The sequence below is a fragment of the Tamandua tetradactyla genome, chromosome 9 (assembly GCF_023851605.1).
Source record: "Tamandua tetradactyla isolate mTamTet1 chromosome 9, mTamTet1.pri, whole genome shotgun sequence".
Taxonomy (NCBI): Eukaryota; Metazoa; Chordata; class Mammalia; order Pilosa; family Myrmecophagidae; genus Tamandua; species Tamandua tetradactyla.
Window position 1 is genome coordinate 49,592,932 of NC_135335.1, and position 142,938 is coordinate 49,735,869.

The 142,938-nt window shown below is 51.5% G+C and overlaps 1 protein-coding gene across 2 annotated transcripts; it reads right to left on the reverse strand.

Annotated features, from left to right (window-relative positions):
• Nucleotides 1–11,955: 11,955 nt before the first annotated feature.
• Nucleotides 11,956–61,539, reverse strand: LPCAT1 (lysophosphatidylcholine acyltransferase 1). 2 transcript variants are annotated; one of them, XM_077116806.1, is made up of 14 exons: nucleotides 61,378–61,539; nucleotides 41,850–41,992; nucleotides 37,753–37,967; nucleotides 34,139–34,251; nucleotides 32,699–32,759; nucleotides 28,645–28,703; nucleotides 27,880–27,914; nucleotides 26,839–26,893; nucleotides 26,187–26,269; nucleotides 24,874–24,999; nucleotides 23,471–23,624; nucleotides 19,014–19,112; nucleotides 15,462–15,603; nucleotides 11,956–14,104 (listed from the first exon to the last, which is right to left on the reverse strand). In XM_077116806.1, the coding sequence occupies exons 1-14, from the start codon at nucleotides 61,522–61,524 to the stop codon at nucleotides 13,920–13,922; spliced, it is 1,617 nt and encodes a 538-aa protein (XP_076972921.1). In that variant the 5' UTR covers nucleotides 61,525–61,539; the 3' UTR covers nucleotides 11,956–13,919. The 2 variants fall into 2 exon arrangements, with proteins under 2 accessions (XP_076972921.1, XP_076972922.1); XM_077116807.1 differs by lacking the exons at nucleotides 11,956–14,104; nucleotides 15,462–15,603 and adding an exon at nucleotides 18,166–18,392.
• Nucleotides 61,540–142,938: the final 81,399 nt, after the last annotated feature.

Consider the following 142,938-nt stretch of genomic DNA (forward strand, 5'->3'; position numbering starts at 1 on the left):
GAGTGGGGAATTGAAGTCTCCAACTATTAAGGTAGATGTGTCTATTTCTCTTTTTAGTGTTCTCAGTGTTTGTCTCGATGTATTTTGGAGCACTCTGGCTTGGTGCATAAATATTTATGATTGTTATGCCTTCTTGTTGAATTGTTCCTTTTATTAATACATAGTGTCCTTCTTTGTCTCTTTTAATTGGCTTACGTTTGAAGTCTAATTTGTTGGATATTAGTATAGCTACTCCTGCTCTTTTCTGATTGTTGTTTGCATGAAATACCTTTTCCCAACCTTTCATTTTCAACCTATGTTTGTCCTTGGGTCTAAAATGTGTCTCCTGTAGACAGCATATAGATGGGTCCTGTTTTTAAATCCATTCTGCCAGTCTATTTTTTTTTTTTTTTTACATGGCCAGGCACTGGGAATTGAACCCGGGTCCTTGGGCTTGGCAGGCAAGCATTCTTACCTGCTGAGCCACCGTAGCCCGCCCCTGCCAGTCTATTTTTTTTTTTTTTTTTTTTTTTTTGCCTTGGCAGGCACCGGGAATCAAACCCAGTTCTTTGGCATGGCAGGCAAGAGCTCTGCCTGTTGAGCCACGGTGGTCTGCCCAGTCTATGTCTTTTGATTGAGGAGTTTAATCCCTAACATTTAGTGTTATTATTGTAAGGGCAGTACCTCTTATACCATTTTACCTTTTGGATTTTATATGTCATATCTAATTTTTCTTCTTTTTGCCTTTACTGATAGTCTTCATTTCTACACTCTTCTCCACACCTCTCTCTGCTGTCTTTTCTTACCTGTCTCTAGTGCTCCTTTTAGTATTTCTTGCAGAACCTGTTTCTTGGTCACAAATTCTCTCAGTGATTTTTTTGTCTGAAAGTGTTTTAATTTCCCCCTCATTTTTGAAGTACAATTTTGCTGGATATAGAATTCTTGGTTGGCAGTTTTCTCTTTTAGTATCTTAAACATATCGTATCACTATCTTCTCGCCTGCATGGTTTCTGCTGATAAATCTTGGCATTGTCTTATTGGGCTTCCCTTATATGTACTGGATTGCTTTCCTCTGGCTGATTTCAAAATGCTTTCTTTCTCTTTGACCTCTGACATTCTGATTGGTAAGTGTCTTGGAGTACATCTATTTGTATCTATTTTCTTTGGGGTACACTGCACTTCTTGAATCTGCAATTTTAAGTCTTTCATAAGAGTTGGAAAATTTTCAGTGATAATTTCCTCCATTAATTTCTATTCTCCTTTTTCCTTCTATTCTCCTTCTGGGACATCCACAACATGTTTATTCATGTGCTTCATGTTGTCATTCAATGTCCCTGCTCATATTTTTCCATTCTTTTCCCTATATTTTCTTTTGCTTGTTGGATTTCAGATGTTTTGTCCTCCAGTTCACTAATCCTATCTTCTGTCTCTTGAAATCTGACATTGTAGGTTTCCATTGTTTTTTTCATCTCTTCTACTGTGCCTTTCATTACCATAAGTTCTGTGATGTGTTTTTTCCGACTTTCAGTTTCTTCTCTTTGATCATCCCTTGCCTTCTTTATATCCTCCTTTTTTTTGATTTTTGATTTGATTTTTGATGAGATTTTCCATGTCTGTTCAAACATCCTGAATTAATTGTTTCAACTCCTGTATCTCATTTGAATTGTTGGTTTGTTCCTTTGACTGGGTCATTTATTCAATTTTCCTAGTATGATTCATTATGGCTAGCATGTAGACATTTAATTTCCTTAATTAGTTTATTCTGGAGATTGTTTTTACTTTTTTACCTTAGATTTTCTTGCTGGATGACTTTGTTGTCCATCTTTGACATTCACTTCAGTTTATTCTAGACCTCTAGCTTCAGTTTTGTATAACAGATCAGAATTTTTTCAGTCCTTGTTTTCTTGTTTCTTGTCCTGCCTGTATGGTGTTCCCCCCACCCCACCCAACTTAGGAGGGTCTACTTAGGTATTATAGACCCCAATCAGATTTTCCCAGAGCAAACTGGCCTCCTGACAGGAGGAAAGAGTCACCTGCATTGGTTTTCCCTGAGGGTGGAACACAGCAGATTGACAGACTTTCCTATGAAGCCTCTGGACTCTGCGTTTTTCCTATCCTGCCCAATATGTGGTGCTTTTCTGCCTACAGGTCCCACCAGTGTAAGATAATGGGGTGCCTTTAACTTCAGCAGACTTCCCCTGCTGGGGCCTGGTTGAGACAGTGGAGAGGTTTTACACTGGCTTTAATCCTTCAGTTTTCCAGTCCCTGAGGTCTAAATTCCTTGAGGGAGGGATTCCACCTGAACTGGGCCCCACCCCTCTCCTGGGGAAGGCACAGCCTCCAGGGAATTACCTCCTTTCACCTGACCAGCCTCTTCATCTCTCAGAGAAGCTTAATTCCGCCCTTGCCTGGGGCAGTTGGAGACTGAGAAGTCTTGCAGTTGTATCCAAAGAACAGTCAAGCCACAAAAAAGAAAATTAAAAAAAAAATCATTTTCAGAGCAGGACCCCCATTCCTCAGGTTTTCTAATCAAGAGCTTAAGTTGGTACATTGCTCTATATATATCCAGGTCCAATGTGCCCCCTCTTTTCTTACAGGGCCCAGACCTCTTCAAGTATTTTGTGCTGTCTGATCCAAAAAAAAAAAAAACCTCTGTTTTTTTCCCGTCAGCTCTTTCCCCTCTGTACTGGGGCAAAACCCAGCAACGTCAACTTTTCCTCAAGGTTCAGCTGAGCTGGGGTTCTATCTTTAGTAGTCAGAATTTGTTCATTAATTACACAATTGAGGCTTGGTTGAGCTCAGCCCCTTGCTGTTAGTAAAGTCTCTTTTCTGTCCCCTCTGGGAACCAACTGTGGGGGAGGGATGCTGGCCTCCAGGCTTGGGGGACTCACAGTTCTGGGTGGGATTGCAGCTGGTCCAGCTTGTCCAGACTGGGGTACACTGTGTGTCCGGTCACTGACATTGCCCCAGAAGTTGTTCTGTACTGTTTCTGGCTATTCTGTTCTGGAGGACTAACTAAATTCCACACCTAAGCTGCCATCTTGCACCTCTCTCCTTAGGCCTAATTTTAAGCAGGCTTAGCCTATCTTCTATAAGAATACCATATTATCATTTTAGTATCTGTTGACTCAATAAGATACAGTCTCTCTCAATCCTGATATTGGTAATTTGTCTTCTCTGTTTTTTCCCTTGATAATTTTGGTCAGCAGTGTATAAATTTTATTTATCTGCTTTCTATAAGAGCTAGTTTGTTTTTCTCTTTTTCTATTCCATCATGATTTTATTATTTCATTTATTCTGTTTGTTTTTCATATTTCTTCAGATAGAAGCTGAAGTCTTTTATTTGCATCCTTTCTTCTTTTTTAATATAGCCATGTGCTGGTTTGAAATTGTTATGTACCTCAGAAAAGCCATGTTTTAATCCTGATCCAATTTTTAAAATTTATTTATTTATTAATTAACAGAAAAAAGAAATTAACCCAACATTTAGAAATCATACCATTCTACATATGCAATCAGTAATTCTTAACATCATCACATAGATGCATGATCATCGTTTCTTAGTACATTTGCATCGGTTTAAAAGAACTAGCAACACAACAGAAAAAGATATAGAATGTTAATATAGAGAAAAAAAATAAAAGTAATAATAATAGTAAAAAAAAAAAAACCTATAGCTCAGATGCAGCTTCATTCAGTGTTTTAACATGATTACTTTACAATTAGGTATTATTGTGCTGTCCATTTTTGAGTTTTTGTATCTAGTCCTGTTGCACAGTCTGTATCCCTTCAGCTCCAATCACCCATTATCTTACCCTGTTTCTAACTCCTGCTGGACTCTGTTACCAATGACATATTCAAGTTTATTCTTGAATGTCGGTTCACATCAGTGGGACCATACAGTATTTGTCCTTTAGTTTTTGGCTAGACTCACTCAGCATAATGTTCTCCAGGTCCATCCATGTTTTTACATGCTTCATAAGTTTATCCTGTCTTAAAGCTGCATAATATTCCATCGTATGTGTATACCACAGTTTGTTTAGCCACTCTTCTGTTGATGGACATTTTGGCTGTTTCCATCTCTTTGCAATTGTAAATAACGCTGCTATAAACATTGGTGTGCAAATGTCCGTTTGTGTCTTTGCACTTAAGTTCTTTGAGTAGATACCCAGCAGTGGTATTGCTGGGTCGTGTGGCAATTCTATATTCAGCTTTTTGAGGAACCGCCAAACTGCCTTCCACAGTGGTTGCACCATTTGACATTCCCACCAACAGTGGATAAGTGTGCCTCTTTCTCCGCATCCTCTCCAGCACTTGTCATTTTCTGTTTTGTTGATAATGGCCATTCTGGTGGGTGTGAGATGATATCTCATTGTGGTTTTGATTTGCATTTCTCGAATGGCCAGGGACATTGAGCATCTCTTCATGTGCCTTTTGGCCATTTGTATTTCCTCTTCTGGTAGGTGTCTGTTCAAGTCTTTTTCCCATTTTGTAATTGGGTTGGCTGTCTTTTTGTTGTTGAGTTGAACAATCTCCTTATAAATTCTGGATACTAGACCTTTATCTGATATGTCATTTCCAAATATTATCTCCCATTGTGTAGGCTGTCTTTCTACTTTCTTGATGAAGTTCTTTGATGCACAAAAGTGTTTAATTTTGAGGAGCTCCCATTTATTTATTTCCTTCTTCAGTGCTCTTGCTTTAGGTTTAAGGTCCATAAAACCGCCTCCAATTGTAAGTTTCATAAGATATCTCCCTACATTTTCCTCTAACTGTTTTATGGTCTTAGACCTAATGTTTAGATCTTTGATCCATTTTGAGTTAACTTTTGTATAGGGTGTGAGATATGGGTCTTCTTTCATTCTTTTGCATATGGATATCCAGTTCTCTAGGCACCATTTATTGAAGAGACTGTTCTGTCCCAGGTGAGTTGGCTTGACTGCCTTATCAAAGATCAAATGTCCATAGATGAGAGGGTCTATATCTGAGCACTCTATTTGATTCCATTGGTCGATATATCTATCTTTATGCCAATACCATGCTGTTTTGACCACTGTGGCTTCATAATATGCCTTAAAGTCAGGCAGCGCGAGACCTCCAGCTTCGTTTTTTTTCCTCAAGATGTTTTTAGCAATTCGGGGCACCCTGCCCTTCCAGATAAATTTGCTTATTGGTTTTTCTATTTCTGAAAAATAAGTTGTTGGGATTTTGATTGGTATTGCATTGAATCTGTAAATCAATTTAGGTAGGATTGACATCTTAACTATATTTAGTCTTCCAATCCATGAACACGGTATGCCCTTCCATCTATTTAGGTGTTCTGTGATTTCTTTTAACAGTTTTTTGTAGTTTTCTTTATATAGGTTTTTTGTCTCTTTAGTTAAATTTATTCCTAGGTATTTTATTCTTTTAGATGCAATTGTAAATGGGATTCGTTTCTTGATTTCCCCCTCAGCTTGTTCATTACTAGTGTATAGAAATGCTACAGATTTTTGAATGTTGATCTTGTAACCTGCTACTTTGCTGTACTCATTTATTAGCTCTAGTAGTTTTGTTGTGGATTTTTCCGGGTTTTCGACGTATAGTATCATATCGTCTGCAAACAGTGATAGTTTTACTTCTTCCTTTCTAATTTTGATGCCTTGTATTTCTTTTTCTTGTATAATTGCTCTGGCTAGAACCTCCAACACAATGTTGAATAATAGTGGTGATAGTGGACATCCTTGTCTTGTTCCTGATCTTAGGAGGAAAGTTTTCAATTTTTCCCCATTGAGGATGATATTAGCTTCCTGATCCAATTTTGTAGGGCTAGACTTATTGTTTAGGGTGGGAAACTTTGATTGGATTGTTTCCATAGAGATGTAACACCCAATTGTGAGTGTGACCTTTTGATTAGACGGAGATGTGACTCTTGATTAGTTTAGTGGAGTCCTTTAAAAGAGGAAACATTTTGGAGAAACTTCAATGCAGATGCTTGGAGAATAGTTGCTTCAGAGCTGACAGAAACACGGATGTTTGGAGATGCTTGGAGAGCCGACAGAGCCAACACAAGACCTGTGTGTTTGGAAATGCAGAGTCTAGCAGATGTCGCCATGTGCCTTTCCAGGCAATGCTAAGCAAGGCAGAACCTGGAGAGAGCCAAGGGAAGCCAGGAGATGAATCCCAGCCCCAGAGAAGCCAAGTGAGGAGCCCCCACAGGAAACAGAGGCTGAAAGCAACGGGGCCCAGGAGCAAGGGACCAGCAGATGCCAGCCACGTGCTACAACTTACTTCTGCAACATCAAATCCACCTTTAATCCTCACCAATACATTTTTCATCTCCGACATTGTAGTTTTCATCTCTAGAAGTTAGATTTGTGTCTTTTAAAAACATCTTTCATGTTTTTATAAAATGTTCAATCTTGCCTTTGGGTAGTTTCTTGACAAATATACTACAGTCCTCATCTACTAATTTTTTAATGTCCTCATTTACTAATTCCATCCTCTGGATCTTTTTTCTTTAATCCCTTGTGTCTTTTGGGGGGGTCTATTTCAATTGACCAGGGACCATATTTTCCTTTTTTTTTTTTTGTATCCTGGTAATTGCTGATTGGTGTTGGACATTGAAATTTACCCTGTTGGGTGCTGGATAATTTAGTATTCCTGTAAATATTCTAGACGTTTGTTTTGGACTGCAGCTAAGGTCCTTCCCAAGAATTCAGCTGTTCTTTCTGGTCTTGCTCTTAAGACTTGTCTGGCCAGACCAGAACAGTATTTTGTGTAGAGTAAATGTGGCCCACCCCTGCTCTGTGTTTCAGAAGGGAGGGCAAATGCAGCCTCCACTGCTCCATCGTGGTACAAGAAAAAAGCATGGACCCATTCATGTTTATTTTTTAAGCTTGGAAGTATTCATCAGTATCTAACCAGCTCTTGGCAATACTGTATGCCAGAGACTGCCCCTGCTTGTTGGATGTCGTCCATTCTCACAAAGGGTGTCTCCTGACCTCTCATCACCAGCTCGGCCACACAGCTCAGTTCCGCCCACGGAGTACGGGCAGAAACCTGTTACTTGGATTTGATGAAGGAATACACCCTATGATTTAAGTATTTTGATATTTATTGGGATTTGCTTTATAGCCAAGCTTAAAGTCTACTTACAGTTGCCTCATGTACACTCAAAATGTCAGTTTGGTAAATAGGGTTTGAATATTTTACATAATCACATGTCCCTCCCCACCCTAATGGCTGTCTTAATTTCTGAGAGCAGCGTGTTAGAAGCTCTAATTAGCTTTGTCAATTCCTTTATTTTCCCTTTAAATTCTGTCTGTGTTTGCATCATACATTTTAAGCTATAGTATCAGGTACACACACCCTTAGGAATATCATGTCTTCCTATAAATTGACCCCTTCATCATGAAATGGGCTTTTGAACTCTGGCAATTCTCCTTGCCTCAGTGTATATACTCAGTGTAATATAAATCTTCCCATGTCAACTTTCTTATTGTTAGGTTTGCATATTTTTACTTATTTTAATTTTAAAATATATGTTTAAATAGTATATCATTGCATTTTTTTATTTTTAATTCGGCCTAACCTGTCATTGAGGTAGTGTTCTAGTTTGCCAGCTGCTGGGATGCAACATACCAGAAACAGAATGGCTTTTACAAAGGGGAGTTTAGTAAGTTGTTAGTTCACAGTTCTAAGGCTGAGAAAATGTCCCAATTAAAGCATGTCTATAGAAATGTCCAATCTAAGGCATCCAGGGAAAGATACCTTGGTTAAGAGGCCAGTGACATTCGGAGTTTCTCTCTCAAGTGAGAGGCACATGGCGAATGCAGTCAGGGTTCCTCTCTCATCTGGAAAGGCACATGGTGAACACAGCATCATCTTCTAGCTTCTTCTCCTGGCTTCCTGTTTCATGAAGCTCCCCGGGAGGCATTTTCCTTCTTTATCTCCAAAGGTCTCTGGCTCGTGGACTCTGCTTCTCGTGGCTATGTCATTCTGCTCTACTCTCTCTGAATCTCTCACTCTCCAAAATGTTTCCTCTTTTATAGGACTTCAGAAACTTATCAAGACCCATCCAAATGGGTGGAGATACACCTTTACCTAATCCAGCTCAACAACCACTCGATTAAATCACATCTCCAGGAGATGATCTAATTACAGTTTCAAACATACAATACTGAATAGGGATTAGAAGATATGGCTGCTTTTACAAACTGGGATTAAAACATGGCTTTTCTAGGGTACATAAATCATTTCAAAGCAGCACAAGTGGGTTTTTGTTGTTGTTATTGTTTGTTTTTAATGTAATTGCTGCTATAACTAAGTTTAAGTTGACCACTTTACCATTTCTTTTTCTATTTGTGTTATCTGTCTTTTGTTCTTTTATTAGTACTTTCTTGCTTATTTGGGATTAAATTAATATTTTACAAATATCCCCTCTTATTCCCACTTTGGCTTATTAGTTATACCTCTTGCTTATGTGGTTTCATCTTATCTTACAAAATGAGAACTTACAACATACATATTCAATTTATCCAAGTTCACCTTCAAATAGCATTAATCCCTGTGTAGACCCAAATGCCCATACGCTTACTTTTCTTCCTGTCTGAAGGACTTTTTTTAAACCCTTACTTTGTAATGCTGGTGATGAATTTGGTTAATTTCGAAAGGTCTGTATTTCATCTTGATTTTTTTAAGTTTTTTTTTTTTCTAGTGTCGACTTCTAGATAGTTTTAGTGTTATATGTCCTGACAGATGTACCACAGTCCTCGAGTTGCATAATTTCTGCTAAGGAGTCTGCTGTCATTCTTATCTTCGTGCCTTGCTCTTTTTCTCTGGTGGCCCTTAACATCTTGTCTTTATCAGTGTTTTTCAGCATTTTACGGTAATATGCCTTGCTCTTGTCTTTGTGATATTTATTCTGCTTGGAGCTTATTGAGCTCTTGGATGTCTGGGCTTCTAGTTTTTATGATATTTGGAAAAATTCTGGCCATTTTTTTTTTTCAGATAAGTTTTCTGTACCAAATCCTTTTTCATAGGTTCCAATGACATGTTAGATACTTGATTCTGTCCCACAGGTCACTGGAAACTTCTTTGAGTCTGTTCACTCCCTGTGCTGCAGTGGGGTCATACTTAGTGCTCACTAATGTTCTCTTCTCCAGGTCTGACCTGCTGTGAGTCCCACCTAGCACCTGGCACACTTGGTGGATGCCAGCCTGCCCTTCCCCAGTGCTTACCTCATAGACACATGCAAAGTGGTTTGGAGGAGACTAAGCATGGCGAGCAGCCAAGAGTGACCAGGGCTGATGAGGTCACCTGAGTTCTCCCTGTGTCAGCAGCAGCATGCAGTGCTTGGGCTGGATCTGGCCGCACTCCTCTGGAGGCAGGTCGGTCACACTGGACCCTCCTCCATCGAGGAAGACCGATTTGTTCTCACTTTGAGTCACACATTCTGGATATAGGTTTGCTTTCTCTGCCCTCAGAATCTCTGCTAGCATCTGTGGACCCAACAGTTTGCTCACAATCGCCATCTTTTATGACATCACTGAGGAATTTATTTCACTGCAAAGGAAGCAGGCAACAGGCATATACATGGAATCCCCTGCTCCTACCACGTTCCCCAGTGCACAGAGGACTGACAGAACATAGGAAGCTCTTTTGGAAGCTCAGTTATGATGCCAGCTGGGAGATGGCACTCAACCTCCAGGCCGTAATGGATGAGTAAAACACACACTTGTGGTCCAGGGGGTGGGGATGGACCTGCTCATGTTATTCCTAAACATCGCTATAGGGAAGATGGTGTTATTGTTCAAACCATTGACTGTCCCCTCGGGGTGCCCTTCTAGCAGAACTATGTATTCCTACTGTTGAATTCAACTGTGACCATGCGGTTCACTTCGGCCAGTGAAGCATGAGTGAAAACGAGAAGTTTCCTGATTTCGTGTCTGGCCTGACACCTCTCTTCCCTGTGCCATTTGCTGGTGAAGTCCAGTGGAGGGGCTGCTCAGGCAGGTGGGACACAGAGGGACAGGCACCTCGAGCAGGCCTGCAACTGACCCCTCCCCTAAAATAACACAAGTACAAAATAAATCTCTTTTGTCGACCCCTAAATCTTAGTCACTTTTGTTATGTGGGAAACATTAGCCCAAGCTAATAAACCTGTTCACTTAAGTAGCTTCTCTCTGAAACATGCTCTTTTGTCTTTAGGGACTTAGCTCCCCAGGATGGATTGCTTCTACCTGGGGACACCACTGGCCTGTTGAATGGCAAGTTCAGATGGCCATCTGGCTTTTGTGGCTACTCAGCCAGAGGGCTGAGAAGGGTGTCACGGTCCCAGACAGCACGGCTGGCCCTGGTGAGAGGGGAAGGGACTGCAGTTACATTTGTACTAGCAGACAACCTGGGCTCCTCTTGGGTCTCCTATCGCTGTCATGGTGACTCAGGAGGGCAGGGCCTTAAGAATTCAGGAACTTGGGAAGGAAATGGGAGAGAACCCAGACCAGGCACCACGGGGCCAGAGCATCAGAAGCGGTGCGCTGGGACCGACAGCCACATCATGGAGACCAGCTTCGGGAATGAAGGCAGCAGCTTCTCTTCCTTGCTGTGTGTCAGAGTGTGTGCACAGGTGTGAACGCCAGGGTGTGTCTGAGTATGCATGAGCATCCGCATGGGTGCACCTGTGTGCACGTGCCAGTGTGCCTGTGCACAGGTGTGTGAGCACACGAGCACATCAGCCTGTTACCCGCCTCCCGCCTGGGCATCCCCCCCCTTACTGAAGGGGTGTCGGTGCTGGAGGACGGCGAACCTGTTAACCTGGATTTCCAGGCCCCCGACCACCAGGCCCAGAAGGATGACCGGCTTTCAGAGGCAGGTCTCCGTGTTGGGAAGAGTGGCCACTGCTGGTGCTGGGAGAGGGCAAGGTGGGGCACCATGTGGCCATCCAACTCAGCCTGTTACGGTCGGATGTGCTTCCCAGAAAGGCATGTTTAAGGCCTGACCCCTGGCCCGAGTGGCACCGTGTCTCGACAGAGGCTCCCTGCAGTGTGACTGGGTAGGACGAGGTCAGGTTTGGCATGACTCCTACAACTGGTGACTTCGTAAGAGGGAAATTCAGAGACAGACACAGACACAGAGGGCAAACGGAGGCAGCACTGCAGTGCTGGGGCCACCACAGGTAGAAAGAGGTGGGGGGGGCCTGCCCCTGTCCACGCCCTGATTTGGGATGAGTGGCCAGACCACGAGACTGTCCATCTGCCGTTTCAGCTGCTTGGCCATGGTGGTCCCAGGAACCCACCTGCGATCTACTCCCAAACCCAGGGCTGGAGGTCTGGTGTGTCAGCGCCCCCGGCTCAGCTCAGCACGCGCAAGCCCAGGGCTTGGTGTGCTTTTACCCTCTTCTTTATTAAAGAATACATATAACTAACCAGTTTAAAACACGAAACCCACCCACTGTATTACAAATGACAGAGGCATGAGGCATACAGGCACGAAGAGGCTGAAAGGAATCCCTGTAGCCTGGCCGCCTGCTGTCCTCCGGGTGCCCTGCACGAGGCAGCTGCTCTTCCCGCTCACCTTCGCAGGCACATCGCCCTGTGCAACTGATGTCATCGCCTGCAGAGCCCGCTGCCACCTAACCTTGCTTTCCTCACGTAAGACTTTTGGGGGGGGGGGCAGAGCATAATAGTGCATTTCTTTTCTATTTATAAATCCTTTACGGATTTAACAGGAGGGCCACATGCACATCAAACCACGCTGTGCCTAACACAGAGACATGGATGTGCAGCAAGTGCCACACGAGTGTGAGTCCTGAGATGCACCCACCTCTGTCCGCAGAAAAAAACTGCAGACGCTCCTCTCCCCTGTGAGCTCCCGCTGCAGAATTCTGTTCTGGAACAGGCAGGAAGCGCGGTGTTGCCGCCTCTCATCCCCTAAGAGGCGTGAGCTCTGGTCTTCATGATAAAAAATGAGTCACAAAGTATACCCTCTTGAGTGTATACAAGTTTACATTTTATTGACTCTACTGAAAACCCCCAGCCCTCGCAGCCCGGGCAGGCCAGGGAGGAGCCAAACCCTAGGGGCATAAACATTCCCAGGTCCCCGCTGCCCTCAGGCCACATGGGGCGGGTGGTCAGAACACACAAACATCCGTCCGGGGTCTGCTCCTCAGGCCCCGTCCTCCACACGTGCCTGGGGCACGCCGGGCAGACAGCCTTCACCCGCAGACCCGGGGGCACGCGGCCGCGGCCAGCCCCCTCCCCAGGACATCCCAGTTTGTGACCCCTGCGACCACCCAGGATCTCCTCCCTAAAGGTGAGCTGCTGCGAACTCTAGCCTGATCCCTGTCAGCCAGGCGGGCTGCATCCTTGCTGCTTCTCGCCCAGCGAGCCAAGGGCCCCGAGCTGCACCCGGTCACTCCACCTGCTGGGAGGTGGATCGAGTCCGGCCGGCCAGGTACACGGGGACCATGCTGGCAGGACTGGCGCGCCCTCCTCTCTGCCAGCATCTCCTGCAAGAGGGACGCACATGGAGAGGCTCTCCGAAGGGTCAGCGAATGGCTGATCCCTGCATTTAGAGGCGCTCGCCGATCGTTTCTATACAGACTCCCCAGATGATACAAAAGCCAATTCATCTTAGAAATTCAAATGACTTTTTCCAAATGGACCCAAGTCTACGGGTGCCACTGTGCTTCAAGGACACATTTCTAATCACCTCACAAAGAAACGGGGAAACAAAGTGCCATCACCTCAGACAAAGGCAACGCCCAGGGCCCCGCGGTGCAGGCAGGAAGCTCCACCCTGGCCATTACCCGACATGAAGTCAGGGTGGTCCCCGTGGCCGCACACAGTGGGTCCCCACGCAGAGTCAGGTGCCTTTGGGGGCTGGACTGGAGCGAGTGCATCTGCTCACTGCCGGGACTCCTCCCGAGACAAGGCCCCTCCGCCCGGACCACAGAGACTAGAGCAGAGGGGAGGGGCGGCCACCTTCCCACCGGGACGCAGCCCTGGGGAACAGGAACTGCCGGAGCCGCACAGCCCACGCCAGGCCGCCGCTGACTGCTCTTGGGGCCGCCCGCCCCACCGAGTCCCCAACACTGCCGCCGGAGCGCAGTGGAGTGGGCTCCGGGATAGCGAACAAAACAACCAAATTGTCAGCATTCGAAAAAATAAAAAGGGGTGGGGTGGGGCTGGGGGAGGACTGAGGAGCACAGAGGAAGCGGCTGGGACCAGGTCCTTGTGCTCCAGCCCCACCCCAGTGGGAGGAATTCCCTGGTGGGGAGCAGCTGAGAGCGCAGGCCAGACTTCACCTGACCTTGGCCATCAGACGGGGCCCACGCACACATGTCCCCTGACCAAAAGGAAAAATGAAGTAGAAAAACAATTTTCTTTTTTAAAAAAATGCTGTATGTTCCTAGAGTATCTAAATGAGGTCTACAAAATACTCATGAGCTCCCACGCAGGTATAGAAACATTTAAAAACCAGCCGCGCCGCCCCGCTGAGGGCTCGAAGGAGGTCGGCAGTTGTGTTGTGCTGGAACCAAAACGCAGCGACATTTCGTTTTCAAGGGCAGGGTTGGGGGGGGGGGGTTGCCGGCTGCCGCGGACCGAGGGGCAGGGGACCAAGGAAGGGCAGGTATGAAAATCACACCAGGTGGCGCCAGTGCCCGCCATGCCTGGCCCCGACCGCGGCCCCACGCGCCCGCCGCACAGGTGCGCAAGTGGCAGGGTGCGTGTGACTTTCCTCCTGGTTCCCCAGTGCAGGCGGCAGCCCCCTCGCTGGGCCCTTCACAGAGAAACTAAGCCAAGCCCCCAGCCTCAAACCTTGGGCTTGGTGATCACAAATGCCAGCAGGTGGGCGAGAAAGAATTTTGAAACCCATGAGTTTGCAAACAGGGTGTCCCAGAGCTGTGGGGGAGGGCACCAGCCAGGGACGGCCTCTTCTCTCCGGAACTTTCTGCCCTAGTCCAGTTTGCTACTGGGCGGCGTCCTCCCCGCACCATGGTTTTCGGGGCTGAAGTCCGTGCAGAACCCATTCGGGGTGGGGGCCGACGGAGTCTGCGCACAGCTCTCAAACCGTGTCTGCTCAGGGTACAGGTACTCTTCTGCGAAATCGGGGTACAGCTGTGCGAACCTATGGAAGTCGGCTGGGGAGACAAGAGCAGCGTGGTCAGGAGCTGGGGTGGCCCCGGGGTCTCCTGGGAGGCTGGGAGGACGTGTGGCTGCATCTGCGTAGGGAGGATCACGGCCACAGAGGTGCGCCACTCCCGCATGAGGGAAAACCCCGAGAAAGCCTACGGGCTTCTGGGCTCTGAGTGCCCACGAGGGGCTATGGTCGGAGCAAGCTGCTGGGACAGACCCGGATGCCTGCAGGACTCTACGGCCGCGGGAGGCTTTCAGCCAGGGGGGGCCTCCACCTCCTCATGGGACTGCTAGCTCCGCTGAGGCCCAAGGGGGGCCGGGCACCCAACCACAGCAGGCCTGGGAGCCCTATGGGTGGCCAGTGCTGAAACGCATACCCACGGCACACACACGTACAAGCCCACACACACCAGCACACACGCACCTGTGCTCACACCCACGTGCACACATGCACTACACATGTGCACTCCCATGCATAAACTGTCCCCATGCTTGACAACTGGACAGGGTTTTCCAAATATCTCAGTCAAGTGTGAACACTAGCCACGTGAGAGATTCCCTCAGTCAGAAGGAGCACAGTGTCCTTGGCGTTTGGTGGTTGCACACTTCTGTGGCACGCATATGGGTGGACATACCGAACGGGGCTACCCTGCTCCCAGTCCTATGGCCTCACTTTCTGGGGCACACCTGCTCAAGAGGCACCAGCGAAGGGGCTCCCCCAGTGAAGGGGCTCTGTCCTTGGCTTTTGAAATCTGGGGACTAATCCCTGGCACCGCCTCCGCCATCCCTGGGGCTCCCAGGGCTGAGGGCAGCCTGGTGCCTTCATAGGTGTTTGCTCGTTTACTGTGGACAGTCCCTCGAGGTCAGGGTTGGTGGCCATTTTTCGAGGCAAGGAAACTGAAGTCCGAGAAGCCCACCCAGCTCGTGCTGTCGGGTTCTGTCTCCGCTCTTGGCGGCTCATGCTCTGGACGCAGCATGCTGCACCCCAGCCAGGCGGCCACGCTCACGGCCAGGAGTGCCCTGCCATCATCCCACTTGAGCCGTGGCACTTCAGTGAGGGCAGGGGGGCCCTCCGAGGCACAGATGCCTGCCAGGGCGTCAGGACTTGGACCCGCACTGCTGGGCTTGCCTGACCTGATGCATCCTGCGGTGGGGACGTGCTTAGAGCTTCAGCTGAGCAGGGGTATGCTCTAATCGATCACTGAAGAACCCAGTTCCGAGGCCCACCCGCCGAGGTTTCGGGAAGAGGCTTCCTCCCGAGAAAAGCAGTTTCCAAGTACAAGGCAAGGGGTAGCCCTGCCCCCCACAACCAGCCCAGGGCCACCCCGGCACCTGCGGGACCCCACGCCCCCCCACACTCACCGAACGTGATCGTCCCCTTTTCCTCCTGGTCAATGGCTCGGAACAGACCGGCCACGCTGAGCTCCGCCACGCCCAGCGCGGTCCTGAGGATGCAGGACAGGTCATCCTCCCCAATGCCGCTGCCCGCCTGCCGCTCGTACATCTGAGGGTAAGGGCGCACGTTACCCCGCAGCCGGCCTGCCCCCTTCGCAGCAGCCACGAGGCGCTCAGCGGCCGTGGCAGGGTGGGGGTCACACAGCCGCTCAGCACTGGTGGACCCACCCCTCAGGGTCCACCGCCAGGGGCCCGAGCCACCACCGACTCACCTGCATGGGCGCCTGGCACCACCGTTTGGGATTTAAGTTGTGGGCAAGTGAAAGTAACACACAGGCCTCTGCTTACAGGTAAATGGCATGTTTCCCGTACACTACATAGGTCTGTGTGTGTGCAGGTGTGTGTGTGCGTGTGCGCGTGTGTGTGCACGTGTGTGCGCACAGATCTGTGTGTGCATGTCTGTGTGCGCGTGTGAAGGCGTGTGCATGTGTGCAGGTGTGTGTGCTTGTTTCTATTTCCAGAACAGCCCTCGGAGCCAGGCATGGACAGCGGGGAAGTGGCCCAGATGACCCAGCAGGCACACACCTGGCCTTCGTTTTCCAGCTCTGTGAGCATTTTTATCCTGACCCTATCACCTAAGGCTTCTATAATAATAAGAAACAAAACAAAGGATCCCAAAAAGTGGACTAGAGCATCTGGGCACTCTCAGGGTGTGGAGGGCAGCCACATGATTCTGCGCAGGGGGGCTGTGACCTGAGGCCAGGAGGCCCCCCCCACCCCATTCTGCACGGGGCCACATGCGGACACGGCCACACCTGTGTTTCCTGCTGTGAGGACACAGAGGAGCTGCCTCCACCTTGGGCTGCACGCAGGCTGGCCACTCCCTACTGGGCTCCATGGCGCTCAGGGCAGTGTCCTGGGCACCAGAGGGACCGGGCGATGGCCCTGGACTGCTGACCCCATGGGAGTACAGGCTGCAGGGGACACAGAAGGCAAACGTCCTGCAGAGATGGGGGCAAGGCCAAGACCCCAGCTGTCAGGGCTTGAGCTGCAAACAGAACGGCTTCCAGGCTGGTGACGTGGGGCTGACATCACTGCTGGCATGTGGCTGCAGGGGTAGCCCCAGGGGACATACTGCTGGGGACATGACCCTCATAGGGACATAGCACCCATAGGACACCCCCCCACAGGGATACACCCCCATGGGCACCTGCCCCATGAACCCCCAACATGGGGACATAGTTCTACAGGGACTGACTGTGGCCAGGTGACTGTGCCCAGTTGTCTTGTGAACCAAGCACTAGCCTGATGGTTACTGTGAAGATGATTTGTAGGCTTAGACCATCAGTGAGTTGACTGCATCTACAGCTAACTGCATCTACCATCAGCTGAGGAGAGTGCCTTCAGCAATAAGAGACGTCTCATCCAATCAGCTGAAGTCTAAAAGTGAGGATTTCAGCTGTCAGAAGAGAGAATTTCCTTCCCGGCTTCAGCCAGCCAGTTCCTCCTGGGGGATCCATCGAAAACCTTTATTGGAGACCCTGGCTTGCAGCCTGCCCTGCGTGATTCCTTGCCCATCCCTAGTTGTATGAGCTTCCATGAGAAATCCTGTGACGTTTATATAACACATATGCACACATACATCTATCTGTCTGTCTGTCTCAGTTATTTCCTGCAGTTCTGTTCCCCCAGAGAATGCTAATTCAGCCCCCACGGGGACACCCCCCATAATATACAGGGTGTACCCACTTTGGCACAGCTGCCTAGGGTGCCGTGACCTGCATGACGGGCCAGCTCCAGCCCTATGCTAGGACTGCGTTTGGAGACCAGGGGTGGGGTACAGATGGACCCCAGTGGGAAAGGGGAGGGGGATGTGGAGGAGGGGAGGCTATGTGAAGACGGGGGCTGTGGCCACAGGCTGGGCATGCTGGGGGCCTGCAGGAACCAGAGGAGAAGCCCCTTCCTGCTAGGGGTCCGCGGTCTTGGCGCCCAGAGGGGATCGCCTGGTTTGGGGCCTTGGCTGCGGTGGCCCCGGGAGGCTGGGACAGGGAGGGAGTGATTGCAGCCCATACCCGGGAGGAAAGCTCCGAGGGCCCTCTGCACCTGAACTGCACATCTGCCTGGCCTGAGAAGGGGACCTGCGCATCACACAGGCTGCCCGGCCCTGCCTGGCCGCTGGTGCCCTGGGCACTGTCCTGCTGGCAAGGACCACAGGAGGGCACAGGGCACTGGCTCCCAGCCCACAGGCCAATCCTTCCACAGCCCAGCCACACCTGCCCCTGCAGGTGAGCCCCTGTACCCCAGCCAGGGGACAGCCAAGCCCCAGCTTCTGCTGCTTATATAAAGTCGCATGCCCACGGGGTGACCAAGCCTGTGGGGCAGTCCCCATCGGAAGAGGCATGGGGAGGCCACAGGGAGCTGAGGTGAGGAGTCCACCAGCTGGTCTGGGTGGGGCCACCTGTGCGGGACCACCTGCGTGGGACCACCTGCATGGGGATACCCGCCTGACCCACAGAGCCTCCACTGGGAGGGATGAGCCAGTCTTTGCTGGACGGTGCCATTGAGTGGCTGCAGTGCCTGCCCCTCCCCGTTCTGTGATCCCCATGAAACACCTCTGAACGAGGGTGGACTTTCCAGAGAGGCCACAGAGAGGATATACTGATCTCAGAAGTGAAAGAAGAAAAAAATTTTTTTTAATTATAAAAAGAAAAGCAGGGCGGGCCGCGGTGGCTCAGCGGGCAAAGTGCTTGCCTGCTATGCCGGAGGACCTCGGTTCGATTCCCGGCCCCAGCCCATGTAACAAAAACGGAGAAACAGAATACAATAAAAACAAGAAAATGTTTAAAAATGTTTCCCTTTCTTCCTTCCTTCCTTCCTTCTATCCTTCCTTCCTTCTCTCTGTCAAAAAAAAAAAAAAAAAAGAAAAGCAATTAAAAATTTGAGAAAGCGGGGCTACTGAGCAGTGAAAACAAGTGGCATATTTCATACATTGGATTCTCATGAGTCAGGCTAATGTGAGTCACAGCTGCGAGAAGCACCCCCCAGATGCCATCGATAGTGGGCAAAGCCAGAGCTGGCTCCAGACTAGGTCAGAGCATCCTGTTGACACACCCCAAAAGCTACCAGCTGACTGGGATCCCACCGCAGTACCACCCAGAGTCCCAAATCCCTGCACCCCAGTGTCCAGTGGTGAAAGGGTCAACTCTAGGTTGTCCCACATCAACCTGGTCTGGGCCCCAGGGGCTCTCAGCTCTCCAAGCCCTACTGGGGCTGTGAGGGGAGCCCCACATGCTGGGCGTGTTGCCCCCCAACCCCTGCCCGGGTCCCCTGGCCTCAGGAGACCCTCCCCCAACCACCGCAGGACGTGATCTGCGGTCCAGGGCGACAGGTCCAGGCAGATTTCTGGCCCTGCTGAGCTGGAGCGAGGAGGTGGCAAATGTAAACGTATGAGGCACTGGCCCGGGCCATGTGCGCCCCTCCAGCGCACCCACCCGCGAGGCCAGGGTGGCTGGCACTTGCCTTGAACGCCAGCCGGACGGTGTCCAGGGTCTTGGAGGGTCTGCAGACGACAGACAGAGCGAGCACGTACTGCCGCAGGTCCATCCGGCCGTCGCCGCTCTGTGGAGGGATGCCCAGGTCACAGACCGGTGGGGGTGTGAACGCGTGAGTCCAGAACCAGCCCAGCAGGGACAGTGGATCTGCGCCGGCCCCCAGGAAAGCACCTTCCGGAAAAGCACCCACGACCCCACGGCTCGCCACCCACCCGTGCCCATCCTTCCGGGGTTTGCAGGGAAAGCTCAGAGCCCACCAGAACCACCACGCGGAGCTTCTCTACAAAGGACAGAGGCGTGGCCCCCGTTCTCGGGCTCCTGGGGGACGAGCCAGCACAGAGCACACCCGCCACAGAGTGCTGTGCTGCGTGGACACGACGTGGGAGAGTGCAGCTGCTGTGGGGCTGCAGGAATGTGGACACCACATGCCTGTCAGCACAGGACCCCACTGGACAGGTGCCTCCCCGCAGCCCGAGGGCACTGCCACGTCATGTGGCCCGCAGCTGCCCCAGAGCCACACTTCCGTGGGAACAAGGAGAAATACCAGGAAGAAAGGGGCCTTCAGACCACCCAGGCCAGCTGTCCCTAAGGGGGCACCCAGTGACACTGTGGGCTCCAGTGCCTCTCACAGTGGGCAGGCACCTGCAGGCACCCGGGAGAGCACCAGGGTGTGGGCACTGGACAGAGGGCAGTAGCGGCCAGGCAAGAGCCTGCAGCCCTCCAGTGCCTGGAAAGCAAACAGACTTGGCGGGCTGCCCCGAGGCGTGACAGTCCACTTCATGGTCAGTGTCCCGCTCAGCAGCGCCAATTTAAGAGCACGGCAGCAGATGCGCCTCCTTCACGGTTTCACTACTGGCCACATCCCCACTGTCCTTGCCCCGTAGGACAGGGAATGCCAAGGAGCATTTAGGCATGGAAGTGCAGAAGGGGGGTCCGGGCCAGAGAGGGGAGGCTGAGGAGGGCGGGGGACACGGGGACATCCCACTTCCTTCGGTCTGGGTGAAGAGTGGGAAAGAAGCCCAGAGGCTGCAGGGGGAGGCCGGGGCTGAGGGAGGGCGGGCCAGCAGCGTGGTCGCCAGCTGCCCCCAAGGAGACACGGAGGCTGCAGAGGGAGGCCGGGGCTGAGGGAGGGCGGGCCAGCAGCGTGGTTGCCAGCTGCCCCCAAGGAGACAGCCGTGTCCTAGCTGCAGCTCCGCTTCTGACAACAGGGTCTGCCCCCAGGCAGCCCAGGCCAGCTGCCTTTCAGCAGAGGGGCTGGCTGCCTGGAAAAGAATCTGGTTTCAAGTGGAAGCCATGGAATTACACTCTGCGACAGGAGTCACAAGCAGAAGAAAAGGTCACAGGGGGTCACACGAACCGCTCACACATGAGTGATCTTGGTGTGTCTGAGCCACTCGATGCTTCCCCTTGGTTCTACCCTCGGCCACATCACGGCCACACTGTTGCCATAGAAGGTTCCAGAGCATCCAGAGACTGCCCCATGGTGCTCACATAGGTCCCACAACCTTCAAACAGAATGCCAAGAGGGTCCGCACAAAATCACAGCACCCACTTACACCACTGCGTCCTTCACCCAGGACGCTCCACATTCACCCAGAACATCCCACGTCCTTCACAGACTGTCCCATGTCCTTCACAGACTGTCTCACGTCCTTCACACTGAGTGTCCCACATCCCTCACCCAGAACATCCCACGTCCTTCACCCAGAACATCCCACGTCCTTCACCGAGATCATCCCACGTCCTTCACAGACTGTCCCATGTCCCTCACCCAGAACATCCCACGTCCTTCACCGAGAACATCCCACGTCCTTCACCGAGATCATCCCACGTCCTTCACATAGACTGTCCCACGTCCCTCATACAGAACATCCCACGTCCTTCACCGAGAACATCCCACGTCCTTCACCGAGATCATCCCACGTCCTTCACATAGACTGTCCCACGTCCCTCATACAGAACATCCCACGTCCTTCACCGAGAACATCCCACGTCCTTCACCGAGATCATCCCACGTCCTTCACATAGACTGTCCCACGTCCCTCATACAGAACATCCCACGTCCTTCACAGACTGTCTCACGTCCTTCACACTGAGTGTCCCATGTCCCTCACCCAGAACATCCCACATCCTTCACCCAGAACATCCCACGTCCTTCACCGAGAACATCCCACGTCCTTCACCGAGAACATCCCACGTCCTTCACAGACTGTCCCACGTCCCTCATACAGAACATCCCATGTCCTTCACAGACTGTCTCACGTCCTTCACACTGAGTGTTCCACATCCCTCACCCAGAACATCCCACGTCCTTCACCGAGAACATCCCACGTCCTTCACCGAGATCATCCCACGTCCTTCACAGACTGTCCCATGTCCCTCACCCAGAACATCCCACGTCCTTCACCGAGAACATCCCACGTCCTTCACCGAGATCATCCCACGTCCTTCACATAGACTGTCCCACGTCCCTCATACAGAACATCCCATGTCCTTCACAGATTGTCTCACGTCCTTCACACTGAGTGTCCCACATCCCTCACCCAGAACATCCCACGTCCTTCACCCAGAACATCCCACGTCCTTCACCGAGAACATCCCACGTCCTTCACATAGACTGTCCCACGTCCCTCATACAGAACATCCCATGTCCTTCACTCAGAACGTCCCACGTCCTTCACAGACTGTCCCACGTCCTTCATACAGAACGTCCCATGTCCTTCACAGATTGTGCCACATCCCTCATACAGAATATCCCACGTCCTTCACCCAGAATGTCCACGTTGTTCACATAGATTATCCCACGCTCTTTGCACAGAACATCCCACATCTTCACACAGAAGCACCGTCCTTCCCACAGAAAGTCCCACATCCTTTACCCAGAACGTCCCTCATCCTTCCATGGACATCCCATGTGTTTCACGCACAACGTCCCTCATCCTTCCATGGACATCCCATGTCTTTTACAGAGCGTCCTACGTCTTCACACAGCACGTCCTACGTCCATCACAGCGCGTCCTACGTCCTTCTTAAAGCGTGTCCTACGTCCATCACACAGCGCGTCCTACGTCCATCACACAGCGCATCCTACGTCCATCACACAGCGTGTCCTACGTCCATCACACAGCGCGTCCTACGTCCATCACACAGCGCGTCCTACGTCCATCACAGCGCGTCCTACGTCCATCACAGCGTGTCCTACGTCCATCACAGCGTGTCCTACGTCCATCACAGCACGTCCTACGTCCATCACAGCGTGTCCTACGTCCATCACAGCACGTCCTACGTCCATCACAGCGTGTCCTACGTCCATCACAGCACGTCCTACGTCCATCACAGCGTGTCCTACGTCCATCACACAGCGCATCCTACGTCCATCACACAGCGTGTCCTACGTCCATCACACAGCGCGTCCTACGTCCATCACACAGCGCGTCCTACGTCCATCACAGCGCGTCCTACGTCCACCACACAGCGCGTCCTACGTCCATCACACAGCGCGTCCTACGTCCATCACAGCGTGTCCTATGTCCATCACACAGCGCGTCCTACGTCCATCACAGCGTGTCCTACGTCCATCACACAGCGCGTCCTACGTCCTTCACACAGCGCGTCCTACATCCTACACAAGGCTGTGCTGTGTCCTTACACAGCACTCACGGCACCCACACTGAAGACTCCACAGCCTTTACGCAGACTGCCCCATGGTATTTAAGCTCCACCACAGTGAAGGAGCCCTGGCCGCACACCTGCAGGGTGGCAGGCTCCCACGAGCTCCCAGAACAAGTTTCAGCGTTGTGATACAATTGTCCAGAAAAGGCCAGGCTTGGCAGAGTTTCAACACACTTCTGGCCTACCCTGGGCACTCCATCCCACCATCCCAAGCCCACAAGACTGATTCCAAGAACAGAGGGAATGGTGAGGTGGGAACACAGCACATTCTAGAAAGCTAGACAGCAAGGGCGGCAGCGTGGAGGGGCAGGTGAGGGACAAAGCATTCCACAACTAGGTGGAGTCGGTAGGAAAACGGGGGCTAGGGATGCAGGAAATGACCAGCCTTTAAAAAGAACACCTTACTGTCGCCGAACAAGACACAAGCCAGGGCGGAGCCGGTCTGCCTCTCCAGTGCAGTGGGACAGAGCCACGGTGTGCGGCCACCATGCTGCGAGGTGGGGGTGCCTCGACAGGGCGAGTCTGGGAGGAGCAGGGCGCTGGGGGAGGGGCGCTGACGGGGGCAGGGCCGCGGACAGGGCGCGCGGACAGTGACGGCTCCTGTACAACCCCCTCCTCCACACGCACGCCAAGGGGCCATGAGGGGCCCCTCTACCATCAGATCCCCTAACACTGGCTCATGCGGTGACGAAACACTCCCTGTTCTGTAGGGTTGGAGGCTCCCCCCCGAAGCCCGCCCCCGTCCCCACCCACCTCATCAAACAGGGAGAACATGTCCTCCAGCGTGTCGGAGACGGGGACCTGCAAGTACGCAGCGAATTCTGAAAGACCCATCCGGTGTCCCTCCATCAGCCGGGCGCTCTCAGAGTATTTATCCAGATCTTTCTCAAGCTTCTCTGGCTTTAGTCTAAACGAAAAGAAGTTTTTTTCTCCAGTAAAATTAAGGAATGCTAAAAACGGGAAATTTCACATTATATTTAAAGCTCAACACCCTGTTAAATTTATTTATGTAACAGGTAACAACTCAGTTAAGCACGAAATGTCATCCTAATAATTCCTATGCAACCACCAGGGGTCTCTGCCCAGACGCAGGCAGGCTGTCCACCGACAGGGAGCGCCCGCAGCAGGCAAAGGCGGCAGGGGCTGCAGGGGGCGGAGCTGACATTTGCACAAAGCCTAGGACATACTAGGAGCGCATTTCCTGAACACACGCCCTGCACCTCGGGGCCCGCCCGGCGGGGACGGGCACATGGCACCTGTCAGGGCCCCCAGATAGCTGTCACCATGAGGCTGTCAGACGTGCCTGCTCGGGTTTGATGGAGCTTTCCCAACTACGGAGGGGCACTGAACTCTCTGCACCTTTACAAAATGCCTTCAGGCATCTCAGTTTCTCTGTCTGCCATGTTCTGCCTCACTGTTGAGTGCACCCTAAACCTGCCCTGTTACGTCTCTTCAACCCCTAAACCTGCCCCATTACACCTTCCTCAATCCCTAAGACCTGCACCCTGTTATGCTTCCTCAACTCCTAAGGCCTGCACCCTGTTATGCTTCCTTACCCTCTAGTACCCCGTTATGCTTCCTTATTCCCTAGCACCCTGTTATGCTGTAGACAGCGGCCCACGTTCCTAATGATTTTAGGGACAGTGTAGTGGACACCCACCCTGTACCTGCATGAGGCAGCCCACCCCCGTGGCATGGAGCTCTCTTGTCACAGCCCCTCATACCTGCTGTGCCCTGTCACCTGTGGCCCCCCTGGAAGTAGAGGGCCACAGCAAAGCAGGGTGAGGTCCTGGGCTCTGCCTCCCTACCCAGCAGCTCTGCAGTGGATGCTGACTGAGATGGCTGTGACTGGGCCTCCACCATGAGCCACGAGGCCAGTTTGGGCCCCAGGCCGACCATGTGGAGGCTGTGCAAGCAGAGACCTTGGGGTCTTTACAAAAGTCCAGGTCACTGGGCTTGAGGCCTGGACAGGGTCCAGTGGGCCTGGCCCAGGCAGCTGCATTTCCTGCATGTTCCCAAGACATCCCGTCTCCAGGGTCCCCAACCTAACGCTCTGCCCATGCAGGGAAATGAAGTGCCAGCACGTCGATGCCATCCAGGTGCCTGGGGGGGGATGTCCGTCATGACACTAAGAGAAGGGCAGACAGGGGGCTCACCCGAGGCCTCTCACCAGCCGGGCAAACTCTAAGAGGCAGGTGTCCGCGGGAAGGCGGAGTTGTCCTTCCGCCAGGGCCAGCTGGCAGTCCTCAAATGTGTAGTCGGTGACGGGGATGCCCAGGGCCCTGCAAGGGGGTGGCACCGCATCAGCACCCACCTGTCCCGCCCCGCAGGCCGTGGGGGCCTCAGGGACTGTGCACAGCCAGGTGGCGGCAGGCGCAAAGGCGGCATCCCTGGTGCAGTCTGTGGGGTGTGCTCTGGGCGCCCCACTGGACGTGAGGTGAGGACGCGGTGGAAGAGGGGAGCCAGGTGGGGGCGTGCTGGGGCCTGCAGCACAGTCTCCAGGGACCTGTGCGTCCCTCCCGATCCGGGGGCAGGGGCAGATGCATGCTGGGGGCGCCTGGGGAAGCTCTGCCGGGCAGCAGGGCCTTTTTCCAAGGCGTCCCCTCTGCCTGTGCACCCTGGAGCTCTGCCCGTGTGGTGACCAGGCTCCGGTGCAACGACTGGCAGCCAGACTCCGGAACTCGGGTGTGCAGGGTTACAGCCCACCTGTGAATGCCACACCCGCTTTTTTCCCTCGTGTTGGCATGAAAAAGATTTCCAGCAACGTTAACCCAAAGAGCCGCAGGCTCCGCTAGAAGTCTGTGCCACAGGACCGTTTCCTACATTCCCCGAGTTGGGGGGCAGGGGCCGAGCAGACAGCTGGCGAGGGGCCCTGCAGGAAGGAGAGGAGCCCAGAAAGGGGGAGGCAGCCTCGCTCCAGTCACGCTTTCTGGCATCTTGGGGAAATGCGGCTTTCTTCTCGGCCCATGGCAGGGCCCCACCCCGCGATGCACAGATGCAGCATTTACAGGCTATTGAGGGGACACCCTGAACCCCGAGAGCAAAGACCAGTGATTAGTTTATCTCAGCATTAAACAGGTGGGCCCAAATCCTAGCTCACCGACCTGGGCCTCCCTGGGGCTGCGGCTGGACTTGTCGCTATGACTGTTTCCGTCCGACCGAGGCACACACCTGCCTGGACAGACATGGCCTTGGCGCCACTTTCCCAGGCTGCAATGGGCCCCCACGGGCCCCCACAGGCCCCCAGACCCGACGGCGGCTCAGGCAGCTCTAAGGGAACTACAGGCCCCAAAAAGGCACCTGAGGGCAAAGCTATACCCCGACAGGTGATGGAGGGGGTCCCCAAAAAGGCGCCTGAGGGAAAAGCTGCACCCCAGCGGGTGGCAGAGGGCAGGAGTGAGGGCACGGCACAGCCGTCGGGATGCTGGGCACACGAGCAGACTCGCCACGGCAGGGGTACGCCACTCACTGGGCCATGACGTGCCGCACGTTGCTGGCGTACAAAGCTGGGCTCCTCCTCTCCGCCTCCGAGGGACTGTACACAGGAAGGAACTGGGCACAGAGGAGGCAGTGTCACCCCACGGGTGCCGGCACCCACCGAAGACCCCCATGCGCATCAAACAAACCTGGGGCCTGTCATGCACCTTCAACCAGACCATCTGCAGAGCGTGACACGGGTGCACACGCACGTGCACAAAGATACATCTGCACAAGACACATGCACACCTCCACATATCCGCACCTACATGCACCACATCCATGTGCACGCACACAGCCACTGCATACACGCATGCACACATGGCACACACTGCATACATCCACACATGCACATCCCAACATCCAAACACTACACATGTGCTACATAGATGTGGACAGTGCATACATGTGCATACACCACACGTGTGCACACACTGCACACATCTGAACATATGCACACCCCCATATCCACCACATATGTGCACATGCACACATTCATACACATGCACACACTGCATACATGCACATACACACTGCATACACCCGTACACATGCACACACACCCCGACACATGTGCACACTGCATACATATGCACACCCCCACATCCACTACACATGTGCACACACGCTGTATCAAAACACACCTCAATTTCCACTTGGTTGTGGAACTGGCACAAGGTGAGCCACAGGATTTCCAGCCTGGAAAGGACATGTGGATAGTGTCAGGGTGTCGGCAGAGGGAAAGACTCTTAACCCTGGGGCTGGAGCACATCACATCCTGAAGTAAAATTTCTCGACCCACATCTCTCCTGCCTCCCTCCGAGGGCAATGCTGGGCTGGGGAGGGACACCCTTGACCTCTCGCCAGGTGACCACCGTGGCAGAGATGCATCCAGACCGGCAGGAGGCAAGGGGATGCCGAGACCCCCGGCCCTAGCTCTTCTCATGCCACAAGTCCACCCAGGTGGTCCCACTGTCCCACAGTCACCTCCCAGGCTTCCCATTAGCCCAGGGCATGGTGCCTGCCTGTGCCTCCACGGTACCCCGACCCACCTGGCCATTTCTCAGTCATGCCACCTTCCCCCACGCCCCGCTCCATGGCCTCTGGGCTCAGTGACTGGCCCCACTGTCCTGTTTGCAGAAACCCCTCCTCAGGCCCACCCACCCCGCCTCTGCCTCATCCCTGTCAGGCCAAGCCTGGCCCCTAGAACCCCTCCCAGCCCTGCTCCACCTTGCTTCCTCTTGCCCACAGAAGGCCACCAGCAGCAGCTCTTGGCTCACTGAGTGCCACCGCCCAGGGGCCCACGCCCCAGCCCCCCACACACCTGCGGGCACCCTGACACCGTGGCCCACCTGTACTGTGCCAATCCAGGCCCGCCCTAGGGAGGGTGTGCCCACGCCCGCAGGCCTGGAAGTTCTCGCCCTCAGCTGCGTGGGGGCCGCCTGGCACTTCCTCCCTGATGCTCATTTGGGTCAGGGGCTGCCAGGTGGTCAGTGGGCTGACCGGCGCTAACCAGTGTGGACAATGCAGAGCTGCCCTGTGAGTACCCCAGAGGGCTGGGCCCAACCAGGGTCAGCACAGCTGGATGTCCCCGTGTGGGCACGACTAGCGCCTGGGGGTCCCTGCATGGCCTCTGTGGCCTTTACCCTGTGACGCGGATGGGGGTGGCACGGTGTCCAACTTACGCTCCAGGTCCTTGCCATGTCCATGTGATTGTGTCCTGGGGGTAAAAGGACAGAAGTGGCTAAGATGAAGGCTGGCCAGCCCCCACCATCTCGGTGGGCAAGCCCAACCATCCCGGCTCCCAGCCCTGTCCCAGCCCCCAACGCCTGGGACCCTTCTGCCAAGCCAACTGGGCAAGGAGGGGGTGCACACCACCTCGGGGTACCAGAGCGCCCCAGGAAGGACAGGCTGAGAGCCCCAGCCGAAGTGGAGCATCCAGCAGAGCTCCTGGGAAGGGCCCAGCGACTCCTGCTTTCCAGATGCAGATGCAGAGGCCGGGGTGGGGCTGGAGCCTGCTGGCCCCACAAGCTTGAGGCCCCCGCATCCTCCTGGGAGCTCTGGCCCGGCCGCCCGTTTCCTCGTCTTAGAACAAAGCCTCTGCTCATAATTAGGGCACGGCAAGGCAAAATCCCGAAGCCCAAGTTCTCGCCCCTGCCTCCAGCCCTCTGGAAACCGAAATGCCCTTGAGGTTACAATCGCCTGAGGGCGGGATGGAGGGGCTACTTTCGAGGCCCCGAAGGAGGGGCATTGTGTGTGAAGGCCAGGAATACCCTGGAATGCTGGTGCCTTAGAGCGGCCCCACACTGGAGAACCTGCCCCACCCTCCAGGAACAGGCCCGCGCTGCCCACCCTGGGGTTTTCTGGCTCGGCCCATCCGCGGAAAGGCAGAAGGTACGGGGACATGGCCCGGCCCGGCCTCCAGGGTGGCGGTGGAGAGGGAAACTCACCAGCTTGTTTGGGTACCGCAACACCACGGGCTGGACGGGGACTCCGGGGATGAAGGCACCTGCAGGTGAAAGCAAAGTGCTTGCCATCCGCAGTGGCCGTGGCCGTTCCTCCTGCCGAGGGGCTTCCTGCCGAGGGGCTGCCTGCCCCCAGCTGCCCCTGCCCAAGGACACCTCTGCCAGGGAACTAACTCACACTCACACAGCGCAGCAGCGCACGACGGGACCAGAGAGCACACAGGGCGTCCGGCGCAGGATGAACAGAGCGCGAGTGAGGGCGGTGAGTGCCCCGGGACCCCTGCCCGGCCCGTGCCCACCCTGACCCCAGCCTGCGGCTCACAGAGGTATCACGCGAGCTCGGCTTAGGGCAATGCACTGTGGGCAGACCCAGGACTGGGGTTTAAACCAGTCAGGCCCAACGACAACGTTCTGTGGCCAGCAGAGCGTGGTACACCCACGGGGGCCAGGGACCTGCTTGGGACGCACACTGGCTTGGGGGCTGTGCCCTGCACCCCTCTGGCCACCCTCCCAAGGCAGGCAGCCTAGGAGGAGGCCGTGTCCCACCACCCTGCAGGCCAGGCCAGCTCGCTGCCTCAGTTTTCTTTTCATCCTCAAGTGCCCAGACCCCCGGCACAGGCTTGCCCTGAGTGACAGGCCCTGCTGTCACCCAGTGTGCTCCTTGCCAAGCGGCTGAAGGCCTGGGCACCCCGGCTGGGCACGCTGGCCTGGAACTCAGGCTGGGGTGGCTTTCTGAGTCAATTTGGGTTCCAGGGGCTGTCGGTGGCCGACCCACTATGGGGGGTCTGGGCAGGTGTGCTGGTTGGAAAGCGTTGCGTACCGCACAAAAACCACGTCCTTTAATCCTGACTCAATACCGCAGCTTGGAAACCTTTGATCAGACTACAGGATGTGCCACGCCCAGCTGCAGGTGTGGCCTTTGGGTTGATTACTTCCATGGAGACGTGACTCCACCATTCAAGGTGGGACTTGATTAGTTTACTACAGTCCATTAAAACGGGAAACATTTCCAAGAAACTTCAGAAATGACAAAAACGAGAGAAACGACAAAAGCTTCAGAGCCAACAGAAACTTCAGAGCAGAGCTGACACACATGTGGACATTTGGACAAGAGACACAGATGCCTGGAGACGCCTGGAGCCCAGCAGACATCGCCATGAGATGCTAAGCAAGGCAGAACCTGGAGAGAGCCAAGGGAAGCCAAGAGATGAAAGCCAGCCCTGGAGAAGTAAAGTGAGGGACCCCCATGGGGAACAGAGGCTGAAAGCAACAGAGTTCAGCAGCAAGGACCAGCAGATGCTGGCCACAGGACCACCCAGCTGACAGAGGGGCTCCAGACCCATCGGCCTTCCTTAACCAATAACCTCTTGTTGATGCCTTAACTGGAACATTTTCACTTCCTCAGAATGGTAAACTTGCAACTTAATAAATTCCCCTTTTAAAAGCCATTCTGGGATATTGCATTCCAGCAACTTTAGCAAACCCAAACAGTGAGTCTTCACATCCACACCCAGCGCGTCCCTGCCATGTCCTGCAGAGCCTTCCAACAGGCCAAAGCCTGGGCCTCCTGAGATGAATGACCAGCACTGGCCATGGCCTCCAGGGCTGTGAAAAAGGGGACAAAGGAATATCTCTGAGCCCGAAGGCAGGGGCTCCTGCAAAGGCTAGACCGCAGCTCCTGGCTGAGAGGCTCAGGTGGCAGCTCAGTAGCACTGGACCCCTGAAGGCAGACGCCAAGATGTATCACGTATGGGGTCACCTTACACAGCAACTTCCAGCAAACAACCAAAGACAAGAGCAGCAGGGCTGCCAGTCAGCCATGAGTGCACGGCTCCTGGGGGGGCCTTCGGGGGGGTGCCCTCCTGGAGGCTTCTGGGGTCTCTTGGTGCAGGACACCCCACCTCCCAGCCTGCTGCTGACACTCTGCAAAGGGTTCGCTGAGAGGTACCCGGGGGGCCTCATGCCATTCACTGAAGTCCTGGGCAGTCAAAACAAACCACCTGTGCAGGTTTCACACTGGTATGGACCCCTGCAACGTCATATCTTTTAATCCTAATCCCGTTTTGCAGGGGCAGCCCTAATGTTTCGGTGGGGCCTTGTGATGGGCTGCTACCATGGAGACGTGACCCACTCATTCACAGTGGGTCTTAATCCACACACCGCAGCAGGAGGCACTTTGGAGGAAGCACGGAGGCTTGGAGAGCCAACCCAGGGAGCCGAGGCAAAACTTGGCACAGACTCAGCTAAGATGCTAAACTAAGAGATGGAACCAGTCTGCCCTGAGGGAAGCTCAGTGAGGACCTCAGGCTCCACGAGAGGGGAAGCCGCTGGAAAAGGAGACGAGGGCGCCATGTGAAGCCCACCGCGAGGGAACAGCAGCCGCCGCCATGCGCCTCCCCATGAGACAGGGGAACCGGATGCTGCTTTTCCTCCCATCGGTGCCTTAACCAGGATGTTTTCACAGCTTTAGAACTTAACTCTTAACTTAGTAAATCCCCTTTACAACAGCTGTTCTGTTTCTGGTATACTGCATTCCAGCAGTTTCAGCAAATGGAAGGCAGCCAAAGGTACAGCCCCGAGGCACCCCACAGGGGAAGGACGCTCCAAGCTCATGGCCCCCCGTGGAGGGAGGACGACCCAACCTCACAGCCTCCCACAGAGGGAGGACACCCCAACCTTATGGCCCCCCATGGGGAAGTACACCCCAATCTTGCGGCCCCTTATGTGGAGGGAGGACAGCCCAACTTCACGGCTGGAAGCTGTGGCATGCGGCTGCACTGGTGCCCTGAATCCCTCGCCCAGCACCAGCAGGCGTGGGTGCTGATGGCTGCCCGGGACTCTGGCCACTCAGCACCAGTGTTCAGTTCCAGGTGGGGGGGGGGGGCGCCGGAGGGAGCACCCCACCACCAGCACAAGATCGGAGGGAGCACCCCACCACCAGCACAGGGAGGCTGGAGGGGCTGAAAGCCCAGCAGGGAGGGGCGCTCAGGAGCAATACCCTATAGGGGGGAGCCTCGGGATGTGAACACAGTTGGGGGAGAGAGGCTTTGAGGGTGAGACCCCAGAGAAGAGGCTTGAGAGAGGGCAAGACCCTAGATGGGGGAGAGGCTCAGAGGGCGAGACCTCAGTGGAGGGGAAAGGCTTGGGGGAGTGAGACCCCAGAGGGGGTGAGGGTCATTGGGTCAAGGGCTGAGACTCCAGCAGGGGTGCCTGTGGCTGGGAGGTGGGGTGAGACCTGGGGGGGAGCTGCAACAGGCTGGTCCAGAGCAAGACGCCACACCCTATGCCCTGCCTCCCTGGAAGGTTCCAGGCTCTCCAGGTCACACGTGGCTCACCAGGCCGGCAGGCTTGCAAGGAAACACTGAGCTGTCCAAAGAACACCCAGGGCCACGGCAGGATCAAGCGTGGACACTGCAACCAATGTCCAACGCTGATGCACCATGCCCATGTCCAGCCAGCCAGGGGTCCGGCTTCCTGGCCAGAGACGCTGGCACCCCTGGGAGAGGGGAGCGGGGCTGAATCGGGGTCCCACGGAGCAGTGGGAAAGAGACCCCAGCATGTCGGGTCTGTGAGATGCCAGTGGTTGTATTCTTGAGGCCCCAAGGCTGTGGGACGGTCAGCTGGGGACAGAGAGGGCCTCACCTAACACAACTGGAACTTGCTAGAAGACCCTGCCCTCATCACACAGAACACACCGAACCGGGGGACACCCCACCGAGCGCACCTCCAAAACCAGGGGACACCCCACCGAGCGCACCTCCAAAACCAGGGGACACCCCACCAAGTGCACCTCCAAAACTGGGGGACACCCCTCGGAACGCACCTCCAAACCAAGGCAGACCCACCTCCTCATCTCCTGCAAACCGGCCATCCAGGTCAGGTCTAAAATCTACTGTGTGGGCTGCGTGTGAATACTTCTCAGAACCCCAGCATAACAGAGAGAGGTAAACTGAATACTCACACATGATATTACTTTTACATGTCATTTTAAACCTTCCCTTTCTTGGGGAAAAAATAAATAACTGAGAAAATGACGTACCTGGCTTGAAGGTAATTAGGCAGGTCCTGTTGGTGCAAGTTCCTTCGGGAAAAATCATTATCTTGGAGAGAAAAAAAAGGAGTGGGCTTTGGAGGCTGCAGGGCGGGGTGGCATGCACACTGCGGCACCCTCCCCACTGCGGAAACAACCCCACACCCTTGCCTTCAGCCAGAGAAGCTGAACCACAGGCCCCGGTTTCCACTCCGTCCCAGGGGTCATGATGCCTCGGGCCAGAGCAGACTGCAGTGGACACATGTGTGTGTGAAACTCGCGCACCGTGAGGCCCCCTCCTCGGGCCCCGCCAAGGGTCTTCGGGGCCAGCAAAGTGACAAGGGGGGCTGCTCCAAGCCGGAGCTCAGGGCCCGACCCCAACAGGCCCACCCAGGACCCCTGCCTTGGCCTCAGGACCACCGCGCCGGCCTGTGCCAGAGGGGAGCCGCGTCCACGGTGACCACGCGGACGGCAGGGCCACTGCAGGGAGGGGGGCGGCAGGGAGGGGCGGTGGCAGAGGGATGGGGGCTGCAGCCCAGGCCCAAAAGTTTGTCACCTGAGGGGCTGCGTGGCCCTGACTTTGGGTGGCTATGTAGAAAACCACAAACCACTGCAGAAGGCAGTTTTGGGGGAGTTCCCAGAGGCAGGCAGCCCTTCCCGAAAGCTTTGGGCCTTTTTAGGGGGTAGCACAGTAATCATCTGGGGTGAAGGGCCCATGTCCTTGTCTTCCATACACAGGTTTGGATGTGCCAAGGGCCTGCAACTGCTTGAAAACGGTATGTTGTTTTGAACAGAGATCTTAAATGTTTAGAACACAGGCAAAAGGACGCTACATCAGGAGCCGTGCAGACGCCATGTGTTCGTGCCAGGGCAGGCTTCACGTGGGTACCTGGACAAGCAGCACGGGTGGTGCTTTGCACACTGCATGCAGCCCAGGAGCTCCCTGCAAGGGCAGAGAAGCCAAGCGCCGCCCCCGAATGTCCCCCCCCCCCCCCGCCCATCTCTGGCCTGGTGCAGTGAAGGGAAACGGCCTGCAGCGGGCACTGATGTCCAGGGGGGCCTGTGGGTGGGGTGTGAGGCCAAGCCGGCCACCTGGGGCAGCTGCTGGCTGGGGCAGTGGGGGTGATGGGGCTCTAAGGGGCTACCCACCCAGGTGTCAGGAAGACGTGGGTGTGCCCTGTCAGTGCACTGACTCACACCTGGGGCTTCTCCGAGTTCACGCTTACAAAGAGACCCAGTCTGTACAAAGCCGATCAGGGGCCAGGGGAGCACGTCAGGGTTTTCCCTACTCTCTCACAATCCGAAACCAACGCACCCAGCATTTCACAGCCTTGAGTCTGCAGGGGTGCCAAGAGCCGCAGTGAAAGGGAAGCAGGAAGGCCCACCCGCTGCATCCCCATACAGCTCAGCTGCTTGCATGAGACCCCATAAGGCAAAAGCGCACGCTACCTGTGGCCACTTCCCGCACAGTTGTGCCCGTCTCTTTATCTCCTCCACCGTCTTCCTGCGAGAGTCCTGGTCCGAGCGGGACACGAACACTGGCCGGATGTACTTTATCAGAGCTGGGGACAGAGGGGTGTAGACAGGTCAGCAGTGGGGCATGCTGCCTGGCACAGGGTGCAAGGCGAGGGTCTCATGAGATCTGGGGTGTGCTGGGGGCAGGTGGCCTTGTTTCCCATGTGCCCTGGCTCGGCCCAGCCCGACTCCAACCTCGTGGCCCCAGCACGTGTGGGTCGGGGGGTGTGGGAAGCCTTTCTCCCCTGGGGGGCTGAAAGTGGAGGTTCCTCCCAGGAGACCCCATTGCGTGCCAGGACAACCAGGAAGCAGCAGGAGGGGCTCTGCCGCGTTTCACTGAGGATGCGGCAGCTCGCGTCCGTGTTTTTTGACATTCGTCGCCAAAACGCACTGGATGAGGTGGGTACAGGACACGTGCCAGGGTGTGTCAGTAAATAAAGGCCTCCGGAAGGAGACAGATGATGTCAAAGAGAAAAGCTCGTCAGACTGATCATTCTCGCTGGTTCTTATAAACCTAAAAACAGTATTTGTGTAATTATGGTGCAAATAGACTGTCTTCCCAGCGAAATCATGAGCCATCAAGTGGTGCAGACGCGTCTTTATGAAGCAGGCGAAGTGGCGGCAGCAAGACGGGCTGAGCTCTGGAAACCTGCCCGGGGGCCGGACTTTGGGGTGCACCCAAGATGATGAGTATTAGCTGCGTCCTGAGAAGTTAAAACCAGAAGTAGTGGAACATTCTTCAGTACAGAAAGGAAGACAGTCCCGATGTGGGAGCACGGACAGATGGCGGGGACAACACATCGAGTAAAATCAGCCAGGCACAAGGGGACAGACATTGCCCCCCGACGTGAAACAGCGTGAGTAAGCGAAGTCACAGGCTCCGGGCACGGTGTGGGGCACGCGGAGTCGGGGCTTTAAGCATTCGGCCTCTAAGGCATGACGGAATGTTTCGGAAAAGGACAGCGGAGATGGCTGCAACCTCGTGAGCGCAATTCCCGGCACGGAGATGCACACCTGAACGTAACTGAGGGGGAGTGTTGGGCTGCATATTCGGTAACAGAAGAATAAAAAAATCCACGGGACTGCACTGCCCAGGGAGCCCTAGGTTAGGCCGTGGACCTCAAGTAACAGAATCATAAAAGCGTGCCTGGTTGACCGGGCGGACACCCCACTCCAAGCCCAGGGTTGGCGGTGGGGGGGGCTGCATCTGGTGCACGATGATCCTGTACCCCCACAACCTCCCTAACAGAGGGGGCGGCTGGGGACACGAACCAAAGGCAATACGTGACCCTGCGCTGGAGCAGATGACGGAGAATATGCCCAAAAGGACCAAAAACAAAACAAAAAATTACCAAAAATCAAAACTGGGGGTGCGCTGTATTTAAATCTTCATAAAACTTCCAACAGCTGTTAGCCACTATTCCTTTCCTTTTCTGTAAATTATTCAAAGAGTAGCTTAGAAACACATGAATACACATGAAGGGCAATCTGAACACAGACTGTTCTCCAGGGTGCTGCGGGCAGAGGTCAGGTCAGGGCACGGGCAGGTTCCTGGCACGGTCGGGCACAGCACCCCCGCCCCAGGACAGTAGTGGTGGGTGGGCTGTGATGGCGCAGCCCCCGAGGGCCTGGCCGAACTTCCAGGTGGATGCAGGGAGCCAGCATCACCCAGTCCAGGGCTTCTCCTGAAAAGCCGGGAAGAAACACCAGAAGAGGCACCTTCCCTAAACCCAGGCTGTCCACGGCTCCGACCAGGCGCGGGCTCCTACTCAGGGGTTTGGAATGACCTGTCAGGGTCATAAAAGGCAGTGGTCAATTTTCTGGTTATTGCAGTCAATGCCCCACTTTCAGAAGTGTCTTAGGACTTCCCCAGACTTGCCGAGCACTTGGGATATAATTCTTTATCGGGAAAAACAGGCTCAACTGCTGGCCCAAAGCTCTAGGAGGGACGTGCCCTGGGCACCTGCGCGTCTGCGGGAGACCTTTTGCATGCTCTGTCCACTGAAAGCCGCCCTGGGTGAGAGTGGACATGCACAGTCTGCCTGACCCACGCGGCACCAGGGCTCCCCGCCATGCTGGCCTCTCCACTCGGTCCCTGGCTGACCAGGCCGCAAGTGACTCTTGCATTTCCGCCCCTGACAAGCCCAAGGTCGTCAGCTCAACCTCTCATGGCCGAGGAGGTGGACTCGGAGCACTGAGGGGACGCAAGAAGCAGACGGCACCTGTGTCCGATCCACCCCTGGCCCCAAGAGCCCTGCTCCTCACACTGAGCTAAGGGCTTCCCCGGTCGCCGGCCGTGGAGGGACGTAGATGTCCTGTGTCGAGCAGGCGTGGAGAGGGACGCCAACACTCTAGAGACTACACCTGTGGGTACCGGTGACAGGCAGAAGCATCCGGAAGCCACTGGTTGGCCTTGGCGTGCCATGGAGGGGACAGAACCTTGCGACCCGAGGCTGAGTTCAAATGCCCACTTGGTCTGCGCGCTGTTGTGGTGGCGTGGCCACTGTGGCCCTGAAAGCAGAGGGGTCAGAGGACCTGCTGCCCAGGCTAGGCCAGGGCCCAGGAGGAGGGGGCGAGTCCATGGAGCTGCGGGGCAGGGCCAGTGCTCAGGGTCACTGTGGCGTCCCCACATCATGACAGCTCACTTCCATGGGCCTGGCTGAGGGTCAGCCATGAGCGAGGTCACACAACCACAGAGCAGGGTCAGCGCTCAGGGTCACTGTGGCATCCCCCCGTCACGACAGCTTGTCTCTACGGGCCTGGCCGAGGGTCAGCCATGACGTGTCCATGGCGACTCCAGGCAGGTCAGATGCCACCACCCCCTGTCCTGGAGTCCTGGGACTGCATGCCACAGCACTGCCCACTGGACATCACCTCCCAGGCCTGGAGGCCAAACGTCCAAGCTCAAGTGTTGGAGATGGCTCCTCCTGAAGCTCTGAGAGATTGTCGTGCCTCTCCAGGGCAGCACCTGTGTCCAGGTCCGGGCACCCATCACAGGTGTGGGAGGGTCCTCGGCTCACACTGCACCGGCCCAGGCCGCACCCTCCTCCTGCGCCTGCATTTGCCTCCTCTCTTCTCATGACCTCATGGGCTCATCTCAAGATGCCCCCTGAAGACATCTGCAGAGACCTTGTTTCCAACTCAGGTCACCTTCTGAAGTTCTGGACAGACACAAACTTTGCAGGTGCACTGTCCAACCCAGGACACCCCAAGATTTTGTGTACCTGTCCCTGCCAGCGTCCCTCCTGGCAGTGATGACATGACAGAGGTCCAAGAGCCAGATGGCAGCAGACAGCGCTGCTCATACCCCCAAGCCTCAGCCCCACTTCGCCAGCACGTCTCCCTGAGATGTCGAGAGCTTTTCCACAATGCGCTGGGTGCACAGCGGCCTGGGTACCCGCATGGAGGGGGGGCCTTGCCTGGGGGTCCGGATGGAGGGGGGGCCTTGCCTGAGGATCCGGATGGAGGGGGGGCCTTGCCTGGGGATGCTGGACTGGGCGGGGGCCAGGATGGGAGCGGGCCGCATTCTGGGCGGGGGTCCCACTTACTCCCCCATATCGGGATGTCCCTGCTCTCTGCCTTCATCACGATGGACGACATCGTCATGGTGACGGGGATGGCATCGAAGTAGGAGGAGTGAGGCGCCAGGGTGAGGATGGCGGCCTCGGAGGGCAGGGCGCGCCGCCCCTTCACGGCTACGCGGTGGAAGCCGCCGGCAAACCACATGGTCCGCATGATGGCTTTCAGCAGGACGTCCACGACCCTGCAAGAGAAGGGGCGGCCGTCAGCGCCAGCCCAGTGCCCAGCCTCGTGCCAGCCCATCTGTGGCGTCCACATCGGGTGATGCTGGCCGCCTGGGAGGGCGACGTCAGAACCACAGCCGGGCCTCTGCACTCCAGGGGTCCGGCCGGTGGAGGCAGGGGCCATGGGCGTCCCTGCCTGCCCTCGCGTGTCACCCCAACGCCTGTGTCCCTCCTTTATCCAGGAAAACGTGTGCCCGTCCCTGGCCAATGGGACACCGGGCCCGACCCACAGGAGGCTCCGAGGCCAAAATCGGGGACACAGACACCCTAAGCCTCAGAAACTCGACCAGCAACGGATGCGTTCAAAACCCAAAACGAGAAAGACGTGAAAAGACAGGACATGCATGTTAAAACACGGAGTGGAGCCAGAGCTGAGGGAGGGCGCAGGGAGCTGCATGTGGAACTCGCCGATCTGTCTCCCCTGACCCTGACACCGGACGCCACGTTGTTACAACAAGCTCTTTCAGGATGAAATGAGATGGACAGCAAGGTTAGGGAAAAAGCAAAAATCATTCCAGATTTACTGAGTTTGCTTCCCTGTTTTGATATGTGAGAATTTTGACTTTTCAACCTGTGTTACCGCTTTCATAGTAATCTCTTGGACAAGCTACAAGATCCCTGGAAACACATTCGAGCAAACACAGTGGTGCAAGGGGCGTGGACTGCAGGGAGCTCGATCCAGAGGGATGGCTCCAACTCTTCAGTGAGCCAAGCCAGGGCCTGGGCTGGGTGGCCAGCTCGCCACACGGAAACGGATGACCCTGGACATGGCAGGCATGTTTCGAGAGAATGCTGAAGGGGACCCAACAGAGCTGGGCAGGGACACTCAGTGCAGGAGCCCAGAGTCCCCGCAGGGAGCACCTAAAAAGGACGATCATGCATCTGGGTGAAAAAAGACCACTGCCTATTACACCAGGGACACGGGAACCAAACTCGGCCGTCACAATTAACTGGGATTTTAAAGCTAACCCAGCAGAGGTAATGGAGCGTCAGTGGAAGCAAGCAATGGGATTTGGGGGGAAATTACGTAAAAAACAGAAAAGGGCTTCTGGTTTAAGAGAGCTGCTGGGCCCCATTTGCCTCATCCAGGAGCTCCAAAATCGAGTGTTTGTGTGCCCAGCGGGAGAAACAAGCAGGCTGGGTGGGGGAGGGGGAGCTCACCACTTAAACTTATCTTCAGGAAGACAGAAAGCAGATGACAGTGGGCTCCTGGAAGGGGCTCCCAAGATGTGGCCCCACTGCTAGACCTGCTGTGACTAATAAGGGGGGCATTTGTGAATGATGTAACTGTACATTTTTAAATGCACTTTTCTATATGCAAGTTTCACAGTTAAAAAATGTGCTGAAATAATGCTCAGTGGTCACCAATACATAAGGAAGGAGTGAGGCCAGTTCCAGGAGGGCAGGTTCAGAGGCAGGAGGGAGAGGGGGAGCTGCAGAAAAGTGGGGTTTATGCTCAGGCTGTCCTTCAAGAGGCAACATATTGTTCAAAGGTAAACAGGAGGTGGCCGCGGTTTCCTGGGGTGGGGGAAGAGAAGGGGGACATGAACCTGACATGCCCCAGGCCCTGCGACAGTTCCACTGGGGAAGAGCTAGCACGGCTGGCGAGGGTGCTAGCTTCCAGGGGGGCCCCAGTCTCCGTGCAATGTTGGGGAGCCCAGCCCACCACCCTCACGTATTGGTTTAGAGAGTGAAAGAAAACAGGACACTCTGGAAAGGCACAGAAAACAAGAACACGCTCTTGGGAAGTCCCACTTCTATCTTTATGCAAGGATGACTCACTAGAAGAGGCCAGCAGGTGTGGAGGTAACAGCTGTCGTGTTTGCAGATCACCTGGAAGCACTGAGGGGGGCAGGAGGAGCTCTGTGATGGGGGGGAGGAGTTCTGTGATGGGAGGGGGGAGAAGAGCTCTGTGATGGGAGGGGGGAGAGGAGCTCTGTGATGGGAGGGGGGGAGAGGAGTTCTGTGATAGGAGGGGGGAGAGGAGCTCTGTGATGGGAGGGGGGAGAGGAGCTCTGTGATGGGAGGGGGGAGAGGAGCTCTGTGATGGGAGGAGAGGAGCCTTGTGATAGGAGGAGGGAGAGGAGCTCTGTGATGGGGGAGAGGAGCTCTGTGATGGAAGGGGAGAGAGGAGCTCTGTGATGGGAGAGGGAGAGGAGCTCTGTGATGGGAGGAGAGGAGCTCTGTGATGGGAGGAGGCAGGAGAGGAGCTCTGTGAGGAGGTAGAGAGAGGAGCTCTGATGACGGGGACGGGTAGCCTGTCCCTCCCTAGGGGTGGCTGCCTTGCTTTTCTTGGGTACTGCCAAGCGGGAGCAAGGGTGGGGGGGTGCGGGTCCTAGGAGAGACGAGGCTGGCTTCAACTCCCGCGTGGGGCTGCGACCTCCAGGGCCTGTGTCCAGAGCTGGCTATGTGGAGGGACCCTCTATCTGGAAAGGGTGCCCTGTACAAACACGAGGGACATGGCTGGGTCTCTGAGGGAAGCTTGGGAGGGCGGGGAGCAGCTGGCTGCGGTGGCCGTCATCGCCACTGCCACGGGCCAGGCCCAGGAGTCGGACCAAGGGCCAGGCCGGGCCTCACAAAAGGAGGCTGTGCGTTCACAACCTGTATTCTGAATGTGACTTAGATTTGGTATCTTTTGCCAAATTGCATCCTCGCTCCCCTCATTAAGAGTTTTAGTTTAGGAAGAGGTATGAATGACAATGAACTGCGTTCAGCAGAAGCCCTCTGAAACCCAGCCCGCCACCCAGAACTGTGCCTACTGGAGACCACCATGGCTCCCCAGACTGCATAATCATTCCTCAGCAAAAGCACCGTACACCCTGCAACCAGCCCTTTCAAAACTGCTTCTCCCTGATCCCACGGGTCCCACACTGAGGAGCTTTATGGCGGTGTTTGTACTGGAGAAGTTCCCAGCCGAGGGCAGCCTGTTCCACTCCCCCAGCCCCCAGCCCAGGGCAGGGCGCCAGGTTTCCAGGATTTTCAGTAAAGACTGCTGTGGGGAAAAACACACACACACACACACACACACACACACACACACACAGGGCCCTGCTGGGGCTGGGAGGAGGAGCACGTGTGCAGTTCATGCAGACTGCGCACACGTGCAGATGTGACCCTCCACGCACCCAGGCGTCCATGTGGCGGCGGATCGCAGCGTGGCACCGTCGGACCCGCTTCACCGCGGCCTGTGACTTCCCGTCCGGAATCGCTAAGGCAAGGCCGTGTATCCTCTGCCAAGGCCAAGTAAATTATTCACACACAAGCAAAACCACACAGGGTTAGCAGAGCAAAATGGAAAGTAGCCTGAAGCCATCTATTTTAAAAAGATAGAAATCGTGGTTGTGTAAGGATTCCTGTGGGACGAGGGCAGATGGGGGTGGAGGAGAGCTCAGCGCACGAAGGGATGAAGAAACGGGGAGCTGGACAAAAACGCACTGGGAGAGGCGCGTCCTGCCCTCGTTACCCAAAAGCAAACCTGAGGCTCCACTTCCAGCACTGCCCAGCCCTGTGCGCCACAACTCGGCCATAGGGTCTCAGCCCTGCAAAATGGGCGCAGCCCAACGTGGCCGGCACTGTCCGCTCGACTAGACACGCCCGACCACCTTCACGCTGGAGGGCTCGAGCCACACGAGAAAAGGATCCCAAGGTAAAGCCTCCATGGAGCCTGGCCTCCCCACCCGGAAGGGAGGCCCTGGGGGAGGGGGTGGGACCCGCCAGGGCGTGGGATATGGAGGGGGGAGAGGAAAGCAAGAGGCCAGAGGACCTGACTCCAGCGGGGGCCATTCACGGACCGGAAGGGCAGCCAACCCCAGCCCCGCCCACGCCCGCCCACCCCCACTCACTTCCGCCACAGGGCCAGTGGCTGCTCCGGCTCCTTGTCGGCACATCCCAGTGAGGCGACGAAGGCCAGCGGCCAGGCCAGCAGCATCAGGCAGGCAGCCAGTAGCAGGCGCAGCGGGAACAGTGTCAGCGTCATGACAGCAATCTGCAGAGAGGGGACGCTCTGCAGGGGCCGCGCTCACCTCACGCCCCCCGCCCGCTCCTGACTGGGGGACCTGGGAGGCGGGCCCAGGGTCACACCCACCGGCACTTCCCCTGAGGCCCCACGGTGCCCCACCCCCCACAACACCCCACAGGTCCTGCCCCCATGGCAACGCCCTGCCCCCACCGTGTGTGCCCTGACCCCCACCGGCCCCCACCCCCCCACAGCTGCCTAACAGGACTGCAGCCCCAGGTACATCTCCTCTGACCCCACCCTGGGGTCCTGCACAAGAAAAACGACACCCTCACTTTTCAGCTTTCCTTCCGAAATTACTACTGCAGGTGGGAGCTTGCACTATAAATAGCAAAACAAAATGGAGAACTTGATGGGGAACATACAAGATCCGGAAAGAACCAAAGGTGCAACTCTCCAGTCCAGGATAGACACAGGAGGATGAGCTGGAGAACAGCCCCGTGCCCGGGAAGAGATGGAAGAGGCAGCTCCAAAAGAGCAGAGGCTCAGGGGCCAGGGGGGCTGGGTCACAGGCCAAGAGGAGCCAAGAGGTTGGCAGGTACCTGGGCAGGGGCAGCAGAGGGGTGCCAGGTGCTGGAGGGGGCGTGGAGGTACAGGCGGGGTCCTGGGTGGGGGGAGCAGATGGGAGCCAAGTGCTGGAGGGTGAGTGGAGGGACAGGCGGGGTCCTGGGGGGGCAGCAGAGAGGAGCCAGGCACTGGAAGGGGAGTGGAGGGACAGGCAGGGTCCTGGGGGCGGGGGTAGAATGGCTCCAGGACAGCTTGGTGCCAGGACGCATGGGCAGCCTTGGGTCTATGACCCAGAGGACAGAAGAGACGCAAGATGGACAGGTGGGGCTCATGAAGACTTGGGGAACATGAGGAGATCAGGGTGAACAGGTGACGTGACTGTTGTAAAATAAACAGTTGTAAAGCTCCACGTTCACAATTTAAAGTGCAAGTACTTTTTTACACACAAACCACATTATTGAAATGCAAACCCTACACATCAGGTGCGCATTTTTGTGGCAATCACAGGCTGCCTCTCCCAACCCGAGTTGTGGACTGGGCCACCCCGGACCCACCTGCCCCCTGAAGGCCTGTGGTCACCACCTGCGTCACAGAGCGCACTCTTCTGACACGGTGCCCCTGGGCCAGGGCCAGACGGGCCCCCAGAGCCCCTGGTGTGCCCACCCAGCCCCACGCTCCTTACCCATAGGGAAACGCCAGGCACCGGCCTGCCCCTTTGGCTAACAGACGGGGTCACATGCCACCCATCCCTTTATCACCCTCATGAGAAAAACCAGTTCTGTGCCAGTGGTGTGAGCAGCCTCCCACCTGGGACCCCCGGCCTAGTGCTCTCTGCCAGCGACATGCCTGGCAATGCTGTCTGGAGGGGGGGATGGCTGTGTCTGGCATGCAGACCCACCCTGCGGGCGGAATGGATGGAGCAGGCAGCCTGCCGGGCTGGAGCATAGGGGCGTCCAGCTGAGGTGGTTCAGGCTGCAGGTCTTCCCAGGGGCCAGACTACCTGACACCCTGCCAGCATGTGGGGTCCTGGGTTCCCAATCCTTGCCAACAATGGGCTTCAGCAGCCCTTGGAGTTTTAGCTGTCCTGGTGGGGAGAAGTGTCTGCAGTGACAGAAGAGGCTGGGCCTCTCCAAAATACTTCTGGGATGTGTCTAGTTAAGTCTCTTGATCATTTTCTATTTTTTTAAAACTGATTCATAAGAGCTGCTTATATAAACGAAACGAGGCCTGTCATTACTTACGCTGCGATTCTCCCACTCTTCGGTTTGAATTTTCAGGCTCCTAATGATGAACAGAAGTTCTTACTTACAATGTACTTCAGGTTGCTAATCCTTCCCTTCATGGTGTGTGTGTGTGCATGTGTGCACATGTGTGTGTGTGAGTGTGTGTACTGCTTAGGGAATTTCGCTCATGACCCAGAGGGCACTTTCCTACGTTAACATGTAGAGACTCTGCTGGGCTTACTTCGTACCTTCGGACCTGGGCTGGCACCTGGGTGGCGGGAAGGAACCAGGCTCGTTCGTTCTCAACCTAATACTTAGGGGGCCCAGCAGCGGTCACGGGGGGACCACACACTGACCCTCCAACCAGCGACGGTATTATGCAGGGGACTGTGCTAAGCCTCTACTGACCTTTACACCGTGCTCACACTGCCTAAAACACCGTAGCATTTATATCCACGTGCAAATACCAGAGCACGTCAACTACCATCCTTTTGGTTATTATGACCTTTTAAAAATCTATTCTTGGCCCTTTCCATCTCCATAAACATTTTAAGTCAATTTGTCAATTTCTACAAATCCTGCTGGGTGCTTTGTTTCTCATCGACAAATCTTTACACACATTCACTCCATGCATGGCGTGCAATTAATAGCTCACAATATTGTTACATAGTTGTGTATTCATCACCATGATCATTTTTAGAACATCTGCATGCTCTAAAAAATTCATACACCCCATACCACTTACCCCTCTCTTTTGACCACTGGTATTTCAATCTGTCCAATTTACTTTACCTCTTATCCCCCCTATTTATTTTTATCCTTATTTTTTTTACTCATCTGTCCACACCGTGGACAAAAGGAGCATCAGATGCAAGGTTTTCACAATCACACAGTCACATTGCAAAAGCTGTATCACTATATAATTGTCTTCTAGAATCAAGGCTATTAAACACAATTCAACATTTTGAGGTACTTCCCTCCAGCCACTCCCATACACCATAAACTAAAAAGGAATGTCTATATAAAGCAGAAGAATAACCTCCTGTGACTGAAATCTCTCAGCCACTGAAACTTTGTCTCATTTCTCTCTTCTCCATTTTGGTCAAGAAGGTGTTCTCATTCCCACAAGGCCGGGTCCCAGCCCATCCCTGGGAATCAGGTCCCATGCGGGAGACAGGCAATGTGTTCACCTGCCGTGTTCACTTAGAGAGAGAGCCCACATCTGCGCAACAAAAGAAGTTCTGTGAGGATTACTCTTAGGTATAATTATTAAGTAGGCTTAGCCTATCCTTTGCAGAATTAAATTTCATAGGGTTGAACCCCAAGATTGAAGGCTCAGCCTATTGATTTGGTTGTCCTCACTGCTCGATGAGAAGACACTGTGCAGAAAGCTGCTCGTGCTGCATCCACGGGGAACACAGCTGATTGGCTGAAGACAGGAGGGGAGATGGCAGAACCTCAGCTGGTTGGCCGAGGACAAGAGGGGCGATGGTGGAAGGCCCAGGTGTGCAGGGTCTCAGCTCTGCCTGTGCATCCTGCTGGGTTCTGTTACCTGCAGCTATGAGTACTCCGACGTCACTCACATGGCTTTTCTGTAGGTTCTTCTGGGTTATCCATGGAGACTAGCACCAGCCAACAGAAATACAATGTGAGCTACGTATGCAATTTTTAACTTCCTATTAGTCACAACAAAAGAATAAAAAGGACGTGAAATTAATTTTAGTTTTGAGAACCCAATATATGTGAAACACCCCCTCTCAATTTATGTACTCAGTGTAAGAATGTCTGATGAGGTAGTTTACATCTTTTATTTGTCTTGGAGATCTGTGTGCTTTTCCCACTGGTGTCAGGTCTTCGGTCCAACTGGCCACACCTCCAGGGCCTGGTGGCCGCATGTGGCTAGTGGCTGCCTAGAGGCCACATGGTCGGCACCGCAGGGGGTGTGCAAGTGACACCTTTAAAGCCAGGCTCTTTCCTAGGGGGCCGGGAGCCAGGATTTCGGTGTGAAACGGGGCAGAGCAGCGACGCCCCCGCTGGCTTCCTGCTGACATGGCGAGGATGCGTCCCTGTGGGTGGGGCGCTCACTTCAGGTCGCCAGTAAGTGTTCTTCACTGGCGGCAGTGTCCCCCGAGATGCTGAGGACGGGAGTTTCCGAGAGTTTTCTTTTAACTCACGAGTTAAATTCAGGGGCTGCATCTTATCCAGCCTCTCGGCCACCTAGCGAGGTAACGGGCTTGTCCTCGCTGCCCCTGTGAGGTGATGCGTGGTGTCAACAGTTCTTCCAGTAGTGAAAGGCTGCCCCAGGCACCGGAAGCGCCTGCTACGACGGGGGTTAAAGGAATCGCTGACTTTGGTTGCTAGCGTGCTTGAGACTGACTCATCACCTACGCTCATGAGGAAAAGAGACGCATCACTTCCTCTGTGGTGTCATCGTAACAATGTTACAACACCGCAGCCTCTCCCTCCCAAGAGTGTCTGCCTAGACTTCTGACAACTGTTTCAATGCATCTGAGCCCATCCATTCATCTGGAATTTCTATTTCTCTTGAGTCAACTTCAGTGCCCATCTCCTACCAACCAAAGGTTCTATTTCACCCACTTTCAGGTTCGCTGGCGTGAAGTTGCCCATTACACTCCTCCATGAATTTAAATCAGCACTGATTTCTAATTTCATTGCTAGTGTCATTTGGGCTCTTAAACGTTTTGTAACCCATATTGCCAGATATTTGCCTATTTTATTAATCTTTCCAAAGAACCAGTTTTGGGTTTGTTTATTCTACTGTGACCTATTCAATCATAATTATTTAGGCTTCTATGGGATTTTCTTCCTTCTACTTTCTTGTTTGATGTTCTTTTTCTTTGATGTTCTTTTTCCTTCTTGAGCTCACTGCTCTAGGAAATGCCTTGTTTTTCAATAACTGCACTTAAGGACAAATTCCTCTAAGGAACACTTTATCTTAATCCCACAAATTTTAACCTGTAACTTCCTCTTTATTTTTAAAATTTAATTTTAACTATGTTGTTCTTTTTTGCATCTAGTTATAATCTTACAGTTTTGTTGCAGAGTGAAAAGAGAAGAGCCTGCATGGGGTGACTCCTGGCTCCTGCAGCCTGGGCCCCTTTGCAATTGCCTTCCAGCTCTCCTCAGGGCCCCTCCCCCACCCTCAGGGCTGTCTTTTATTTTCCAGGGCTCAGAGGCAGCAGCTTGGGCTTGGCTTGGCAGAGAATGCTCTAGGAGCTCTGCTATTTGTTTGTTTTCACTCCCATAAACTTATGTGAAATGGTGGTGCCTGCCAGTGTTTCCCCGCAGGGCACACAGAATGATAGCAGCTGCACTGCCAGGAAGTCCCAGACTGCTTCGATGACGCGCTGGCATGCCAACCTGCTTCTGCAGTGCGCATCCATTGCAGTCGTTCTCCTCTACTGGAATTATTTCTACTACAAATAATGGAATGCAATCACAGCAGTTCAGCTTTCCTGCAAAAGTACTGCAACTTCCAGGACCCGCGGTGCAGCTGCCCCCACCCCCAATCTGAACCAACAGGGAGGGGCTGACAGCCCAGCTCAGACTCCAGCGCCCACCTTCCTGGGGGGGCCTTAATCAGCCACCCCAGCAACACCTTGGGGTGCCCCCACCATTCCTGTGGGGCATGGCCTGCAAGCCGACCCGAGCCCCTGAAGCTCCTGCCTGCGTTATGAAGAACGCGGTTTTGGTTTCTGAGTCTCATGCAGGTGGGGAGAGGGACGCAGGGGGCTGTCCCGCACCGCCATGCACACGTGCACTGAGACGGTGAGGGCAGAACGCAGATCCAAGGCCCCAGTAGCCTCCACCACCTGCCCATGCTGGGGGCACTGTAACAGGGAGGGGACACCCCTCCACCCTCGGGAACTTCCAGAGCTATTGGGAAGGCAGGGAGAAGGCGAACTCAGTCCCTTTAGTATTTTTTGTTTTTTGAGTGTTGTTTAAATTGCTTGGAAAGGCAGGTGCCTTTGGGAGCCCAGAGCGGTGAGGCAGGACCTGCCCGCCCTGGCTGAGCCCCAGTGGGCTCTCAGCTGTACCCCTGTGCTGCACAGCCGCTTGGCCACAGCACTCGAGGCTGGGCCCAGCCCTGACCCCAAGGAACTGGACAGCTTCCCCAGAAGGGGCAGGGCTTGGGGTGGGAAGCTTGCTCCCTGACTGGCTGGAATCTTTTTTAGAGTCTTCTGTGGGCTCTGGGCACTTATCCTGAGCTCTGGGCTGCCCCCCACAACAAACTCCTGTCCCTTCCTACACCTCCATGCAGCTCTCCGCTGCATGCCAAACTCAGGCCCAGTGCCTTGCCCCGGCCTCCTCGGTGTCTGCCCCGAGTCACCTCAGAGGGGGAGGACAGAAGCCAAGCGGCTGCAGGAGCCCCAAGGTGCAGGAAGCCCCGGGACCCGGCCGTGTGGAGCCTCTCAGCAGGCGGAACCTGAGAAAGGCGGGGTAGCTCCCAGGAAACGCCATGGAGCGGACACTGTTAGAATCCCTGGTTCCCTGTCCAGGAACTGTGGACTGGTGCCTCGGAGCACGGACACCAGACCCAGTGGCCTGGCGGCCCGTTCATGGGGGGTCCTGGCCACGTAGGGGGTCCTGGGGGTTACAGGGGTCATGGGCCCGCCTCTGCCCTGCACATCCGGAACTGGATGCAGCGCTGCTGGAAGCCTGGCTTGGGGAGGCAGCGGCAGGAGTGTCCACCCAGCAGGAATACACCCAGCGCAGGCGGCAGGTGTGGACGAGGAGAATGGGGGCGGGAGGGCAGCCTGGATGGCTGGGGAGACATGGGGGAGCCAAGCTTTGGTTGACAGGGTGCTGGCTGCAGGCCCAGGTCAGCGTGGGAAAGTGGGGGTCTCCCAGGAAACGAGCACAGGCAGCCGCTGGGGGGGGGGGGGGGAGGCCACAAGCCAACAATGGAACAATGAGCGCAAAGCAACACAAAGCAACACATCAGACGTCTATAAAGCCGCAGCCCGAGGACACAGCCAGCCTGGCAGGTCCCTCTGGGGGACCCTGAGAAGCAGGTCGCTGTCAGCGCAAACCTGGCTCATAGAGCGGGGACAGATCAAAGCAGCTGTGCAGCCTTGCCTGCGGGAACACTCCTTGGAGGGGATGAAGGGCACACCATGAGTCGCCCTGAGATGGCTCCAAGGGACCACGCCACTCCCCTCATCCTTCATCCACATGGAGGTGGATCAGGCATGGGGGACCCCACCACTCCCCTCGTCCACGTGGAGGTGGCAGGGCATCTGTTACCAGCTGTGACCGGCCACAGTGAAGAGCACAGCCATGGCATGGCTGAGACGGAACGAGACCCCAATCCAATGGAACGGAGCCTCCAAGCCCCAGAGGTAAAGCTGGAGGAATGGGGGGCTGCCATCAGCAATAGCTGGTCAGCAGGCTGCAGGACCAGCGCCCCATTTCTTCAACAAATACGTGGCGTGAAAAGTCGGCAGAGACAGAAGGGGAGCTGCGGGTTAACGGGCGGCCCGCCCCGCACGTCTGAGCCGACAGCCGTGGCCCTGGATGCCCGGGTGGGTGGTGACCGCCGTTTTCTGTGGACGCCGCCCTCCTTGAGATGCACTCGGCATTGATGGGCTACGCGCAGAAGGCTGGGGTTTGCTTCTGAGTCACCTGGGGGCGGGGAGGCACTCAGTGGGGGGATTGGGGAGTGCAACAAGCCTGGCCACATATTCCTCATTGCTGAGGCTGGGGGGCAGGGGACACTTTCTGCACTTCTGCATAGTTTTTAAACGTCCATGATGAGAAACCAAGAAAGCGATAATTCTCTTTTTCCATGTGGAAACCTGCAGGTGAAGGCTGCGCAGTTACGACTTCAGGCGTCTGAGGCTGCACAGTTACAACCTCTCTGCACAAACGGCCCACGCATCACCCTGTGATGCGACCAGGGCTTTGGTGGGTCACCAGGACCCTCGGCGTCTCCTGCATGAAGACTGCCCATCAGGCCTCGCCTCTGGGCACGCGTCCCGCAGCTGTGCTGGGGAGAAGCAGGGAGCTCCAGGGAGCACGGGGCTTTACCCAGCCTCAGCTTGGCTGACTCTGGGGCTCTGCCCAGCTTAGCAGGAGCGGCTGACACGGGCCATGGCCCAGGGGCAGGCCTGGGGGATTGGGGCGTTGGCAGCCATGCCCCCCCAAGCACATGGGCTGAAGTGATGCCCCCTGGGGGGTGGGGGCCTAACACAACAGCTGCCTCAAGAGGAGCCTGGAGGGCACCAGGTACAAGGGCTCGGGGGGGTCCAGAGCTGCACCCCAGAAAAACACACTTTACCCCACCCTGTGGGGGGTCCTCCTGCCACGACTATGTCGGTTAAGGGATGGCCCACCTCGGGCAGGAGGGGCCTTCATACTTCCACGGAGTCCTTTACAAGACACCCAGAGAGAGCGAGCCACAGATGAAAGAAGCTGAAAAGGGACCTGGAGGAGAGGGCAGGGGCCAGGGGGCCACCAGGGGCCTCGTTATGTGCAGAGGGGCCCAGACCAAGGGCTGCCGGCCGCAGCCCCAAAGCCCCATCATTGAGAAGAAAGCGTCACCTTGACGCCACCTTCACCTGGATTTTCTCTCAGCCTCAAAGCCGTGAGCCGTTAATTCCCATCGTCTGAGCCGCTGCACAGCACATGCCTGAGCAGCCCAGGGACCCAGAACAGTACCGGTGCTGGGCATTTCTTTATACTTTTGTTAATCTGATGGGTGTTAAAAGATATGTGATTGTCCTAATCTGCTTGCTGGGAACTGAATCACACCCCCACAAGAGATGCGCACGCCGCACCCCTTATCCTGGGGGAGTGAACTCACTCACAATGTGAACTCACATCACCTGATGTGCCTGGAGTCCTTATAAGCAAAGGGAGCTGGGACCTGGAACCAGAAGCCCCAGGAGGCTGCAGGGGACAGATACGGGGTGGCGGGCAGAGGCTGCCCGCCGGGGCCCCCCCAGGGGGTTTGACTTCGGAGAAGGCACAGCCTGCCGACCCCCGCAGGTGGACCTGGGGGTCACTAACTTCCTGTCCTGTGAGGCTCCTGGCCCGAGGGACTGGCCAGCATACCTGAAGTGGCCAGGGGTTCACGGTCACTGGTCCTCCGGACTCCTTTTCTGGGTGTTGCCCCTTTGGATAAAGCACCTGCTCACATTTACACCGGGCCTCTTTGCCTCTTTCTTGCTGACGCATGAATGCTGAGAGTATTTTTGCCTGAGGCCCCCCCACATCGCCCACCCATGAGCCTACTGGGTGGGCCCCGACCTGGGAACGGGTTCCTTTCTGAGCCTGTGCTCACGGCTATACACAAGCCCTCCCTTCTTAGCGCCCCCACTGCAATCTAAAATTAAATACAGATTTTCTAAAACGGAGCTTACTTTTTCTTTCAAAAGCTTCAACCAGCCCCAATTTTCCAGCCACTGCCATCTACCCAAGCACACGCAAACGAGATCCTCGCGTTTGTTACCCAATCCTGACGCTTCCTGCCCCACACATGAGCATCTTTTAGAGATTTGCCCCAAATGTTCAGTGCTCCCCGAAGTCCAAGAGTGCAGCCAGCTCCACACCTCCGTCCCGGTGCTGGCTCGAGCCAGACTCGTTGATGGGGCCTTACAGGGTGCAGTGAGCACACAGGGACCTCAGCACAGCCCTCTCCTACACCCAAACCCCTCTGGTCCACGGCATCCCTAAATTCTGGCACCCTGAAACTATGGGGGCCCTGAAAGGAAAGCCACCCACCGTGAGCCAGTCTCTCCTGCTGCCCCTTCTAGCCTGAAGGTCCGAGCGGGCAGACGCAGGAGGCCTTCATATCAGCACACACTCAGAGTTCTCACCGCCACTGCGTGGGGGCTTCTCTAACTCCTTTTCCTCGGGGAACCCCGCGGTGAGTTCTTGGGGGCCCTGGGGAGGGGGCCATGGGCCTCTAGCATGGACTTTCAGGAACAGTCCTGCAGCTGTCAGGTTCCCATGCCTGGGCCTTCACAGGAGCCCCCATGGATGCTGTTGACTCGCTGGGACCCCAACAAAAACACTGAGGGGACACTCCCAAGAACCAGGTACCAGCAGCACCTGGAACTTCCAGCTGGTAAAAGAGCTGTGAAGCCAACGTCACGGGAATGTGATCGGATGTGGGGAGTCACGGGAGGCCCCAAGGATGGCCAGGTTGAGGCTCTCAGTCCCAGCTAGGGGTGCAGGACACTTCTAAGCAGAGCTGTGCCTTGGGGAGAGCAGTGGTAGCATATGCCATGAAGGGGGTGTCTGAGGACATGGGGAGCCGGCTGCCAGAAAGGAAGTGGGCACGGGCAGGTGGAAGCATGAAGGGGGCCCCCAGGGACATGGGGGGCTGGCTGCCGGGGGCAAAGGGGGCACCCGGGGAAATGGCGGGGGCTGTCTCCCGGTGGCGGAGGGAACATGGGCAGGTGGAAGCACGGAGGGGGCACCTGAGGACGCAGGGGGCTGGCTCCCGGAGACGGACAAGCGCCTCTAGAGCAGTCCTCACCTTGCGGTGGGGTGCTGACAGAGGCCTAGGACTCCTGGACAACTCGGGGGATGCAAGAACTGGCCAGGAGGCTGCACCATGGGAGAGGGAGGCTGAGGGCCGTGCGCCATGGCCTCCCTACAGCCCCCATGAAGCCTGACATGACCTGGAAAGGGGCAGCCGTGCCAAGGAGGGCAGCTCCTAGAAAGCCGCAGGCCCTCAGAGGTGCTGGGTGCCCCCCTGGACTGAGAGGCCTCTGCAGCTGAGCTGTGGGCTCTGTGGGACAGTCCTGTGGTCAGGGGCTCGGGCACAGGGCTCCACGGTGGGGTCCACACCCGCTCGGCTGGGCTCCCGCCACGGGGGTCGCCCAGGGAGCAGCTGCAGCGCGCATGGCCTGGCAGGTGGACCCATCCCCCACACTCCGGGCTGGCCTTGTGTCCCCTAGCCCCCTCCGCCTGCCCCGACTGAGCGCCAAGCCCGGGCTTGCACCTGTGTCCTGCACAGGGGGGCATGATGTGGTGCCCAGGATGCAGGCAGGCACCACCATGCCAGTCCCAGCTTCCCAGGAGAGCAACCTGGGAGCAGTCACCTGCTGCATGGACATGAAAGTGCAGGAGGACCCCCGGGACACCATGAGAACGCATCCCCCAGCGGGGCAGAGGGTGGGGGCTGTGGACGACTCACACGCTGAGGGCTCATGCGCTGGGCGCTGCATAAGATACAGAATAAAAGTGCTGCAGGGTTGGGAGGTGGCGAGCAGGGTCAGACACAGCTCCCCTCCCACGCGGAGCTGCTCTGGGGTCAGCACCCCAGCTGCCCTCCCAAGACCTGGCTTCCCATGGAGTCAGAGGCCTCCAGGAGTCCCACTGTATCGTGGTAGGTGGGTGGGAACACATGTCACTCTAGACAGAGCTGAGACATGGTGTGGTGGTCCCCCCCACCCCCCCCAGCTCGGACGGCACAGGCTGTAACTTCTTGTCTGTTCCCAGGGGGCTGACACCCCTCCCCAAGTATCGGTCAGCACAGACTGGTCAGGCTGCAGTAACAAACAGCCCCAAAGCCTCCAGGCCTTAGGCGTGGCGTGGCATTTCCTGCCCTCCCTGCGTGCTCTGCTCAGGTCACGGTGGCCACGTGACGTGCTCTGTGACCTGCTCTGACTCGAGATGGTCTCTGCCACTACCCTCTTCCTGCACAGTCAAGGGACATGACTGGACACTGAGCCCACATGGCATGGCCCTCTACCCACAATGCAGACCCCACTGCCCATTCTAGGGTGTGACTGCCACCCATGCGGAACTGGGAGGGCCTGCTCCTCCCGACACCGGCCTCCCCACCGGCTTGCAGGCTTCCTGGACACGGGGCGCCCTCTTCATTCCTGTAACTTGGCTCAGGACAGAGCTGGCCGAGGGCCAGTGTGGACCCAGGGGCAGTTTTTAACCGAGTAAAAGGGTATGTAGCTGGAAACAACCACAGTCGTCTGCAAACATCTCCTGAGCAGCGAGGACGCGCCCAAGTGTGCTCCAGGTGTGGGGACGTGGCCGTGGGACAGACCAACGGAGACTGCACACGCCACTGCTCAGGTCTGCGGGGTGGATGGGCAGGGGGCAGTGTCCAGGCAAGGTGGGTACAAGGAGAACAGGCAGGGAAGGGAGGACGGGCGTGCAGGGAGGGGCGCGGGTACGGCACAGGCACCTCTTTTGCAGGGAGTGGAGAAAGGCTGCTGCCGGGACTGGTGCACGCAGGGCTGAGCCGGCTGAAACCTGGGGCCTCCCCACGGGACACTGAGTGCAAAGGCCCTGACGCCGGTGGGTGAGTGGTCGGGGAGAGGAGCGCCGGCAGAGAAGATGGGTGGAGGCAGGGCACAGGGCTGAGCCGCATCTGGCGCTACCCGGGATGGTGGACGTGGACCTCCACAGCAGACCAAACATGGGCCGGGCATCTGCCCCGGACAGCAGCTGACCACCACGGCCAGGCTCCCAGCTGCACTGGCGGAACACCGCTGCCTCCCACTGCCAGGAGTGCAGCCACACTTGGCCTAGTTCCGCACATCTCCCCTGGGAGCACGCAGCTGTAATTATAATTCTGGGTGGAAGGTGAGCCTCCGAGGCCCTAAGCTTTGCCTGCAGGGACGCACAGGGAGGGGAGGCACGGATAGGGGTCCTGGGAGTGAGTGACAACCACAGGCGCGCAGGGTTAGGGGGCAGGCGGCACAGGGTGGGGTGCCTGTGTTTGCAGGGTGCTGCCCGTCTTCCCGGGAAGCGCCGGCGGGCAGGAGGGTGATTAGTGTGTCTGCTCTCCCACTTGCTGCACCGGGCAGGGGCTCTGGGTCCTAGGGGCACCCATCCCCGGATGTCAGGGGCCATGCTCCAGGCTCTAAGGAGCATGTTTACCAACTCGCTCTCCAAAGCCCTCTTCCTATGAGTCAGGTTTAACAGGCAGCATCTGGTAGTGTCGGCGTAATGTAAACTAAAGATGTGATTCCCTGGTGGTATCTGAGCAAAGACTGAATGTGCAGGGCAGAGGCTGACGCTGCTGAAGCCTGGGGGCATTCCACACAGGATGCCAAGTGCAAAGGCCCTGAGGCCAACTGGGGGCACAGAGCTGAGCCACACCACGCCTTGGGGTGGCTGCTGGCCGCATACATTTGAGGAAGTAGTCACGGCAGGGCGTTGAGGTGGTGACAAAGAAGACTGGGGAAAAGGGGGCAGGGGCAAAGCAGGACAGGGGCGTCCTGACAGGGTGGTCCCAGGACTCCAGGACAACCACAGCTCCACCAAGCCCCACCCCTCGGGCCCACTGCCTCCAGCGGCCCTCACCTCACTCCCCCCAGGCCAGCCTCCTGAGGCTGAAGAGCCCGGCTCTGGCTTTACGGCACAGGCTTCTTATCTAGAAGTAAAAAGAATCCCGAAATTCAAGATCTGTGGCATTTCCAACTGCTTCCGTTTGTTTGTCAAGTACTGGCAAAGGTCAGCAGGGCCTTCCGTTGAGAGGACACCCGGCCCCTCCCCCCTGGGGGAGCCCTGGTCCCCGGGAACATTTGTGGGGTGGAACCTGGGGCAGGGAAGGTGGAGGCGACCCTCCGAGGGGTTCCGTGGGAGGACGATGCAGTTGGAGATGGGGCAGGAGGGGGCTGGGGGCTGGACCCGGGGTCTCCTCCCTACAGGCAGCGCCACAGCCTGGGCCATGAGGGGGAGCCTGGCCAGAGCTGGGTCTGCAGGGACCGTGGGCCTCCGGGAGATGCCGCCATGATGACTCCCAGTTTTGGGGGTAAACTGTGCCCCCTAAAGCACATGTCCAGGCCCTGAGCTCCCCGTCCACGAGTGTGCCCTGATCTGGGAACAGGAGCCCCGGGGATCTGATCAGCCAGGCGGTGGCTAATGCAGGGTGCCCAGTGTCCCCGCAGGGAGGGTGAATCCAGGTGTGGCCAGGCAGGGGAGGCAGCCAGGAGCTGCTGACGGCAGAGCAGAGCCTCAGGGTCACCGCCAGGACCCTCGGGCCTGCAGAGTGGGCATGGCCTTAGGACCCTCGGTTTCGAGCTCCAGCCTCCCAAGCCGTGGAGAGCCAACTCCCTAAGCCACGGGCTGGGGGCACCTAGTACGGCAGCGACAGGAAACGAGGGCCCTGTGGCACAAACGAGACTCCCCATGGAGATCAGAGGCCCGTGGCTCCGAAAGACAGAGTGTGCCGTGCGCTGGGCATGGGGGTCGTCACCCCCCACGGGGCAGTTAGAGAGTCCACGGCCTTCAATCCCTGACCAAAACCAGCCCCAGCCCACCTGGCTGCCCTGGCTGTCTCGGGGCACCCAGCTCACCTCCCAGGGTGGACTGGCAGGGCCCTCGCCTGGGACCTGGGCCACACGGATGTGCAAGAGGCCACCAGGCACAGCAGCCTGCCCATTTAAAGTGGTGCTTAAAAGAAGCTTCTATGTCGCACATGACTCTTGGGGAAGAAAAATCCATTCCGAGGGGTGCAAGGGTATCCAGTGGTAGAATTCTCGCCTCCATGCGGGAGGCCTGGTTCAATTCCCAGTCTATGCACTTCCCCAAAAACAAACAAGGAAGCAAAATAAGCAAAAAATTCAACAAATGGTGACGCAATAATGGGAAACTCAATTGGAAAACTAATGAAACGTGACCCTGCCATACAGCATACGAAAAACAAAACAAAAAAACCCATTCCTCTGGCTTGGAAACAGAAATGATTTTCTGCGCTTGTTAGCAGCCACCTTCCTCCTGTCCCCCAGCCCTCCCCCCACTCAGTAAGACCACAAGTCCCTGGGCCAGGCAGCATCCACCACGGGGTCCCTGTGGGTGGCCAGGCACGGGAGCAGAGGGGACTACACATGAGGGAGGGGCCAACCATACAGTGCACGTAAAGCAGCACTGGGCGCAGGTTACAACTTCTAGAGGGCACGGCAAAGAAGCTGAGGAAGTCTCCACGAGGCCCAGCACTGTGGGCACGCCCTAGGAGGGGATGCTGGCTCCGAACATGTGCCCTGCCCTGGGACCACTTTCAAAGTATTCAGGTGACACAGTTCAACTGGATGGAGAAACCCCATCACTGGCAGTCCTGACTGCACAGCAGGATGCCTGGACGCGCCCAGTGCAGATGTACAGGAGGCTGGTATGGGCACCGCAGTGCCCGTGGGCTGCAGCACAAGGGTGGCACCCATGCCCTGGGCTGTGGGCCAAAGAGGTTCCCTGGAGCTGGACGATGAGGTGGTGAGCACTGGGATGGCTCTTCCTGGGGCCACAGTTTGGGCAGCACTGGTATGTGGCTTTGTGAGTTGTGACTCTGGGCAAGGCTGGCCATGACTCTCCCACCAGGCTCTGCACAGCCTGTGGCCCTCCTCACTGCTGGTGGTGGAAGGGCATGGAGGCCTCCCTACACCGGCTCCCAGGCCCGGTGCCCCTGCAGTCCATGCTCTGACAGGAGAAAAGGCTGAACCTGAAAACTGAGAGCCCCTGGGGCTGACCCCCGGAGAGGAAAGGAAGAGGTCTTCCACTTGAAAGACGCGTGCTCCCTTGGAAGGCCGGGGTGCCCGCACGAAGGGCCTGGGGCAGGGGGTACCATGGCCGACAGGGGCATGGTCCCAGAGGAGGCTGGCGCTGCCTCTCTGCAGAGCTTGTCCTTCGAAGCCAACTTGAGACCAGTGCTGGCAGCCCAGAGGCATGGCTTGCCACCGGCGAACACCTTCGCAAGGATGCTCAGGCCGGTCTCTGGGAATTTCAGTTAGTTAAAGGCGTACTTCGTGCCACAGTTACAGAATTCTGTGTCCTGGGCTCTGTCCAGGACCACAAGATTGAAAAGGCCAGAGAACACACATATTCATGTTAAAAGCCCAACTTCAGGATGGAGGGAATAAAGCGTGAAAAGCAAGCTCTGTCTCCAGCTTCGGCCCCATTCCTGGATGCAGCTCTCAGGCGCGTGCCCAGACCCTGGATGGTGGCAGAATGGCTGCCAGAGAAGAGAGCACCCAGCTCCTGGGGCTGGGCTCCTGAGGTGTGGCCGAGCAGGCACAGCTACCTCTGCAATGGCGGCGCAGGACAGGCCTACCCTCCACCCAGGGCTGCGGCTGAAAGTGACCGGCGCTGAGACCACACAGGGAGATGCACATTGCTCTCCAGGCCACTCCATGTGCAGCCAGGGCCAGCCACCAGGCAGGCCGAGCAGGAGGACACAGCAGCATTTTCCTAGGATCATGGGCCTACCATCCGCCAGGCCTTGGCCTCCCTGCTGCCCTTCCGAGGGACCCTGCACACCCCGCTTCTGGAGCCCACTGCCCCATGCTCCCCTCCCCACTGCAGGGTGGCTATGTGTCCACTACCAACAGTTTCAGGGGACAGGACCCCTCTGCCCTGGGTCCTCCGCATCCCCTGGCAGAGTGCTGGGGTCATGGTAGGGACCTGCTCACTGCCCGGGGGCGCTTCCAGATCCCCATGGGGAAGCCAGTGTGGGCCAGGGCTGAGGGGGACAGTGGGGTGGGGTGGCCAGAGCTAGGATTGGGGAGTAGCGGCAGGGCCCAGGCAGGCCTGAGAAGCTTGTGGAAATCCCCTAACCATGGTGCATGTGCTGGGTGGGGAGGGTGCCTGAGGGCGGTGGAAAGTGGACCAGGACTGAGATGGAGACCCAGCCTGCCTCCGTGCAGCGGGCTGGATGCCCTGCTCAGAGCTGGCCACGCCGGACGCCAGGCCCAGGCTGAGGCCACCCTCCCCGCTGGCCCTTCTCACAACTCAGCCACCTGAACAAGAGCTGGGGAAAGTGTTGCCGCACGTCTGGGGATTAGATGCTAGGGGTGCGAGGCTGGGGAGGGCAGTGTCCCCTCCCAGGGTGAGTGCAAACTCTGCCCCTGGGCCCACCCCACCCCTAATCCTCTCTGTGGGTCAGACCCCGCAGCGGGACGGAGGGTACCCGCAGTGAACGGGAAGCAAGCCCCCCTTCCAGGAAGTCGACTTCCCCTGACATAGGCTGTGTGCCCCCATGGGGGACTTAGAAATGGCGAAAAACACCAGCAATCATCCTCACGAGAATTCATGAAGGCATGAAGGGGGGGCGCTCCCGCCCACAGATTCCAACATGAACCCCAAGATGACCAAAGCAACAAAGTAACCCTGAGCACAAAACACCTCCACTGAGAGCACCAGCTCCCTGATGAGCAGCCCCCAACCCTTGATGAGTCTTCCCCAGGCTTAATAAGTGCCCCCTAGCTTGATGACTGCTCCCAGCCTTGATTGGGGCTCCCCAGACTCAGTGAGTGCTCCCCAGCCTCGGGCTTCCATCTGAGTTCTGTCTCTAGCCCAGGAGTAAGAACAGCATGTTTATATCAGGCTTCGCAAGACCTATTTCAAGGTGTTGTTCTATGTCCAAAGAGACACTAAGCTCCTTCCTAAACCTGCAGCAAGATCCCAGATGGGCCAGCGGGAGGACAGCTGACCCCGCAGAGGGCAGCGTTAATCCACAGACACAGGCTGTTACCCAGAACTGCAGCCCCTCCCGGGAGGAACCCCAAGCAGGGGGGATAGAGGTACCCAAGCTGGTCACTCCGTGGTAGGCAGCCTGAGCTTCTGGAGGCTTCTAGCAGTACTGGGTGCCTCAGGCACTGCAGGATCAGCTTCTTCACTTATATTGGGGGGAGGGGGGGTGTTACAGGTTTTCACTGCTTGACAAGACAGGCTATTTTACAACGCGGAAACCTTATATCCATACAGATGTAAAAACCTTCGCACAGCATTGCTTTGCGACATTCCTGCGGCTCACAAGCTATCCCCTTTGCAGGCTGTGAGCATCTGAGCAGTTGGTGCTTTGCTCCAGGCAGGCAGGGTTACACCAGGCTGAGCCTGTGCAACAAGGGGATACAGAGTATCCTTCTCCTGCAGATGCCAACCATGATGGGGGTGGGAAGGGTGTCACCTGGCTCTGCCTCAGTGAAGTGATGGAGGCCCTGCAGTGGACCATCATCAACTTCCACCTGTTGAGCTTCCCTGAGACCCTCTGCCAGCAAGGAGCAGGAAGAAGACAACCCTGGCTCAAACAGGACGAAGCAGGGCCCAGGCCAGGCTGTGGCTTTGACCACACCCTAGCCCTTAGTTCCTTCATTTATTCACTCGCTGCTCTTGGCTGAGCCCACGTGGTCTCTGCACAGTCAGGGGGCACTTGGAGCAGGGAAGACCTGGCTGGCATATGGGGACTGCAGCTGTGTCAGGCACTCAGGCAGCCCTCCAAGGACCTTGAGGAATGTGCTTTCTTCTGGGGAGGTGAAGTTTTTCCCAGGTGTGAGGGCTGTGGTCCGGGAGCGGGAAGCCAGGGGGATGAGGGTTAAGGGGAACAGCCCTGGGGCAGTCAGAGCTGGGGGGAGGGGCAAGGTAGTGGGTGGGGGACAGGGCCTGGGAGAACACAGGAGGGAGGGACTCCAGCTCAGGGGCACCCCAAGGAGTTCTGTAGCAGTGGAAAGGCTACAGATGGGGCCCAGAGCAATAGCCTGGGCAAGCCGAAGAGGGGCAGTGAGGAATGGAGAGGAAGGGGCAGATTCAGGGACCCCAAGGAAGTGACTGGGCACCCTAACTCTCTCTGGTCCGGGGAGTGGCCTGGCAAGTATAAATGAATACAGCAGAGGGAGAGAGGGGCTGAGGCGCCAGGCCAGGAAGGTGGGGGTAGCAATGCCAGGAGCCAGTCTGAGGACAAATCTTGCTGTCTTGTCCTGCGGTCACCCCTTCTCCCCTCTTTCCCCTCCTCTGCCTTCCTCCCACCATTTTCTTTTCCACACTGACCTCCCCAACCCCAAAGGAGCTGGGAGAAAACCCAGGTGTCTCAGGAGAAAGGCAACTTCACACCCACATCAAGTACTTTTCATTTCAACCTTATTTCCGACCAATTATTTGACACGTGAAAAAGAAGTCTCAATCTCCTTAAAAGAAGTTTTTCCAACAGTTGCAAATGCATTTTCCACAAGCGGGCTGTCACCGAAGTCTAGCTTCCAGGTCTCCTGGTGGAGTCACAAGGTCCCTTGGAGCGACTCACGGACACCAAGCCCCACTCAGACCAGATGTCACGGGAGGGCACCTCAGAGTCACGGGTGGGAAGCCCGCGAAGGAAAGGGCCTGTTGCTGAGTCCCAGCCTCGTCCCAAGCGCGGCGGAGAAAGCACTGCTGAGCCGCCTGCCCCCCGCGGGCTCCCACGTGGAGACCCGGACGGCGGCGCGAAGCCCAGCCAGGGCCAAGCCCAGAGGCGGCCGGGGGAGGATGCACGCCCCGCGCCTCTCTTGTGGGCCCCGGGCCGCCTCCCACCCGCTGTCTCCGGCACTAGCTAAGCGGCCAGCGCAGTCCTCCCCGCACGTAAGCCTCTCCAAGGGCCCACGCGCCGCGCCCAGGCCGAGCCGCGCCTCAGGGGAAACCCGCTCGGGCCGCCCCGCGGGAGGGTGGGTGCGGGGACCCCAGGCGCCGCCGGGGAGAGGCCGCGCCAGCAGGACGCGTGGAGGCGACCGCGCCCGGGGCCGCATCCCTGGCCCCTTCCCGGCTCCTAGCCCCGCATCCCCGGCCCCTCCCGGCCGCCTTCCCGGCTCCGCATCCCTGCCCTCCGCCTCCCGGCTCCCAGCCTCTCTTCCGCGGCCCCCGCCCCGGTCCCGGCCGAGCCCCGGCACCCACCTGGGCCTTCTGCAGGGCGCTGAAGCGCAGCTCGTGCACGAAGGGGTTCCGCCCGGGGGGCGCCAGCGGCCGCGCGTCGTCGGTCCCCGCGCTGGAGGCGACATCGGAGGCTGGGGAGGCCCGCGGGCCGCGTCTCCGCAGCCTCATGGCCTCGAACGGGCGAGCGGAGCGGACGGCTTGGGGCGCGGGACCCGGACGAGGCGCGCGGGCGGGCGGCGGGCGGCGAGCCGAGGATGCGCCGGCGGCGGAGGGGCGGGCGCGGCGCGCAGGCGCGCGAGGGGCGCGGCATGACGTGCCCAGGCGGGGCGGGGGGCACCGGCGCGGGGGCGGGGCGAACGGCAGCCCCGCCTCCCAGGCCGGCGAGAGGCTTCTGCCCGCGCCCGGAGCGGCTGGTGGGGGAGTGGACCTGGCCAGATTCCGGGTGGTCCCCGCGCGGGAGGCGGTGAGGGCGCCGGGCCGAGCCGCGGGGAGGGGACAGCCTCGGGAGCGGGGCGGCCTACTATGGCACCCCCCCTTCGCCGCCCCCACCCGCCGACACGGGGCAGGAGGTGGCCGTCCCGATCACGCCGGACGAGAGTTGGGCGTCCACGCGTGTCGCCACGGCCTTCCTCATCCGGGAGTGCGGACTCGCGGAGGGCCCCCGGGGAACCCGCCTCAGCACCCCGTCCCAGCCAGAGGCCTTCCTTTCCCCTCCTCCTCGCCCAGATTGGGCTCCACAGAAAGCCTGTAGCTGAGGGAAGCGCTGTCAGCCAGGCCACGCGATTTAACTTCCGATGGATTCTGCCAGTGGCCTCCCTGCCCCCCAGCTCTGTCAGCCCTGGCACAGGCGGCACCACTAGGAATGCTGGAGCCAACTCAGATCATGGGGTCCCTTCCCGGCTCCGAAGCCCCCGGCCAGATCATGGGGTCCACTCAGACCCCGGAGTTCTCTCAGCTGGTGGAGCACCCCACCCCTCACCACCCCTACCCCACCCCCACCCCCTGCATTCAGGCCGAAGGTGTCCAGAGTGCGTGGCTGACTGGGAGCAAGTGGTCTGAAGAAGGTGTGAGGTAAATCCAGTGAACCTTCTTGTCCCCTGCTGGGGAATGAATCACGTCCCCACATGACTCCTCGGGACTCCGTGTAAATGGTCTCTTCTAAGTCCCTGCTAAGATGAGGTGGCTGAATCAGGGTGGGTCTTGGTCCAACGTGACCAGAGCCTCGTAAGCAGAGGGGGTTTGGCCCAGAACTGGAGGGCAGAGAAGGCAGCAGGTCACCACATGGCCGAGGCCAAGGCCAGGCCTGTGGACTTGCGTCTCCCAGTTGTGGCCCATAACTTCCTGTTGCTTAAGACACCAGCTGTGTGGAGTTTGCGACAGCAGCCCCCGCAGAGGAGAACATTGGTGCCCAGCACTCCAGAGGGGGAGGGCACGGATCTCAAAGACAAACACCCTGGCTCCAAGGGCAAAAAAAATCAGAACCACACGGCCAGCCCTATGGCACCAGAGCCAGGTTGTTCTGCACCCCTCTCCTTGTGGCACGCAGTGATGGCTGGACACATGGAGGCCGAGAGTGGGTGAGGGAGGATACAGAGACCAGAGGACTCTGCACGCTGTTCTGAGTGGCCCCTCCAAAGTCCTGGGGTGGTGGGGGATGGCGACCCGAGCTGGTGAGGCTAGCAGGGCTCCCTGCCTCCTTGCCAGCTGGCCCTCCAAGAGCCTGCTGGACCCCTGCATGGACCAAGGAAGCAGCACCATGCCTGGGGTCTCCCATCTCCAGGGACCTCAATGGAGAGGAAAATTGGAGGGGACACTGCAGTCTAAAGCCTCCTATAGGGGTCAGCAAAGAAAAGGCCTGGGGTGACCTTGTGCTTGACCTTGGCAGGCGCCGTCCCCTCTGAACCTCCACTATACTATCTCTGATGCTGAGCTTATAACAGTTCCTGCCCCCCTTGCAGGATGTGCCACATGGGTAGGTATCTGGAAGGTGGGGTGCTGCTTGCAGGTTGGCAAACTTCAGTGGGCTCAGGGCTATGAACCCCTGGCCTGGTCATCAGCATCCTGCTGACCTCCTCGGCTCTTAGGTGCCAAATGCATCGATCTCAGGCATGGCCGCTCTGGTCTGTTCATCGACCTCTGGAGTTTAGGCAGCCCTGGGGTTCCCATGCCCTGTGGCTGAGGTGGACTGCCCCTGAATGGTGCCCGAGGGGTCCTAGACACAAGGGAGTTATGACAAGCAGGTGCAGGTGTGTCGGACCATGTGGCTTTATCCGAGGAGTGCCTGGGAGAGAGGAAATGGGAGGGAAGCCAGTGGGCCTCATCGGGGGGGGGGGGGGGGGGGGGGACTGCAGACCCGAGGCAAGTGTGAGCCTGGGGCAAGGGGTGAGGGCAGGAGGGCTGGGAGAGGTCTGGAGAGCCCTCCAGCCAGTGCCTGCCAGGCAGAGCCCCCTTAGCCTCCTGCCAGCCTCTGTGGGGGCTGGGAGAGCGGGTGGACAGGAGTGCGGCGAGCCTGGGGCCTGAACAGGGCCTCCAGTGCTGGGGTACCCTCGGGGGAGGTCTGCCTGGCCCCTGTGCCGCTGTCAGCCTGGAGCTACGTGGGTGGAGACCAGAGGCAGGCACAGTGGAGGGTACAGACTGAACCGGATGGGCCGCCACTCCCTGCTGCAGACCCCTATCCCCGCTGCTGTCTAGCCCTGGTCTCGGGGGCCAGCCCAGCCAACGAGATTTCAGCGGGCATTGCTGGACAGTCGGCGGGGTCCCTGGCTCCCACTTCCCCAGGACGAGACCAATCGCCCTCTCTGGACTTGTGGCCACAAAAGCAAACCCCGAAGCGTCCCCACAGGCCAGCCCTATGGCGCCAGAGCCATAGCTTGGGTTTCTGCTGCAATCCCTTAGAGAGTGAATACAGAAATACTGGGCTGGGGAACTCCAAACCAGCGCCCCCCGGAAGGACGCGTCGGCCCGGGAGAATCACGTGCCTTCGGAGACGTTCAATCCTTCCAGGAGGGTTTTGAAGAGCAACGGAGGCTGGGAGGTGCCGGAGAGAGGAATGAGGCCAGAAGCAGCGGTGGAGCCCGGCGAGGCAGCAGAGGCGCCGGCCCTTCCCGGCCCCGAAGCGCCCGGCCAGGGGCAGCCCCCTGGGGCGCGGGTCTGAGGGGTGCTGGCGGGGGGGGGGGGGGGGCCTGTCCTGGCCCCAGCCGCGCCCCGCCCCGGCGCCTGAGCCCCGGGGTTCCCCCAGCCAGGCGCACCTGCCCGGCTGCTGCGGCTGCTTCTGCGGGACTGCAGAGGGAGGGGCACCGGGAGGCAGCTCTCCCCGTTCAGGGGCCTGTCGCCCCCGTTCCCCGCGCACCCCGAGCTCGCGCCTACGGCGGTGGGGGTGGGAGAGGGAGTGCTCACGGCGCTGGGGCGCGGCGGGGAAGCCCCGGGAGGAGGGCGGTGGGCGTGAAGGGACCGGGACGTCCACGCTGGCGGTGGGTGCCCAGGTCTCCGGAGGGGTCAGAGAGCGTGAGAAGGGGCTTCCTCCAGGGCAGCCCCACGGAGTCGGGAGGGGGGTGGCTGCTTGAGGGGAGCCAAAGGGGAGAATTCTCAGCCCAAAGGAAGGTGACAACTCCGCGGAGAGGGGGCGTGATGGGCCCCCTCAGGCGCCAAGGGTCCAGCCCTCAGGGGAAGGGCCTGGCCGGGACCAGGAAAGGGGATCCATCTACCCCCACACCTGGGAAGGGAAGGGACGTTGCCAGGGTCGGGCTGCCCGTGGGGGAAAAGCGTGGCCAGCTGGGGTCCTGATGTATGGTGGGGGGGGGGGGGGGGGTGGCTGGGCGCAGCCTGGGAAGGCGGCTGGAGAGGTCTCGGCTCACACGGGCTGTGGTTTCCACACTTCATGGCACACTCCCAGGAGACTCGGAGGGCTCGGAAATCTCCATGAGGAGAAGGTGCCTGAGCGAGGGTTAGGAGCAGCTCGCCGGTCCACACGGGGTGGGGGGCTTCATCCTTGGACCTGCTGTTTCTTGGATTTGGGAAAAACCACCAGATGGTGCGGTTACCTGATCACGTGCGCCCCCTCAACCCCTGTGCGCAGTTCTCGGGGAGCTCCCCGGAATGCCGCGCCCCAGGACGCCCCCCCCCCCGCGGTTCCCCAGGACCCCCCCGCGGGCCTCTGGCCCTCGCAGACTGCATGGTGGTCTCCTGGGTGAGCCCTGGCAGTGTCCAGAGGCTTCCTGCTCTTGTTTTGTTTATTTATTTATGTTTTGCTTGGGCAGGTGCGGGTAATCGAACCCATGGCAGGGAAGAATTCTGCCACTGAGCCACCGCTGCACCGCCCTTGCTTTATTTATCTTTTAGAGGGCAGGTTTAGTGAGAAATGCTTCCTGTGTTGCCAGTGCGTTGAGAACATAAGGTAGCTGCTTATTCCTGTGGAGACGGGCAGTTTCGGTTTGTTTATTTTTTGAATGTAAGCATTATTTACAGGAGGGGTAGTCTCCTTTGTTTTCTTCTAATATCCTTTAGTTCTAGCTCTGTGACTGGCTTTTAATCCATCTGTGTTAGTTAGAGTCAGTTGTCAACTTGGCCAGGTGAGCATACCTAGTCTTCTTGCTGTGGACATAAGCCAATGGTACCTGAACCTCATCTGTTCCTAATTACATCTGCAGTAGGCTAGGAGGTGTGTCTGCTGCAATGAGTGACGTTTGACTTAATTGGCTGGTACTTAAATGAGAGCGCAATTTAGCACAGCTAAGCAGCTCGGCATTCCTCATCTCAGCCCTTGCAGCTCAGCCCAGGCCTTTGGAGATGCAGAAAGAAGTCACCCCGGGGAAAGTTGTTGGAACCCAGGAGCCTGGAAAGAAGACCAGCAGAGACCATCCTGTGCCTTCCACATAAGAAAGATCCTCAGTGGAAAGTTAGCTGCCTTTCCTCTGAAGAACCAACAAAATAAATCCCCTTTTATTAAAAGCCAATCCGTCTCTGGTGTGTTGCATTCTGGCAGCTAGCAAACTAGAACACCATCTGAGCTTTTTTCCTCCATATAGTGACTCCATATTCTTGGACACACCATTTATGAATCTTGTCTCCCTGCTGATTTCTGAGTCCACTTCTTTCCTAAACCCAAGTATTTGAAGAGCTATTTCTGGAACTCCCATTTATTCTACTGCTTTATTTGTTCCTGTGCTAGTACCACTCTGTTTCAACTACTGAGTCTTTAGAATAATAAGTCTCAATAGCTAAGGACGAGTTGCTTCCTGTTTGTGCTTCTTTTTGAGAATCGTGTTCACCATTCATAGAATTTTATTTTTCCATCTCAGTTTTGGAATCAGCCCAGTTGCTAAACATTCCAGTAGAATTTTTGTTTGGGATTGCATTAACATACAGAATACTTTAGTAAGATGCATGCTTTGTGACTTTAAGCCTTGTTTTCCACCATCCTGGTTATCCTTCATTTATTTAGGTCTTTTATACCATTTAAAATTTTCTACATAAAGATCAAGGTTTGCATTAAATTAATTCCTGGATCCTTTCTACTTTTGTGGTGGTGAAATTAAGGACTCTTATCTTTTGTTACATTTTTTAAATTGTTAAATTTTTAAATTGTGGCAGCTCTGTTGGTCTTGCAGAGGTCGTGCGAGGAGATGCCTTTTGGATGTCAAGCCCAGCAGACTCCATGGTGGGTACAGCTGAAGCAGGCACAGGCTCCAGGCAACTTGCAGAAGCATGGAAATGATAGACTGTGGTGGTTTTCAGTCACCTAGTGTTTTAGTTGTAAAGCTGCTGGAATGCAATATACCAGAAATGGAACAGTTTTTATAAAGGAAATTTATTAAGTTATAGGTTTTCAGTTATAAAGCCATAAGAATGTCCAAACTAAGGCATCCAGGAAAAGATAACTTGACACAAGAAAGGCTGATCTGAAGGCACGTGACTGGTGCCTGCTGGTCCTTTGGCTTCTGGTTTCACAGCTTCCCCAGGGGCATTTTCTTTCTGCTTCTCCAGATGTCTCTCTGTGTTGGCTCAGAAGCTTTTTCCAAGATGGGTCCCTCTTGAAGGATTCTAGTAAGCAACCCACCTTGAATAAATGGAGACACATCTTGGTGGAAACCACCTAATCATAAGGTCCCACCCATAATTGAGTGGGTCACATCTCCAAGGAAACAACTTAATCAAAAGTTGTTTGAAACAGGATTAAAGAACATGGCTTTTCTGGGATACACAGCAGTTTCAAGCCAGCACACCAAGTGCTGGGATGGTTTGTTAAAGCAGTGATTGCATCTTTTAAAGAGGGAAGTTCTGAATTTTGATGAAGTCCATGTTATCAACATTTTCCTTTCATAGATCATGCTTTTGGAGTCCTGTGTTAGAAATCTTTACATACAACAAATTCATTAAAATCCCCGTCTTACAGGAGTTGTATAGCTTTAGCTTTAACATCTGGGACAATGCTTAGTGTCTGATTGATTTTGTGTGTGTTGTGTAGTGAAGGTAGAGGCTTTTACTCTTTCTCCTTGGAGACCCCACTGCTCCCACGTCATTTGTGGAAGAGAATAACCTTTCCCCATTGCCTTACCACCTGAATAAAGACAGATTTATTTCTTCCTTCCCCAGCTTTAATGCCTTCTGTGGCTTTTGTTTTCTCTTCTTCCACTGATGATGACATCATACCCATGCTGACCAGCAGTGATGAGAGCGGGCATCTTTGTTTTAATAATCTTAGGGGAAAAGCATTTGGTCCTATGTAAGCTGGAGGTTTTTCATAGATGCTGTATTAGTTTGCTAAAGCTACCAGAATGCAATATACCAGAAATGGAGCAGCTTTTATAAAGGAAATTTATTACAAGTTTATCGTTCTAAGGCCATGAAAATGTCCAAACTAAATCATCCAAGGAAAGATACCTCGACTCAAGAAAGGTTGATGTGTCCAGGACACCTGTGTCAGCTGAGAGGGCACAGGGTTGGCATCTGATGGCCCTTTGGCTTCTGCTTTCAAACAGTTTCCCCAAGGGCATTTTCTTTCTGCATCTCCAAACATCTGGCTCATCTTGGCTCTGAAGCAACTGTGTTTTCTCCAAAATATCTCCCCTTTTAAAAGACTCCAGTAAACTAATCAAAACCCACTTTGGGCAGAATCATATCATCATTTAATCAAAAGCCACACTCACAATTGGGTGTGTCACATCTCCATGGAACTGATCTAATTAAAAGGTTGTACCCCAAACAATAGGTCTGGCCCTGCACGATTGAATTAGGAAAAGGGCATGACTTTTCCAGGGTATGTAATAGCTTCAAACTGGAGCAAAGGGTCATGCAGTTTTTCTATTTCTTCTTGAGTCAGTTTTGGCAACTTAGATATTTCCAGGAATTTTTCCATTTCATCTAAGTTGTTGAATTTATTGCCATAAAACTATTCATCTTAATCCCATTTTACCTTTGATATCTGTAGCATCTGGAGTGAAGGCCCTGCTTACATTCCTGATATTGGTAATTTGTGTTTTCTCTCTTTTCCTTGATTACTCTGGCTAGGGGTTCATTAGTGTTATGGATCTTCTCAAAGGAATTCCTTTTGGATTCATTTATTTACTCTATTATTTTTCTTTTTTAATATTATTGATTTTTGTTCACATGTTTATTTTTTCCTTTCTTCTCCTTGCTTAGAACTTAACTTGCTCTTCTTTTCCTACTTTCTTAGAGTGAAAGCATAGATCATTGATTTTAGAGCTTTCCTCTTTTCAAATTTAAGCATTTCATGTTATAAATTTCCCTCTAAGTACTGCTTTATCAGCATTCCACAATGTTAATATGCTGATTTATGAACTTCATTCAGTTCAAGTTACTTTCTAATTTTCCTCTGTGGGTTCTTCTTTAACTCTAACATCTATTTTTAGTTGTGTATTCATTTAGAAATATTTGGAGAATTTCCTAACATATATATGTTGTTAATTTTTTTGTGTACCAAATAAACATTTTTTGCTTTAGTCTCACTGTGCTGGTTTGAAAGGAAGTGTGCCCCCTCAGAAAAGCCATGTTTTAATATAAGTCCCATTTCATAAGGTAGAATAATCCCTATTCAATACTGTAGATTTGAAACTATAATGAGATCATCTCCCTAGGTGATGTGATTTAGTCAAGAATGGTTGTTTAACTGGATTAGGGGATGACATGTCTCCACCCATTTGAGTGGGTCTTGATTGGTTTATTGGAGTCCTATAAAAGAGAAAATATTTTGGAGATTCAGAGAGATTCAGAGAGAGCAACACTACAAAGCAGAGAGTCCACCAGCCAGCGACCTTTGGAGATAAAGAAGGAAGACACCTCCCGGGGAGCTTCATGAAACCGAAAGCCAGGAGAGAAAGCTAGCAGATGATGCTGTGTTCACCATGTGCCCTTCCAGCTGAGAGAGAAACCCTGAACTTCATCAGCCTTCTTGAACCAAGGTATTTTTCCCTGGATGCCTTTGGACATTTCTATAGACTTGTTTTAATTGGGACATTTTCTTGGCCTTAGAACTGTAAACTGGCAACTCATTAAATTCCCCTTGTTAAAAGCCATTCCATTTCTGGTATATTGCATTCCAGCAGCTAGCAAACTAGAACACTCACACATAAGTTGAAATTTTAAAATATAATTACCATCTATTTTCAGCACCCTGCAGTAATGACATTCCTTTGTTCTTCCTCATGCAAAAACATTTTTTAAATTTGTACATTTAGTCACTGTCATTATACACTTTAAGCAATCCTAGATTATACCATCTCAATCTTTATCATTTATCTTTCTTTGTGATTTCATTTGTGCCCCCAGCCCTCCTCCCTCTATCATTCTCAATATTCAGCTTCATTCAGTGTTTTAACATAATTGTATTACAGTTAGGTAGTATTGTGCTGTCCATTTCTGAGTTTTTACATTCAGTCCTGTTGCACAATCTGTATCCCTTCAGCTCCAGTTACCCAATATCTTACCTTATTTCTATCTCCTGATGGTCTCTGTTACCAACGAAATTCTCCGAGTTTATTCACTAATGTCAGTTCATATCAGTGAGACCATACAGTATTTGTCCTTTTTTTCTGGCTAATTTCACTCAGCATAATGTCCTTAAGGTCCATCCATGTTGTTACATACTTCATAACTTTATTCTGTCTTACAGCTGCATAATATTCCATCGTATATATATACCACAGTTTGTTTAGTCACCCGTCTGTTGATGGACATTTTGGCTGTTTCCATCTCTTGGTAGTTGTAAATAATGCTGCTATAACCATTGGCGTGCAAATGGTCCGTTTGTGTCTTTGCCTTCATGTCCTTTGAGTAGAGACAGCATATAGATGGGTCCCGTTCCCTAATCTGTTCTGCCAGTCCATGTCCCCCAATTGGGAAGCTTAATCCATCAACATCAGTGTTATTACTGCCCGGGCAGTACCCTCCTCTACCATTTTGCCTTTTGGCTTTTATATGTCCTTCTAATTTTCCTTCTTTTTACCTTTATTCATTGTCTTCCTTTCTACACTCTTCTCCACACCTCTCTCTTCTGCCTTTGTATCTATCTCTAGTGCTCCCTTTAGTATTTCTTGCAGAGCTGGTCTCTTCATCACAAATTCTCTCAGTGATTTTTCTGTCTGAAAATGTTTTAATTTCTTCCTCATTTTTGAAGGACAATTTTGCTGGATATAGAATTCTTGGTTGGCAGTTTTTCTCTTTTAGTAATTTAAATATATCCTCCCACTGTCTTCTCGCTTCCATGGTTTCTGTTGAGAAATCTACTCATAGTCTTATTGGGCTTCCCTTGTATGTGATGGATTGCTTTTCTCTTGCTGCTTTCAAGATTCTCTCTTTTTCTTTGACTTCCAACATTCTGATTAGTAAATGTCTTGGAGTATGTCTATTTGGATCTATTCTCTTTGGGGTATACTGCACTTCTTGGATCTATACTTTTAAGTCTTTCATAAGAGTTGGGAAATTTTCAGTGATAATTTCCTCCATTAGTTTTTCTCCTCCTTTTCCCTTCTCTTCTCCTTCTGGGACACCCACAACACGTATATTCGTGCGCTTCACATTGTCCTTCAATTCCCTGAGTCCCTGCTCATATTTTTCCATTTTCTCCCCTATATTTTCTTTTTCTTGTCAGATTTCAGATGTTCCATCCTCCAGTTCACTAATCCTATGATCTGCCTCTCGAAATCTACCATTATAGGTTTCCATTGTTTTTTCATCTCTTCTACCTTGCCTTTCATTCCCATAAATTCTGTGATTTGTTTTTTCAGACTTTGAATTTCTTCTTTTTGTTCATTCCTTGCCTTCTTTATATCCTCCTTCAATTCATTGATTTGGTTTTTGATGAGGTTTTCCATGTCTGTTCATATATTCTGTATTAATTGTTTCAGCTCCTGTATGTCATTTGAATTGTTGGTTTGTTCCTTTGACTGGGCCATATCTTCAATTTTCCTAGTGTGATTTGTTATTTTTTGCTGGTGTCTAGGCATTTAATTACTTAATTAGTTTATAGTGGAGATTTCTTTCACTTCTTTTACCTAGGGTTTTCTTGTTGGATGACTTTGTTGTCTATCTGTTCTTTGACATTCAATTCAGCTTTTTCTGGACCTCTAGCTTAGGTTTTGTTTAACAGAGGAGAATTTTTCGGTTCTTGTTTTCTTGTTTCTTGCCCTGCTTGTGTGGTGCCTTTCCCCCCCCCCCCACCCTGAGGAGGTTCTACATAGGTATTACAGACCCCAGCCAGATTTTCCTCCTATCAGGAGGAAAGAGTCACCTGTGCCAGTTTTCCCTGAGGGTGAGACCCAGCAGGTTGAAAGACTTTCCTGTGAAGTCTATGGACTCTGTTTTGCTTATCCTGCCCAGTATGTGGCGCTTGTCTGACTGCAGGTCTCACCAGCATAAGGTGATGTGGTACCTTTAACTTTGGTAGACTCTCCCTGCTGGGGGCATGGTGGAGACAGAGGAGAGGTTGTAGGCTGATTTTAATGGCTTCAAATTACCAAGCCCTGGTGTGTGAATTCCTTGATGGAGGGATTCCACCTGGGTGGGGCTTCACCCCTCCCCTGGGGGAGGCACAAGCTCCAGATAAGCCCCCAAAAGAGCTCACTTCTGCCTATGCCTGGGGCAGTTGCAGCCTGAAAAGTCCTGCCGCTGTATCCAGAGGCAGTCAAGCCTTTGTAGATACACAGCCACAAAAACCTCTGTTTTCTTTTTTTTTCTTTTTCTGTCAGCCCTTCCCCCTTGGCGCTGGGGCAAAAATGAACGACCTCCGCTTTGACCAGGTTCACCTGAGCTGGGGGTCTATTTTCAGTAGTCAGAATTAGTTAATTAATTCTGCAATTGGCATTTGGTTGGGCTCAGCCCCTGCTGCTGGTAAAGTCTCTTTCCTTTCCCCTCTGAGAAGCAGTCTGTAGGGGAGGGGTGCTGGCCGCGGCGGCTTGGGAAACTCATGGGTCTGGGGATGCTTGCAGCCAGTCCAGTTGGTCCAGACTGGGGTACGCTGTGTGTCCGGTCACTGACGTGGCCCCAGGAGCTGTTCTGTGTTGTTTCTGGTTATTTAGTAGTTGTTCTGGAGGACGAACTAAAATGCACACATTGCTAAGCCGCCACCTTGGCCCAGAAGTCATGTTGTTAATTTTTAATACAACTCCTTTGTGGTCAGAGAACATACTCTATGATTTTAATCCCTTTATGGTCTATAGTTATGAGTGTCTGTGTATATAAGATAAGAACTTGTCTCTCCTATTGTTGCGTAGTGTTCTATAAATGACAATTGGACCTATTTGGTTGATAGTTTTGGTCAAGCCTTCTATATCCATACTGCTCTTTTGTCAATTCACTTTATTAATAACTGAGAAAGAAGTGTTGATATCTCCAACTATAGTTGTGGATTTGCCTCCTGCCCCTTTCAATACTGTTAGTTTTCACTCTCTGTATTTTGAAACTATGTTATTGGGTGCGTACATATTTAGAATTTCTGTCTCCTTGGTGAATTGACCTTTTTAACAATATGCAATCCCCTTATACTCTGGTAATATTCCCTGTTCTGAAATCTACTTTGTCTAATATTAGTACAGCCTCTCCAGATTTGTTTGGTGCTTGCGTTTGTGCTGGTTTGAATCTGTTGTATACCCCAGAAAGCCATGTCCTTTAATCCTCATTCAGTATTGCTGGGTAGACTCTTTTTTATTGTTTCCATGGAGTTATGACCCACCCAATTGTGGGTGGTAACTTTTTGTGTGTGTGTGTGGTAACTTTTGATTAAGTAGTTTCCATGGAGATGTGTCTCCACCCATTCAAGGTGGGGTTGCTTACTGGAGTCCTTTAAGAGGGAACCATTTTGGAAAAAGCTACAGAGTCACCAGAATGGACACAGCCCTGGAGAAGTAATGGAAGACAAAGCTAGGAGATCTTACCATGTGCCTTTCCAACCAAGAGAGAAACCCTGAACATCATTGGCCTTCTTGAACCAAGGTATCTTTCCGTAGATGCCTTGATTTGGACATGTTCGTGGCCTGAGATCTGTAAATTTGTAACTTAATAAATTCCCTTTTTAAAAAGCCATTCTGTTTCTGGTATAACACATTCTGGCTGCTTACAGACTAGAACAGCATAGCATATTTTTTCCATCCTTTTACTTTTTTCTGAAGTTTGTTTTTCATTAGAGAAGTTGTGGGTTTGCAGAACAATCATGCACACCATACAGGATTCCCATATACCACCCAATTACTGACCCCTTGCATTGGAATGGAACGTTTGTTACAATTGGTGAAAGCACATTTTAATAATTGTATTATTATCTATAGTCCATGGTTTAAATTAGGGTTCACTAGGTGGTGCAGTTTCATGGGTTTAAAAAAGGTTTTTTTTTTTTATTCTATTACCATTTATACAGCCTAGCATTTCTCCTTTAACCACATCCAGGCATATATTTCAGTGCTGTTAATTGCATTCACAATGTTGTGTTACCATCTATCCTTTTACTTTTAACCTATCTGTACCTTTGTATTTAACGTGGGTTTCCTCAAATCAATAATCTTAGCTCTTGATCTTGGGGTTTGCCCCTGTATTAGTTAGGGTTCTCTAGAGAAACAGAATCAACAGGGAACACTCGCAAATATAAAATTTATAGAAGTGTCTCACATGACCGCGGGAACGCAGAGTCCAAAATCTGCAGGGCAGGCTGTGAAGCCAATGATTCTGATGGAGGTTCTGGACAAGCTCCACAGGAAAAGCTCACTGGCCAAAGCAGGAAGAGAGCCTGTCTCTTCCGAATCCTCCTTAAAAGGCTTCCAGTGATTAGATTAAGCATCACTCATTGCAGAAGACATGCCCTTTGGCTAATTGCAAATGGAATCAGCTGTGGATGCATCTGACGTAATCATGATTTAATTCTATGAAATGTCCTCATTGCAACAAGCCAGCATTTGCCCAACCAGACAAACAGGTACCACCACTTGGCCAAGTTGACACATGAAGCTGACCATGACAGCCCCTATAAGACTACTGCAAAGTATTAGTATCCTATTACTGCAAAGGATAGGCTGAACCTACTCAAAATTAGGCCTAAAAGTCACCCCCAGAGAACCTCTTTTGTTGCTCAGATGTGGCCTCTCTAAGCCAATTTGGTAGGTGAACTCACTGACCTCCCTCCAACGTGGGACTTGACGCCTAGGGGTGTAAATCTCCCTGGCAACATGGTACAAAAATCCTGGGATGCACCTGGACCTGGTATCAAGGGAATGAGAAAGCCTTCTTGACCAAAATGGGGAAGCGAAAAATGGGACAATATACAATGTCAGTGACTAAAGAGATTTCAAACAGAGCACAGAGGTTATCCTGGAGGTCATTCTTGTGCATTGTATAGCTATCCCTTTTTAGTTTATGGTGAATTGGAGAGGCTGGAGGAAATTACCTGAAACTGTTGAGCTGTGTTCCAGTAGCCTTGATTCTTGAAGATGGTTGTAAAATGATAGAGCTTTTGCAATGTGACCATGTGATTGTGAAAACCTTGTGTCTGATACTCCTTTCATCCAGAGTATGGACAGATGAGTAAAAAAAGATGGATAAAAATAAATAACTAATCAGGGGGACAAAGGGTAAAATAAATTGGGTAGATGGAAATACCAGTGGTCAATGAGAGGGAGGGGTAAGGGGTATGGTATGTATGAGTTTTCTTTTTATTTCTTTTTCTGATGTTCTAAAAAATGATCATGGTGATGAATACACAATTATGTGATGATATTTATGAACCACTGATTGTACACCATGTATGGAATATTTGTGTGTGAAGATTTGTCAATAAAAAAAAGTAATAAAGTGGACTTCCTGGAGTTAGTAGACACTCAGGTCTTGCTTTGTTATCCAATCTGATAATCTCCGACTTTTAATAGGAGTATTTAGATCACCTGCAGCGATCTAAATTGAGGGCTGGGGTTCAATATTTGTTTACTCTGGTCTTTATGTCTTTTTCTTTTATTGCATTATTTTGGGTTGAGTATTGTTTTCATTTTATCTCTACTGTTGAATTATCAGCTATAAGCTCTTTGTTTTTAAAATAGTTTTTGGATGTTTTAGGGTTTAAAATATGTATATTATTTAAAGCATTTCAAATAATATTATGCCACTTCACATATAACTGAAGACCTTTATAATATTATACTTCCATTTTTCCCTCCCATCTTTTTTCCTACTGTTTTCACATATTTTAATTTTACATATGCTACAAGCCCCACAATACACTGTTATTATTTTTGCTTTAGAGAGTCAATTATCATTTCAAGAGATTAGAATTTTTTAAAGGCTTTTATGTGTATCCATTTATTTGGCCTTTCAAACACATTGATTGCTGTTTAGATCTGCATTTTCTTCCAATATCACTTTCCTTCCCCTCAAAGAAATTCCAGTAGTATTTTCAAAGTGCAGAACTGTTTGGAACTAAATTTCCCAGATTTTGTTTGTCTAAAAAACATTTTTATTTTACATTCATTTTTGTATGATTTTTTTCCTGCTGGATATAGAATTTTAAGTCAACATGTTCAAATTTTCTTTATTTTTGTAAACTGCCTGTAAAGGCAGTTTACAGGTCACATGAGATGTGACCCACCCTCAACAGGTCTGCACCCATGGCGTGCACGAACAAGACAGAGCCTTTCCTAGGTTCAGAGCAGCTGCAAACCAGCCCAGTGTCCTGCACCTGTTCCCAGGGAAAGTCCCAGGCTGGGCTTACAAAATGAACAATGTAGATACATTGTAGATACAATGTAGCTCATTGTTTATCAGCCACACTTCAATATAGCTATTACAAAAAAGAAACAATGACCACACATTTTCCAAAGTCAATGGCAAGGATAAACACACACGGCCCTGCAACCTCAGGGACGCCTCACCCACAAAGGTGCCCACAATCACTTAGCTGAAAACCAACAAGAAAAAAACCTCAAAAGCAGCAAGAGAAAAAGTTACATGACTTTCACAGGAACAGAGAGAAGAGCGCTGCATCTTCCCAGGCAAGTCACAAGACACTAAAATAGCACCTGAACTGCCGACACAAACAAAAATAAAGAAAATTTGAACATGTTGACTTAAAATTCTATATCCAGCAGGAAAAAAATCATACAAAAATGAATGTAAAATAAAAATGTTTTTTAGACAAACAAAATCTGGGAAATTTAGTTCCAAACAGTTCTGCACTTTGAAAATACTACTGGAATTTCTTTGAGGGGAAGGAAAGTGATATTGGAAGAAAATGCAGATCTAAACAGCAATCAATGTGTTTGAAAGGCCAAATAAATGGATACACATAAAAGCCTTTAAAAATGTCCAGTTGGACATTTTCATGGCCTAAGGACTGCATCATAAGCTAGTAAACCCCATTGTAAAAGCCGACCCATTTCTGGTATATTGCTTGTCATTAGTTTTAGCAAAGCAGGATGAACGTGTTCATGCCTCCCAGGGCCTCTGCCCCTCAGTCCTTCCCTTCCCTCCCGTCCCCAGACAGCCAGTGCTTTTCCTTTTTTCTGTCACTATACAGCAGTTAGTGTTTTCTGGAATTATATATAAATGAAATTGCCACTTTTCTTTTCTTTTTGTTTCAATTCTTTCACTCAGTGTAACTTTTTGAGATTCACCTGTTTTTTCTGTTTATCAATCATCCACTTATTTATTTTTATTTTTTGATCTTTATTTATTTATTTTCTTTGGCATCGCCAGGCTCCAGGAATCAAACCCAGGTCTCTGGCGTGGCAGGCGAGAACTCGGCCACTGAGCCACTGTGGCCCCATCTGTTTATTTTTATATGTCACGTGTTTATCCATCCTCCTGTTGATATTTGGATTAGTTCCAGTCTTTGACCCTTCCCGCCAAAGCTGCTATGGACATGGTGTACGAGCCTTTGTGTGGACCCAGGCTTTCCTTTCTCCTGAGAAGTGGGATGGCCGGGTGGGTCATAGCTCGGAGAAACTGTCAAACTGTTTTCCACAGCTGTTGGGCCATTTTACCTTCCCACCAGCCATGTAAGAGAGCTCCAGTTTCTTTAAACCCCGCAAACACTTGGTATGGTCAGACCTTTTCATTTTAGCCATTCTAATCTGCATGTGGTGGCATCTCACTTGTGGTTTTAATTTGCATTTCTCTTAACTCTGATGATGCCGCACATCTTTTCATGTGTTCATTGGCCATCCATACATCTTCTTTGAACTGTAAAATATTCTGCTTATTTAAAAAACTGTGTTGTTTATTTCCTCATTAATGGATTTAGAGAGTTTTTATATATTCTGTATAAGCTCCTTTGTCAGATTTGGATCTGTAATTACTTTCTCCCAGTCTGTGGCTTGTTTTATCATTCTTTTAATGGTAGTTTTTCAAAGAAGTTCTTAATTTTTATAATGTTCAATTCATCTTTTATTTTTTATGAATCTTGCTTTTGGGATTGTATCTAAAAAGGTCTTTGCTTAACCCAAAGTCACAAAGATTTTCTCCTGTTTTCTTCAAGAACTTTTATAGTTCTATTTTACAGTTAGGTCTATAATCCACCGTGAGTTAATGTTTTTTATATGGCATAAGGTACAGATTAAAATTCTTATGTTTCATTGTTTTGCATATGGATATGCAATTGTTTCACATAATTTGTTGAAAAGACCATCCTTTCTCTTCTGATGCCAGTGGTTTCCTCTCTAAGGGTCTGCAGACCTTCACTTAGTTCCTCCAGGACACAGCTCTGGGTTCTGGCTTGCTCAGCATCTCATGGGAAAGCACATGGTGATGTCTGTTGGGCTCTGCTTCTCCAAACGCCCATGTCTAGGCGTCTGCTCTCTCTGTCAGCACTTCAAGTCCTTTCTCCACTGACTTGCTTTCGTATCTTTGTCGGAAACTTTTGACACAGGTGTGTTTCTATTTCTTGACTGTCTGTTCTGTCCCCTTAATCCAGTTGCCTAATTTGGTGCACTTCCCCACTGTCATACTCACCGTAGCTTTGCAGTATGTTCTGAAACCACACAGTGTTTGTCCTCAAACTGTGTTCCTCTTTTTCAAAGTTTTTTTACATTTTCCTATAAATTTTAGAGTCAACTTGTCAATTTCTGTAAGAAACTCCCCCTCGATTTTGTTTGTGATTGTTTTAGCTTGCTAATGCTGCCAGAAGGCAATATACCAGAAATGGAATGATATTTAAAAAGGAAATTTATTAAGTTATAAGTTTACAGTTCTAAGGTCATAAAAACATCCAAACTCTGGCATCCAGGGAAAGATACCTTGACTCAAGAAAGGCCTATGTCTGTCACATGGGAAGGCACATGGCTGGCATCTGTTGGTCCTTGTTTTTGGTTCCATCACTTTCAGCTTCTGATGCCAGTGGTTTCCTCTCTAAGGGTCTGCAGGCCTTCACTTAGCTCCTCCAGGACACAGCTCTGGGTTCTGGCTTGCTCAGCATCTCATGGGAAAGCACATGGTGACCTCTGTTGGGCTCTGCTTCTCCAAACGCCCATGTCTAGGTGTCTGCTCTCTCTGTCAGCACTTCAAGCATCTCCAAATGTCTGTGTCTCTGTCAGCTTGAGCTCTCTCCAAAATGCCTCCTCTTTTGAAGGGTCCCGGTAAACTAATCAGAACATACTAGAATGCCGTGTCACATCTCCATCTAATCTAAAGGCCACACCCACAATCAGGCATGCCACGTGCCCATGGAAGTAATCTAATCGACAGGTCCTACCTGCAACTGAGTGTGTCATGTCTCCATGGAGACAATCCAATCACCGTTTCCACGCTGTGATATCTAGTCAGGATTAAAAACAACATGGCTGCCTCAAAGGTTGGATCCAAAAAACGGACATGGAGGATACAACAACTTCAAACTGACACAGTGATTATGTTGACTATTGTGCTGATTTGAAACTATTGTGTACCCCAGAAAAGCCAGGTTCTTTTAATCCTGATTCAATATTGTTTTGGTGAGATCTTTTTGATTAAGTTGTTTTCATGGATATATGACCCACCCAGTTGTGGGTGGGACATTTTGATTAGGTGATTACTGTAGAGATGTGTCTGTCTAGTCGAGGTGGTTCTTCATTGCTTACTGGAGTCCTTTAAAAGAGAACCATTCTGGAAAAAGCTTCAGAGTGGACACAGAGAGAAATATTTGGAGATGCAGAAAGAAAACACTGCTGGGGAAGCCATTTGAAACCATAAGCCAAAGGATCACAGACACCAGCCATGTGCCTTCCCATGTCAGCCTTCCTCGAGTCAAGGTATCTTACTCTGGATGTCTTAGTTAGGACATTTTTATGGCCTTGGAACTTTAAACTTGCAACTTAATAAATTCCCTTTGTAAAAGCCAACCCATTTCATGTATATTGCATTCCAGCAGCATTTAGCAAACCAAAACAACCATATACATCAATTTTGGGGAAAAGCACATCTTAATATTGAGTCTTTTTGCCCATTAATGGGGCATTTTAGTTTCCTCTATGCTACAACCACCATGCAATGGCTTGGGTTAAACAATGGGAGTTGTTGGCTCATGGCTTTGAGGCTGGGAGAAGTCCAATTCAAGGCACCATCAAGGAGACACTTTATTCCTGAAGGCTGGTGTTTCAGGACTGGCTACCAGAGTTGGTTGATCCTGGGTGCATAGCAGCCTCCTCTGGGCTCTCCTCTCCCAGGTTCCCTTGACCTTCAGCCCATGGCTGCTCCCTCTTGGCTTTTTTCTCTCTCTGTGGCTTTCCTGATGAGGCCTTCAGTAATTGGGTCAAGACCCATCCTGGGCCACAGCTTATCTGAAGGAGCCTCATCCAAAGTTCCTGTTTACAAGGGTTCATGCCTGCAGCCAAGGATTAACTTTAGAACACGTTTTCATGGTGTGATGGTGGGTTTTGCTGTCAGCTTGGCCAGGTGATGACATCCAGTTCTCCGGTCTGGCCAGACCATTGCAACAAAGATAATTTTGTGTCTAGTTGATAAGCCAGAAGGCTGGTTTATTAAATCATCAGTCAGTTGATTGCAGCTGTGACTGATTCCATCTTTGATCAACTAAGGACGTGCCTCTCGCAAACAAGATAATCCAGTCATCCCAGTTGATCTAATCAGTTGAAGACTTTTAAGGAAGAAGAGAGCCACTTTCACTGCCTCTCCAGCCAGTGAGCCTCTTCTACGGAGTTTATGGAGACCCTTCATCGGAGCCACCAGCTTCTAAGCCTGCTCTGTGGGTTTTGGATGCTTCCATTCCCACAGTTGCATAAGACACCTTTTACATCTCATATTTACAGATGTCTCCTCCTGGTTCTGTTTTTCCTCAGAACTCTGACTAATACATTGGCGTATCTCTTATTTTACTTAGGCTTTATTTAATTTCTCTCAGTGGTGCTTTTTAGTTTTCAGTGTCCGTATCTTGCACATCTTTTGTCACATTATACCTGAGTACTTAATGATTTGGGTGCTATTATAACGATACTCTTAAAACAATTCAATTTTTGATTGCTGTTAGAGAAATAGAATTTGTTTTATATTATTTATTTTGTATGCTGAAATCTAAATTCACTTGTAAGTTTCAGAAGCTTTCTTAAAGGTTCTAGTATTTTCTACATAGAAAATTATGTTGTCTGCACGTGAAGACAGTTTTGCTTTTTCCTCCCTTGCTGGATTCTTTTTATTTCTTTCTTTTCCTTGCCTGGTCTTGCTGGTTAGAATGCCCAGTGAAATTTTGTCATCTTGTATGTAATGTTTCAGTTTTGACTTGGCCACTTCCAAGTTTTCCTCTTTATCTTTGGTGTTCAGCAGTTTAGCCATAACCTTCTTAGGAGTTGTTTTCTTAGAGTGTGTGCTCGTTTGAAACTGTTGTGTACCCTAGAAAAGCCTTGTTCTTTAATCCTAGTTCAAAACTGTTGGGTTAGAGATCTTTATGATTAAGTTGTTTCCATGGTGATGTGACCCACCCAATTGTGGGTGGAACCTTTTATTAGGTGGTTTCCATGGAGATGCGTCTCCATCCATTCCAAGTGGGTTTCATCCTCTTACTTAACCCTTTAAGAGGGAACCATTCTGGAAAAAGCTTCAGAGCTGACACAGAGACCCAGGAAACTGTTTTGAAACCAGAAGCCAAAGGACCAGCAGACACCAGCCATGTGCCTTCCCAGCTGACAGAGGAACTCTGAACGTCATCGACTCTTTCTTGACTCAAAGTATCATTCTCTGGATGCCTTAGTTTGGACATTTTCATGACCTTAGATCTGTAAACTTGGAGCTTAATAAATTCCCTTTATAAAAGCTGTTCCATTTCTGGTATATTGCATTTCTGGCAGCTTTAACAAACCAAAACAGGGTATATCCTGCTTGAGTCATCTGAGCTTCTTGAATTTATAAATGTAAACTTGCAGGACTATCTGCTGTTATATCTTCAACTATTTTTTCTGTAGTACTTTCTTTTTTCTTTCCGGGACTTTCAGTACATGTATATCAGGCCATCTGATATTGTCCCATAGGTTCCTGAGTTTATGCTCATTTTTAAAATCTATCTTTCTTCTTCAGATTGGACAATTTCTAATGATCTGTCTTAAATTTCACTGACTCCTTTCTCTGTCAGCTGCATCCTGTTGTTAAGCCTATCTGATGAATTTTTTAATTTCAGATATTGTATATTTTAGTTCTATAATTTTTATAGTGTTCTTTCTAATCGTTTCCTTTTTCTGATAATATTTCCCATCTTTTCATTCATTGTGAGTATATTTGCCTTTGGTATGGATAGCTGCTTGAAATCCCGTCCGCTCCTTTCCACGCCTGGGCTGTTTGGAGCAGATGCTAGTGCTTGTCCTTCTCCCAAGCCTGGGTCGCAGCCTCTCCCGTGTGTGTGGAGTAGGGGACTCTGGAAGTGCTGACGTCTCCCCGTCTGCAGGCACTAGCCCTGCCGGTCAGGTGGCACCCTGACTCCGGGTTCATCTTCTCTCCTCAGCTGCGCTGCACCCCACAGGTGTGAGGCCCAGTGTTGACCAGGGATGGGCAGAGCATACGTGTGGATCTGCGGCTTCCCTGCCCAGCTCCCCTTCCTGGGGCGCCCCCCTCACCCCTTGTGGCTGTGGCTCCTGTGATTCTTCAAGCCAGAAAGACTGGATTTTCCTTCAGGGTTTGGCCCTCCTATGGCACTAACCTTAGACTAGATGCTGCAAAAGCGGCTCATTTACGTGTGCACGTCTTCTCGCATTTCGTCTCCCCTCCATAAGCCTCCTGGTTTTGTTCATTCTCCAGTATATTCAGATCTTTAAAAATCAGCGAAATCTTCTCCTTCCAGCAAAATCTGGTCCGGTAGGAGCTTACATGGCCGCACCAGAAGTGGAAAACACAAGGCTTGTATTTTAAAACAAGTGTTCTTTTCCTTCTCTTTTCAAACATCCTGGTGCATTTAACCAATACTTGCGGATGGAGTCAGCTGTAAGACTTCACCCTTCCCTATTGTTATTTCTCACCTGTGCGGGTTTGAAACTGTTGTGCACCCCAGGAAAGCTGTGCTTTTTAACTTTGTTTCAATATCATTGGGCGGGATCTTTTTGGTTAAATTGTTTCCATGGAGATGTGACCTTTCGATTAGGTGGTTTCCGTGGAGATGTGTCTCCATCCATTCAGGGTGGTTCTTGATCTGCTTACTGGGTCCTCTAAGAGGGAGCCATTTTGGAAAAAGCTCAGAGCACGCAGCCAGAGCTGTCACAGACAGAGACGCTTGGAGATGCAGAAAAAAATGCCCCTGGGGGAGCGGTTTGAAACGAGAAGCCTGGAGAGAAAGTGAGCGGAGGTCACCATGTACCTTCCCAGCTGACAGAGAAATGCTGAACTTCATTGCCCTTCCTCGAGCCAAGGTATCTTTTCCTGGATGCCTTAGTTGGGTATTTTTATGGCCCTAGAACTGTAAACTTGTGCCTTAATAAATTATCTTTATAAAAGCCAGTCCAGGGCGGGCCACAGTGGCTCAGCAGGCAGAGTTCTCACTTGCCATGCTGGAGACCTGGGTTCAATTCCCAGTGCCTGTCCATGCAAAAAAAAAAAGCCAGTCCATTTCTGGGGTATTTCATTTCTTTAGCAAACTAAAACATCATCTAAGATGAATAGCATTCATATTTTACTAAAACTTCATTTTGTGACAAATGTCTTAGACAGGAGCACAGCGGGGGTGGTGCTGGGCTTAGACTTCTCCTGGCTTCCAGGAGGTCTACAAAGGAAGGTGTCTGCCAGGACCCTGGCTTGGGGCACAGGGCAGCAGACCGCCTCCCCGCCTCTGGCCACCATGCCCCACCCCGAGTGGCCGCAGGACTGTTGGTGTCCATGATGGACCGAGTTCCTTCTCATTCATCGTCCGATTAATTTTCTAACTTCCATGAGGAACTGTTAGCTTTTCAGCTGAAGAAATTGAGTCTTTTGAGGTTGTGTGAATGACCCAAGGTGCCAAAATTGGCAAGGAGCAGTGCTGACGTTGGAAACCATGTTTTCGGCCTCAAAACCCAGCTTCTATCCTCTCATAGGGACCCCCTTTCAGGTTCTACCATTTTTGCTTTACTTCTCTAGGTGGCAGCCGTAATAGAGATTAAGAAGAAGCGAACAGATTGCAGAAATGAAGACAGGCTCTTCTGTAGCCTCCATGATCGCGGGCGTCCCTCTGGATGGGCCGGAGGACAGACATCCCCCAGGGGTGGGGCTCTGCAGGGAGTGGGCTGTGGTCCTGGGGTCCAGTGCTTTGGGCTGCCGGGATTGGGGTTTCCTGTGCATGAACACTGAGCTGACAATGGAACCCACAGTTCACAGCCAATCCTGGCATGGCAGCAGGCTCCATGGATACGTGGTAGAGAGAGAGAAATAGTCGCCATGGCCCCACCCGGCCCAGTGTCATCAGCCCCATGGCGTCCCCAGGGTCCCTCCTGCTGTGCTGGGTGCCTCCAGCTTCCTTGCACGCAGCTCCCTGAGGGACCCCGGGGAGAAGGGCGGCCACACCCACTTCAGATGGGCAGGGTGGAGGAGCCCTCGGGCTGTGGAAATGACTCAACACTCCTTATGTGACCTCCATAAAGCACTGCTTTTAGGGGTGTGTGCCCCACTTACTGTGACCACCTTAGTGTCTGCCTCTCGTGTGAGTTCTCTACTCTTCTTATTTCTTCAGTATAATGAATCTATTAATGAGAAAATTCTGTTCAAATCTGATCATAAAATGCCCAAATGGGCAGCGTGCCACAAATTCCCAGATGCTCAGTTTTCTTCTACACTGAGGGTTTTGGGGTGTAGTGGTCCCTGGGACCCACCAACCCTCTGTGGATTCCGTCTTGCTGACCACAGCTGGGGTGCCCTGGCTAGGTGTGTCACCACAGGCCCCGAGGAAGCAAGGATGGGGCTGGGTGGGTCCGGGCCTCTCCGGTCAGTCCTCCACCATCACAGGTGCCTACGGACACCTCACCAGGGAGCTCGGCTCAGGCTGCTGTGTCTCAGTGAGATGCAGTGTCCCCAGGGAGACACGGTGTTCCCAGTGAGACATGGTGTCCCAGGTGAGATGTGGTCCCCCCAGGTGAGATGCAGTGTCCCTATGCCATGTCCCCCGTGAGATGTGGTGTCCCCAGGTGAGACATGGCGTCCTCAATGAGACACAGTGTCCCCAGGTGAGATGTGGTGTCCCCAGGTAAGTTGTGGCACCTGGGCCAACTCACTTGAGGGCTTGCTCACAATCACTCCCCAGTCCCAGGAACAGATGTGCCCACATAGGTGGAAGGGGTTACGTGGGCAAACGTGCTTCTCAGGAAAACACAGCTGAGCTGTCATAAAGTATCCCATCCTGGTTTTCAGTCAACTTGCAGGGATGAAATTTGGGGACAAGAAAGAAAGAAAATACACCTATTTTGAGACTTCAACATGGAAAATATGATGCTCATAAATATTAGCCAGTTGGAAATTATATACCTCAGAATGACATTCAGCAATTTCTATATAATACGCAGTAAAGAAAATCCTTTTCTCTTGTCAACATAGACATAACAAACTGAGCTGCACAGCAACAAAAGCATTTATTTGGGGCCTTAGAGTTGCAGTTTGGGGAGCAGAGGTTCAAGCAGCAACCCAAATCATGTCCCATCTGGGCATTGCCAGGCAGGGTTTTTAAAGGAAAAGAAGATTGGACAGATGTTTGTGGTTTGAGGCTATCTGGGGTGCTCCAGCTGTCCTCAGGCTGGGGTGTTGCCCGAGGTCTTTATCCCGGGGTTTGCTTCTGGTCCGGGTGCCCGTGGGTTTGGAGGACACTGATGCTGGGGGCTCTGCTGAGACCTGCCTCAGCGTCACCTCCTGAGTGGCCCCGACTCCATCTCAAATCTCTCAGCCGCGCAACTCTTTTGTTTTATTTCTTGTAACATTTTCCCCTTTTGACTAAGATCTTTCTCCAAAAGTATCGCAGATCATGTTTGGTATCAGTCTCTTGCCACCAAGGAGTCTCGTCCTTTGAGACGTGTCCCATGCAGGGGTATGTAGTGAGTTATTTGCAGAGTTTGGCTTAGAGAGTGGTGGGGGTGGGGCCCATCTGGGCAAAAAGAAGACTTTTTTTGTGGGGGGAGACTCTTTGGCATCACTTGTAATTGGGCTTAGTTTCGTCCGTACAGAACGAAGTTTCCTAAGTGCAAACACCCAGATGGAGGGCTTGGCGTTGGCTGGCTCGGGAGGTGGCGGCGGCTGTTACTCTGGAGATGAGAGTGAATAGGAGACACGTCATGATGGCAGTAATAAAAGGGATTAGCAAGGATTGAGACAGGCAAGAAGTCCGGTCTCCCCAGGACCCACGATTTAGCCAACTAAACAAGTACCTCTGGAAGTGGCCGATGACTGGGCCCTGTCTGGAGATTAAATTAGTGCAGACCCAGCAACATGATAGGCTGTCCAGGTCAGTTGTCCTTGGATGGCTGGGAAAAAGGAGGGTGAGTGGCCAGGGGCCAGGAAGAGAGGGTAAGGTGGGAATGAAGCATTTTAAAAGGGGTTGGATTCACAGCAGGAGGGACAGGGGTGGACACGGGTACAAAGAGGGGTGAAGGAGGAATAGAAATGAAGATTATGGCAGCTGGTATTGTGTTCATTCAGTCTGATGAAAAGCAGGCCTGGTCCCCAGTCTTGGGTTGACCGTCTGTGTCAGGTGACGTGGCCTCAGGCCGCCAGTGAGTACTAATTCCATAGGCCTAGGGCTGGTCTGGGTTGGCCATCTATGTCAGACACTGCCTGCTTCTCATCTTTGGTGAGTTTGACCTTCAGGTCCCCAGTAGGAATGGATTTCCAGCCAGGGCTGGGAGCTGTCATGAAATGAAAATGTAATCTAAGAGTCTACACCTTCTAGTGTAGCTGCACACGGGTGACAGAGACCTGATAAGGCCTTCTCTACGGGGTTGAAGGGCATCTTTATCGAGGTGTCTTTTCCAATAATCAAAGTCATCAGGCCGAAGGTTGAGTTTTGTAATTTTAAATAACTTTGCCTCCTGGAAGCAGGAGCTGTACAGGCTGTTCTATGAGGGCTTCATTCTTCCTCGAAGTTCCACTAGATCCAGATAGTAGGTTTGAATATTTCCTTCTATGCAGCAGGGCACACATATTCGATAGTTTTCATAGGTCTCCCTGTCATAACTTCAAGTGGGAATAATTTATGTTTTCCAGAAGGTATGTGTGCTGGTTTGAATCTGTTATGTACCCCAGAAAAGCCTATGTTCTTTTAACCCATCCCCGGGGGCAGACCTATTGAGGGTGGGGCCTTTCGATTAGGTGCTTTCCATGGAGATGTGACCCAGCCCATTACAGGTGGGCCTTCATCTCTTACTTGAGTCTTTTAAGGGAGCTTATGGAGAGCGAGAGCTCAGACAGAAATGCCCCTGGAGAAACAAGGAAGGACCCACAGAATCCCAGGGACATTTTGGGAAGAAGAGTCAGCAGACTCACCATGTGCCTTTCCCTGTGACAGAGGAGCTCCGGATGCCGTCAGCTTTCTTCAGTGAAGGTATCCTCTTGGTGATCCCTTAATTTGGATATTTCCATGACCTTAGAATTGTAGCTTGTAACTTAATAAATCCCCGTTGTTAAAAACTAGTCAATTTCTGGTATATTGCATTTTGGCAGCTTTAGCAAGCCAAAACAAATTTTGACACTGTGAAGTGATTTGTGATTTGTGATTCCTGCAAAATTGCTGAAATGATTTTATAAACAGATAGGGGGAAGATTCTTGTTTTGGTTTGCTAAAGCTGCCAGAATGCAACGTACCAGAAATGGAATAGCTTTTAAAAAGGGAATTTATTAAGTTACAAGCTTACAATTCTAAGGTCATAAAAATGTCCTAACTAAGGCATCCAGAGAATGATACCTTGACCCAAGGAAGGCCGATGCTGTCACATGGGAAGGCACGTGGCTGGCATCTGCTGGTCGCTTGCTCCTGGGCTCTGTTGCTTTCAGACTTTCTTTCCAGTGGTTTCCTCTCTAAGGGTCTGTGGGCCTTCACTTAGCTCCTCCAGGACACAGCTCTGGGTTCTGGCTTGCTCAGCATCTCATGGGAAGGCACATGGCGACGTCTGCTGGGTCTGCGTCTCCAAACGTTTATGTCTAGGCAACTGCGATCTCTGTCAGCCCTCCAAGCATCTTCAAATGTCTGTGTCTCTGTCAGCTCTGAAGCAAACCTGAAATGTACCCCACCTTTTTTTTTTGGGGGGGGTCCTTTATTCTTATTTCCATATTCATTTGGGGAATAAAAAATTACAAGTGAGGGGTAAAACAACTACATTTTGATAACATAAAATTAATCTCTGATGTATTTTTCGTTTTTTTTAGAACTACCAAAAATGGATATCTTACTTAGTGTAACCATAGGCATATTTAAATAAAGTGTCCATATGATCATTGTAAAACCTATGTTTGCACAGTAAGTTTCATAAATCAATTTAAAATTGGGCAGGCCATGGTGGCTCAGCAGGCAAGAATGCTTGCCTGCCATGCCAGAGGACCCGGGTTCAATTCCCGGTGCCTGCCAATGTAAAAAAATAAATAAAGAAATAAAAATAAAATAAAATTAAGGTAACAAGGAAAAAATCTGCAAATTCAAATAGCAAAGTTCTTAAATTCTAAATATTAAATACTAACTTAGATACCATTTGATCAGCTGTCAAAATTGTGAATGTTCTCAGAATATCAAGTAGAAAGTTCTTACAAATATCTGCATTGCTACAGTAATGATCTAGTTTACTAGATACTTTCCAGATTTCAGGAAAATATGAAGATACAAATATTTTTACAATTAACATATGAAAATCTTAACTACCTACAATGGATATCTTAGTGTATCCATAGGCATATTTAAAAGGATCTAAGTAATCATCGTAGAGCCTGTTTGTACAATATGTTTCATAAACCAATTTAAAATTAAAGCAAGAAAGGAAAAAAAAATCTATAGATACAGATATCAGAGTTTCTTAAATTCTAAATATTAAACATTATCTTAAACACCATTTGGTTAACTATCAAAACTATATGTTCTCAAAATATCATGTAAAAAGTTATTACAAATATCAACTTTGCTATAGTAATGAGCTATGTTATTAAATACTTTCAAGTTTTTTATTTCAGGAATTTATTTTATCTAATATTACTATAACTACTTATAGTTTTTTTTTTTACCTTTTTTTGTTGTTGTTGCTATTGTAAAATATAACATATATATACAGAGAAAAGAAAAAAAAAGCAATATATTTTCAAAGCACCCTTCACCAAGCAGCTACAGAACAGTTCCCAGAGTTTGTCTTGGGAGGCCCTTACCTCAGAGTTTTCCAAAACACTGGAGGCTTTACCACAGTCATAATAACAGAATCAAACAGTATCTGTCCTTTTGTGTCTAATTTATTTTATTCAGCATTATGTCCTCAAGATTCATCCACGTGGTCATATGTTTTGGGACATCATTTTGTCTAAATGCGGCATAATATTCCATCGTAAGTATATAACACATTTTGTTTATCCACTCATCTGTTTATGGGCATTTGGATTGTTTCTATCTTTTGGCCATTGTGAATAGTGCCTCTGTGAGCATCAGTGTGCAATTGTCTGTTTGTGTCACTGCCCTCAGCGCTTCTGGATATATACTGAGTATTGGTAGTTCTGGGTTGTAGGGCAGCTCGATATTTAGTTTTCTGAGGAATTGCCAAACTGATTTCCATAGCAGCTGGACCATTTTACATTCCCACCAACAGTGAATAAGTGTTCCATTTCTCCACATCCTCTCCAACATTTATAGTTTCCTGTTTGTTTACTAGCAGCCATTCTTATAGGTGTGAGATGGTATCTTATTGTCATCTTAATTTGCGTTTCCCTTATAGTCAATGAAGATGAGCAGCTCTTCATGTGCTTTATAGTCATCTGTATTTGGTCTTCGGAAAAGTGCTTATTCATTTCCTCTGCCCATCTTATAATTGGGTTGTTTGTTCTTTTGTGGGTGAGCTGTGTAATTTCTTTATGTACACAGGATATTAAGCCTTTATCCAATATGTGGTTTCCAAATATTTTCTCCCATGGAGTTGGCCGCCTTTTCACCTTTTTAACAAAGTCCTTTGAGGCACAGAAGCTCTTGATTTTAGGGACATTTTGAAAACATTTTTTTTTAATTGTGAAATATAACATGTAAGGAAGCAATAAATTTCAAGGTTCATTGTAACAAGTAGTTGCAGAACAGATTTCAGAGTTTGCATGGGTTACAGTTCCACACTTTTAGGTTTTTCCTTCTAGCTGCTCCAAGACGCTGGAGACTAAAAGAAATATCAATATAACGATTCAGCAGCCATATTCATTTGTTAAACCCTATCTTCTCTTCTCTGTTATAATTACTCCTTTTCCCTTGATCCTTCTACCATTATTTTGGGGTACTTGGACTATGCCCATTCTAACTTTTTCACGTTGGAAAGGGCTGTTGATAATACGGGGTAGGGAGATGGAACTAGCTGAGGTTCTGGAGCGGCTGGTCCTCTGGGTTTCAGGGCTTGTCTGTACCAGGGACCCACCTGGAGGGTGTGGGTTTCTGTAAGGTAACCATAGTGCATGGAACTTGTAGAAGCTCAGATAGAGCCTAGGTGTTCTTCAAGGTTGGCAGGAGTGGTTTTGGTTGGGGTTTGACAAACCATGGTAAATAGCAACATCTAGCTGAAGCTTGCGTAAAAGTAGCTTCCGGAATATTCTTTCAACTCTATTTGACCTCTCAGCCATTGATACCTTGTTTTGTTACATTTTCCTCCCTTTTGGTCAGGATGGAATTGTTGATCCCATGGTGCCAGAGCCTTATTCATCCCTGGGAGTCCTCTCCCATGTCACCAGGGAGACATTCACCCCTGGACGTCATGTCCCACGTAGCGGGGCAATGATTTCATTTGCAGAGTTGGGCTTAGAGAGACTGAGGCCACATCTGAGCAACAACAGAGGTCCTCCAGAAGTAACTCTTAGGCATGCCTATAGGTAGGCTGAGCTTCTCTGCTACAGAAATAAGCTTCAAAGAGCAAGCCTTAAGGTCAAGGGCTTGGCCTATTGAGTTGGGAGTCCCTAATGTTTAATACAGTATCAGGCATTTCCCTGGTGATAAAGCTCAATAGTTCATATTTTTTTCTCTAGCCCCTCAAGGAACTTTGCCAATACTTTTTATTTATCTGCTCAATATATTCTGGGATATATCTGGGCATTATATTAAGATGTACAGAATTACAAGCCTTCATTCCCATTCTGGGCTCCACATGTTTGGGTTCTTTAAGTGAGCTGTCCAGACAGGTGAGTTAGATTATGTGCTCTAGAAAATTTAGGTTTTGGACAAACTAAACCTCTCTTCCTTTAGTCTCATGCAGTAGGTGAAGTTCTAAAATACAGATAATATCTTCCTTACCTCTGTATTTGGATTCACCTTAGGTCCGACAGGGTCAGCTTTGTTCTCATCTCTACTTGAAGACTGATCTCTTTCAGCTTCTTGAACAGTCACTGTACGTGGCAATGCTGAATTTCAGAACTGTAGAACTCCAGCCCCGAGTCTTAGGTGTCACACAGGCACCCAAAGTTCCAGGGAAACACCAGGTTACAAAGCACAGCATCTCAAAATCTGGAAATAACATGTACAGTTCCAGACTAAATGTGACTGCTGTAAGAGTTTGTAATCTAGGCCCCAATTTTCTTATAAGTATTTTCTAAAAGAGACAATACAATAATTGCTCTTTTGTTTCTGGCTTAGTTTGCATCATAAAATGTCTCCCAGGTCCATTCACCTCGTTGCATGCCTTCATGTCTTTCTGCAGCTGTCCGATATCCCCTATGTGTATATGCTACAGTTCACCATTCTACTTCTCAGCCACCTCCATCCATTGGGCATCATGCAAAGTGTCCAAAGTCAACAGTCCATATTTCACAGTATCCTCACTTAGCTTTACAATTGTCTTCACTCTCAATTTTAGACAATTTTCATTGCTCACAAGAGAAGAATAACCGATAAACACCCCCTCACAAAATAGAAAATCCAAACCTCCCCTTAATTCTTTTCCATTTGTCCCAGTTATTTCCTTCTGGTGTTGCTGTGATAATGTTGATGTCTTCTTATTAAAAATATACCATAGCATGCAATATTCATTTTCCCTCTTTATCCCTTGTTCTAATTTGCTAGCTGCCGGAATGTGGTGTACCAGAAATGGAACAGCTTTTAAAAAGGGGAATTTAATAAGTTGATAGTTTACAGTTTTAAGGCTGAGAAAATGTCCCAATTATAGCAAGTCTATAAGAATGTCCAAATTAAGGCACCAACAAGAAGTTATCTTCACTAAAGAAAGGCCGATGAAACAGATTTTCTCTCTCAACTGGAAAGGCACATGGTGAACCTGGCGGGACATCTGCTAGCTTTCTCTCCAGGCTTCTTGGTTCACGAAGCTCCCCTGGGGGTGTTTTCCTTCTTCACCTCCACAGGTCTCTAGCAGCGCAGGCTCTGCTGTGGCTCTTAATAGGGACTCTCTCCAAAAATGTTTCCTCTTTTATAGGATTCCAGTAAACTAATCAAGACCCACATGGAATGGTTGGCATCACATCTCCCTGTATTCAAAAGCTAATACCCACAATTGGGTGAGTCACATGTCCATGGAGATAATCTAGTCAAATTTCAAACATACAGTGCTGAATAGGGTTTAAGAAAAACAGTTGCTCCCACGACTATGGATTAAGATTAAGGCATGGCTTTTCTAGGGTACATAAATCCTTTCAAACCAGCACACCCCTCTATTATTTAATCCTTGTACAAGACTCATACCTTTGAAGTAGTTCATGCAATAAGTAGTTATTTGTATTTGTAGTGTTAAACAGTGGGACACATGGTTCTATACAACACCCTTCAATCGAGTTCACCTTCAATATGACAATATTACTAATAGACCCACTAATAAACAGCCTTCGCTTCCATCCATTCCCTTACATTGAAGTTCAACCTCATTGACTAACCATTCACCCATCTCTAGCTTCTATGTTCTAAATTACAGGCCTTTGAGTTTACCTTTACCAAGGTTATAAAAGTGAAATTGTACAGTACCAATCCTTTTGTGTCTGCCTTATTTCACTCAGCATTATGTCCTCAAGGCTCATCCATCTTGTCATGTGCTTTAGGACGTCATTTTGTCTTACTGCTACATAATAGTCCATCATATGTATATACCACATTTTGTTTATCCACTTGTCTGTCAATGGGCACTTGGATTGTTTCCATCTTTTGTCAATTTTGAGTAATGCTGCTATTGAACATCAGTGTGTAAATGTCTATTTGCATCACTGCTTTCACCTCTTCTGGGTATATACCAAGTAGTGGTATTGCTGGGTCACAGGGCAACTCGATATTTAGTTTCCTAAGGAACCGCCAAACTGTCTTCCATAGTGGCTGCAGCATCATACATTCCTACCAGCAGTGCACAAGTGCCCCAATTTCTCCACATCCTCTCCAACATTTGTAGTTTCCCGTTTATTTGATAGCAGCCATTCTTATAGGTGTGAGGTGGTATCTCATTGTAGCCTTGATTTGCATTTCCCTTATAGCTAATCAAAATGAGCATCTCTTCAATGTACTTTTTAGCCATCTGTATTTGCTCTTTGGAAAAATGTCTATTCATATCTTTTGTCCATTTCATAATTTGGTTGCTTGTTCTTTTATTGTTGAGTTGGATAATTTCTTTATGTAAACAGCGTACCAAACCTTTATCCAATACATGATTTCCAAATATTTTCTCCATGTTTCCCCTTTTAAAGGACTCCAGCGAACTAATTAAGACCCACTTTGAGGGGGCAGAGTCACATCTCCATCTAATTAAAAGGCCACACCCATAATTGGATATGCCAAATTTCCATGGAAACAATCAGATCAAAGTTTCACCCTATAATATTGAATCAGGATTCTGATTCTGGGGTACACAACATTCTCAAACCAGCACCATTCTGGAAGAATTGTGAAGAGCTTAATAGGAAGGGCCTAGATTGCTTTGAAGAAACTGTTGGTAGAAATATGGACTCTCAAGATACTTCTGATGAGGCCTTAGACATAAATAATAAATGTGTTATTGCAAACTGGAAGAAAGGTGATTTTATTTATTTTTTTGTTAATTTTTAAATTAAAAAAAATATTACAAGAAAGAAACACAAACATTCCCAACATATGATCATTCTGTTCTACATATATAATCAGCAATTCACAATATTATCACATAGTTGCATATTCATCCTCATCATTTCTTAGAACATTTGCATCAATTCAGAAAAAGAAATAAAAAGACAACAGAAAAATAAAACAAAAACAGAGGAAAAAAATTATACATACTATACCCTTTAGCCCTCCCTTTCATTGATCATTAGCATTTCAAACTAAATTTATTTAAACATTTGTTCCCCCTATTATTTATTTTTATCCCATATGTTCTACTCGTCTGTTGACAAGGAAGATAAAAGGAGCATCAGACACAAGGATTTCACAATCACACAGTCACATTGTGAAAGCTATATCATTATTCAATCATCATCAAGAAACATGGCTACTGGAACACAGCTCTACATTTTCAGGCAGTTCCTTCCAGCCTCTCCATTACATCTTGGATAACAAAGTGGTATCTATTTAATGCATATGAATAACCTCCAGGATAACCTCTCGACTCTATTTGGAATCTCTCAGCCATTGACACTTTGTCTCATTTCACTCTTCCCCCTTTTGGTTGAGAAGGTTTTCTCAATCCCTTGTTGCTGAGTCTCAGCTCATTCTAGGATTTCTGTTCCACATTGCCAGGAAGGTCCACACCCCTGGGAGTCATGTCCCATGTAGACAGGGGGAGGTTGATGAGTTTGCTTGTTGTGTTGGCTGGATAGAGAGGCCACATCTGAGCAACAAAAGAGGTTCTCTTGGGGGTGACTCTTAGGCCTAATTTTAAGTAGGCTTGACCTATCCTTTGTGGGGTTAAGTTTCATATGAACAAACACCAAGACTGGGGGCTCAGCCTATAGCTTTGGTTGTCCACATTGCTTGTGAGAATATCAAGAATTCAACTTGGGGAGGTTGAATTTTCCCCCACTCTCACCATTCCCCAAAGGGGTCTTTGCAAATATTTTCCCACTCACTGATCAAATCACTCTGGGATTCATCAGGGCATCACTCTGGACAAACCAATAAAATCTCACATCCTATCCAAGGTTCCATGTACTTATGGTGCTCAATCAACTATCTACATAAGTTATATTAGGAAATGCACTAGTCAGAATACAAATTTTGAACCAAATAAACATTTTTTGCTTTAGTCTCACACATGAGTTGAAATTTTAAAATATAATTACCATCTATTTTCAGCACCCTGCAGTAATGACATTACTTTGTTCTTCCTCATACAAAACATTTTTAAAATTTGTACATTTAGTCACTATCATTACACACTCTAGGCATTCCTAGATTATACCATCTCAATCTTTATCATCTATCTTTCTTTCTGATTTCATTTACGCCCCCAGCCCTCCTCCCTCTATCATTCTCACATTCAGCTTCATTCAGTGTTTTAACATAATTGTATTACAGTTAGGTAGTATTGTGCTGTCCATTTCTGAATTTAATATTCAGTCCTGTTGCACGATCTGTATCCCTTCAGCTCCAGTTATCCAATATCTTACCCTATTTCTATGTCCTGATAGTCTCTGTTACCAATGAAATATTCCAAATTTATTCACTAATGTCAGTTCATATCAGTGAGACCATACAGTATTTGTCATTTTGTTTTTGGCTAATCTCACTCAGAATGATGTCCTTAAGGTCCATCCATGTTGTTACATACTTCATAGCTTTATTCTGTCTTACAGCTGCATAATATTCCATCATATGTATATACCACAGTTTGTTTAGCCACCCATCTGTTGATGGACATTTTGGCTGTTTCCATCTCTTGGTAATTGTAAATAATGCTGCTATAACCATTGGTGTGGAAATGTCTGTTTGTGTCCTTGCCCTCATGTCCTTTGAGTAGAGACAGCATATAGATGGGTCCTTTGTTTTAATCCATTCTACCAGTCTATGTCTTTTGATTGGGGAGTTTAATCCATTAACATTTAGTGTTATTACTGTATGGGTAGTATTTTCTTCTACCATTTTGCCTTTTGGATTTTATATGTCATATCTAATTTTCTATCTTTTTACCTTTACTCATAGTCTTCCTTTCTACACTCTTCTCTACACCTCTCTAATGTCTTTTCATAGCTGTCTCTAGTGCTCCCTTTAGTATTTCTGGCAGAGCTGGTCTCTTTGCCACAAATTCTCTCAGTGATTTTTTGCCTGAAAATGTTTTAATTTCTCTCTCATTTTTGAAGGACAATTTTGCTGGATATAGAATTCTTGGTTGGCAGTTTTTCTCTTTTAATAATTTAAATATATCCTCCCACTGTTTTCTTGCCTCTATGGTTTCTGCTGAGAAGTCTACACTAATCTTATTGGGCTTCCCTTGTATGTGATGGATTGCTTTTCTCTTGCTGCTTTCAAGATTCTCTCTTTCTCTTTGACTCTGACATTCTGATTAGTAAGTGTCTTGGAATATATCTATTTGGATCTGTTCTCTTTGGGGTACGCTGCCCTTCTTGGATCTGTAATTTTAAGTCTTTCATAAGAGTTTGGAAATTTTCAGTGATAATTTCCTCCATTAGTTTTTCTCCTCCTTTTCCTTCTCTTTTCCTTCTGGGACACCAACAACATGTATATTTGTGTGCTTCATATTGTCCTTCAATTCCCTGAGTCCCTGGTCATATTTTTCCATTTTTCCCCTATATTTTCTTTTTGTTGTTGGATTTCAGATGTTCCATCCTCCAGTTCACTAACCCTATCTTCTGCCTCTCGAAATCTACCATTGTAGGTTTCCATTGTTTTTTTCCATCTCTTATACCGTGCCTTTCATTCCCATAAGTTCTGTGATTTGTTTTTTCAGACTTTCGATTTCTTCATTTTGTTCATTCCTTGCCTTCTTTATATCCTCCCTCAATTCATTGATTTGATTTTTGATGAGGTTTTCCATATCTGTTCGTATATTCTGTATTAATTGTTTCAGCTCCTGTATCTCATTTGAATTGTTAGTTTGTTCCTTTGACTGGGCCATATCTTCAATTTTCCTAGTGTGATTTGTTTTTTTGCTTGTGTCTAGGCATTTAATTACCTTAATTAGTTTATTGTGGAGATTGTTTTCACTTCTTTTACCTAGGGTTTTCTTGCTGGATGACTTTGTTGTCTATCTGTTCTTTGACATTCAGTTCAGCTTTTTCTGGACCTCTAGCTTAGGTTTTGTTTAACAGAGGAGAATTTTTTGGTTCTTGTTTTCTTGTTTCTTGCCCTGCTTGTATGGTGCCTTCCCCCCACCCCCACCCTTAGGAGGGTCAACTTAGGTATTATAGACCGCAGCCAGATTTTCCCAGACCAAACTGGTTACCTATCAGGAGGAAAGAGTCACCTGTGCTGGTTTTCCCTGAGGGTGAGACCCAGCAGGTTGAAAAACTTTCCTGTTAAGTCTCTGGACTCTGTTTTTCTTATCCTGTCCAGTATGTGGTGCTTGTCTGCCTGCAGGTCCCACCAGCATAAGATGATGCAGTACCTTTAACTTCAGCAGACTTTCCTGCTGGGGCATGGTGGAGACAGAGGAGAGGTCGTAGGCTGATTTTAATGGCTTCAAATTACCAAGCCCTGGTGTCTGAATTCCTTGAGGGAGGGATTCCACCCCAGTACAGACTGGGGTACACTGTGTGTCCCGTCACTGACGTGGCCCCAGGAGCTCTGTTTCTGGTTATTAAGTAGTTGTTCGGAAGGATGAACTACAATGCACACATTGCTAAGCCGCCATCTTGAAAACTCTCCAGTGACTTTTATTTTAAAGTGGCAGGGGATTTGGCAAAATTGAGTACTGGTGTTAGATGGAAGGGAGAATTTGAAAACAATGAGCTGAAATACTTATTGGAAGAGATTTCAAAATAAAATGTAGAAAATGAAGCCTAGCTTCTTACAGCTAATAGCAAAATGTCAGAGGGAAGGGATGTGCTGAGAACTGAACTCCTGGTGCAAAGAAACCAGAAATTGATGACTTGTAAAATTCCAAGTTTCCGGAAGGTGTGTCTGCAGAGAACAGAGCCCCATGTGAAGATTTAAGCAGTCAGCCATGTCAGGACAAGCCAAGATTGGAAACGGAGTTATCCAGAAAGGATCTGTGGAAAGTTCTGTTGTCTGATGGTTGGGACCTCTGCATACCGCATGCTAAATTGATGTTTCTTGCAAGATCTGTATGAACAGAACTACTGCCAATATGGACTAAAAGGGACAGAAAAGGGACAAATGGAGGAAAAATTACTTCAGAGGCAGAATCTTGGAAGCTAAGGTCTGGAGCTCAGACACCTCAGGCCGGGAGAGCAGACCCACCCATGTACGTGGAAAGGGTGAATTTGTCCTGGAGCTTGCAGAGGGTGGGCCTTCTGCCCCTTTGCTCGGGGAGAGTGTGGCTGCTTCAGGCCTTAGAGAGGGTGCAGTACATTCGTCAGGCATCAAGGAGAGCCTGGCCATGACCCCACTGTTCAGAGAGGGTTGAGCCTGTGCCCCATTGATGGAAGAGAGTCCAGTACCACCCAGATGCTTGAAGAGGGTGGGAAGAGAACAAGGTGGTCTCCCCAGTGCTTTCTAATGTTGCAGCCCTCACCCCAGTGTTTGGACAGAGCAGGGCTGCTGTGCAAGCCCTTGGACAGGGTGTGTCTGCCATTCTTTCAGGACCCCAGGATAAAATGTCTTCTGTAGACGGCTCTCAGACTTTGAAATCTAATGGTGATTGTCCTGCAGGTTTTGGAACTGTGTGGGACCTTCAGCTCCTGTTTTCCTACCAAATTCTCCCTATGGAAATGGGAATGCTTATCTTATGACTTTCCCTCTTTTGTATATTGAAATCAGATAACGTGTTCTGAGTTTCACAGGCCCACAGCCAGAGGAGAATATTATCTTAGAACAACTCATGCCTGTAACTCATTTTGGTAAGACTTTGTGCTTAATATTGTTTAAAAAAAATGATTTAAGGCTTTTGTGATATTGTGATGGCATGAATGTATTTTGCATATGGAAAGAGCATGTCTTCGTGGGGTCCAGAAGGGGGAGTGTGCTGGTTTGAATCTATTATTCAAACCTAGAAAAATCTATGGTCTTTTAATCCATTCCTGTGGGTGTAGACCTTTTATGGGTGAGACCTTTTGATTAGGTTGTTTCCATGGACATGTGACCTCGCCCATTCAAGGTGGGTCTTAATCTTTTACTGGAGTCCTTTAAGAGAGCTCATGGAGAGAGAGGGCTCAGACAGCAGTGTCCTGGGAGAAACAAGGAAGAAGCCACAGAGTCCCAGAGACATTTTGGAGAGAAGGGCCAGCAGACTCGCCATGTGCCTTCCCATGTGACCCAGCAGTGAGCCTTTCTTCAGGGAAGGTTCCTCTTCTGGTGCCTCAATTTGGACATTTCCATGGCCTGAGAATTGTACCTGAATAAATCCCCATTGCTAAAAGTCAACCCATGTCTGGAATATTGCATTTCGGCAGCTTTAGCGACCCAAAACATCATGGATCTTAGCTTTAATTAGACTATAGGTAAGATTTCCAGCCATGGTCGATTGAGGGATTTCATGAATTTAGCTAATTGAGTTTTAATTACATCATTTATTCTTTCTACTAAATCAGAGGATTGGGGTGAAAAGCACAATTAAAATATTCCAAAATAGGCCATACTTTACATATTATTTTCATAATTTGACCTGCAAAGTGGGTTCTTCAATTATTGTGAAGTTCTGAGGGAATTCCCCAAGTTTGAATAATAATGACAATAATTTTCTTGATAATACCTTTGCAATGGTAGACAGAGTAGCTTGTCTTCAGCAAGGGGCTTCAACCCAGAGGGAATACATACAAATCATTATTAAACATATGCATAGTCGGGGGGTGGGGGCAATTGAATAAAGTCCAGTTGCAAAATTTTAAAAGGTCCAATTGGTAAGGGAAAATGTCCTCGAGAGTATGGAAAGGTTTTTCTGGATTATCTGTGGGAGAATTAAACAATTGGGATATGTTTTCATAGCAATTTTAGGCAATGGTTTCCAGAAATACTGCTTTCCTAGCTAACTTTGTAATCAATATTCTAGTGAGACATATTAAGAATAATTCTGCAGTAGTTTCTTGGTGGAAATTAGAGAGGAGGACTGGTTTACCATTAGGGTTAAAATGTGATTTAATTGTGAGTTCATAAAAGCAACCTGGGGAGTTCCATTTTTCTATCTCCCTGGGAAAAGCATTTTGCTGAGCATTGAGGAGTAATTTTTTTATGTTTTCAATAGATTTATTTGGTTCAGTATTCATTATGGAGACAGGAATAGGACCAGAATTTATCACTGTCTTTTCTTGTAGCTGTATCTGCATGTGGTTACCAGAGAAAAATTTACTTTGTATTTTCCCGAGATCAAGCAGGAATTTTAATTATATCCTTTGGAACAGTATAGCATCTAGCAATTCCGTAACATTAAAGCTGTTTTTTTTTTTTTTTTTTTTTTTTTTAAAGAGGGAGGAAGGGAAGGAAAGACAGAGAGAAGGAAGGAAGGATGGAAGGAAGGAAGGGAGGAAGAAAGGGAAACATCTTTAAACATTTTCTTGTTTTATTGTATTTTGTTTGTTTGTTTGTTTTTTACATGGGCTGGGGCCGGGAATCGAACCGAGGTCCTCTGGCATGGCAGGCAAGCACTTTGCCCGCTGAGCCACCGCGGCCCGCCCTAAAGCTGTTTTTTTATTTTCCCTCCACTGGAGGTTAAGAAACCCCTTTGTTTCCATAACATCCCAAGCATGAACTATCCCAAAGGCATACAACCACCAGTGCACATGTTTGTGTTTTTCCTTCTGCAAATGTAAGGCTCCGGGAGGGCAGAGTTCAGCTTGCTGGGCTGTTGTAGCACCAGGTAGGGATATACTTCCATTGTCTCATGGTTAGAGGTGAGAGCAAGTCCAAACGATGGATTCCCGGTTATCTTTCCAGTGGGAAGCACCTGTATACCAGCTGACATCTGCATCTTCAATGGGGCGGGGGTGTCCGATGTGGTGATAGGGTGTGTAGCAGCCACTAGGCTGGTTTGGCCGAGAGCCTCGATAACCGGGTTTTCTCTGCTCCGCGGCCCTCCAGGCCCTCGCTACCCAAAGCCTCAAAGGGAGAAACCGTTTCCAGTTCCAGGCCCGGACATCTGCCTGGGGCCTGGGTCATCCAGGTAAAGGCCGGTCAGGAAGGCAGGACGGCGGTTCAAGCCCTGCATCTGGGCTTAAGGGCCAGTCCCGCTTCCAGAACCATCCCCCTTTGCACCAGCCGTGACGCCTTTCTGTTTTCTGGGGCCTCCGTATGGGTGAGCGACCTGCCTGGGGTTTGTCTGCTGATTATATTCCTGGAAAATAAGTAATTCAACAATTAATTGATATTTAATGAAATTAAGTAAGTTTACAATGTCTTTAACTGTTAAATGATACGTTACTTAGGTATGGAGAGTGTTTAATGTCCGTTTAATTCTTAATCAGTGTGTGGTCTAGTGGTCTAGTTATTAACTGGTGTGTTACCTAAATAGGTGGTGTTACGTGTCTGTTTGAATTTGTTAGGTGTGTTACTGCATTTGTATGCTCACGTGGTCCTAACTGGTTTCAAAATCCTTTAAAATGGGAATCTTTGGGCTGTATTTCGAGAAATTGAAAAGATTTTAGTCATGAGCCTATGAAAAAAAGTTTATTTCTGTAACACGATCTGGCCTTAGTATGATTTAGAGTCAGGAGAGAAATGGCCTTAGAAGGGCTCTGTAGAAAAGGACACTGTTAGGTTAGAGCTGTCTGCGAAAGAGCAGACATGGGGTGAGATGATGTATGTTCCATCTGCTACTTGTCTCTCCCAGCATTCCACGCTCCTGAGAAAATGTAGAATGTTACCTGTGAAGATTAGCAGAGAAAAGAAAAACATCCTCACTGATTCAGCCAGGAGGGTCCCGTAGAACCTCGTCTGCCCCACCTCCACCCTGTAACCAAGGTCCGGTGGTCGGGAGAGGGGGCCACCACCTCCTCTGCGCCCCTGACACTGTATGCTCCCCACCTCCGTCCCGCCGGGAGCTCAGCCGGGCAGGGCTGCTCTCTCCCACCAGCAGCTGAGCCCCGGCACAACTTCCACCCCCAGCGAGTGCCAGGAGGTGGCCGAGCAGGGCACCCCTGGAGGTGTGTCACGTGCTGGCCTACCAGACAGATGGGATGCACGGCTCAAATTAGTGAGTTTTAGATCTCAGTGTTTCTGGTTTTGTGTGTGCCTCGAACCGTCTACTCGTGTTTGTTTGTGCAATGTGCATTTGCCCACATCCATATGGTGATACCAAACTGGCAATCAAAAGTTCTTAAAAGAGCTCCATTCGAATTGCTTCAAGATAAATAAGCACATATATATATATATATATATATATATTTATACACACACACACACACACTCCTGGACTCCTAGAGAAAAAGAAAGAAAGACAAAAGCCCCCTGCCCCAGAGTTAAAGCCTTGGTTTTTGTGATAACTGAACAGAGCTGGACATTGGAAAGAAACCGCCCCTGAAGCTCCTGAAAGCAAAGACCCAGCTTCAGGTGAGAGGCATCTAAGGGCAGGAATCAGTTGAGGAGGGCCTGGGGGCTCTCAGGGCCTTACGTCCCACCATCTTCATGTAACCGTTTTAAAGCCAGGCCTCGCCCTTTCCAGCCCACCTGTCCCTGCCCCAGGGCTTGCAGCTGAGGCAGCTATAGTGGGCAGGGCTGGGGGTGGGCTGGTTCAGGACCCTTCCTCTAGGCCTGGAGATGAGAAAAGCTGTGGAATAGCCCCTGATTTTTCTGAGAGAACTCCCCAATTAAAAATTTTTCCAATAATACCTTGGCAACAGTAACTATAATTAAAAAAACCACTATTAAAATATAAGTAGCCTTGGGATGGGGTAATTGAATAAGCTCTGATTGTCAAATTTCAGTAACACAAAGTATCTGTGAAAGCTAAGGAAAAGCTTCCGGGATTTATGCTTGAGACAAATTAAACAATTGTTTTATATATTCCAGAGTTTGGTGCTTTTAAGGTCATTCATAATTTTAAGATATTCTGAAAACAAAGAGATTTTTTAACCTTCAGTAGAAAAAGAGTCACATTATGAGATGTAGAAAAAAGAGCCTTTTATCTATTAGATCTTTAAGATGGTGAAAATGTAAGTTACGTTAAATGAAGTTAAATTATTAGTTTGACAAATCTTTAAATAATTATTTAAAAATAATTATGCTTTGTAGGCTATTTAAAGACAGTATTGAGGGGTTTTTTTAGCGACTTAAGGCGTGCAGGCTTGTGAAATACGCAGGATGTGTTTCGTTCAGGAAGGGGCATGGCTCTGTCCTCGGAATGTGTGGTAAAAAGCCTGGGTGGACAAGGAAAGTTGTGAAAGTGAATTTTGTCATAACCAGTGCTGACCAAAACTTTGATAGGCTTGTTTTCTAATATGTTTCTAGTTAGGGACAATATGCTAATCATATTTCTAACAAAATAATATTATAAGAAACATTGATAATATTGAGTTAATAAATTCCTTAATTAAAATAAATAAATATTAAATAATTATATGCTTAATTCAAATCAATAAATAGTTTTAGAAACAATATTTCTAACAATATTTATGATACTTTCTAAGAGACTTGTGTTGTGTATTTATATAAAACTGGAATTTACTTTTCTTTCTGATGAAATAATGCAAATTGTTGGTCTGGTCTTAATGAAAGATTATAACGTATTTCTTATTCATCTGCATATTCTGTCTAAAAGACCGTATTCTCAGTCATATCAGAATAATATCTTAGTTGATGTTTATGTTGACCTTATCCTTTATTTCAGAAGACTTTCTGTTGTCACTTTAGTTAAATAAGAAACCAAATTTTCTTGTATAGCATTTTGTTCAAAGCTGACAACTTTTGACATTTTGCCCTAAAATTGAACCCTAAAGGATGCCTTTTATTTCAAACTATCGCAAATAATTTGTTCTTCTACCTTGTAAAACTGAGGTGATATTGCACAGGAAGTGTTTCAGAGTTACTACAAGTAAAACGCATTTTCTATCCTTCTGTTTGCTAAATTCTTCTGGGAGAAATGTTATTTGTAAACTCAGAGATTGTATGAAATTCTTAAAGGCTTGGCAATGTGCTCACTGTCCACATTGTGTCCTGACACTGGCACAGACCACGGGGACAACGGAATTCCCTCCTCAGTTACACTGCCTTTCTCTAACACTTCTCTAAACGTACATGGGGTCAACAAAAAGGGACTTTAAAAGAGAAGCTAGGCAAGTATGTAAATTATGTTCTACCTGTTAATTAACATTACAGGTAAATGTGTAAAGGTGAGATAGGACACAATTTCTATGGTGGTTTGTGGTTGATGACCCAAAATGAGTCATTTGTCAAATGTTTTTTGTTCTGGAAATAGCTTCATTTAGAAAATGCATGTGAGAGAATTAGGGCCTAGATTTAAGCTCTGACATCACTTTATTCCTGAGCCCCAACTGTTATTCCTAAATTCTGAGAAGCTGTGTCCTCTGTGCATCACCTGGTCAGACCCTGGAACTCTGGGTACCTGTGTGACCCTGAGACTCAGACGCGGGTTCCCCTCTCTGGACTCGCTGAGGGAGAACCCTTACCCCAGGCAGCAACTGTTAAGGGAGCTGAAGGAATTAGACTCAATAGGGACGTGAATGAGGCTGATCTGGTTAGGATTAACACAAAACAGAATACAGGGAAAAAGATGATATTGTCTGTATTTTAAGACTTTAATTTCTGTGTGAGACCAAATGAGGAGAGATTTATTTTCTCCAAAATTGAAATTTTCCATGACATGCTATCTAGAAACAACCTAATTCAGCTTTATGTAGCATAGATAAGGAATAGGGGATGAGATCTTAGCATTCTGTAGAAAGTGATGTAATACCCTGATGCATTTCAGCATGTTTTGGGTATAAAATGAAAAGGTATTTGCAAGGTCCCTTGAGGGACTGGGGAAAGAAAGTGTGGAACTATTAAACTTCCCTACCTAGGGAATTCAAGCAACGGGGGCCCTAATTTACTCTAAAATACATGAGCCTGGCCTAATGTGACGTAATTCCCAAGAGCCACCCCCTGAAGACTTCTGTGTTGCTCAATTATGGTCTCTCTAAGCCAAACCCTGCAAATAGACTCACTGCTTTCCCTCCCACATGGGACATGACTTTCAGGGGCAAAGTTCCCTGAGACCATTGGATTAGCAATGGCTTCACGATCTAAAGGGAGAAAGAAAGTTTCAGTGGTTAAAAGATTTCAAATAGAGCTGGGAGATCAGTCTGGAAGCTATTTTTATGCAGGTCTCAGACACTATTCCTGAAAACATCTCAGTTTCTATTTAAGAAAGAGAGAAATTCAGGTTCTATCGAAAATCTATAAAAAGCTGTTTCCCCAGGGTTAACACCTTTATAAATAAACTCCTTCCTGTCCTTTTATTTAAACCTATAATTTTCAAATTACTTATTTTTCAGAGACTTAAAGCCTCAGATTGTTCCTAAGCTAGTTAAGCCCTGAAACCCAGAGGTACCGGTCTTTCCAAGAACATCAAAATTTTTCATTCCTCTAGCCTATAAGGTTGACACACTTTTCAGTATGAAGAAATTAGAATGGCCATCACCCAGATATGTCTCAAGATTAAGGAGAGGACAGAAACAGAAGGGAGGAGGTGAAACCAGCAATTAAGAATTAACAAATGATTTTGATCTCTGAATCTTTATACAGATGTCTTTCCTTCTGTATTGCAGAATAGGTGGAAGTCAATACCTAAAATTATTGGAAATCAACTATTCTCACCCTTGTTTATACTTTCTATTGTAATGGTTGTTGTGGCCTGGTCCCAGCACTGTTTATAATTACTATTATATAATGGTCATTCCAGCCTGGTCTCAGCCAGTGTAGACTCACTATAGTGACGTTAATGCCGCCTGGTCTCAGCCAGTGTAGACTCACTATAGTGACGTTAATGCAGCCTGGTCTCAGCCAGTGTAGACTCACTATTGTGACGTTAATGCAGCCTGGTCTCAGCCAGTGTAGACTCACTATTGTGATAGTATAAACTCCACCCTCCGCTGTTTGAGTCCATGAGCCGCCTGGGTCCTTAGGCTCCTGCTGCAGATTTTGGGACCAACAGGCCATCTGGTCTCCTGCTTCGTGTGTAACCTTGCACTCTTTCCCTCTTTGAAATCCCAATGCCCTGCATTTGCTCTCGTGGGGCCCCCCTTGCCTGCAGCTCCAGAGGCTGCCTGGAGTCCTCTGGAGGTCTGTGGTGGTTCCTGTGCTTTTGTGTAAGGAAACCAAGGTGTTTCGTCCTCATTCATGGACAGGAGATAAGGTGTGATTTGTAATGAGGGCGTCCAGAGTGGGTGTGCCAAGTCAACTATGCTTTAAGGAAGTAGTTTCCTCAACTAATAAAAAAACTCAAATTTTTATTAGTTGCATTCCAAAGTTGAGCCACCAAAGAAAAATTACAAATCCAGTTTCTACAATATCCTGCAAGGCCTAGGAATCCCCTTAATTGACGTTTGGTCTAGGGACGAGAGAGCGCTAGAGTCGAAGGAGGCCCTGGGGGGGAGCTGGTGGGGCAGAAAGGATGGGGCAGAAAGGATGGGGCACGTGGGCCGGAAACGGCCTGTGATAGAACCTAAGGGGGTGGAGTTCCAGTGTTATTTCTCCGACTGAATGGACAGGAATATAGATGTGTTCTAGTTTGCTACCTGCCAGAATGCAATATACCAGAAATCGAATGGCTCTCTAAAAAGAGGAATTAGTAAGTTACAAGTTTACAGTTCTAAGGCCATGAAAATGTCTCAGTTAAAGCACTTCTATAGAAATGTCCAAATTAAGGCACCAACAAGAGGTGCCCTTCACTCAAGAAAGGCTGATGAAGTTCAGAGTTTCTCTCTCAACTAGAAAGGCAAGTGGTGAACCGGGGACGTCTGCTGGCTTCCTCTCCAGGCCTCCTGCTTCACGAAGCTCCCCAGGGGCGTTCTCCCACTGCTGCTGGCCTCTGTGGTTCTCTCGGCCTCGTGGCTGTGCTCGGCTCTGCTGTGGTTTCCCATCGTTCTCAAAAGGCATTCTCCCCCAAAATGTCTCCTCTTCTACAGGATCCCAGTAAATTAATCAAGATTCATACAGAATCAAGACACGTCTCCACCTACTCAAGCTGGGTACCCATAATTGATTGGGCCACACCACCGTGGAGGTGACCTGATCTAGTTTCCAGCCTATACTACTGAATGGGGGTTAGAAGGACCCGTTGCTCCCACAAAATTGATTAGGACCAAAACATGGTTTTTCTATGGCACATGAATCTTTTCAAACCAGCACATTCCACACTCTGGACCCTAAAAAAGACACGTTTTTCCATATACATACTACATTCATTCCATTACAACATCAGAAATCTGTAAAGCATTGCAGTAACAATGCAAATACAAGGTTAAAACCAGTACGAAGCCTCATCAAAGTCAGTTACAGGCATGGTCTATTTTAAGGCGAAATTCTCCTCTGTCTCTGGACCTTTGTAACTGACACAAGTTATTTGCTACCAACATACAAAGGAGGGACGGTCACAGGATACATATACACATTTCCAGAAGGAGAAATTGGGAGGAACACAGGGGTCACAGGACCCGAGCAGTTTCAAAAACCCGAAGGGCAAAGTCTATTAGATTTTAGTGTCTGAGTTTCATTTATCTTCGGGGCTTCTGAAAGCGGCAGTCCCACCCTTTCCAAGGGCCTAAGCAGAGGCCTGCCTCTCTCCAAATGCAACCTTGGGGGATACTGGGGAGACCACCTTTTTCTCAGCTCCACCCTCTCCAAGCATTGGGGCTGCACCTGGGCTCTCTGTCATCTTTGGTGCACATGCTCAACCCCTCCTTGTGCTGGCAGCCAGGGTCTCCCCAAACCCCAGGGAATGTGCTTCACCCTCTCCAAGGCCTGAGGCGGCATGACTCTTCCACTGCAAGGAGGTGGAAGGCCCATCCTCCACCTTTGGGGCAAACTCACCCTCTCCACAGGCTTGGGTGGGTCCACTCTCCTGGCCCGAGGCCTCTTGACTTCAGACCTCAGCCTCCACGGTTTTGCCTCTGAAGTTGATTTTCCTCCAATGCGTCCCTTCTCTGAAGCCCCCAGTCCAGACGGCAGCGGCTCTCTTTACACAGGTCCCAGAGCACTCTCGTTGGCTTTCTATGCAGTAGCCTTGAATCATGCCCATCAGACTTAAGGAGTTTCCACAGATCCTTCCTGGATAACTCCGTGTCCGATCCTGGCTTTCTCTGAAAAGGCTGACTGCTTCCACGTCTGGCCAAGACCTCACATGAGAGCGCCTCCTCCATGCAGGCCTCCCAGCTGCCAGCACTGCCTGCAGACGTGCCCAGCAACAGGCTGTGAACCGCACCCCCACCCCACCCCCGCATCAGGGACCGCGGTTCACCGAGCCAGGGTGGACGGGGCCACACCCCTGCAAACATTGGGGTAGCCCCCAGCCCCCAGCCAACAGCCAACAGCCCCCAGCAGGAAGGCCGAGCCTCTACTGAGACCCCAAGCTGGCTGCTCCACTGCTGTCATGTACCCCAGGCTCCTCCCACACCCCCCACCGCAGCCCCTTCTGCTTCGCCCCCCTGCCAGCCCTCCAGACCCTGCCCCCCCACACTCTGCCATCGGGTCTGACTCTAAACCCAGGCTGGAAGCCCCCCCAACACACACCCCTTGACTCTCCAGTCCGGGGTGTTCGCCCTCCCAGGGGCTGGGGTGCTGCGGCCAAGGGCCCTGACCTCGGGGCCTGCAAACAGCCGAAACCCACAGTCCTGCTGCTCTGGGGGCCAGAGGTCCGGAGCCCTCTGAGCCCGCGGTGGGGGACCCTTCCTGCCCCTTCCAGGGCTGGCTCCAGGCACAGCGCCCACTCCGGCCTCCGGCACCTCCACGTGGTCTCCTCCCCGCGTCCCCGCTGCTCACAGGACCCCGTGGTCCGGGGTTGGGACCCCCAGTTCCAGCTCAGCCTCCTTTTAACTTCGCTGATTCCAGCTGTGACAACCCCATTTCCAGATGAGGCCGCCTTCACTGGACGGGGTTATAGGACGTGAACTTGTCTTTTGGGGGGACACGATTCAACCCATAACAAACTTCCCATTCCAGGTCATAGTCTCTTCAACTTACAAGATCTTTAAAAAAAATTTATACTGATAAATCTTAACATACAGGCATGCAAACATTCTTGACACACAAACAATTCCATACATGGTATACAATTAATGGCTCACAATATCGTCACATAGTTGTGTATTCATCACCATGATCATTTTTTAGAACATTGCATCACTCCAGAAAAAGAAAGAAAAAAGAAAAAAATAAAAAAACCCGTACATTCCATACCCCTTACCCCTCTGTCTCATTGACCACTAGTATTTCCATCTACCCAACTTATTGTAACCTTTGTCCCCCCTGTTATTTGTTTATTTTTTATCCGTAATTTTTACTCATCTGTCCATAACCTGGATAAAAGGAGCAACAGACACAAAGTTTTCACAATCCCACAGTCACATTGTAAAAGCTCTATCATTTTACAATCATCCACAAGAATCTAGGCTCCTGGGACACAGCTCAACAGTTTCAGGTACTTCCCTCCAGCCACTTCAATACACCATGAACTAAAAAAGGATGTCTATATAATGCATAAGAATAACTTCTAGAATAACCTCTTGACTCTGTTCAAAATCTCTCATCCACTGATAGTCTATTTTGTCTCATTTCTCTCTTCTCCCCTTGGGTCGAGAAGGTTTTCTCAATCCCTTGATGGCGATTCCCAGCTTAACCCAGGATTTCTGTCCCACGTTGCCAGGGAGATTTACACCCCTGGGAGTCATGTCCCACGTAGGGGGGAGGGCAATGCGTTCACTTACTGTGTTGGCTGAGAGAGAGAGGCAACAAAAGAGGTTCTCTGGGGGTGACTCTTAGGCATTATTATACGTAGGTACCCTCTGCAGGAATAAGTTTCATAACCCAAGATCAAGGGCTCTTCTTATTGATTTTGTTGTTTCCACTGCTTGGGAACATATCAGAAATTCTCCAAATGGGAAAGTTGAATATTTTCTCCTTTGTCTCCAGTCCCCCAGGGGACTTTGCAAATACTTCTTTATTCACTGCCCAAGTCACTCTGGAATGTATCAGGGCATCACACTAACAGACAAACCAACAAAAATCTCACGCCCTAATCAAGATTCCATGTACTTACGGTGTTCAGGTAAACTGACCATACAAGTTAAATTAGGAATGCACTACCCAAAATATAAATTTTGCACCAAATAAACATCTCTCTCTTTGGTCTCACACAGAAGTTGAAGTTTTAAAATATGGACAATATTGTCCTTTACCCTGTATTCTGTTCTACCTTAGTCCTATCCAGATCAGCTTTGTTCATATCTTCTACTTGAAGCCTGATCATTTTTTCAACTTTTTAAACAGCTCCTGTATGGGGTAATGCTGACTTTCATAGCTTCAGAGCTCTAACTTTGAGACTCAGGTGTCACGTAAATACTCGAAGTTTCTGGGAATGACCAGGTTATATACAAACAGATCAATATCTCAGAATTCAGAATTAACCGTTACCCCCCCCTGCATATATGTGACTGCTGTAGGAGCTTTAAATCTAGGGCCCTTTACAATAGGCCCCACCCTGATAACCCATGCTCTTGACTTCAGTTCACCGAATTTTTATATTGTAATTAGTCCATATGAGTGAGGCATGATAATATTTGTCCATTTGTGTCTGACATTTCATTCAACATTCAGCTCTTATAAGGCTTATTCACCTAGCTGCAGCCTCCCAGCTCCCTTCCTTCCTGCAGCTGCCCAGTGGTCCATGGTATGTGCACATCAGTTCCCCTTTCCATTGCTCAGACGTTGTACCCTAAGCCACCTCCATCCACTGTGGGTCAGAACAACGATGGCTTCTTTTTGTGCAGAACAGTTTCCCAGCCACCCCGTGTGGGAAGGACGGCCGCCTTCCCGTGGCGGCTCCCGCCTCTTTTTCAGTTGCAGCACCCACACCCCCACTCCCCCGCCCCAGGCTGGGTTAGGACCCGCATCCCCGACCTGTGCGGAGTGAGAGCAGCTTCCAAGGGCCCTCCTGGCAGGGTTGTTTCCGTAATCCTCATCCCCAGCAAAACAGGATTTCCCTTGAATTCATAGACCCTTGACATTAAATAAGGATCTAATAAATGATTGACATTTTTTCTATGTATGTGGGCATGTCACAGTCCTCTAATGTTCAGATCGGCCCTCAGAACACCTGTGGCCGCAGTCATGGTCATGGGCATTGGGGGGCTTAGAAGCCCCTGTCCTCCCTTGGAGGGTGCTGCTCTCAGGTTCCCTGACCTTAATCAAGAAGATCAAGGGAAACTTCTTGAAGGGTCTCTCCTCCTCAGTGGGTCTTGAGGCAGATTAAGTGAGCTTTGAAATGCAGAGACTTGGAAACACTTTTTAATATTTGAGCTCATCTTTCTTCACACTTTGGGTTTACAGAACAAATGTTTGCATGTAATTTTGTTTCCTAAATGTCAAATAAAGCACGGATATGTAAACAATTATTCCCAAAGGAGTGATCTCTTTATGGAAAGATTGGGGTCAGTAACCCCTCCTAGCCGGCCTGGGAAGGTCCTGCCGGCTGGGGCCAGTGCACTTGGGAATACGGAGGTGGGAGTGGGGGCGGGGGCGGGGGTAGGGGTGGGGACGGGAGTGGGACGGGGTGAGAGTGGGGGCAGGGATGGGGGTGGGAGTGGCCCCCCTCGGCTTACAGGGGTGGAAGTCACTTCCCTGTCCTGGGTTTTCTGCCCAAGTCCCGAGGTCTGTTGGGTTGGGACTACTGTTAAAAGGTGTGCTTAACCTTATATCTGGCATAAATCACACTTGGTTAATCATAGTATCCCCTGCCACTTACAAGGCACTCAGCATGAAAGACAATTTTTGCAAAGTTGTCAAGGTAGAGAACTCATTTTGGTGGGAGGAGGGCAAGTCTCCAAAGGAGGAAATGCACGATGCGGAGGGGGCAGAGGTCAGGCCCCGGGGTGGGGGGTGGGGGGAATGCCGGACCTCCCAGGATCATCCTGGCCCTTTCTTGGTGCTGCAGCCTGTGCTGTAGCTGGACGAGGGGCCGCCCGGGGTGGAGCCTGCACTTGCCAGCCTGCGGCGGCCAGGTGTGCGCATGTGACTGTACCCTGCAGTTTTGGCTTGTTGATGCTGCCTGAATGCCATATGCTGGAAATGGATGGGCTTTTATAAAGGGCAGTTATTAGGTTACCAATTTACAGTTCTAAGTCCATGAAAATGTCCAATTAAGGCACCAACAAGAGGATACCTTCACTCAAGAAAGCCTGATCACCTGTGCTTCCGCTGTCACACGGGAAGGCACATGGCGACGTCCACTCTCCTCTTCTGGCATCTGCTTTCAACCTGCACCGCACCCTCAGCATTTCCAAATGTCCGCGCTACTCTGAGCTCTCGCTGTCTCTCTCCATCAGCTCTTTTAAGGACTCCAGTAAACTAATTCAGACTCACCTTGAGTGGATGGGGTCACATCTCCATGGAAACAACCGAATCAAAAGATCCCACCCACAATAAGTCTGCACCCACGAGATTGGATTAGAAGAACACAGCTTTTCTGGGGTATATAATAGTTTCAAACCAACACAGGCAGCAAATGGGATATAAACACAGGAATGTCTTCAAAGGGAGAGTGCCTTCTTCTTCCCTTTTCCCTTCCTGCTGGCTGGAAGGTGGATGAAATAGCTAGGGCTACAGCATCCATTTTGGGCCATGAGACGCATTTGGGAATGGATGCCCTGGCAGCCGAGCAGCCAGAGAGAAGGAGGGACCCTGACCTCATGGAGGGTTTTTCTGGCCCTGGATCAGAGACAAAGGGGGCCCCTGAAGAAACATCTCCTGGTCCCCTGTGACTTGGGCTCAGACCCCAGCAAGATGAATTAGGGGATTCCACCAGAGCACCCAGTACCCAGAGAGGGGGCCACGAGAGGACCTGGGGCAGGTGGGGTGTGCTATGATGCCTTCATGTCCTCTGCTGTGAAGGCAACAGACTGATTTGCAGAGGCCACAACATGCCTGAGACCGAGGCCGAGGCAGTGTCCTCCTCCAGGCCCTGCGTGGACCTCGGGTCACCTGGCTGGAGGGTGGGGGACCAGCCTCAGGTGGGGACTTCAGGGCTCAGCACTGTGAGGGTACCGCACCTCGGGTTTCCATACCCTGCTCTGGAGGGCCCTGCATCTCCCAGCCTGAGCTCCAGAGCCGGCCGCAAGGGGGTTGCTGTGCAAACCTTGCTTTCAGCCCTCGGCCCCGGCCCCACAGTCCACCAGGCAGCGGCATCCAAGGTGCGCCACCCACTGAGGCCCCTGCCTTCCCCACAGGCCACCTGCACTTTGACAGGTACAGGAGACCTGAAGGGTGGGCGGTTCTGGTGTCCCCCGAACACTGTGGGGACACAGTGGGTCATGATCACGGGTGCCAGCCCCTGCCCAAAGCATATCACATGGGCTGATTGGCGTCATATGTCCTGGCGGTGACCAGGTGTGCTAGGTGTGGATGTGCCAGGCAGTGGAGTCACAGGCACCCCTGGAGCTGACTGTTCATACCTGCACACATGCCTGGACCTGCATACATGCCTGCATGAACACCTCTACTGCACACACCTGCACCTGCATGCACACCTGCACCTGCATGCACACCTATACCTGCATGCACACCTATACCTGCACACACAACAGCACCAGGCACACACACCACAACTACACACACACCTGCACCTGCCTGCACACCTGCCCTCTCCTCCTTTCTCAGAGTCCAGGTGTTGTCATGCTTGCCTGATTGGGGGATGGTCAGCCCCGTTGTCTGTGAGCCCCGCATGTGCACGAACGCCCAGCGGCAGAGGCACGAGGAGCCTGTGTTGTAACAGGTAGCTCTTGTTTAAGCAAACAAGGAAGTCGTTGAGAGCTGCAGCCCTGAGATTCTGGGAATCACCTCATCCCCTGCTGGATCAGAGGCTTTTACAGCCACTTGGCTTTAACCTTCCACAAACAGGCCCTCTCTCTGTCTCACAACAGCCGGCAGGAAATTGGCTCGTGGGTTTGAGGAAGGACATTTGAATCCAGTTTCGTCAACACAGCTGAGTGTCAGGTCCTCGGTCCTTTGACTGCTTTGGCAATCAGAGCCGAAACCACAGGCACGTCACCTCGGGTGTGTGGTTCCAGCGAGCCCTGCTCAGCAGAGGCCCCGTAGACTGAATGAAGCTACTGCACTTAGCACTTGAGTAGTTGTGGCCAGGAAGTGAATGTCGACACGCACATCACTCGGTGTGCCAGCCCCCCTGTACCGCAGCAGGCCTCGCTCTGGCTGGGCTGAGACCTTTCAGACACAAGCTCGTGTGGGCAGTGTTTCCTCGTGGGGTCTACGGTGCCCTGTGTTTCTAAAGCACCGACCTTTGACGGAGGTTAGGGAGTTGGTCACACTACAGTTGGATCCTGGATTGTAATGGGGTTTTGTGAAAAGCTGGATGTGCTTTCAGCTACCGACTCAATCACAGGGGAAAAGGCCCTTTCAGCTTAGTGTATTTCGGGGGCACCCCCAGCTCTGAGTACTCCTGGTTCCCAGAGGGAAAGATGGTACCTCCTGTCTTGTGCAACTTATCACCTTCCCTTTGACCAGGTCATCCCTGCCACATGCACAGACAGTTGGGAATGATGTGTCCTGTGTCTTTCTTTTGACATTTTGTGAGTTTGTTAAAACACACACACATAGCTTAGAAAACATGCCCCTTATCCATCTGCTCAGTGATATGCTTTATAGGTGTAACTGTGACACCAACAAAGGATGCAGAACCCAAGGCTGCCTACCTGCTCTGGGGGCCAGCATTGCATCCCAGGGTCTCTCTGGAGATGGGAAGCTTTGGGGTACAGGGTGGGGGTACAGCCTGACTCTGCAGCCAGAAAGGGCTGGGTCTGAGTCCCTGCCCTGCCATTGAAGGCTTGGCCTCCTTGGACACATCATTTCCAGGTTCTAAGGCTTGGGTTCCCCGGCTCTGCGAGGGGCTTGAAAGGTGACCTGCCCCAGGGCTTACTGGAAACAGCATGTGTTGTCAACAGCAGTGGGGCCAGGCCTGAGGACCTGCACCACCTTCAGCTTTCCACTAGGACCTGGGGCTCCTCCTCTACCACTTCCTTCTCGTTCACCCGTTCAGGGTTGTCATTCCCTTTGGAGCGGCCCAGCTTGGGGGTCTCAGCCTCCCAGGCACCCCTGTCCCCACTGCTTCCTGGGTGCTGTCCAGGGGCCAGTTAGTGACCTTCTGCTGTCTTTTTATTCTTTCTTCCTTTATTTTTTAATCAGAGACATGTCAGCCCCTCATTTCACTTCTGTAAAAGCAGTGCTCTGCCTGGCTCACCCCGGTATGAGGGGCTTTCTCCAGAGTTACAGAGAAAATAGACAATAAATGGCTCATCTTGGGGGGGACGGGGTGTGCCCCGCCTGGCCCCCTCCCCAGACTGGTGACCCCTAGCCGGCTGCTGGCGGCTCCCACCCGTGCCCTCCCTGCGGTCAGCCTGTCCCCAGGCCCCCTGGCTGGCTCTGAGGCGAGGCTCCCGCTGCAGTGCTCCTGTGGGTGGGCGAGTCCCATGAGCCCTTCCCCAGCCCAGGGGCTCGGCCGGTGTCCACGTGTCCCTCCCTCCCCAGACCCGACCCTGCCCTGGGGGGGCGCCTCCTTCCAGGGCCCCTGGGCATCCGGGCTGGGTCCCTGCTGGCCGCTGGGGAAGCTGGGGTGCAGGGTTGGGGGGGGCAGCGTCCCCACGTCCCCTTAGAGCCTGGCTGGGGGCCCCACGCCTGCAAGGCCATACAGGAATGTCCTGCTGAGACGCCCCCCTCCTGGGGGCGCCCTGCTTTCTGGGACTCTAAGGGGCACGTTTGGCTGAAATGCAGGGACCGGTCATCGGCACGAGAGAGTGACGGTGATCTGGGGTAACACGCCCTTTTTAGTCCCGTCAGCAGGTCCTTAGTCGGATCATCAACTTTTATTGAACGCATTTCGCTGACCAGACGAGCGTTGCAGATGCTTCCACACAGCCATCAGCGTAAGTCCCCGCGTCCTCCCGGGCAGCACATAAGTCGTCCTCTGAGCACACATGCCACATTGGCTGACCTGTCTTCAAAGTGATGGCGCTGCTGCCTGGAAGACGCTCGTCTCCCTCACCTTCCCTCTCGTCAAGGAGTGATTCTGGAGGTGCCCCGTGCAACGCCGGCCCGGAGCCGGAGGGTTCTTGGGCTGGGGGGACGTGTTGGACAGTGGCCAGGGGAGCAGGGGGCAGAGTCCTGGGGGCGGGCCGGGCAGGGTGGGCTGAGGGGGGTACCCGGGGCGTGGCGTAGGGGGAGGTGTGGGGAGGGAGTGGTGTGGGGGGGTGGGGTGGCTTGGGGAGGGGGCTGGTGTGTGTGGGGGGTGGCATAGGGAAGGGGGTGGTGTGGGGGGTTGTGGAGGAGGTGGTGTGGGGAGGGGGTGGTGTGGGGTGGGGAGGGGGTGGTGTGGGGCAGGGTGGCGTGGGGCGTGGGCAGTGTGAGCAGACGCGGCCAGGCGGTGGTGGCTGAGGCGGTCTGGGCGGGGGGGGACGGGGGCATAGGCCACAGTGGGGACGGACTTGCAGTCGGAGCTGGGCCTGCGGCCAGGGGCTCCCAGCCCCCCGGGACTGGAAAGTTGATCAGAGAGGCAGGCGGGTCTGACTAGAAATCGGGAGCTCAGAATCCGCTACAGATGGAGTCAACAGACTACGTCTGGGCGCCTGGTTACCTGTAGTTTTCAGACCGCCTTCTGTCCATTATGCCCGAACATTGCCTGGGAAGCCCCTCCCCGGCTGAGTGCTGTTGGCTGCTCACCTGGGATCCCTGAGTCCCCCAAGGGCTCGTCTTTGTCTGCTGATCTGGCCACCCTATTTGTGGGTGGCTGTGGGGTGGCTCCTGCCTCTGGACTCATCCTTCCGAGAGTTCCCCCAAACAGGAGGCTGGCCTGCCGTGGCGGCCCCTGCCCCGTCCACGCCCAAGGCTCCCTGGCGTGCAGCAACTCTGCCCTGGAGCTCCCTGAGCCCGGCCCCCAACCCAGCCCCGAGGTGCCATCCACCGCCGACTGTTCCCACTGAGCCCCCAGCTGTGGGCTCCCCACCGGTCCCAGTGTCCTGAGTCTTTTTTAGAGCACCTGTGGGAAGTTAAATTTATGTCAATTAATTCCAAGTCTAGTTTAAGCAGCTCATATATTTGGTTGGAGTTTTGGTTTGCTAAAGCTGCAGGAATGCAATATACCAGAAATGGGCTGGCTTTTATAAAGGGGATTTGTTAAGTTACAAGTTTACTGTTCTAAGGCCTTAAAAATGTCCGAACTAAGGCATCTAGGCAAAGACGCCTTGACTCTGAAGAAAGGCTAACTGGCATCCTGGTTTTCTGTGTCAGTGGGGATAGCACACGGCTGGCCTTTGCTCCCAGTTGCTTCCAGCTTCTGACCCCAGGGGCTTCCCCTCTAAGGCCTGTGGCCTTCACTCAGCTCCTCTGGGACACGCTTTGGGCTCTGGCTCGTGCAGCAGCTCATGGGAAGGCTCGTGGCCCCGTCTGCTGGGCTCCTCTCTGGCCTCTGGTTTGAAATGGTGCTCACAGATCCTGTGGGTCCTTCTGGCGTTTTCCTCTGTGTGTCCAAATGTCTGCATCTGAGCTTTCTGCAAAATAGTTCCCTGTTCAAGGACTCCAGTAAACGAATTAAGACCCACCTAGAATGGGCTGGGTCACATCTCCATGGAAGCAGCCTAATGAAAAGGTCCTCCCCTAAACAGGATGAAGGACACAGCTTTCTGGGAACATAACAGTTCCAAACCAGCACAGTTGGTGAGAGATTGGACCCAGAACCTCAATTTCACATCATTCTGGCCTCTTGCTCTTGGCGTCAAGCAGGTCCCTGTGGCCAGGCTGTCCTGTGCGTCCCCTGTCTGGTGGGAGGGAGAGGTGGGACGCCTGGGTGTGGCTTCCTAGTTGGCGGCTGGGCCCCTCGTCCCCTCATCCTTTGGTTGGTCAGGGAGACCTGGGAGTCGTCTGCCTGACAAGGGCCCCACTGTCACTTCGGACAGCAGAGACCGATGCTCTCCAGCCTGGAGCCCAGAAGGTTGAAGCCCAGGGGCTGCCCCAGGCCTGCAGGCTCCTGCTGCCTCTGCCGTCTTCAGGTGGTTGGCACCTGGGCTGCCATCTCCGGGTGGTTGGCACCTGGGCTGCATCCCTCGGGTCTTGGCTTCCGACACCACGCGGGCCTGTCCTCTGTCTATCTGTCCATGTGTGTCTCATCTTTTAAGGACCTGGTCCTCCCATGTGGCCACATGTTAATGCCTTTCACCTGCAAATATGGCCCCGTGCAGAGGTCGGGGGTCGGGGCATGGTGGGCCGAACCCCAGAGACGTGGTGCCTCTGCCCTCGGAACAAGACGCGGGCAGGGCCCATGTGGCCTCCCGGGGCACGTCCAGCGCGCAGCGGGCACCAGGGTTCAGGCTCGGGCTCCTGCCCCAGGGTGACACGGCTGTCTCGAGGCCCCTCTCTCTGCAGCGATTGTGGGGTTCCGCACACGGCTGCTCTCCCAGCCCTTCCTGGGGTCTGCCCGGATTGGGGGGGGCAGGGTGAGGACTCTGCCTCCTGGTCCCTGTCGCCGCCTGTCTGCCGGGGTGCTGGCTGTGATGCCCATGCTGTGGCAGCGGCGCCAGGGCTTGGGTTATGCAGGACACCTGCCTGACCCAGCCCCATGGGGGCCCCCCGGAGCCCTGCAGCTCCTGCCCCTTGCTCACGGCCTCTCTTTAAGCCGGGGGCAGGCACACTGGCCAGGTCCAAGGGGGCACGTCCGGGCCTGGTGCTGACCCCACAAGATGCTCACCCCCGCAAGGGAGATAGTGGCTTCGAGACTCCCTCCTGCCCAGGTTTTTTTTTTTAAGTGGTGTTTTTACTTCACTTTTCAAATGAGCTTAATTTAAACATAGTTTTAGGCTGACAGGAAATGCACGATGCACGCAGAGTTCCCCTTTGCAGAACAATTGGCTGCAGTGCTGAGGGCCCCTGAGGATTCATCATCCTCAGCCAGTGTCCACACTTTATTTGCATTTCCTTGGTTTTTACCTAAAGTCCTTTTTCTGCTGGCAGCACCCACCCAGGGCCCCACGGTCCTCTAGTGTGGGACGGTTTCTCGGACTCTCCCTGTTCTGACCATCAGGATGTGATAAAAGCAAACGTTTCCCAGCAGCTCAGGAGGCCACAGCTTCATGGAGTGACACATGGAAGGGGCCGCAGCCTACTCGGGAAGTGGGAGGGAGCACCCCGAGGGGTGGACGGGGGGCTCAGTGAGGGCGGTTTTCCAAGCTGGCGAGGACATGCTCGGACACGACGTTCCCACTTCACTTGGGGGGTCTTACAAAGTGGGTGCAGGTCATTGCTTGGGAAGGAGGAATCAGCGGGGTGGCTGATCCTGTATTTTAACTGTTTGCTGGGCGAGCCGACGTGGCAGGCATAGAAACTAGCTCAGGCTTTTGGCTTTGCCACCGTGGGGGTCAGTGTCGGGGCTCCGGGTGGCCCTGGGCTGTATCTGTCGCCGGGCGGGGTTCTGGCCCCCCCCCCCACAGGGGTGCATCTGGTCTTCCCACGACTCGCCTGGGGACGTGGGCTTGCGGAAGGGCCCCGGGAGGGCAGGTGACGGGAGCAGGCGGTTCCAACACAGAGCTCAGGTGGGCTGCGTGACCACCCGGCTGAGCAGGTGCGGGACCAGCCACAGGGACCCTCCAGGTCTGCCCCACGGCCTCAGGGAGAGCAGGGCCTGGAAGGTCCAGGTGAACTGAGGCCAGCCGGGTTGCGTGGGCCTGTGCCCACATGTCCGCAGTCCTGTTAGCGAGACAGACACACAGCCGGCAGGGCGGAGGCGGTCGACGCCTGTTTCAGGGAGGTAGGGAGCGGCCGCCTGGAGAAGCGCTTCCGGCCAGGGGCTGCCTGGCGTCCCGATTCCCCGGGAAAGGCAGCCTGCCCGCCCTGCAGCGCAGCGTGGAGCCGAGGCCCGCCAGCGGGTGCGTGGGGCCGACAGCCAGCCGTGGGGGGGCCTCCCCCGCGCACCCACTCGTCCCGCCCCCCCGCCCCCCACCGCTGCTCCCCACTGCGCAGGTGCGAGGCCGTCCCTGGAGCCCCGCGGAAGTTGGGGGGGAGTGTGGCCCCCAGCACGGCTCACTGTGGCGGCTGTGGGTTGGTCTGCCGGGAGCCTGGCGCTCTCCTCTGTGTCTTGTTCCATCACTTACTTGCATCGCCTGGACGCTCATTTTATTTATTTTTAATTTTATTTTTAAAATGCTTTTATTGATAAAACAACATACAAACATGAACATTCTTAACATGCAAACACACACACGTTCCATACAGGGTGCACAATCGGTGGCTCACATGGTTGTGTGTTCATCACCATGATCATTTTTAGAGCATTTGCATCACTCCAGACAAAGAAATAAAAAGAAAAAAGAAAGAGCTCACACATCCCATACCCCCTACCCCTCCCTCTCACTGACCACTAGTATTTCCATCTACCCAATTTATTTTACCCTTTGTTCCCCCTATTATTTGCTTATGTTTTTTTAATCCGTATTTTTTACTCATCTGTCCATACCCTAGGTAAAAGGAGCGTCAGACACAGAGTTTTCACAATCAGTTACTCTGTAAAAGCTTTCCTCAGGGCAGCCCATTGCAGGTTTATCTAGCAAATGCTTGGTGGATTCCAGGCATCCTGTCTCCCCACTGCCATCGTTATCGAGCCGTATATCCCCATGCCACATCTTAGGACCCCGTTCCTTTCCAAGCAAAGCCCTCATTTTTACAGCAGACACCCCTGCAGGGCTGAGATTTTAGTTTATGTTGTAAGTCTGGTTTTCAGAGCTGTGACCACAGGAAATGGAATTTTCATCCAGGGCACACAGGCGCTTTCATATCCTTTATGTGGTGACTAAGTTGCAAATTTGAAGTCTTCAGCTCAACCGTTTCTTTTATAACTGGGTGCAGCGTTTTTCAGAGCAACCACCTGACATCACTATACCCTGTAACTCCACACAGCTCTGTTAAGGGTCCACATACCCCGAGCTGCTTGCATTTGAATAGCCACCTCTAAAGCTACTCTCTCTCTAGTGCCAGCTTCACGCCCGGGGCGGCCAGTGCTGTCTCTGCGCTGGAAATAGAAGGCGGCCCTGCTGGCATGCTGGGCCTAGCCCAGGTGACCTCCTGCATTCTGGCCTCCAGGATGTGAGGTGAAGCCTGAAGTCCGTGGTGACTGTTTAGAGCAGCAGCTAGCAGCGGTGGAGGGTCTCGCTGCGCTCAGCCTGGTGGAAAGAAGCTGAGTCTCACTCGCAATGAGGAAGCCCTAATTCATGCCAGATGGGCCGAAGAGGAGGGTTTGGTGGAAGAGGGCATTGGCAAGAGGTGGGGGGCATTCCGACAACTGTTAGGGGTGCACGTGGCTGCGACCGCTTTGGGGGCTGCTGTCATTGCCAGTCTACATTTTAAGAACACGTGGCCCCTGGGGCCGGGGTTCCTCTTTATGACCTCATGATGCATGGGTTCCTGTGGGGGAGGAGGGAGGGGCGGGTACCGTGGGAGAGCACGGTAGGGGGTTCCCATGGGAGAGGGAGGAGGGGCGGGTACCATGGGAAAGAGCGGTGGGGGACACGCAGGTGCTAGCACAGCCCATTTCCCAGGCCTGCGAGCGGGGCTCCGGGTCGCCTGGGGCTGGCGGCGCGCAGAGAGCCTGCGCAGCTGTGGAACCTGCGGGCTGGGTGTGCGGCTGAGGAGGAAGGGCTGGTGGAGAGGAAAAGGACAGAGGAGGAGAGAAGGATCTTTGTTTGTCCCAGATACCCTGTTGGAATTTGGGGTGGCATTTAATGATTTATTTAGATCCAGAGAAAGGTAGTGAAATAATCTCTCCATAAAAAGGGGCCAGAATCTAGAAGTCCTGACCAGTCATCATTGGTGTCCTGGGCACTTCTGGCTACTGCGTGCCACAGCTGCCCCCATGGATGCCATGTCTCCCGGCCAGGCCTCCTGGGCTGGCTCAGGTCCTGGGCTGGACACGGCCCTCAGCTGCGGAGGAGATGGCTTGCTGTCCTGGCTTTGGGTCCATGCCTGATGGCTCCCACAGTGACCCAGAGGGGGTGGGCCGCTGGCGTGGCCTTCCCAAGCTAGCCCCGAGTGGCCCCCAGTGGTGCCCAGCACTGTCGCAGTTCAACAACGCGGCGGCAGTCGGCTCTGCTCAGGAGAAAGGCATGTCTGCACAGCGGCGCTCCGAAGCGTCTGTTTAAGGAGGAAATGTGCAGGCGTCCTGCCTTGGAAAGCACCTGGCAGCCCAGAACCTGAGGCACAGGGCCAGGAGGGGGCGAGGCGGCCACGCCTGCGGGCAGCTCTCCCAGGACCAAGGTCAGGTGCAGGCGACGGCTCAGAGTACCCGTGGAAGCCGGCGCTAGGAGCATTGAGGGGGCCTCCTATTAAGGTTTCAGGTTTCCTTCTAGGAGGGAAAGCTGGAGTCCGTCTGTCCGCCATGCTCCTGGTGGATGGCGATGGGGAAGTCCGTGTGATGGAGGGCCGCTCATTGGGGACAGGTGTCCCTCCAGGGGGCCTCTGAGGCTGGCCTGTGGCCCAGGAAAGCTGCCTGCCCCCATGGAGGAGCCCCCAGCCCTGTGCTGCCCCTGAAGCCTCTCTTGCCGAAGGGTCACCCTGAGAGCAGCTGCTGAGAGGCAGCTCCACTGAACCATGTCCGGCAAGAGTGGCTGCACCATGCCCCCAGCCACGCCCTCCACCGCCCCTCCACCGCCCCTCCTCCCCCACACCCCTCCTCCATGCCCCCCTTATGGATGCATTGTTGTTGGCACCAGCAGCGCTCCTCTCCCCAGGGCTGAGCTGTGCGGCCCCTTCCTTGGCGCCCTATGGCCCGCCGCGACCCGCAGCTCGCTGCCCCCACCTGCTCCCTGAGGAGCCGGCCATGTTCCGGTGCACCTGGCAGCAGCTGCCACAGAAGAGCCTTGGGGGCTGTGGGTGGCACGACCTGGGCCGGAGGCTGTGGCTGTCCCTACCCGGGCGCCAGAGCTGGCAGAGGCAGACCTCCCAGGCGCTGGGCCCTGCACTGGCGGTGGCAATCGCTGGCTGCATCCCTCAAGTTCCATGATGGTCAGTGCAGAGGGTGGGGCAGCCCCTTCCTGCTGGGGCTGGGCACTAACTCAGGGTGACCAGGTGTGGTAGACCATACTGCCACCCTACTTTGTGAGGAGGCCGCCAGCCTACCTTGCAGCCATGGGAAGCAGGGGTCCTGGGGGGTTCCCCTGCCCACCCTGACCTCAGGGCCCCTCCTCCCAGGTGAGAACATGTCTGGGTGGGCCGGGCAGCCCCTGAAACGTCAGCCTTGGGCTTGGGCTGTTCGCTCTGCTGGGGGCCGTGCTCTGTGACGCCGGTGAAAATATCCCCTCTTGCTCTCTCATCCACGCCGTGTGCCGGGAGGAGCAGTTGTGTGTGTTCCTTCCAGCGGGATTCGTGAGGGCGAGAAGGGAAATGAAGTCAGGAGTGCGTCCCTGGGACAGTGAGGAAAGGCACCTGTGGCCAGGGGCTCCCCCTGGGGGTCAGGCTTTGGGGTCCCCCGCTGTGGTGCTTGGACACCCTCGTTCCCAGGACCACCTGGGCAACCCCCCAGGGACACGACCTCTTCCTAACTGCCTGGGCCTGGACGTGCCCTGGTTTGGAAAAGGGGTCTTTACGGGGACTTTAGTCAAGGGTCTGGCGGTGCCTGATGAGCCTGTGCTTCCCAGGTGGACCCAAATGCCAGCACCTGTGCACAAGTGTCCCTGAGAGGGAGGCGGGAGGAGGGGGGACACAAGGTGGGCAGGTGAGGAAGGAGGCTGAGACCTGGGGGCAGGGCCGTCCGGTGTCCGCTCACTGCTTTGAGCCACACGCCCCCGGCCAAGGGCTTGGCAGGGCCGCCCCCGCCCACCCACCCCAGGCTCTGGGTGGGTCCCCCTGCCTCTTCCTGCATCGGGGCCACGCCCCCTGCCTCTGCCCCTGTCTTCCCCTGGGCTTCTCTGTGCCCTCCTCTCCTGTCTCCGATTTAGGGCAGGATGGCTCTTCTCCAGGTCCCTGTCCCGACTGCTGGGGCTGCCCATGAAGCTCCACACAGTCAGAGCAGACGTCAGCTGACCTGCAGTTCCAGGGCCGCGGGTGGGAAACCCAGGCGCAGGCCGGTCACGCAGGGCCCCGTGTTAGGGCCCCACCGGTGAAGGAGCAAGGACACGCCTGCCCCAGTGTGCCCTTGCTGCGACTGCCTCGTCCCACTCCTAATGACCTTATTTCCAAATCAGTGCTGAGCAGGGCTGGTGCGGGAGCAGAATTCAACCCTTACATTCCTTAACTGTGTCTGCGAAGACCTTTGTCCAAATCGGCCTTGCCTGTGGGCACACGCTGGGTCCCTGTGACCCCACCCCGTGGAGGCTCCCTGCCTGTCCCGCTCCCGGGGCCCCCATACCGGCTGCCCCCAAGGCGCCTGCAGTGAGGGTCCCTGAGCAGCAGCGGGAGTGCGGCCCCTGTGAGCAGGTCGGTGACTCTGAGGCTGGACCAAAGGGCCCCGAGGACAGAACCCCAGCATCCTGAGGAGGGGCCCCAGGACCAGCGGCTGCCATCACCGGGGCACGTGTTAGGATGAAACCAATTCAGGGGCGGGGAATGGCACCCAACAGGGGTGCTGGCATGGTTGGGGCCAAAGGAGATAGTGGAATTGGGGGGTCACATTCAGAAGCAGGAGCCGCTCAGACCCCCCCAGTAAGGTGGGCATGACTTCCTGACTCCCCTTCTCGAGTCTGGGCAGTGAGGCTGGGCGACTACTCAGGGAACTGTCTGTGGCCCGGGAATGGCAGGTGCCCCATGGTTGGGGGGTGGTGCTGTCGGGGGGGCCAAGGTCAAGGGGACCCCCCAGGGTAGTTTGCAGAAGACCCCCCACTTGGAAGACCCATCACAGCCGCAACCCTGGGGACCCCTATTGATGGTATGGACCCTTGGGTCCAACAAGACAGAGGGGGGCAGGGAGCACTTGGGTGACTGGAGGCCCCCTGCCCACCCAGCCAGGCCCAGTGGGGTGCCTTCCCTTCCGCCTCCTGGGGAGCAGGCCAGGGCAGCCGAGGCCCCCAACGGGCTTTGCAAGGGCTGAGCAACCACCATGAAGGGAGTGCCTGATTCGGGGAGGTCTCCTGACCACCTCCCGGCTCGGGGGAAAGCAGTCGGGCAGGCAGTCCTCACCCCATGCCCCCTACAAACACGATGAAGGTCCAGCAGGCTGGGGTCCCGTGCATACTTCCCGGGCTCCTGGCGTCCCTGGCTGATGGATGTCCCACGCCTGCCCATCAGCTTTTCTCAGGCCATCCCCTGGGGATGGGTGGCCAGGGCCCCACTTCTCTGCTCCCAGGGCAGGGCTTCTGCAAACGCCTTTGTGCCTCCCTGGGCCTCAGGTGGAGAGGCGGCAGGGGGCTCTCCTAGTTTCTCTAAGCCCCCCGCAGCTGCCCCCGGGGGCGGCACCCCTGCCCCTACCCCTGCTTCCTGCACTGCAGCATGGAGGGGTGACAGGACGGTGCAAAGAAGGTGCCTGTGGAAAGCCTCCTCTTTCTGCAGAGGCCTGGGGGTAACACCAGCTTTGGTGAGGGCCCCCTCCCGCTCTCACGGCCCTTCCCGGTTGCTGGAGCCAGGGCACCTCATCCTTAGCAGGCCCTGAGAGCAGGTGCTGGCGAGGCAGGTGCGTCTGCTGGTCGTGCTTTAACAAGCCCTTCCTCCGGCCACCCACCCACCGATGAGTTTGGATGGGGATCTGCTCTGGCCTAGGACATTTGCTCGGGGTGTGGAACGAGTCGGCCGAGGGAGCTGAGGGTGGGAGGCGGCCGGCCAGGGGCATGGCTCGGCGTGGGGAGGCCCCACGTCCCTCAAGGGGCAGGAAGCTCTCCAGGTGCTCAGCGGGAGGAGGGCCGGCGTGGGGTTGGGGCAGCGGCCGGAGCCTCCCACGTCTGCAGGTGCTGAGGGGCCCGGGTGCTGGGCGGCAGGGGTAGGCCCTGAGCTTCGATTAGGGCAAAGTGGAAGTCAGTTCTAGGGTCCTGGGCCCCCTCGCTGGGCTGGGACTCCCAGGCGGCTACTCCCCCAGCTCCTGGGAGCGCCCAGACTAACCTGTAACATTGTTGCAAACTGTAACATCCTATTACAAAAGTACATACACAAAAGACAGTTCTATCTTTAATTGAGAAGAGGAAAAGAAAGGATGCCTTGTAGTGATAATATAATAACAAATAACTTTAAAAAATATTTTTATTGATATTTTTACACAGGTACAGTTCATACATGGTGCGTGTACAATCAGTGGCTCACAGTATCATCGCGTAGTTGTGTCATCACCACGATCATTTTTAGAACATTTGCATCACTCCAGAAAAAGAAATAAAAAGAAAAAACTCATTGATCCCATATACCTCGCCCCTCCCTCTCACTGACCACTAGTATCTCAGCTGACCCAGTTCACTTTACCCCACATCCCCTTACTATTTATTTATTTTTTATCCATATTTTTTACTCATCTGTCCATATCCTATGTAAAAGGAGCATCCGACACAAGGCTTTCACAATCATAGTCACACTATAAAAGTTATATTGTTAAACAAACGTCTTCAAGAATCAAGGCTGCTGGGATACAGCTCAACAGTTGCAGGTACTTCCCTCCAGTCTCTCCAATGCACCATGAACTAAAAAGAGATATCTATATAATGTATAAGAATAACCTCCAGGATAACCTCTCAACCCTGTTTGAAATTTCTCAGCCACTGAAACTTCATTTTGTCTCATTTCTCTCTTCTGCCTTTTGGTCAAGAAGGCTTTCTCAATCTCTTGATGCTGGGATTCCCTTGACTTATCTCAGGATTTCTGTCCCACGTTGCCAGGAAGGTCCACACCCCTGGGAGTCATGTCCTACATAGGGGGGAGGGCAGTGAGTTCACCTGCTGAGTTGGCTTAGAGAGAGAGGCCACATCTGAGCAACCAAAGCGGTTCTCTGGGGGTGACTCTTAGGCTTAATTATAAATAGGCTTAGTCTCTGCAGGAATACGTTTCATAGGGGTGAACCCCAAGACCGAGGGCTCAGTCTGTTGAGTTCGTTGTTCCCACTGCTTGTGAGCACTTCAGAAATTCTCCAAATGGGGAAGTTGACCGTTTCCTCCTATCTCCCCAGTTCCCCAAGGAGACTTTGCAAATACTTCTTTATTCACTGCCCAAATTATTCTGGAATACATCAGGCATCACACTAACCTGTACAAGCAACAAGATCTCACCCCCATTCAAGATTCCATGTACTTAGGGTGTTCAACCAAACTGACCATACAAGTTAAATTCGGTAATGTGCTACCCAAAATATAAAGTTTGCACCAACTAGACTTTTCTCCCTTTGGTCTCACACAGAGTTTTAAAATATGGACAATACCATCCAGTACCCTGTATTCTGATCTACCTTAGTCCTGTCCAGATCAGCTTCAGTTCATATCAAAGAAATTACTTTTAAAATTATGTGGCCATTTTCTTGATTACTTGCACCATTTAATTGTTCCCATACATAAGGAATGAAAAAAGTGCTACATAAAATTGATGTCTGTGCAGTTTAATAACTGCTAAATATAGCTGCACAATGTTTCAGTGTGTGTTCTAGATGTTTCTCTTGTGCATTTCGATAAATTTTCTTTATTATAATTCTGCAGTGAACATCGTTTCACATAAATCTTTGTGGGGACTTCTGTTTCTTTCCTAAAAATAAACCAGAAGAAGGAATAATGAGTAAGTATACAAGCATTTTGAACTTTTTAAACAGATACCTGATTTCTATAAATTAAAGTCCTAGTCTTAAGAAAAAGAGATTATTGTGTCTCGGAAGATTTTTCACAGTAAAATTTCACCTAACAGTACTTCCGACCCCTCAACAGGGCACGTGTGAGGCTTGGGAGTACTGATCCGAGGACGGTTCTTTGTGAGGGTGGACGAAGGTGAGACCAGAGGTTCTGAAGCACAGGTCCTTGTCAAGAGAAGTGGGGGGCGTTTTGTGCGTCCCCCCAGGGGGGAGCTCTCAGGGCGGGGGTATCTCCAGCTGGAGGGGCTGTGGCGCTGTCTGCTTGGAAATCCACTTCTCTTCCTACACACGCTTCAAAAATGTCGAAGAATAAAACATTTAATACATAGATAAAATTATACTAATTGGCTGGTCTGAGACCCCATTGTAAGCAGGGTAGAATTACTCAGGATGTTGGAAAATTGAAAAGCTTTTCAATGTAAATAAAAATTGGGTTTTCTAAGGAACTTGAGGGTTTAGAGCCATTCGGGGCCACAGAGCCCGTCTGGGACCCATCAGCTGACGCAGCCTAACAGCGACGTGCATTTTCCTGGTGGCGAGTGATGTCTGGAGGAGAGCGGTACACTGCGGGTTCTGAGGCTCTGGGGTTACCTTTGCAGCAGCACACGAGGTGGAAAGCAGGCAGTGGAAGCCGGAGAACAGGCCGGGGAGGACGTGGGGGACTGCAGCCCCTGGCAGCACCCTGGAGCTTCTGGACACCCCTGACCCCCCTTCCTGGAGGTGCGGCCCAGGCCAGTGACAGCCCCAAGCCCCCAGATGTTCTTTGGGCGTACAGGGTGACCACTGGACCCGGTTGGCCTGGGAATGCTCTGGCTTCAGCACTGTGTCCCCGAAACCCTCAGTCCAGGCAGAATGGGACAGCTTGCTCAGACCAGCCTTGGACTGCAGGGGAGAGGAAAGCATCACATCTTCCAACGGTAGACTCTTACTCTAATGTCCTTCAGTTGTGAGGGCAGTGACCTCAGGTGGTGGGCCCCAGACGTCTCCATGAGACCTTCCAGAGAAAACAGCCCAGAACCGGAGTTTAGTAGTTTGACATCCAAACTCTTCAGAACCCAGGAGGCTCATTTTTTTGGGGGGGGGGGGTCCACATTTATTCTGAGGGTAGCATCCTCTTCCTCATCTAGAGGGGCCAATTTGGCTACAAAGTCGGGATTTTTCTTAGAGCAAGACCCCCACCTCATCTCGCACTGTTCTAGTTTGCTAGCTGCTGGAGTGTGATAAACCAGAAATGGAATGGCTCTCATAAGGGGAATTTAATAAGCTGGAAGTTTACAGTTCTAAGGCCACAAAAATGTCCCAATTGAAGCAATTCTATAAAACTGTCCAAATTAAGGCCCCAACAAGAGGTTACTGTCACTCAAGAAGGCTGATGAAGTTCAGAGTTTCTCAGCTGGAAAGGCACGTGGTGAACATGGTGATTGTCTGCTAGCTCCCCCTCTGGGCTTCTTGTTTCGTGAAGCTCCCCAAGGAACATTTTCCAAAGGTCTCTGGCTGCGTGGGCTCTCCTGGTTCTTGTGGCTCTAAAAAAGGGACTCTCTCTCCAAAATGTTTCCTCTTTTAAAGGATTCCAGTCAAGACACACCTGTGATAGGTGGAGTCACATCTCCATCTAATCAAAAGTTACCACCCACAATTGGTAACAATCAAAAACCTCCTAGCCAGCAATATTGAATGGGGGTTAAAGGACATGGCTTTTCTGGGGTCCACACAGATTCAAACTGGCACACACATCCCTCCCAGGACTTCGTGAAGAGGGGAACACAGCTTTCCTTGTTTTCGCCTGGCTATGTGGATGCTGCCTCCACCTCTGTCCCCTTTGACTTAGGGCTCCTGAGCCCCTGGAGGTGGGGTCAGACACCTGTGCACACAGAGCATATGGGCCGGATGTTTCAAAACTGACTCCAAGGCACCTGTGAGTCTAAGCAAGGTCTTCTAACCCTGATGTCTTATGGTATGAAAACTGCTGTTGCCTTGATGCTTAAGTACAAACAATCAATATGTGGTATTAAACTGTCAAAGAGAAGCTGGCATTTCTCCCATGATAATTTCTATCTGCCACATTGTCTCTCAGTGAATGCAATAATTGGAGAGAAAGTCAATAAAAATCACATTGGAAACTTGAGCTGGCTACCCTGCCTCTTTATGCTGCCAGTGCACTCATGTCCAGTTTTCTCTGGAAGATAATGGCATCATTCTGACATTTTCTTTCAGAAATATTACAAGTAGGATGCTAGGCAGAAAATAAAAAGTAACCAGGCATACATGGAGAGATGGGAAGAAGGAAATGGTGAAAAACAAAGGTAGTAAAATCATATTCACAAGAGTTCCAGATGAAGGGATTATCAGATGCAGATTTATAAATAGCAGTTGTGACATTTTATAGGGTGTGGGGAATGCAAGGTTAAAAATTTCAGCAGATGAGTAAAAATGATTAAAAATGGAAACTCCAGAACTGAAAAAAAAATGTTAAAATTAAAAACTTAGTCCGTGGATGTAGCAGTAACTTAGACATAGCTGAAAAAAGAATCAGTGAACTGGAAAATAGATCAGAAAAATTAGTCAAAGTGATAGTAGAAACATAAAGATGAAAAATGGAGGCAAGGGGAAGAGGCAAAGCGGATATGGTGAGAAAATGCTATTATATGAGTAATTGGAGTTCCAGAAAGGAATGAGGGAGAAAATAGGCCAATTTAATATTTGAAGAGATAATTGGTAAAGAATTTCATGACAAAAGACATCAATACATCAATTCAAAAAGAAAAATGATTCCCATACAGGATAAATATAAAGAAAATGACAGCCTTCCACATCATGTAAAATTGCTGAACAAGATGAAATCTTTAAACATATTATCACATTTAAAGGAGCAAGCATATCACTGACAGGTAACTTCTCAAAAGAACAGAAGTTAAAAGACAGTGGAATAATTCTTCAAAATGGTGAAATAAAATATCTGACAACCAAGAGTCCTGTATCCATAAAAACATATTCTTCAAAATGATGGCAAAATAAAGACATGACAGAAGAAATTGAGTTTTTTTTTTTCACCAACAGAAAAGCACTCAGGGAACTATTTAACTATTAAAAGAATATAATTGTGGGCGGGCCGCGGTGGCTCAGCGGGCAAAGTGCTTGCCTGCTATGCCGGAGGACCTCGGTTCGATTCCCGGCCCCAGCCCATGTAACAAAAACGGAGAAACAGAATACAATAAAACAAGAAAATGTTTAAAAATGTTTCCCTTTCTTCCTTCCTTCCTTCCTTCTCTCTGTCTTTCCTTTAAAAAAAAAAAAAAAAAAAAAAAGAATATAATTGCCAATCTAGATATTTATATTTAACAAAAATTTCTTCGAAAATGAGGTTATTTTCAGTGAAGTTGAACTCAATGTAAGGGAGCAGATAGAAGTGCTGGTAACTAATCAGTGGAGTTAGAAGTAACATTGTCATATTGAAGGTGAATATGATTGAAAGGCGATGTATAGTGCCATATATTCCACTGATTAACTCTACAATTATAAATAAGTTCTTGCATGAACTACTTCAAAGGTTTGATCTTGTATAAAGAGTCAGTAATAGAAGGGTATGGAGAAAAATTAAAATTGCAAGCTATGGCCAATAGTTAATAAGAAGACAGCAGTACTACCACAGCAATTTCCATGGGTAAATAATTGGGGGGTGGGGAGGGACAAGAGATTAGGGGAAGTTTTGATTTGATATTGGGTGAGGCTGTGTTTATTGGCTCTTTGTCTCTTGGACCAATGAAAATGGTCTAAAATGGAGAGTGCTCTGATTGTACAATCAAGTGAGGACACTGTAAGACATGGTTTGTTTCTTTTGGATGTTGTCCATGATGCCCAGGGGATGGAGGAAACTGAAAGGTTACAATGACTGAGAAGCAGAATGGTGAACTGAGAGACATTTATATGATGGAATTTCCTGTGGCTATAAAAAGGAAGGGCATGGGGAGGGACACAAAGAACTGAATGAGTCTTGGGGACACTGTGTTGCGCAAAATAAGCCAGAAATAAAAGAACAAATATTCTGAGGTCTCTCTCAGAAAATACAAGAAAATTGCAGCCTAGACTGTGAGCTCTTGCAGTGGCCACACTGAGTCTGCAGCTGTAAGTGCATTTCTAGATTCTGGGACACTGAGCTATAAGCGCGTCAGCTGGTATTTCCCTGGAACTTTGAACAACTCTGGGATGCCTAAGACTTAGAAATGGAGCGCCGCAGCCCTGACAGTTAGCTTTGCTACATGTGGTTACAGTTAAAGTTACTGAAAAAGAGACGAGATTTCAATTAGAGATAAAAATGAAGCTGGTCTGGCTGGGTCTAAGGTAATTTAGAATGCAGGGTAAAAGAGGATAGGGTGTGCACTCTAGAGCTTCACTTACTACGTGAGACCAAAGGCAGAGAAGTTTATTGTGTCTTGAACCTAAATTTTTTGTATCTCACAATCTAAATCAACCTGTCCGGATAGCCCATTTAAACACCCCCAAATTCATGAAGCCCAGAACGGGAATGAGGCCTTGTAACTCTGCACAGCTTAGCGTAATGTCTGGATCCATCCAAGACTATGGTGGGCTGAGAATTAAAAAACATTGATAGAGTCCCTTGAGGGACTAAAGAAAAATATATGGAATTTAAACTTTCCCGTCTGGGAAACCCTAAGGACCCTCTCCAACATTGGAGACTCCCAAGAAAATAGGCGAAGCCCTTGATTTTAAGCCTTGCCCTTATGATATTTATTTCAGTAGTGATGATGCTAAGACTAACCATAATGAGGCCTAAAAGTTGCTTCCAGGAAACCTCTTTTATTGCTCAGATGTGGCCTCAGTCTCTCTAAGCCCAACTCTGCCAGGAAAATCACTACCCTCCCCGCTACATGGGGCATGACATTTAGGGGTGAAAGTCTCCCTGACGACGTGGGGCCTGACTCCCAGGGGTGAGTCTGGCCCCGACATGGTGGGAACGACAATGCCTTCCTGACCAAAAGGGGGAAAAGAAGGGTAACAAATAAGGAACCAGTGGCTGAGAGAGTTCAAATAGAGTCAAGGCTACTCTGAAGGTCACTCTTATGCAAACTTCAGCTAGATACTGCTAATTCCTATGGTTTGCCAAACCTCAACCAACATCATTACTGTTCACTCTTAAGAATACCTGGGGCTCGAACTGAGACTCTATAAAAGTTTCACGCACTAAGTTTATTTTCCTGGAACCTATAACCTTCAGAGGAATCCTAGGCCAGAGGGACCAGCCTCTCCAAGATTATCAACTAATTGCATCTCCTTCTCCTTTACTCTAGACACCCCTTCATCACCCGAAAAAGTTAGAATGGGCATTGCACAAACATCATTATAGATTGGAAGGCACGAGGAGAAGGAGGGGGGATACCAGAGAAGATAGGAGTTAACCAAATGGATGTGGCTGCTGAATCACTCTATTGATATTTCTTTTAGACTCCAGTGTTTTGGAGCAGGTAGAAAGAAAAATCTGAAGTAGTGGAATAGTAGCCCATAACAAACTCTGAAATCTGCTTAGTAACTGCTTGTTAAAGTAGTTTTTTTTCTTTTCTTTGTATATATGTTATACTTTACAATAAAAAACATTTTTTAAATGAGCGTTATTTAAAGATATTTTTCATAAACAAAAATTGAGAGGTTTTCTTCTTTTTTTACTCACTCGTCTCTGTTTTTTTTCTTATGTTTTTATGATTTCTTACCCATTTTCAAGTTGACTAATTATTTTTTCAGCTCTATCTAAACTACTGTTAACCTTGTCATTGCATTCAGGAAACACTAAAAGCAAAATGGTCTAATGTGGAAACTCAGAGATGTTGGTAAGGATGGGGTGCTTAAGATGGGTAGATATGAGGATACATACGAATACTAACCACAAGCCATAATAACGTCTCATTGGATAAAATATATTTGGTATTAAAAGACACAAAACAATAGCACTTAAGACAGAGAGGAATAAGTGACACTGAAGGGTTCCAAGTTCCTTGCATTGTCCACAAAGTGACATGAGACTTTGGTGAAAGATGCATGTTGCCATCTGTAACCTCCAAGGAAACTGGCCATTGATGAATGACACATGTGGCTGCGAGGCTACTAGAGTCAAATATGAAAGAAACGAAAAGGGAAGCTCCTGTGCTCTCCCTGGCTGCCAGGGTCTCCTCTAACACTGGGAAAGACATGTGCGGGGAGGCAGGGCTGCCATGTGACAACCTGGAACACAGCCACGAAAACCCAAGCCCTTCCTTCTGACCAACAACTACTCACACCTTTCCCAGATGCGAAGCAACGTGCACCTCCCTTTCAAAGAGCATGCTAAAACCCTCCTGGGCCCAAGTGGGTCGGGGCAAGTCAAGCCTTCAGACCCAGCGGGGGTGGGAGGAGCTTCTGGGCATGGTCCCCACTGGCCACTTGTCTGTCCTGGTGCCTCTGACACAGCTTGAGCTACTTCAGTGTGGCCAAAGAATGTTCCAGTTAAAAGATGCCGGTTTTATATCAGTCACAGAATGCCTCAAATAGGAACCAATTCAATTTATTCTAATAATGGTTCACTTTTTCCTTTCAATTCACGGATTCAAGCTAAAGTTTTGGAAATCCATCCTTCAAAGATGAATCATCTAATATTATGGCAGATGCTCTTGAAAATTCCACTGAAGCATTTAGTGTTGTACATAAAGTTACTTTATTTTGGGGGTGAGATATGACTAATGGTCTTGGTGAAGAAAAATGTCTTAGTATAAATAGTAGTTTTACTAAATTCTGAAGAGCGTGGCGGGAAAATATACTCAGAATTGGCTGAGACTGACTGCATATAATCCATGTATGTCCAAACAAGCTGTGATACTCTTTCAATTGAATTTACACAGGAAATCTCGAAATTTGTAGCTATTTTTATATACAGAGTAAGTATTTGAACTACAAAGTAGTTGTGGAAAAGGCGAGGTTGAAAACAGACCAACACACCCACCTGGAGAGTGGTTTTGCTGCTGCTCATTGCAAAGGGACTGAAGAAGCATCTGAGCCCGAGAAAAAGCACAGAATAAATCAAACCCAGCACTTTACATGCTGTTACTTTTCTTCTTTTAATGCAACTTTATTGAGATATATTCACATGCCATACAATCCATCCAAAGTATTCAATGAATGGCTCACAAGTTTTTTGTTGTTGTTGTTATTGTTATTGGGTTTTTTTTTTTTTTGGTAAACCAGCATTCTATTGGTAGCATTTTGTTCAGAATCAGTCAGAAAATTTTAATCAAACATTCAGTATCTTCTGTTTGTAAAACTTCTAGTAAATTGAAATTTGCTTTTAAGTGATAAACAGACCTTAACATTTATCTCTACAAGGTAAAGAAGGAACTAAACAAATAAACAAGAGCTCAAATGATGGGTGAGATCTATTTTGAAATTGCATAATTACACGTAGGAATATTTTGATTTGTGAGAAAAAAATCTAAGAATCTTTTCCTAGAGTTTCCATTTTTAATTGGATAAATTTATGTCCTTTATTGGAGTGGAAAAAAGATCCTTATACAGCATCTGAACTTGAAGAATCTTTCAAATAATCATAAATAGAGAAAACACATTTGATGAATTTTGTCTGGAAGATACTTTTGAAAGAAAGCTGGGTATTTTAGTAAAAAAAGGGAGAATATCCACTATTCAGTAGAAGGTACTTTGAGCTTATCAGGTATGTCAGAATGTATAGAAAAATGTTCTCCATTGAAACTATGGTGGTTTATAAAAGAGAATCACATGAAGCTGCAGATAATTTCAAATTTATTAATACAAAAAGCATTTTTGAGTGGAAATGTAGGCAATTTTATTTTTGCAAAGACCATATTGAAAAAAAAAGTGCTTTCTTTGGAAAGCTACTAGCCACGTGGCATTAGACACAGAGCTAAGAAAGTGGTTTATGTGCCTAAGGAGCATTGTGGCTGTGGTGGTTCCAGTGCTCAGATGATCAATTTAAGCACATGATTTATTTTGCTTCATGGGCACACATATGTATTATATTCGTTATATTACAACGTATTTTACTTCTGAAAATAGTTTTGAATAGAACTAGTGTGTAGGCACATCAGTATGATAAAATCAATCACCAGGAAATACATATTTCTAAAATTAAATAATTTTAAGGGGGGCCAGTTGGCGAGGGGCCTGTCGGGGGAGGGGCCGTCGGGGGAGGGGCCTTCAGGGTAGAGGCCTGTTGGGGAGGGTTCTGTCGGGGAGGGTCCTGTCCCGGAGGGGCTGTCGGGGGAGGGGCCGTGGGGAGGGGCCCCTGGGAGCAGCTGAGCTCGTTTTCTTGACCCGTGCTGAGGTTTCAGGGTTTGGCGGGGGACACGTCTCTGCGGTGCCCATTCTTCCTCTTGTGAATTTTCCTACTTGACTCCCAGGCCAGAAGCTGAGGCCGACGCCCACGTCCAGTGCCCAGCGCCGCCCAGCCTGGGGAACCGTGTCCCCACACCTGGGAGATGCGCCTGGGGTGTCCACAGCGGCAGCTCGCACAGGGAGGTCTGGAGGCCCCACAACTGCGTCAGTGTAGGCGATGGCTTTGGCCGTCTGGGGAGGAAGGGGCACCCCGGGTCTGTGTGCCGAGGGGCCTGCGGCGGGGCGGCCCGTCGTGTACCACGTCGGTGCACAGGTGCCCGGGTCTCCCGCCACCACCGTGGGCACCGGGCTGGGTGGGCGGCAGGCTTCCCCGCGCTGCCGCTGTGGGCTGTTTTCCTTGTGCCCCAGATCGCCCGCTCGTTACCGGCCTCCACCCGCCTGCTGACCCCGTCATGGCGAGTCTGGCGGCCACCCGGGTGTGCAGGGCCCAGCACTTGCTCTTCACACCCCGCAGGCGGTTCTGGCCACCGGGCATGGGTCTGGGGTCTCCTTCGGGCACTCTGGGGGTGGGGCTGCGGCTCCCGGTGGGCTACGATCCCCTTCTCCCGGCAAGCGCCAGGCATCAGGATGCGGGCTGGGGGCATTGGGTGGACTCCGAGGTCCTGTCTGGAAACTTCCGGGTTGGCCAAAGAGCAGGACAAGCTGTCGCGTGCCAGCCTCCTGACCGTCTGGAGAACTGAAGCAGACCCCCCTCACTACCTGCCCTGCGCGCTCACGCGTGGACACCTGGCTGGGTTCCAGGGACACTGGCTGCAACGTGTCCCCGCCTGGCTCCTCGGTCATTCCAAGCTCCGGGCGGAGATCCGATCGATGTCTCCTAACCAGCAGGCAAAGGCCTCTTTGCCGCCTACAAGGCCCCTGTCCCTCTGGTCCCCAACTTCCCCTCCAGCCCTGGGGACTGCAAGCGCCCGAGAGCCACGTGGAGTGCCCCCCGCCCCCCCGGCAGTGTCCCGGCAGCCCGTCCCATTGGAGAACTTGGTCCCCTGGCCCTTCAGAGATGGGGCCGCGGGTTCTGCAGCTACCCCCCAACATAGCCGTGGTTCACACTCAGTCCCCGGAATCCAGGTCCACGCGTAAGGATGGGGCCCCTGACTCACCCACCTACCCACCTAGTGCAGGGACACTGGCCAAGGGCAGGAAGCACCGGCCATCCACCTGCTAAGGACTCAGAGACATTGCAGATGAGGGGGACAGGAGCATTCATGGTGGTGGCGGGGGGTCCGGGGGCATTGGTGACAAGGGTGGGGCATCAGGGAGAGTGATGACAGTGGCGGGAGTCCAGGGGCATTGGTGATAATGGCAGGGGTCAGGGAGAAAGTGCTGGAAGGGTCTGCTCCTGCCATAACCGTGGGCCCCCTCCCCTCCCACCTACCCGCATACCCCCGCTTCCCCAGGGGCTGCCCTTCCCAGCCGGTGGCCAGGGGAGGCACACAGCCCCGAGTGCCAGCCTCCTCTTGGGCACTGAGTGAGCGCTCCTTCCCTGCCAGGGCTGCTGGGGACTTGTGGGGCCACTCTGTGCCCAGCTCAGAAGGGCACAACGGGGGCAAACGGGTGGGAAGGGACAGATGGGTCCCAAGACCCCCCCAGCGCTTGGGAACGCTGGTATCCTTCCTGGGAGGCGGCAGGAGCGTCGGTCCTGGCAGACCCAGGGGAGACTCCAGTGGAGGGATGGGGCGTGGAGAAGGCTGAGGACAGACCCCAGGACTGCCAACTGTCCCCTCCCTCTGAAGTCTTGCCTCTATGGCCACAGACCCAGCTTTTCCCTGGGAATTGATGGGGGGCACCGCCTTGCCGCGTGGGAAACCTGCTCCTGGAGACCCTCCCCCTTGGCCGAGCCCCCTGTGTCAGCCGGTGATGGTGGGTGCTGCAGGCCGCGCCCCCAGGCCCCCAAAGACGGGCGCAGTGCCACTGTCTGTCCTGTCCACCCGCGTCCTGACCACTGGGCCCTGGGCCGCCTGGCAGGCCACAGCAGAAAGGGCCATGACACTACGACCTGCACTCCTCACATCTGCTCGGGGTTAAGCGGGCCAGAGGCCCTGGGCAGACCCTGAGGGTGAGCGAGCCAAGGAGGACCTTGCCACGGGCCCACCCAACTCCTGCTGCTATCTTCCAGGACCCCAGGGCGGGCCGTGCCAGCAGGGACTGGTGAAGGCTTCCGGGCACCCCAGGCACAGGTGAGCCGCACCCCCACCCCCTCTTGCGGCTGGGACTGTGGTGCCGGGCTGGCAAAGGGGTCCCAGGCCAGGGGTCCCAGGCAGGTCCAGCATCCGGGCCAGCTGCCCAACGCGGGTGCCCGGGCCTCCCTGCCCTCCCTGGCCGCTCACCTGCCCTCCTGCCTTTGACCCAGGAGGACGAGGCTCATGGGCCCACTGCCACCACAGACCTGGGGGCATGCGGGGTACAACTGAGTCCTCGTGCTTAGGGACCAGGGTCTGGTTGGACAGTGGGAGCAGGGACAAGAGGCACTGTCACCTCCTGTCCCACAATCTTCTCATTTGGAGACAGGTGTCCAAGGCAGGTGAGGGAAGTCGCAGAAGGGGGTCCTTGAGTGGCACCCAGGCAGGTGTGGGTGCAGAGCTGGGGGCGTCTGCCCCATGGGGCTGGGAGGGCAGGTCCTGCGTCGCCCCAGGAGGGACCAGCCCCCCGGGGCAGGGTGCACAGGGCTGGGGAGCTCTCAGCCCTGGGTTCCTCCTTCCCACCATCTCAGCCCTGGGGTGAGGTCTTCCTTGCTCTGCGGATGCACACTCACCAGAGCAAGCACTCCCAGCCCCTCCTTGTGCCCTGTGCTCCCTGGCACTGGCCCTGCCCATGAGTCTTCCAAAGACAAGGGGGGACACATGAGAGAAAGGTTGAGAAAGGGGAGGTTGCGTCTTCTGGTTCTGGCCGGTTCTGTTAGCTCCTGGCTGACGCTGGCCATAGCTGGGGACTCACGCCTGGGTCAGACACTTGCAGGCGACACTGGGCGGGGTTGAGGTCCTTGTCACCCCTGACCTCCCCGGTGGGATGGACACCGGCCTCAGCACCCGCTGCCCAGGGGGACGTACCTCTCAGCACTATGTATGGTGGGTGAATTGCATTACCCCAAGCTCGGCTCTGCTCCTGGCGTGGGAATGGGGCTGCTGGGCAGCAAGGCCGGTGCCCAGTGTGGGTGAGCAGGCCGTGGGCAGCGCGGGCATTGCCAGGGGTAGGAGATGGAGCAGAGAGCCCCCTGGCTGGAGTCTTACCCCTGCACTAAAAGCTCCTGGAGGGGCTCCCCACGAGCCACTTTTGGGTCTTGACCAGGAACCCCTGCACCCCACTCCCATCCCGCTCAGGGCCCATAAGTGGCAGGAGTGGTTTTGCTAGAGTCACACACTGTAAAGGTGCCTCGAGAAGATCTATCTGAATACAAACAAAATCAAGGAAATAAACTGAACCTGTATTCTCCCATCCAGAGAGTGCTACAAGGTGTGGAATTCTACGTTTCTAAATAAAAATTTAAATGAGATAATACTGTTTATACTATTTTGTGAACTGCAGTGTTCTCTCCCCGTATAGAGGGTCTTTCTATGCATTAAACCCATGTCTGACACAGCATTTTTGCGGGGTCATTTTAAAACATGATGTATTTGAGATTTAAAACAACGTTTTGGCCCCTCTCAGGGCCTGCCTCTCCTCTCCTCTTCTCTGGGGCAGTCCGTAATGTCTGTTAATGGATTTCAACTTGACATCAGTTCTGGGAAGAATGAATGAAATATCTCGGCAGGAGCTCATCCTTCTGAAAAGCTGGGGCCACTGTGAGCCCGTGGGACAGGCCAGCGGCTACCGGGTGGCCTAGACTCTGGAGGCCAGTCCGCTCCCAGCGCCAGCAGCAGCTGTCCTCGCCCTGAGCTTGTGCTCTTCCCGCGGCCCCAGTGGGTTTATAGGACCTGGGGTTGGTCTTTCAATATTCAGTATTCAATATTCCAGTTGCATGGAGTCGCGTCCACGGTCACCGGTGGGTGGCCCTCTCGAGCTTCCTTGGAGCAAGCCAGGCCAGAGCAAGGCCCCTGTACCAAAAGGAGCGCGAGGCACAAGGGCCCCACAGAAAAACGGTTAGCAGAAAAGGCTCCCCATCAGCGGAAAGGAGAATAACAATGCAGCTCCTTTCCAAAGTAGACAGAAACCCAGGCGTTTAGCTGCACGTTCCCCGTTCTCATGGCCGCCCATGGCTGTAGGTAGCTGAGATTTCCAGGCAGCCCAGAGGGGCTCTGCCCCAGCGCAGCCTCAGTAACTCCCAGGTGCCCCAGCCCCCCTGCCTTGTTGCCCCAGTGCCTGCGTGTTCCCTCTGGGTCGCTCTCCACCCTCACTGTTGACCTTGGCCTCTGTCCCCAAGTCTGGGCCTCATCTCCTGAGCCGGTGCAGGCAGGGGCAGGCAGGTCCTGCCAAAGGGCAGGGTCTGCAGCGGGGGCTCTGCTCCCTCTGTCCTATCCAGCTGGTTCCCTAGGCCTGTGGTCTCTGGAAGCACCCCCCCCCCACACACTTTCTGGGTGTGGAACCCTGAAGTAAATGTCATTTGTGCTTTAGAGTTAAATGCAGCAAATATTTGTGATTTGAAGCAGTCTCTGATCAATTTGCTTTTTTATAGTGTAACCCTTTGTTTTGCAAAACAGGTTGTCTGGAGCTGTGGTGGGGGGCAGCTCCCTCATCCACTCCCACCCCCACCCCCCGCCCACCAGGCCTCACCCACCCCTTAGTGTGCGTTTCTCCAGGAGACTCCCAGGCAAGATTTTGAAACCATAGCTTAATGCAAAAAAAAAAAAAAAAAAAAAAAAGGCAGTATGTAGCAAAGCCTCTAGATTGCATACATTTTTTACCCACCTTCTCATTCTACCTTCAGGAATCAGGACTGTTTTTTATGGCCCAGGAGCCAAGAATAGATTTACACATATAAAGAGTTGTAGAAACAAACAAGCAAACAGGAAGTGCGTGTGACAAAGCCCACAGGCACACAAAACCTGAAGCATCGACTGCACTTTTTTATATTACTAAATAAATTTGCCAATTAGGACCTACATGAATGAGAAAAGAGTTAAATACTAAAAATAAAATAAAATAAAATAAAATAAATAATTGCAACATTCTTTATACTGTATTAGTAAAGAAATCTAAGACAAGCAAAAATGCTGAATTTCAAACATTATGCAAGACGTTCAATAGATTTTGGCAAATCCAAATCATACAATATTTGGCAACTGGTAATAGCTTTCGCAGAATTTTCAATAACTTGGGAGAACTTATAGGTGAGAAATATATTTAAATTTGGAGTTTTCTTCCTATTTAATTGGAAGGCGTGTAGGCGTGTGTACACAGCTGCGTGGACGCAGGCCGGCGGACATGCCCTGCGGAGGTGCGACGCGGAAGGGCAGCAGCAGGGACCCCAGCCCGCGCCCCTCCTGGCGGTCCCGGGGCGGGTGGGAAGCAGGGCAGGAGCGAGGGAGGCGCATCCCACAGGCCTGGACCGGAGACCCGGTGCTCCTCCTTCCTGTCCTCAGGGGGTCCCGGGGTCCCCCGGCGCCCGGTTGGGGGGGGGGCAGGGCCACCCTCGCAGGCCCGGAGAGGCGACTGGGTCCATTCGCGGGGGCTTTGGGGGCGGGACAGGCTTTAGGCGGCAGCGGGACGGCTTGGCCGTTTAGAGGGTGGGTTCGGGGAAGCCCGGGTGCAGCGGCGGGGCAGGGGGTGCGGGGAGCAGTTCGCGCCCCAGGGGGACCGTGTGTGGGGCGCGGGGCGGAGCTGCTCCCGGGGCCAGTCCTTGGGGAGCGGCGCCCACGGAGGGTTTGGAACAACCAGGTGGGGCGGGAAGGGGGTGGGAGGGAGCGGGAGGGGGCGGAGGAAAGTGGGGGGTCGGGGGTCGGGAGGGGAGGGAAGGGGAGCGGAGGGGGCGGGAGGGGAGGAGAGAGGGAGGGAGGCGGGAGAGGGCGGGAGGCGGGTGTTCCTCTCAGCCCGCGGGCGCCGCTGCTGCGCGCTTCCGTCCCCAGGCTCGCTCCCGCGAGGGGCTGTGGCGGCCTCCGGCGCCCCCTGGAGGGGAAGGCGGGGCGCGGAATCCCAGGCCAGGTGGGCGGACGAGAAAGGCCCA

Coding starts and splice junctions, on each gene's coding strand:
- LPCAT1 (XM_077116806.1), bottom strand. CDS start 61,524: ATGAGGCTGCGGAGACGCGGCCCGCGGGCCTCCCCAGCCTCCGATGTC. Junction 26,270..26,838: donor ACAACCAAGTGGAAATTGAG/GTGTGTTTTGAT, acceptor CTCTGTGCCCAG/TTCCTTCCTGTGTACAGTCC. Junction 23,625..24,873: donor CGGCTGGTGAGAGGCCTCGG/GTGAGCCCCCTG, acceptor CTTTTCGTTTAG/ACTAAAGCCAGAGAAGCTTG.